This window comes from Enhydra lutris, unplaced genomic scaffold (genome assembly GCF_002288905.1).
Source record: "Enhydra lutris kenyoni isolate GAN:26980312 unplaced genomic scaffold, ASM228890v2 scaffoldscaffold12, whole genome shotgun sequence".
Lineage (NCBI taxonomy): Eukaryota > Metazoa > Chordata > Mammalia > Carnivora > Mustelidae > Enhydra > Enhydra lutris.
Window position 1 is genome coordinate 40473164 of NW_019154096.1, and position 106535 is coordinate 40579698.

General features: G+C 42.8%; 1 protein-coding gene across 1 annotated transcript; it reads right to left on the bottom strand.

The window, feature by feature from the left end:
* Window positions 1–1231: 1231 nt before the first annotated feature.
* LOC111145130 (ERCC excision repair 6, chromatin remodeling factor) lies at window positions 1232–72280 on the bottom strand. Its single transcript, XM_022499812.1, has 21 exons — window positions 72166–72280; window positions 68258–68694; window positions 66286–66406; window positions 64254–64365; window positions 59565–60282; window positions 44315–44440; window positions 39065–39223; window positions 32851–32986; window positions 23068–23238; window positions 22442–22618; window positions 17866–17982; window positions 14084–14179; window positions 11085–11300; window positions 10536–10646; window positions 10027–10146; window positions 9512–9606; window positions 7856–8001; window positions 7069–7770; window positions 5329–5533; window positions 4660–4738; window positions 1232–3573 (listed from the first exon to the last, which is right to left on the bottom strand). The coding sequence occupies exons 2-21, from the start codon at window positions 68677–68679 to the stop codon at window positions 3154–3156; spliced, it is 4449 nt and encodes a 1482-aa protein (XP_022355520.1). The 5' UTR covers window positions 68680–68694; window positions 72166–72280; the 3' UTR covers window positions 1232–3153.
* Window positions 72281–106535: the final 34255 nt, after the last annotated feature.

A 106535-nucleotide genomic window follows, 5' to 3' on the forward strand; every position in this document is an offset into this window, starting at 1 on the left:
GAGCCTGCTTCCTCCTCTCTCTCTCTCTCTGCCTGCATCTCTGCCTACTTGTGATCTCTGTCCGTCAAATAAATAAATAAAATCCTTTAAAAAAAAAAAAAGACAAAAAAAAAAAAGCAGTAAGGATGATGTAATCGCATCTACGTTAAATCACACCTGTAAGACAAAGCTGGTTCTATAATAAAGAGACTCCAAAAGACAGTGGTTTAAGCAAGTCAGCAATTTATTTTGCTCTCAGGTAACAGGTGGAAGGAAAGCAGTTCAAGGCTGGCAGGCCAGCTTCTCCAGCCTCAACACACCAGCTCCACAGCTCCCATATCACTGCTTAAGGTCCCCCAGAATCTCAGCCAGCAGAAGAATATACACCCAATCCCTTATTGAAGGGCCCAATCTGGAAGTTCCATTCACAGCCCATGGCCTAGTCATGGGGCCACAATTTAACTGCAAAGGAGGTGGGGAAGCCAAGTCTTCAGCAAAGCAGCCTGGCATCCTGGCAAAACTCCAGAAATTCGTCAGTAAAGAAAGGGGGAAACACATGACAGCAGCCATCTCTGCCACATGTATTTGCAAATACATGGAAAAACAACCTGGAATAAATATACACTAATTGCCTGAAATTGTTTTAACGGTGATAGTATATTTACGTATGAACTAGGAAGTTTTAAAATTTCACAAAATTTAAAAATCCTTTATTGTTGCTTGATACCAATATAAAACATTAAATACATTAAATCTGTCTACATCGTACGAAGCTTTTTAAGTTCCAAAAAGTAGATTCTATCTAAACGAATAAGTTACTCTCTATTGTTAAAAACGTTACACTTAGAGTATCTTCCTCTAAGCCTCTCCACCCGGGAGGCATGATGACAATGTTTATAGATGTCCACACTGAGACACAGGCAGGATGGCAACCTGCCCAAGGTCCCCAGCATGCTGGTGCAGAGCTAAGAACGAGAGTGAGGACCACCCTGCTTTTACTGCATAACTTTTGATGGCATTTTCTATTTGATGAGAAGGTTACAACTTCTCTCACTCTTGGGGCACCTGGGTGGCTCAGTCGGTTAAGCACCTGCCTTCGGCTCAGGTATGATCCCAGGGTGCTGGGCAGGTCATGATCCCAGAGTCCTGGGATCCAGCCCTATATTGAGCTCCTTGCTCAGTGGGGAGTCTTCTTCTCCCTCTCCCCAGCTCATGCTCTCAATGTTTCTCAAATAAATAAATAATATCCTTTAAAAAAAAAAAAACACAAAGATAAACCTCTCACTCAGTAGAGTTCGAATTTCAGAAAGAATGAGAAAATGAACTGCATTCAATCTGAGAACAAGGGGGAAGCGATTTCCTTACAGGCTAATGATTACAAAAATAAAAATAAAAAAAGAACTTCCCAGAAACAAAAGTCATGAGTTTTGACTCCCTTCTGAGCCAAATTCTCAAGTTTAAGATTTATTGCGCTATTTAAAAATCCTTTCTATGACTTCCAGATAATGACAGGAGGACGAAGAAAATAATAGAATCTTCTTCCCCTAATACATAAATCACTCTAAAGACAGAATAAGATGAATAAGCCAGAATGTTTTTAAAGAGCAGCAAAAAATCCTGGTGGGAATCATAACTCTAGAACATCTCCTCCCTACCTCTAGGATTCTTTGGCCCGAGCTATTTAACAAAATCTCCAGAATGGCGGGGTAAAACGCAAATCCTCCAACCAGAGCTGTGTGGAGCCCAGCAGAGGCTCTTCCCCACTCCCAAACCCCAAACCCCTTCTGTCTGGGTCACCGGGAAGGGCATACAGATATGGACGGAGCTGCTCACGACATAAACAAGGTGTAAAGAAACGGCATGGGAGGAAGGCGAGCATGATACACGATACCGAGAAAGCAGAGAGGAAAAACAGCCTGCCACAGAGAACAAGCCCAAGAAAGAACTCCACTGTGACAGCTCGAGAAGAAATTTAAGTAATGTAATGAATTTAAGAAAACAAGACTTGAGGGCTGAAACGATAAAACATCAGAGAGAGGGAAACAAGAAAATCGAAGCTAAGAAAATAAACTGAGGATCGAAACAACACCATCACAGAACTATAAATGCATAAGCAACAGCCAGAAAACAGCTGAAAACCAAACGTATAGAACAGGAGCATCGCAGGGAAGGCAAAGGACAAAGAGAGGTGGACACAACTGGACAGAAGATAATACGTAAGGAGAGTGATGGTGCCCAATACAAAGTAATCAGCATCCTTAGAGAAGCAAACAGTAAATAAAATAAAAAATGCTCCAAGTCCCCTCCCAGCACGTAAGCAGAGAGAAGGGGCCACAGCAGTGGTCATGACATGGTAATGGTGGCACACCGCTGTGGTCCGAAGTGACGTTTGTATGCCTGTGTGTGTTTTTATTTGTACTCACTTTTGATTCTGCTTAAGATTTGTGTACTTTTTTAAGACAATATATTTTATTTTCCTAAAACCAACAGTCCCCATAGAGGGAAAAAAGATGTCCTTTGCTTCAAGTTAAGCCAATGTAAGCTGAGTACACTACAACCTTCTGCAAGGACAGGCCCCGTTATTTATTACCGAGCTATTTCATGCTTTACTAGTGAAAATGCCTGCCGATTTACAGTACCTTAAAAGGAAGACTGTTTAAAGGCAATTAATATATTCAAGACAGTAAGTCTCATTTGTTTATGGGTGGCAAATGATAAATTTAAACATTTAAAAGCTATGCACCAAAAGTTAAGTATCTGTTATCAGATATTGGTGAGCTAATTTATTGACTAGGTCTGACTGAACGTAAGACATGTTTTTAGCACCAATAAAAAGAATTCTTGAGATTTCTTGCCTACAAACATCTAAATGAGTGGTAGTGGGCTCCCTGATGGCATCTTTTGGGTGAAGGAACAAATGTGATCCAAGCATTAACTGTTAGGTCCCTGATTTTGTAACATAATTCATAGTGCCAAAATAAAAAAATCAACCCAAGTATTTTTAAAACTTAAGTTTTAGAGATGAATTTCTTCTTCCTTAAAGTTTTAAATTATGAGGTAGATATCAAAGTAAACAGACGCAGCCAACTTCTGTTGACAAACATGATTATTAATCATAGGATTAATAATCAGAAATTCCCACTAGGAAATTGAAAGTTTAAAAAGTAATGTTGATCAGCAGTATTCTGGCTTAAGTTTCCAAATTCCTTCACCACTAGAAGTTCTATGAAAAGTGCAAAGATTTCGCAACAGTTCTCGGAAGACACAAGACTGTGAGGCTGATAACTTGGATTCGAACTCCTGCAGTATCTCGCGAGTGCTGGCCTGGCCATCCACGTGGGCCTGAAAAGCGATGAAGTTTCTCATGTCCACCAGCAGGTCATCATGTTCGGTGGTGGAGGGTGGTGGCGCAGATGCCTCGTGGTGTGTATTTTCACTTTCCAGCCGCTCTGGCAGAATCAGGTGGTTCCTAGCTCTCATTTTAGCCAACAGTGAAGACGAAGAGAGGGCTGCAGGTGAATACTCTACATTTTCCATTTTCCCACTGAAGTGCTCGGAAGCATTATCCTTCCCATCCTTTCTTGTGACACCGTCCTGAAGAAAGAACAACATTGCAGTGATGCGCCAGCTTCTAGTTCATGCTCCCACTACTTCCCCAAAGGCCCCGAGGAGCCACAGACCACAGTCGAACACTCGGGCCCCAGGCAATGAGGCTGACAGCAAAGAATGAGAGATCATCAAACAAAAAGGGGAGGGGGCGAGAGACAAGCACTGAAATCCACCCAACATTAAAGAACATTTCTGGAAAAAACCCAAATCCCCCAAACTACTCTTCACTTCATCACCATTCTGTGCGGTGAGAGGAGGGAGGGGAGGGTGGGAGCACCGAGCCTCCCTTCGGCGGGAAAGCCGGTTCCAGGAGGCGCGGGTTCTGTAGGCTTCTCCTGCTCTTACTCCCAAATCCACCCTGACCGCGGCACTGCAGGACAAGAAGCTGTTACACAGCTGCGCTTCCTTCTCCTCACTTTTCAGTCTTTTGACTCTTTCCCTCTTTGCACCTCATGTGAGTTGCCCTAGAACAACAACACAAATCTAACTTCTTTCCACATCCCTACTGCCAAAAGAACCTAACATGGGAAGTCAAAAAAGGTTTGCTATGCCAACTTTTATCAGCAACATAGCCCTTGACTAGAAAAGACCAAAGAGAGCACTGAATGACAGGGTTTGGTCTAATCTTTACTCAGTGAAGCACTCAAGGCATCAGGGTTACGGGACGGGGAGAGACGGGCGCAAGGCTCCAGCAGCCAGTACATTACACACAACATTCGAAGGGCTTTTCTCCACCTTCGTTTTAGAGGGTAGTGTTCTCTGGAGCTGGTACTTCACCTCTGGATGGGGCAGGCAGAATGGGCAGCAACTCACACATCACCTATCTCCTGTGTTAATTTTCTCAGGCCAAAACACATTCCGCTATAGATTTGAGGTTAATACTTGGTCTTTTACAAAGTTGACTGGTCCTTTTAGCTTCAAATGTAAGTGCTTCATTAATCAGAGCCTACAACACACACACCAGGTGTCATTATGCCAGTGTTTTTCCTCACATTTGACTCAGGTGAAGTTTTCATGGCAATGCAGTCACGTAAGTCTCCGACAAGAGAAGCAGCTAGGCCATTGTATTACCTGGCATTTCTCCTTTGAGCCTGTTGAAGAAGGGTGCTGCACAGAGATGTTGGAATTCCTTTTCTGACCAAATCTACTCCTAAATAAGGAAAAGAATCACAGTAGATAAAACGTTTGCTTTTGTGACTTAGACATGAAAATGCCCTTTCGACAACTTAATCTTTTCCTGGAAAAGTTTTCTTCTGCAAGGTTATTCTTTCATAGCCACAATGCTCATTCCCTTTAATTTTTCTACTTTACCCTCCTAGGAAGTAACTGCTGCATTTCAAGTAAGAACCACTCAATATCTTATTCAACACAGGATGGAGACTATCCTCAGATTCGAGGTAGGAAGATTATTCTAAACGAATATACCGAATAGCACAGTGGTCACTGACTGCTGAACACTGGCTAACCATTTCATTAAAGTGTAATCGCTATTCTGTTATCTTATTCTTAACATCATCTCTTAAACAAAACAGACCATGTCTCCTTTCCCTGAAAACTCAGCTTTGGAAAGCAGGGGACAATGTAAGGCAAAATGTAAGATTATATGTCGTTCCCCATGTCCTCCAAATCTGGGTGACCCCATTGCTCCCTGAGCAATTTTCTACCACGCCTGCTCTGGCTGTACTCCTAGCCTAGGTGGTCTGGCCTCCTCACGTGCATGGCAAGGCAGTCATCTCTTACTTGATTCCTGCTGGCGCACCAGAAATGCCCTGGTGGCCCGTCCAGGTGGGAACACCAGACGCTGCCCCCAGACACCGCTGGCGAGAGAGCCTCAGCGCTTTCAGGGCGTCCTGGGCTACCCGGTTGGCCTCCGCCTCCACCAGCACATAATCTGGATTGGCTCCGTCCATGATGGCATCATGTTTCATGACACTGTGCACTCCAACTAGCAAGAACAAAGGGAACAGTGACATGTTGTTTCAGTTTGTACACAGTCACATTTTTTTCCTTTGTATAGTCTAGTATGTTGTGGGTAGGGAAAAAACAATGAACATTTTCAGTTATTTGCCGAGGTGACTCTCATGACCCAGGGACTTTACAAATGCCACTGCCACTCACCTTCATCACTACCCTAGGGTAGGGACCAGTCACTATCCCCGTTTTGTAATAACCGAAGTATAATGCCTTTGTCACAATTTCAACATCCCTGCTATCTGGAAAATTTTAAAGCCTCCTATTAATCAATTCTTTATTCAAAGGAAAAATGTAAAAATATAAACCAGAATTATGGAATTTTTAAAAAGTAATGATCATGAAAGTGCTACTTATCAGCAGAACTTAATGCAGGCACCAGTGGAAAATTCACAGCCTTAAATATTTATATATCAATAGAAATGAAAGAATAAAAACAAATGAATTAAATTTCCAAGTCAAAGAGTCTTATAAAAGTTCAGCCAAAAAAAACCTCACCAAAACACAACAAAAACAAAAGCACAAGGAAGAAAGTAATAAAGATAAAAGCAAAAACTAATGAGATAGAGAACAACCATAGACCTAATTAATAAATTAAAATGCTGGTTTATGTTAAAAAAAAAAATCACAAAATAGTCAAACCACTAGCTTAATCCGACCAAAAAAGGGGTGGAGGAAATATACAAAATTAGAAATGACAAGGGAGAAAATATCTTGAGACAGGAACAAATTTTAAAAAAATTATTACAAGAATATTTTCAATGCCTCTGAGCAAATAAACTTGAAAATTAGTCAAAAGAGATCATTTCCTAGGAAAATAGACCAGGAATTATAGAAAAAAACAGAAAGTCATCAGTAAACTACCTCACAAAAAAGTTTCAGGCCCAAATGGTTTTTCCTGAAATGCCATACAGAAACCTGGCCCTCCTGCACCAAGAACGACAGACAGTGATCTCTGGTAACTCGGGGCCATCATGCTGTGAACACAGTGACTGCCAAGGCCTGAACAGGATGACAACCCAAGGATGACGATGCTGTGCAGGACTGCCTATCCTCCCCAGTTCTGAGCAACTGTTGAGTCTGCTTTCCTGAGTTTTCTCCTTTGACAGGAGCAATCAAGCCTTCTGACTTCCAGGAAGCCTGCCCTGCCTCTCCCCCACGGCTGTTACTTAATCTGCAGCTGGAAAATCAGGCGAAGACAGCACATACAGAAACTTCCTATCACTGGTCAGTAGTACAAACCTACTCAGAGCACACTGCACCCCTCTTGTGTGTGGCTGTAAGTCAAGTACTGTTGTGCTCCAGAGTTTCAAACTCCTCTAGGTCTTCAGAAGAAAGAGGTGCATACGATTTTCAAAATGTCGATACATTTCAAATCTGAATTTTAGAAGAACAGATACTTCCAGTCTCGAGCCCACTCTGCCCTGGGAGTCAAGGCTGTACTGCTAGAAACAGCCTACTCCTCTTCTGTTCCTAGCACACCTGTGGCAAAGTCAGCAAAAAGATTACCTGACTTTTTGAAAAGCTTTTCCAAGACATAATCATCATTGCTCTGTTCGCTGGTCTCATTCTCATTTTCACTGTCCCGCTTGTGGTACCGCCTTTTCTTCACGAGGTGTGGAATCCGAGTTCCTTCAAACTTGGCATCTCTGCGATGCTTAGAGCTCTTCAGCTTCTGCGCAGACCTCCCAGGCTGCTCCGGGGGCTCCTCCTCTGGCGCACTATGTTTCGTTTTTGACTTGTGCTTACAAAAATTACCTTCCAATTGCTTTTTCTCCCAAAGAGGCTCTGTCTGAGCCTGGCAGTTTTCTCTTCTGTCAGAAAGACCCTGCTTTTCATTGATACTTTCCTCTCTAGAGACGCCATCTGCTTTGCTGATTCTCGAAGAATCTGGACAATCCCCCGGTCCGTTAATCACGGATGACTCCTCCAGGCTAGACACTGCGTTCGTCCCTTCTCCAGGCCCGTCACTGCCAGGTAGATTCCGAGGTGTTTGGGGGGCATCTTTCAAAGGATCACCTGGATCAGAAGTTACTGCATTTACTTCGGCTCCTGTCACTGTAGATTTCTCTTCAGTGGATGGGGCCTCATTTGTGGATGCAGTAGAATCAGGAAACTTTTTGCATATTGGAACATCATGGTCTGCTCCAAAGGCTGGCGGAAGTTTTCTTTTTAAATGGAGCTTGGAAGCCTGAACTTCTGAGCCAGTTCCTGTAAAGAGGAAAAACACGCTCAAGTTACATGACATAATTCTTCTGTACTTTATGATTTTAAGTGAAATTATTTTATGTAATACCTGCAAAAATCGCGCTTGTTTCAGTGCTCTGGGAAGGGTCAGGACTCATTAGAGTGAACAGCTCATAAAGATCGTTGGACTTGAAAAATCGCCTTTGCTTTGGATCTTTTAGCACTCTGTTTGTCAGAAACTGCTTGAAAATTTGTCTAAAAAGATAAAAATTAAACTGGTATAAAACAATGTTTAGCTGCAGCTCGAAATCCCAGCTATAAAACAACATGAGAGATAGGGTAACTGTAGCTGGACAAATGTGTACATCATCCCCAAGCTTTCCGCCTTGGAAAATTACAATTCAAAGTTCATAAAATATCGGGTGGTCTCCCGTGCTTGACAGAATTTAAATTACAAAGAGTATCTTATTATTTATACCCAGTGAGCTTTTCATCTCCAACGTCACATGTCAGGAATCACCTTTCTACATGCAAAATCACATGACTGGCAGCCTCTCCAAGCTGGAAAGAGTTGGATTCCAGGACTCCTGGGCCAAGAGTCCTCTGCCCTGCCCTCCTCAGGACCCCTCTGTGATGGGATTCAGGATACTCTCTTACCGGGCCTTTGCGAAGCCTTCCCTGGGAGCCATCTCACCCACCTTCCTCCCGCTGATTCACACTGCATGCTAAAGCTCCACACCATCATCACTCTTGCCCAGACACCCCCACAAAGCAGTTCTGCCCCTTCCCACACCCCCTCCCACCCTGAGGCGAAAGCACATCTGAGAGGACACTCTCCCTCACAGGACGCAGCTCGTCCCTGCCCTCTCAGAATAAGGCCTGGAAGAACACACACCTATCCGGGACTGCCCCGGCGCCTAGTGGAAAGCAGGGAGCTTCCCTTTAAGAGCTGGGGTGCAGTTCAAGAATAAAATCCCGGCAGAGGAGGGGGAGAAGGTGGCCGTATCTCCACCCCATTGTTTAAGAGCCCCTTGTCTAAACCCCTACTCGTACAGAGAGATGGAAAAAGAAACAGGTGTCCTGGTCAACCTCCCCCTCGGGGGCATTTGAGCCAAAGACCATGCTGAACACAAAAGTGTGTGAAAATTCCAGGATGTATTTCAACTTTGTTGCTTCTTAAAATTTTTACAAAAAAGGGCACCTGCATGGCTCAGTGGGTTAAGCCTCTGCCTTCAGCTCAGGTCATGATCTCACGGTCTTGAGATCGAGCCCCACATCGGGCTCTCTGCTCAGCAGGGAGCCTGCTTCCCACCCCCTCCTGCCCCGCCTACTCTGTCTCTGCCTACTTGTGATCCCTGTCAAATAAATAAATAAAATCTTAAAAAAAAATTTTATGAAAAAAAGATGGTACACTATAGTAGGTATGTACATTCTCTTAAAGAATAATTAAGATGAAGTTGACACACAAGCAGTCCTTGAGGTTTTATAAGGTAGAAGAATGATCAAGTTCAAAGACTTTTTAAAAAACTCACAATAAGCCATTTAAGCTTAGTGAGAAAGAAAAAAATACAAAAATGAAACAACAAAACCCCCCCACATATCCTTTAAATTACAGCAACTATTGCTCTAAGGTAAGAACACTTTTTTAAAGCAATGCATTTAAAAAATTCCCAGCTCAACCCTGGTGGCGTACTTCTATAGCTATACCCTGACCGCACGGCAGCCAGGAGAGCCTTCTCCAGTCATAGCCGCCACCTATACTGACCGGTGGTAAATCTTTTCCTCAATGGTGCCGGCAGTCAGAAGCCTGTACACAGTCACTTGCTTCTTCTGGCCGATCCTCCATGCTCGCTCCCGGGCCTAGGGCAGAGAGATGCACTTCAACAAGCACCCTTCCCGACAAGCGCTTACTGAAAGAAACAGAGCCGGCCACTTCCTCCCCCTGCCAAAGCCCAAATTCTGCCTAATGCCACTAAATACACCTCAGGCCCATTAAGGAAGATAAAACAGGCAGATGATAAAGACAGGCTGAGCCACCTCTAGCTGAAAAACAATGTGTGTCTGTAACTTTGCCCTCTCTCTTTGTACCCCAGACACGGTGAACGCTACAGATAAAACTGCTGGCGACTCTGCCCACCTGTGAGGCCGAGGGTGCCTTCCTCCATGCCTAGGACTAGGCAACAACCAAGATGGGGACTCCGTGCACAAGCTGACAGGGGCACCAAAGGCGCCTCCCAAGGGCTGGCCACTCAACTGTCTGTCACGCGTACACCCCTTTACCTGTGTGTCTGTGCTTGGGTTCCAGTCAGGATCGTAGATGATGACTCTGTTTGCCCCCGTCAGGTTGACTCCTATGCCACCCACCCGCGTAGTCAGAAGAAACACAAATATGGATGTGTCCTAGAGTAAGACACACAACACTGAGCACGCACAGTTAGGACTAGTTTCAGCTCTTCACAAAAGTCTTTACATATTCTACACACTGAAACCTCCTCCCAATACAAAGGACGGGTTACGTCCTAGAGACCGCTGGTCAGTCAAGACGTCATCTCACAGCTTCTGCTTTTAATACCAATTATAGTGGCAATAGCTCAGAGGTGGCTTTCAAGAAGGAATACATTCTTTGTTTACACACACAAAACCCAGCAATGCCCAGGGGTAAAAGCAAAAAGTCCCCCTCTACCCGCTGCCCATCCCCAGGGTAAGCAGGGCTCAGGTGGGTGAGGCTGCTCTTCCTTCCTCTGCATGGAGTAGCACTACTGGGCTCTACTGTTCAATTCCCTTGTCACCTCATTGTATCTTGTAATCAGTGGCTGTCTTGAAGCGATTGCAGTGGTACCATCCATCTTGAGATAAGAATACTTCTGAGCTCTAAGGAATACTTCAAGGATGTCCAACATCTGGTTGGGAGAGGGGGTAGGGTAAGAGTTTAAAAATCAAATACACACCTTTGGTGAGGTCCACCTGTCTAAACAGTCATACCTTCCCACAGGCTTAAATTAAAAGGGGCTTCTTGCTGTGAGGCAGATAAATTTAACTACTACGAGAGTATCTGGTTTTTCCCTACTGTTCATTCTTATAGATCATCTACCTGAGTTCAGACCCAGACTTGCTCACACCCTAGAACCACACGGTAAGCCTTTTAAGAAAGCCAACTTCTGGGCACCAACTCTAGAGAAAGAGCCAAGCTCCCAGAGAGATTTGCAGGCTGCCCCCTCAGTATCAGCAGGTGAATTTGCTTTTAGAATCATTATTTTAGATCATAACCCATTTTCTTCATAACTGGCTGTAAGTCTTAAAGAACCAAACTGTTTCTTGTATGACGTCTGTATACTCACTTGTCTTGACTGAGAAAACAGCAATACTCGTTGACCCTGCTTGTGCCATATCTTCAACAAGGACTCAACTACTATCATTTTCCCCGAACGTTTCCAGTATCCAAACTGATCTTCTTCTAGTTCATCATCTGGAATACCTTTAGCATTCTTTGGACCTCCAGAAAAGAGATCAGGGTGGTTGCAGATTTTTCTTAGGGCTACAAGTCCAGAGAAAATCTATAGTATAAAAGAATTAGGTGCATTTGGATTATGCCATATAAAATAACATTCACTTGGGAAGGAAAGGAAGGAAACTATTTGATATGTAACACAGATTAAAAAGTAATTCTTGGGGCACCTGGATGGCTCAGTGGGTTAAAGCCTCTACCTTCGGCTCAGATCATGACCCCCGGTCCTGGAATTGAGCCCTGCATCAGGCTTTCTGCTCCGCAGGGAGCCTGTTTCCTCCTCTCTCTCTCTGTCTGCCTCTCTGCCTACTTGTGATCTCTGTCAAATAAATAAATAAAATCTTAAAAAAAAAAAAAAAAAGGTAATTCTTGGGGTGCCTGGGTGGCTCAGTTAGTTAAGCATCCATTCCTGATTTAGGCTCAGGTCATGATCTCAGGGTCATGGGAACTAGCCCCCAACGGGCTCTGTACTCAGCATGGAGTCTGCTTGTCTCTCTCCCTCTCCTCCTCCCCCCACCCACTCTCTCTCTCTTTCTAAAATTAATGAAAAAATCGTAAAAAAAAAAAAAAGTAATTCTTCATCAGCTTCTTAGCTTCCTCCCTATTCACAGCATATTAGGAGCTAGAAGAAATCAACCTTCCTTAACCTTCATTCATCTTTTCTTGACAAGGCAAGTTCTCTAGAAACAAAAACATTCTATTGGATCAAACATCTACCGGTCATATTTAATTGCTAATGACTTATTTTCTCTTACTAGGAAAAAAGGTACATAATTCACAGTATATAAAAAAAATAACTCATCTTTTATGTGAATAAAAAAATGTCAGGGTGCCTGGGTGGCTCAGTGGGTTGAGCTTCTGCCTTCAGCTCGGGTCATGATCTCGGGGTCCTGGGATCGAGCCCCACATCGGGCTCTCTGCTCGGGAAGCCTGCTTCCCTTCTCTCTCTGCCTCCCTCTCTGCCTACTCGTGATCTCTCTCTCTGTCAAATAAATAAATAAAATCTTTAAAAAAATAGTCATGCCCATCTAAACTTGGAGAAATCAGGCAAATGACTTATAGCAAATGCATTCAAATACTACACTAAGTACCCCTCATTAAAGGTTCTGTAGTTTAACATATGAGTCAGAGGTTGAAGTTCCACCTACTTATACATTAGAATATCAGACAACATATCTGCATGGGAAATAAACAAATGGGAGAGATATGGCGGTGGTTCACGCAGCAGAAGGGCACAGGAGACTGGGGGTGCCTGCCCTCCAGGCCCCAGCAGGAAGGCATCCTTCATAGCTTTCCAAGTGTGACCCAAATCCACCTCATAAGTACAAAAGCTCAAGGAGAAAAAGATAAACCATAATTTAAGCCAAGGTAGTTCTACTGGCAAACAACAGTTAAATAAATAATAAAAAATCTGAATAAATCAGGAATATTTCAGAACTCCCCCGAAGAGTCATGTGTAACTCCTCTTTCTGCCTCCAGATCGATGCTTCCAGTACAGCGGCCACAAGCCACAGAAAGCTGGTCTAATCTGAAATGTGCTGCAAATGTAAAATAGCCAATTTGGGAGACATAGTTTTAGGGAAAAAAGGGTAAAATACCTCACGAACAATCTAAAATTTTTGATTACATATTAAAAATGACATTTTAGGGACGCCTGGGTGGCTCAGTTGGTTAAGCAGCTGCCTTCAGCTCAGGTCATGATCCCACATTGGACTCCTTGCTTGGCAGGGAGCCTGCTTCTCCCTCTGCCTCTGCCTGCCACTCTGTCTGCCTGTGCTCGCTCTTGCTCCTTTCTCTCTGACAAATAAATAAATAAAATCTTAAAAAAAAAAATGACATTTTAGATCAAATTAAATAAAATTCATCACCAAAATTGATTTCACCTGTTCTTCTCTTTACCTTTTCAAATGTGACTGTTAGCACAATTTAGAATCACACATGCAGCTTACATTCTGTATCTACAGGTCAGTGCTAATCTAGACCACCTGAAGCTTCACAACTTGAAGGCACATGAAGAGAAGGGCAGATTTAGGAGAGATGAATAAATGTGAATGATATAAGAACCTCTCATAGAGGCCAATCACAGATGAAATAAGAGAAACGATGAGCTATGGCCAAAAGAACTGAAATGACTTCCTCTGGAAGAAAAAGCATGCAGACATGACGGGACACAAGCAGCCACGACACCCACACTCATCTCTTTAGCAATCTCTGTGTATGAGCAAGAAGTGTGTTTCAGAGAGTAAGATGCTTGCTACTCAGCTGTACCTCCCGTGAGGACAGACCCAAAACTAAGAAGTTTTGTATGTCTAATAAATAAAACACAATTCACACTTTAGGACCCTGAGGCACAAAGAAACTGATTAGTTCATATGGAACTTCAAAGTATATGCTGATTATAAACCCACTACATATGCTTACTGAACAGACCTTTACCAACATCTATTACTGAATATTGAATAAAATGTTATTACTTACACAAACACTTATGATAGTAATTCTTCCTTCAGGCCCCTGCTAACCCCAGCAGTCCAGGGCCACTTCCCTGTGTTCTGCTAGGACCAGACATCCCTGCAGGACTCAGCGTTACAGACCCTGTACCTAGCACTACTCTTCTGCTAGACCACATGATGTGGGGTTCAAGTGAAATGGTGCTGCAATACAGACAAAGGCAAGTGTGCTCAAATGTAACTGCACGTTGTCTTACTTCTGCAACAGCTCTGAATTAAGGGATGGTTCACACCCTAGTTTTCCCCAAGAGGAAACTGTGAAACAGGACTAGTACTAGCTTCCTTTCCTCCCCACTTCCCTGCTCTATAATTCATTTCTGACCTGCATATCTCCATTGAGAATTCTGTAAACTTCTTTGGAATCAATAAAATTTTGGTAGACTTTATGTTGTTCCTCTGTAAGACGGCAAAATAAGACCTATGGGGGAGAGAAAAAAAAAAAAAAAAAACCCAGAGAATTAAAAAAAAAATAATTAAAACATCAACAAAGTTTTCTAATCAAAAAAGGACAACCTATACAATATTAACAATGTACCTCTTCTTTCAAAAAGCCAAAATGGTGTCCTATCCCAGAGCTAAACAAAGACACAGTCACCCTTCTCATCAGCCCCTCCTCTTCTGTCATCCATCACCTCTTGGTCCCCACCCACTATTCCAACAGTCCCTGAAGATTGGCTTCCTTCCCAAAACAACGTTCAGGACCAGGTGCATAAACCCTCCTCCATCATAGACTCCAAGCGCTCAGACAGCACATGCCCCTCGCTCACACTTCACTTCAGCACACCTGACCAGGGACCCTACCCTCACCTGACCTGCCCCCTTTCCTAGAGGTCAAAGCACAGGTCCACGAGTTTACCAGACCTGTCCATCCTTCCAGCCCAACTCTGCCTATTATTCCATGCCAGAATGTTCCCTTTCTGCCTCTCAATCCTCCTCTCCTTCTTCATGTGTACTCTATTCCTTGGCTAGTCATAAACCCAAGACATTTTCCTTTAGCTACCCCTCTGCCACCTACTATTTCTGCCTTGTAAACTTCCACATGAAGACTGACTCCTGCCTTCAGGTCATAATCCCAGGGTCCTGGGATCGAGCTCCTCATCGGGCTCCCCGCTCAACAAGGAGTCTGCCTCCCTCTCCATCTGCCCCTACCAGCACCCTTACCCTGCTCATGCGGTCTCTCTCACACTCTCCCTCCGTTCAAATCAATAAAACTCTTAAAAACAAAACAAGACCAAAAAAATGGACAAAACATTGAAGACAGAAATCAAAGCTATCAGTCATGATTCCCTAATTTTCACCCCCTAAAATTTATCTACTTTATCTACCTCACTTTTTTTCTTTTATTTATTTTCAGGGGAACAGCTAGTTCCCTGTTTGGGAACTGGGACAACCCTCTGACCTTCACACCAGATCTAAAAACCCTCTCCTCTTCCTCTGGACAGTGCTCCACCACCTTACTCTCTCCAAAAACTGACGGGGGGTGGGGGTTACTTCCTAAAAGGATTATGTGTGCTCACGATCCCCACACCCTCACCTTCCACCCTCTTCCGGGACAAGCCTGGAGGGCATACCCACTGAGAAAGTGCTAATGATTTCCTAGCAGTCAGTCACACCGAGTCCCCAGGCCTCATGCTTCCACTTCCCCCAACTCCCTCCTGCCTTTCTGCCTAGGCCTCTGTCTTCCCAGCTAGCCCCTCCAGATACCAGCTCCACTGTAACTTCTTTCCTCTCGGTCTGTGTATGTGCCTCGGGCAACCTCACCCCTGCTCATAACTTCCACACCTTCCTGGCTCTGAGGTCACAACTACATCCCTGCCTAGAACTCTCCTCAGAACCCAAGACCCACCTATAACTGCCTTTTGGGCAGGCAGATGTGCCATGGACACTTCAAATGACCCGAATCAACTCACAACTATCTCCTCTATGCTCTGTCCTTTTGAAGTGTCTGTCAGCAGATCCATCCCAGCATCTAAACAGACACCTGGGAAGCACCAGCCAGCCCCACACCCTCCACGGCTCAGGCCCATCCCTCCAGTCCCTCCCGACCCCGCTATGGACTCTGGAAGGACCACCTAACTCATCCCTTTGCCTCCACTTTCCTTCCCCTCCAATGCTTTCATATGCTGCCTGAGTCATCTTTTGAAAATATGAATCTGAGTATTTCTAATTCCTCACTTCTTAAATTTGTATTTCAGTCTTTAAATACAATGGCAACAGAGAAAAGCCTTTTCTCTGTTGCCACAAGGTTAACTGAACTAATCATTCACCAGATGCTTAGTATCTGCAAATCGCTGTTTTAGGTGTTACGTGGCACTTTAAGGTGGGTGACACAAAGTCCCCATCTCAAGGAGATCTAGTCAAGAGCCTAGTGGGATCTTACAACTTCTGTGTGTGGGAAAGCTGGAGGGTGGGGTGGAAAAACCTCTAAGAAGAGGGAACATCACATGCGAATGGAAAGACAAGTGGCACATGTCTGGAAAACAGGAACTGTTTCCAAGCCATTTGCCTTGGCTGCCACATGGATTATAAAGAAGAGACATTCTGGGACCCCATAGTGAAAATAAATTGGCACAAAGAAGCTAAATTAGGATTCTTGAGGGGAAGAGGGTCATGAAGGTATGTCAGCAGGAAGATGAGCCTGGGAAAACAAAGCCAGCGATGCTGCGCGATACCCAGTGAGGTGGAGAGTGCCCACGGCTGGAGGCCAGTAAGACCGTCAGACGCCAGCCGCACTAATTTATGAGGATGCGGCGTAAAGTGATCGTGTGAAAAAGGACAAAACAGCACAACTGACGGATTCGGATTGGCCACGGCACAGAGCACTGTAGCCTAAGACACTGGCGGCAAAGGGAGACCTGTCAGGGGAATGCTGAGATCAAGGGTTGACTTTGGAAATGAGTTTGGGGGGAGGGAAGAGGCGGGAATGAAACCAACCTTGGTGACAGATCGCCGAGACCCTTTATAGTTTCAACACTGAGAATCTACAATATGTTTACTGTTCGATGTTGAAAAGAGGGTGCAGTCATCTATTGCAATAACAGAACACTAGGATGGGCTTTAAAAGAATGCCCCTTCTACAACGTAAGTCAGACAACGTCACTCCTTGGCTCCCTCTACCTGTGAACTGCTTCCTCACTCACAGTAAAATCTGAAGTCTTTACCACGACAGCAGGCCCTGGTGACCTAGCCAACTGACTTCTCCCTCCAAGTACTCTCATCCTTCTTCCTGCCCTCAGGCCACAGTGCTCTCCCTGCTGGTCCTTGGAGGTACGGACACCCTTCCACTTCCATCAACCTGGAATGTTCTTCTAAGAACCCCATGATTCGCTTTCTTTACCTTCTTTAGGCCTCTGCTCAAATGTCTGTTTATCAGAGAGGAGACATCTCACCGTCCCTTTTAAGAAGCCCACTTCCGGGGCGCCTGGGTGGCTCAGTGGGTTAAAGCCTCTGCCTTCAGCTCAGGTCATGATCCCAGAGTCCTGGGATCAAGCCCCGCATCGGGCTCTCTCCTTAGCAGGGAGCCTGCTTCCCCCTCTCTCTCTGCCTACTTGTGATCTCTGTCAAATAAATAAAATAAAATCTTTAAAAAAAAAAAAAGAAGAAGAAGAAGCCCACTTCCCCAAATCCTCACCCTATATGCCCTATCCCCCTGACTCTGCTCAGGGTTTCCTCCACATTACCACTACCTGCCAGGTGGCATGTGTGTCTGTGACTGCCTCTCCTCCTCAAGAACGAAGGTGAGCCAGGAGAGCAAGCAGTTTCTCTGTTCACTGCTATCTCCCAGGAATAGGCCTGGCACCTCTGATTTATGGCATGAATGTGCTGGGGCTTGAAGAAAATGGGTAAGTTCAAAAGTGCAGCCGCAGGAATCTGTGTGTAAATAGGACAGAGATCACAGCCTGTGAACTAAGGAAGAGTCTTGCTGAGGGCAGGTGCCACAGCAGGCTCACTTGTCCCATACAGGTGTATACAGATAGAAACCAGCTGCCCTGAGCACAGCAACCACACCTGTTAGCCTTACCAATTCTGCATGTGAAAAGCAGAATAAACAGACAGGTATACCCACACATTAGGAGTGGGTTGGTAACTCCTGGATTTACAGACCTGTTCATTTTTATCTGGCAAAGAAAGGCTCATTTTGACATCTGACTTCATTCTCCGCAACAGGTATGGATTTATGGTATCTCGTAAGACACATGCACATTTATAAGCAGTTTTAACCTTTAAAAAGAGAAAAGGGCAAACAATTACTTATGTTTAACAAATGCATTTGTCTTACCTCTCAACTGATCCCAATGTTTAAAAAAAATTTTCCAAAGACCTATGGTTATACATAATTGGCTGGAAATGGTTGAAAATAGTTTGGAAAAATTAGGATAAGTTCCATATACTCCAGAAGGTGGTACCTTTCCAAAGGTATCATCAGTTAAAAAAACTTATTACCAAAACGTACAACAAAAGAACTGGTAATCTTGTGTCCAATTCCTCCTCCATACTTTGCTTTAATTATTATTATTATATTGCTAGACCCTACAGTAGAGATTTCTTCGGTTCTCGACTACCCTCTAGGGAAAAAAAACGGCTTTCAAATGAATCTCTGTTTATAATCTTGCATTCTCCTAAAGCTATAAGGGAAGTGCTGCTCTGCAAGACTGAAGATCAAAAGCTAACTCTGGGGGAAAGCTGCAGCTATGGGAGCAACCAGATAATAAGCAGAGATTACTGCCCACTGGGGACTTAGGAGAGTAAGTTCAAGAAAAGCCCTATGATCCCAGAAATGAAAGGTCACTCTAGCCTGAGATGGAGCATATGGTTCTGTAATGGAGCATAGACACATGAGATGGGTATTAACTCTATGTAGAAAAACAAAGACCCACAGCTCTGGAAACACTCCCTCTGCAATTCACTTAAAGGCAAACAAAGAATTCAGTAAATTACTGATACTTAAAAAAAAATTCTGAATAGGCTTAACAACCTAGTAAATTACTATTTAACGGAAAAAGAAAAATTCTAACCAAAGTCTAACAAAATTAGCTGTAAAATGAATGAAAATAAAAAGAGTTTGAATGTAACACATACAGAAAAATTCACGTTAAAAAATTAACATAGGGGGCGCCTGGGTGGCTAAGTGGATTAAGTCGCTGCCTTCAGCTCGGGTCATGATCTCAGGGTCCTGGGATCGAGCCCCGCATCAGGCTCTCTGCTCAGCGGGGAGCCTGCTTCCTCCTCTCTGCCTCTCTGCCTAGTTGCGATCTCTGTCAAATAAATAATATCTTTAAAAAAAAAAAAAATTAACATAGGGTGCCTGGGTGGCTCAGTCAGTTAAATGTCTGCCTTTGGCTCAGGTCATGATCCCAGGGTCCTCGGACAGAGCCCCCCATCGGGTTCCCTGCTCAGCGAGGAGCCTGCTTCTCCCTTTCCCTTTGTCCCTCCCTGCCCCACTTATGCTCTTTCTCTTTCTCTCAAATAAATAAATAAAATCTTTAAAAAAAAATAACAGTGAAAAATATTTTTAAAAACCCTAAGAACACCCCCACTCAAGTACGTATACATGTATACACACATATGTGTGCTCACCTTGTGTGTATGTGAGCACGTACAGAGAAAAAAACAGGATTTACTTGGAATAGCAGACAATAACAAATAAGTTCAATTAATCAACAACTTCTAGTTACAGGTAATCTTATAACTGTATCATTCAGCCACTGATTACAAATTATCCTTAAAAGGATGATCAGGTACATATTATGGTTTGGAATACAGAGATAATAAATTTCAAAATTTAATGTGACATTACAGTCCCACCAAGAAGTATACTGTTAAAATTCTTCCTAAAAATATATACAGTATGTTAAGGAAACTATCTCCATATCCCCACCTCTACTCACGTATTTCTCCTCCAGAAGCACGAGTGAGCTGGATGATGACGCTGGAAAACTAGGGCTGGGCTGGTGAGTACCTGGCCGCTCATTCCCACTTTCTCCTGCCTGTCCACCCCTCTGGAGAGTTCTCCTTCCACCACCCCTCCCTGCTCCTGGCAGGGGTCAGACCTCACAGTGGCTGGGGATGGGTCTGTTTTTCACACCCAACTCTCCTCAGAGGAAGAACTGAAACTCTGGAATGTGGTGGGGATAGGAGAGCAAGGAAGACTAAGAAACCCAGTTTTAGCCTTGATGTTCAGCCACGTTCTCAGTCTAACCTTCCTACACAGTCCTGTGCTTCAGGCAATAATGCGGATTCTAATTTTTTTTCCCATCTGCCTCCCTGTCTCTCTGACTACACACATGGTAGGGCTCCAGAACTGTATTTCTCTTAACTATCACTCCCAACTTCCCAGTGCCATGGAAAATGGAGACCAACTGAACATCTAAGTTTCCTTCCTATTCCTGACAAGGCAGAGTGATACTACTCACCAATTCTGCCTTTTCCAGAACTGAGAGACCTTACCTTAGGCCAGTCACCAAACCATGGAATCTCAATAAACCTTGAGCAAGAAATGAGGAGGTTCTTTTCAGTTCTAAAATCTAAGCTTAACATGCAAAGCCAAGAAGCAGGCCATATTCTTGGTAACTAATATTCTCCCCCCTCACCTTCCTCAGCCTAGCATAGTCATCTCTCCTCCAGGAATCCTTTCTTGACTCCCACAAGCTCTGATATTAGATATCTCCCCTGATCATAGTCCTCATTACCCTGTACTACAATCATCCTACTGGACTGAGAACACAATTCAAGGGAAGGTTCTGGATGCCAGCCACCTCTCATCATTTTAGCCCCAGCCTGACACAATAAATAACTGCTGACAGATGATCTTCTTGGGATTCAGTAACTCATGGCAACCATGGACTTAAAAAAAAAGCAAATACAAAAACAACAGCTCTGGGCCGCCTGGGTGGCTCAGTCAGTTAAGCATCTGGCCTTCAGCTCAGGTCATGATCTCAGTGTCCTGGGATCAAGCCCCGTGTCGGGCTCCCTGCTCATTCGGGAGCCTGCTTCTCCCTCTGCCTGCCACTCCTCCTGCTCAGGTTCATTTCTGTCTGTCTCACTCTCTCAAATAAATAAAATCTTTAAAAAACAAAAAAACAAAAGTTCTGGTCCCAAAGACCTTATAACCTACAAAGGGAAAACAGGTAAGTACATAGACTTCTAACACAAGGATGTCAAGGAAAAAAAGAGATAATGTTTAGAGGGTTTCCAAGTCTCTCTGTATAACTGATTTATTAATTCCAAAGGAAGTGGTTAATTCAAAGAGTTTAGAAATCTGGTAAATACCGCCTCACCCAAGTAATCAGACACCACCAACTGCCACTACCCATGAAGGATAAACCAACAGCACGTGCCTCCTAAAGTGAAACACCAAGAAAGTCAAGTCACAGAGGGTGGAAGACAAACCCAAAGGCAGGCACATTCTACAAAATACAAGGCCTGTCATCTGGAAAGTCATGGAAGGCAAAACAAAAACAGAGGAACTGTTGCAGATTAAAGGAAGACTAAAGAGACAAGGAAACTACTAGAAGAACTGACAAAATGTGGATGACTACAGTCTAGAGTTGTATTGTGTTAAATTTCCTCCTGATTTGGATGTTTTTACTGTGGTTATGTAGGGGGCTGTCCTTGTTCTTAGGAAATACACACTGAAGGATTTAGAATAAAGGGACATAATGTCTACAACTTGCTCTCAGATGATTCAGGAAAAACAAACAGTATAAATTTGTGTGTATGGGTACACAGAAGTAGGGAAGGAAGGAAAGATAAAACAAATGTGGCAGAATGTTAGCAGATGCTAATAACTGGTGGATCTAGTAAAAGAGTACAGGAGTTCTTTTTAAAATTTTTCCAAATTTTATCATTTCTACCTCATTTCCTTGATCTTAAGGGCCCCCACGTCTTGTTTGTTTTATGGGAAAAGATGCCATTTGGAACTTTTGCTCCCCACCTTCTTTCTCAGAACCACCACCCAAGTCCAGGTCCAGGTCCTCACCACCCTCACCACCCTGACCCCTAACAATTCCTGGAGGTCCCTCAAAGCCAGCCTCGGTCCCATCACCACCTGCAGCCTGAGTGGCCCTGGAAGAGCAGCCATCTTTCAGCCTCCCGCTCAGACACCTTCGGTGGCTCTTCGCTGCCTGAGAGCCTCTGCCTCCCTTTCAAGGCCCCCATCTCTGGCACCCACACCTTCCCGGCTACCTCATAAGCATCTCCAGGGCAATCAGGCATGTCTCTTCACTATGGCCCATGGCCACACAATATGGCTGTGTTCACACCACTGCCCTGATATAGAATGCCCTCACTCTTCTTGGCCTGTTTTCCCAGAACTGGGTTAAAGGACATGTAAGTGTTGCACTAAGTCCTCTCTGAACAACTCAATCTTCCCTGGCTTTCCCTTCTCTAAGCTTTTACACTATCTTATAAGATATACTAAATTATATAGTGTCCAGAACTGATTCATTCTTGTTTCACACTTTCTGACTGGTTTTGAAGACGTGAGATAATTTTTTAAAACTCATCTGGAAAAAGAGGAGCTCTCAAGCAAAAATAATTTTGTGATTTGGGGCAGATACCAGTTTATAAGCTTGGCCATTTCCCTTATATTATGAATGACTCGGCTACAAAGTACAGTATATTAAGTAGGAACAGTTTAAATATTAAAACGCCTAGAAGTGTTAGCTGACTACTACATTACCTGCACCGGGGAGGCGTTTGAATACCCCCCCATGGTGATGGGGACTGAGAACTGTTCCATGAACACAGGCAATGTGCCTAACTTTCCTGGGAAGATGAAGTCGAAGAGCGACCACAGCTCCCGGAGGTTATTTTGCATCGGTGAGCCAGACAAGATGATACGATGAGGGGTGCGGAACTATTTGGGGAAAGAAAACACTTTTTGTTAAATCCATTTTTCAAGAGATGATCACCATCCCTACCCCAAAATATGTCCACACAATCCTGGTTATTTAACATTTTTACATATCACTTTAATCTCCAAAATGTAGACATTTTACGCAATATAGAAAAAATAAAGAGGGAAGAATATTTCTTATTGCTCAAGCTGAATACTAGGAATGAGAGTTGGATTCGATGACATTCTAACAACTGATCCCTACGAGACACAGTCAGTAATGTGAATAATTTGAATTTTTTAAAACCATGATTATGGGCAAGAATAAAGAATTTTCTGCATTAAGGCAAAACATGTATTTCAAATTCCTTATGCAGAGGCACAAGAGTCAATAAGTGTGTTACCAGAGTTTATTCTCAATTAAATACTATTTTCCACCTGGAAATCTCCCTTGTTATAAAAGCTCATACCTGTTTGCAAGCAAGGGTGACAGCAGCGTTTGGATTTCGAATTTTGTGTCCCTCATCCAAGATCACATAGTGCCAGTCATGCCTACTAATGTCATCTTGCATCAGCCGAATGTAGGAGTAAGAAGTAATCAAAATGCCATGACAATGAGCAATATCTCGAATTAGTTTCTCCTAAATGATGATAAAATGGTAAAACCAGCTTTAAATAAGCTCCTTTAAATAAACTAAATGAGCATGATTCTTTAAATGGTAATCTTTCAATGATGTAATCTAATGCACTTTTAAAATATGTATACAATCACAATACATACAATTACAACTATACATTATCAGCACTGGAAGTTTATGTTTCATTACTCTGTAAACACTGACTACTAGATCTACTTAAGGAGGAGGGCCCTCAAAAGAAAACTAGAAAAAGTTACAATAAGTAAACACTTACCCAATATTTATTTTTCTAAAATATCCATTGTCAATTCTTGTTAAACTTAAAACAACAAGATAGATGGGAAGTGATTTATTATTTTAAAACCAGAAAAAAAAAAATGAGAGAAAAGCCAGAGAGACCAGAAAGACAAATTCAGGCGCTGTACTGATGCAGAACATGAATTCCAGGAGGAGAGAATAAAAAAGGATATAAAAACAATGATTTTTTTTAAAAGACAGAAAAAAATTCTGAGGAGAAACAGAGGAGTCTATAGAGCAAAAAGTAATGGAGTGTCAGGGAGAAACACTGAAAAGAGACCTATCCCTAGGAATATACCTACTAGAATTCCAAAAGTAAAGAGAAAATGCTGTAGCTTCTAGTCAGAACAAAACAGAAGATTCCCTTCAGAGGAAAAAGACTCCACCTGAGCTGGACACCTCTTCTGTTACACTAAACTGTCAGAAAGCAAAGAGACAGACGTTCCATAATTGTAGGGGAATGACCCCGGAATTCTGCACTGATCCAAACTAGCAGTCATGCTTGACAGAAAAAATAAATTCTACCTCCAGACAGGCAAAAACAGAAAATAAAGCAGCCAGAGAGAGGCCAGGTATAGTACACGATATATCCAGCCAGGTGTGGTCACTGAAAGAACACGGTCCCTTTCCAAGGGCAGAAGAAAGTGTGCCCGGAACATACAGCACTCTGCAGAACAGCAGACGGCAGAGCTCCCAGGCCCAGAATGCTCACTGCAGACAGAGTACTCCTAGCAACTCCCTGAAAAAGGACAGAGTCCTTATGAACCTCTGGTTTACAGGGGGGAGACTGTAATAATATATCAGGTCACACAGCTGGTAAGTGGTGGAGTCATGATGTGAACGTAGACGGGCAGCTAACTGCAAAGCTAGTATTAACTAAGTATCAGGCAATGCTGCCTCATACCTAACGGTGAAAGAAAAAAAAATTTAAGGGTAAATTACATGTAATATGTACACCAGTTCTTTCAAATATTACAGGTATCCTCTGCTTTTCCAAAGTTCAGTTAGCTTCTTCGCTGTTACAAAAGACCTACATTAGTACCCGTTTTTGCCGACCCAAAGAAAGCCAAAGAGGACTTTCACTTTTATAAAAAAGGTGAAAAGCAAAAGCAGCGTTCCGTCTTTGTTGTGCAGCGAGCCTTTATAGAGGCAGCCCACGCACGCCCCGAGCACGAGAGGGGCGCCACCAAGCTCCTTCCCTGAGAACTACACTCAGCATCTGGGCAGCAAGCGCCGTAGCTTTGAACCGGATCTATAAGCATCTATGCATTATCCGATTTATTTTGTGCGTGTTAGCAAGACGTATCCTAAGGTATCAGAAAAGCCTAAGAGAGGTTACTATTTGGGTAGGGAATGCTCAAGAACTTTTCCATATAAATTAATGATAAGTGCTTCTTCACTTCAAGCCATTTCAGGGTACGAAAAGATTTTGTAGGAATGCTCCACTTTGGAAAGCAAGGAAATCTGTTTTAAAACAGTAAGTAAATGTTTAAACATTGCTTTAAATATTAACGAAACCGTTAAGAATAAATCTAAAATATAAGGAGGGATATATTTGGGGACACCTGGGTGGCTCAGTTGGTTAAGTGCCCACCATCGGCTCAGGTCATGATCCCAGGGTCCTGGGACTGATCCCCACATCAGGCTCCAGCTCAGATGGGAGTCTGCTCTCCCTCTGCCCCTTCCCCTGCTTGTGCTCTCTCTCACTCATTCTCTCTCAAATAAATAAATAAAATCTTTTTTTAAAGGGGGGGGGATATATTTTTAAGTGTCACTATAATTCTAGTTTAGTATAACAAAATCTTGAATAACAACAGGAGAAATACGTGTACTAGAAATCCCGCCCTGTCCGAGGGTAGAAAGGGGCAGAGATGACAGACACTGTCCACTTTTTAACTGTGAAAGAAAAACAGGTTGGATTATATTTGTAAAAAAACAAGCCCATCTACTGATCCACAGCTGCTACTTCCACATGAATACAAGAAAAGAAACAGACTGTAGAACTGTCAAACCACTCTAGGGGAAAAAAGTAATAGAAAATAGAAAAAAATCAGGAAAATAGAAAATATAATCGCTGGTTTCAGACGAAATGTACCAGGAGTCTCCACAATGACAGTGGGTTATTAGCAGCGAAACTTTCCCGTGGGTACACACGGCCCAACCCTTAGACCCAAACGAGCCTGGCACTGAAAGCTGAAAATATGGGGATTACCCAAGAAACACAAAAAGAAATGGGGCAGGACTAGAAATACAAATAGCAGACAGAAAGAACTGAACAGAAAAAAAGAGGGATATTTTCTATTTTAAAGGAGACCGTGCACACTGGAGAAGGAGCCCCGCACCAAACCCGGTGCGCAAAGCTGTCAGAGCTGTGCTGATGAAGCAGGACATCCGCAGCCGGCAGGGGACCCGGCACAGCCTCCCAGAGTTTGACAGACCAGAAGAGAGAAAGTAAGATTAAAGAAAACAAGAGGTCAAAAACTAAGATACAAATGATGTGAGCACCACCATCCCCGAGCTCCTTTTAATAGTATCAGCAGTTTCTGACCACACGAAGAACACTCATTCTTCGCACGCCACTGACGCTAAACTCAGGCGGAACAGTCAGTCAGCGCAACCTGCTAAAAAAGGAAAATGAGAGAATAAGATAAAAACAAACCTCAGTGGACCCTTAAAAAACAAAACTGGCAGAACTGAAAAACCACAAAATGAAATAGCCCACTGAAAAAATCAAACAAAACAGACAAAGATCTGTCAAGTCAGCCCAAAGAGCAGACTCAGACACAGAGCATGAGAATGTCGAAAGAGCAGAACCGAGATGGAGACACTACATAAATGTGTCTTCTCTCCACCACCACTAGTGAGCTAATGCCAAAACCCTGAACACTTTGACAGAGGACAACTGTTCAAAAATAATAATAATAAAGTACCAAAATAGGCCCAAGAAAAATGAGACAAACCGATCAGACCAATTACTGAAGAACTTGAAAAAGACAGTATGCTCTTCTCACCAAAAGCCAACCGGACCCAAAGGGTTTCATGAGCAAAGTAGAAATCCATCCCATTGTTTAACCTATCTCAAAATGCAGGAAAAGACAGGACGCATTTCAATGTGTTACTATAAGGCCAACAGAACCCTGTTTTCAAAACTAACAGGCACAACACACACGTGTACTCCCTAGCAGAGATCCGTTACTTATAAATGAAACCTAGCTGTATATTAACCTAATAAGGCTCATCACAGTAATATAAGAGCGAAATATCAAGAAACCTAACACAGTAGTTCATGTAATTACAATTATACAAATTTAAAAAATTCAACATCTTCAAAACTGATTTTATTATGTTAATAAACTAGGACTGAAATATTTTTTTAACTCAACAGAGTTATAAAAGGGTGTAATAAGAGCCCAAAAAATTTTGAAAGAGAAAAACAAAGTGGGAGAAATTACTTTCTCATGTCATAACACACTCAAAACTTCCCAGTTCATAAAACTACGATACCCAGTACACATCAAAGGTTCGACAGGGAGAGCTGTATTATCTACTACTACTTTACCACTTTGCTGTCCTCCTATTCACGGTTTTCAATGCCTGCACAGTCCTACACTGAAGACCACACCTGACTAACCATTTCCCAACTCTGTACCTTATGGTGAATGCACAGTAAAAACCTCAGGGCTCACAGCTTTCCAAAAACACAGGCCGGTTTCTCCTGGGACTCACCTCTCTCCCTTTCGCCCTGACTACACTGCTTATCCACCACCACCGGCCCCCCACAGCTACCAGTGTGCATGTAGAAAGTGGGCTGTCCAAAGACACACTGCACCACCTCGATCGCCTCATTCCACAAGTCCCGTGACTTTCAGAAGCCAGAGCTGATCCTAAGAGCTCTTCTGCATCTCAATTTGCCACTGAGACTGGGGACAGGCAGCTGCCACCAACTCTACCCTCATTTTCCCCACCAAGAGAGCAGTGGCTACTAGAACTCATGAAGCAGTTAGGACCCGAGAAGGCAGCAGACTGAAACCGAGAATGTCCGTGCCCAACTCCCCTCTAGACCTGGAACTCTGTGCATACACAGAGACAAGAGGGGGATGAAAACAACTACCAATGTTTGGGGCTTCACAACCAAAGGGGGTCATATTACCACCCACATTTATAAAATGTCCACTGGGTCACAGACAAGCCCTACAAATGGGGGTCCACTTGCTTGGGACCCTGAACTCCTGTAACTGCTGGACGCAAAGACTCGCCATGGCCATTCCCTTAAACCCCGCCAAGGAATGCCACCCCAAGCTGGATTCTGGATGTCACTTCACCACAGGAGAACAAATGAGATGCCAACCCTCTCAAATACACACCACTGGCACTGTGGTCACCTTCTTCTGCATGTTCAATAAGGACTAAAGTTTACTGGGAAAATTCTACAATGTTACGCCACAGAAATACACTAATTCCTACCGTACTCAGAAAGATGTATGATGATGAGTAAAAATCAAAAAGACTTTTATAAGAAGCATAAGAAATTCTTTTTAAATGTCCTATTGAAAATGTAACTTCCACTGAACAGCCACTGGGTAAAAAACACCATGTAAGACTTTTTGTTTTCACCTGATTCAATCTCAGAATTCTATAACTGCCTAGAGTTTCAATAATGGCGAATTGTTGAATATTATGGACGTCTCTATCCAAACACTTAAGACAAATCATCTCGGGCGGTTTCAAATTAAAAGCTTGTAAAATATGTAACCTCTCCTAGTTTTTGCAATTAATAGGGTACATCTGCAATTAGCCTGACTTACTGAATGCAGTGCTGCTGTCATTAAAAGATGTCTGTGAACGTGCTGCTGCTATTACGGAGGCTCAGGAGACCAATCCCTCCTAGAGGGCAAACAGTGGACTGGTAGAAAACAACAGCCATAAATCACACTGTCAGGCAGCGGGGAGAGCAGAGTGGAGCACAGGCACATGAAGGCCATTCACGGTAAACACAGCACGGCAGCTTCCCAGGCAGGATTTACTGCACCTGTAATTAATTAAAATTTCCTTCAAGCTAAATCTTTAATAAACAAGGATTTGTGCTGACAATGAAGAAAAAAAGGGCTCCAGCAACATAATTTTACAATATACCTCACAGAACAAGCATAGCATCTATCATTTCTTGTATCAGGTGTATACACCGTCTCTGAAGTTAATAGGAATTACATCACTTTGTGTTATAATTTGTGTACTTGGAATGGGTTTGAAATATTTAGGATGCTTGAGGGACCATGTGGCCCTTTTCTACTTTAATTTTTATGTTTTTTCCTGACTCCCTTCCAGCTCTTTAAAAAGTCAAGTCCTTTGACTCTAGTGTTCCAGAAAAATGGGCCTTTTTAAAGAACACGTGATGGCAGTTTCATCAAACAGCTTGTGTTTGAATCACAACTTGTGTTTCGCCAAAAGAACTTCAACATGCTATTTCATTGTTTCCATTTGGGGCCAAATCCATCTGGATTTGAGAAAAAAAGGTCTAGACAGGAACGCCTGCGAACGTGTTTGATAAAGCAAGTGTGAACCTTCAGTCTAGCGAGTATTTATACCGAATCAGTCAGCAACAGCAGAGCATCTTCTCTTCGGACTACCACAGAAGAATGGGTCTACAACATTCTTTGTTTCTAATAGTAAGAATTACTTGAGTAAATGAATGAGTAGAAGAATTACCTGAGACACTAAGCTTCTCGTGCATACCTATTACCTCAACAACCCTTCACAAAATTACCAAAAATACTCATTTTTTGGGAGACCAATCTAGGCTCAGAGAAGCTAAGTGATTTGCCCAAGGTCACAAAGCTTTAAGATTCAAACCCGGGTCTGGTCATGACAAAAGCTATGCTTTGAAACCTTTACGCTATTGTTGCGATTCCCTCTAAATGCCATGAGTTTGTCAAAATGAGATAAAACTCTTTGAATTATCACAAATATTCCACAGAATTACTATATCTGTAGGATACAGCAGGGAAAGGTGGGAGAGACAAAGTGACAACTGTTTCAAAATACAAGCAAGACATTTCTCATTAAACATCTTCCAAAAAACTGAAAAAAGGGTCCTTAATAATTAAATAAACTTCATAACACAGTAGCTAAAGATGCCACCATCCACTGTGAGTTACGGCATAAGTACCACAAAACTCCCTTCTTTTATTATCTTTTCAGGCATTTTCTCTCCCCAAGAAAATGGCTAGATTTTCAAGGTCAGTTAAAAACACCATAACCATTTTTTGGAGCCCTAACAGCCTCAAATACAATGCAATGCAAAGACAACACAAATGCAATGTCATGTTTATAGTTACTCAATAAATAAGTGTTAATCAACTCACATATCAAGTTTCTCTATGTTAGAAAAAAGGGATCACAAAACATAATGAGAAAAAGAAAAATCTTAGATTCCTATGAAATGAGATTTCAATTGACCATTAAAAGAAGATCCAGAAGACTGAAAATGTCTGTATCTGATTTGATTGTTTGGCTGAAATACCAGCCACATATTTTTCTGCATGGTTGCTGGGTTCACATTTGATAATTCTAAATTACGCTGTCAATCAAAGAGAGTATTAACAAAGATAATACAGGGTCATGTGGTGAGAGGTGGGAAGCTAAAAGGCAACGTAAGGAAGAAGAATAACGGATGCGCTCCATTCAGAAACTGATCATCTGATGCCTGTGCTCTAAATGGAAACTTTAATTTTCAAAATTTTATGTCATATCAGTTACAACAAATCATTAGGAAAATAAAGAAAATCTACTTGAATGATAAGCAGCACAATTCTTGAAACAGTACTTTCAAGTTTTTTAAAGAGAAATTCTCTTCTCTTCCATATTTTCTCCAGCACTGAAGGTCCCTGTGCCAAAGCGCCGTTATCTGGACAGGCCCGGGGGCACAGAAAGCTCCCCCATGGAGAAAAAGAATCCTAGCTGATAAGGACAGAAAGGAAATCAGGCATTAGATGCTGGGTTGAGATCAGACAGACACTGACAGAATATTTGAGATATGAATTTAAAAAATGTATTTAACTGCAATCTAACACATTATCTGCAAGTCAACAGGTGTGCAGGGGTGGTGACAAAGATCTTCAAGAACAAATATTAAAAGGAATGAGAAAAGGTATCAAATGTCACTTTGGTTTTTTAATCTAGCAGCTGGAATTCTGATCTTGGAAGTGTTACTAATGAGGTCTATGCAAAGGATTTAATGTATTTTCAATATCCTCATCACAAATAATAAACTGATATTAACAATAATAAATAATAAACTGTGTTTCTAAGTCGAGAGTATGGTTTTTAAGATGCAAACAAACATCTTTTTGGTCTTTTGCATAACAAATTACATATTCAGAGATCTGGGATTCTTTATAATGAAAAAGAAACAAGAGGGTTGGGGGCGGTGGTTGGAGAGGGTGGTTGGGTTATGGACATTAGGGACGGTGTGTGCTATGGTGAGTGCTGTGAAGTGTGTAAACCTGGCAATTCACAGACCTGTACCTCTGGGACTAATAATACATTATATGTTAATAAAAAAAGAAACAGTAGAGTTAATTAAGGGTCAGAGGAAAAACACACATCTATTGCTTTTCCTCAAAAGTTAAATAAGAAACTTCAAGTTAAGGTCCTTAGCAAATTGTAAAGCATCAAACAAAATTATGAAAAATCACATGTATACATGCGATTGTGTGTGCAAAACAACCTCAGAAGATGGAATCCCTGCGAACAAGTGAAGCATCTCTTCTCCAAAGCTCTACCCTCCAAACAAGGAAGCAAGGCACCAACAGAGACATTTGGTTTACATGAAGATAGTTTTTCAGGTTATAATAAAAGAGGAAATGTAGGTAAGCTATGATAAAGGTGAAATTGAATATATACCCTTCAGTAGCCCAAAAGAAAATAAAAAGATAAAGAGAACCTATGAAAAATGTGCCTTTTCAAGAGAAACATCAAGTAAGGAATCCTGCTGGATTTTGCAACACAAAACATTAAGAAATGTCAACAGATGATGGAAGTGAAAAAAGGCATCAAAAACATTTAATAAGGGTGTTCAAAAAGATAGTTACAACCATTCAGTTTAACCAGAAAAACAATCAAAATGGTTATTTTCATGCTGTTAAAAATCAGTTTTGTTTCATTTTGATCACAGCATTAACCCTACTTCATTACTTTAACTCAGTTTGTTTTTCATTTATCATTTAAAATTCGGGACAAAGTCACTTGGCTTTAACAGCAGCTAGTATAAGCAAGATTCCACCTCACCGAACTTGAGCTACCCAATTACAGACACTCCTGATTCACTTCTATCGAAAGTTCCACTTACTCATAATCATAAATAAAATGGGAGTTTGGAGGAAAGGGGTACTGGGTCAAACTCCAGAAACAATGGAGTTCAGGGGCTCACGTGTCTAACTCAGTGAGGCAAACATTCAGCAGCTTTTTCAGGCACACTGCTCTTGTGGGGGTACACAAGGCTCACTCAAGAGCTCCAAAGACTTGGGAAAGAAAGAACTCATAACAAACTACCACTTCATCTCAAAAAAGTAACCTACAAACCCACAGGGAAGAAGTGTAATTATCAGCTATTCAGCAAACACTTATGGGCACTTCACACAGCTCACAGTCCGGATGGTCAAAGCTGAAAATTTAAAAAGCATAATACAATCTCTCCATGCTACCCATCTGAGCACAAATAAACCTCCTTTTTAATCAGGTGACTAAAACTACAAATAAGTGAAGAAATCCAACTTTCAAAATATAGTGGTTAGGCTTACATTGATGACCAAGGATTCAGAGAACACAAAGCAATTTAACTAAAAAACAATACAAATTAAGAAATTCTCATAATTGTAGAGGTTGTTCCTTTGTTCATTAAAAATATGTTGAAAACCATGTTAAATGTACGTACTTACCAAAGATGAGTTATTACATTACTTTCCTAAAACTGTGGAAAGCTGCTAATGGCCCAAATCCGACTACTTAACCATTCTGGAAGCCCCCAGGGTATGGTCCCACTCATGCTAGCAGGCTTGTAGTGCCCAGTCTGTGCCCAGTTGTGTTTTGTTGGACAACAAACATGTCTCAAGGCACTATGAACTGTCAGAATGATAAAGCCTACATTCACGTATTGTTTTGAAAACATACAGCTCTAAATTAAATCAGTAACAGTAAGTTAATGCATAAAAGCACACAGGAACATACACTTGAGAAATACAGGGATCAAAAGAAAAATATGTAAAGTGGAGAAGTTTAAAAGTAAGCAAACCAACAGGTACTGAAGTACTGTAGTGTTACCTTTTTGTGCACATAGGAGCCAGTTTCGTGTAGAATTGCCACTCGGAATGGAGGCCACCACGTGTGAAATTCCTTCACCCACTGATGCATCACTGTCGTTGGACAGACAATTATAGTCGGACCCAACCCCGTGAACCTGCACCCAAAACGTCCAAGAAAACACAACCATGAATGACAGCATATGGATGAATAACCACCAAAAAACAAAAAAGAAAATAAATAGAAAGGTAACAGCTTGAAATAGAAAAGCCTAGCTGTGGAAATTTATTGATATTTTCTGTAAAGAAAAAGCTGTTGAAGTTAACACCCAGTAAATGAAATCCAGAGTAAAATAAAAGAAAATGAAGCAAAAATTACTTAACAAATTCTAAGTGAGGGAAGATATTACATAGCTCTTCAAACCTAGGAGAATCTTAGGAGTTTCTACCACGCAATTTCAACCAACCTCCCAGCTGTGGGAAGTAAGCAGGACAGAAGTGCTCTGAAGATTGGCAGGCCCAAAGGGACATGGTTACCAGTGGACGTGGCGATGTCTACAATCAGTCTTCGAACTGCCATGGCCTGCTTTCCTGACACCGTATGGCTCGCTTCTCCATGGTGTGTGTGTGTCGGGGACGGAGGGAGGGAGGTGATCACAGTGAGCACTTCCCCTGGAAAGCCCACACCAAGAGTATAGCTGCGCTGTTCTTGTGGAAAGCAGCAGAGCACAACACAGCAAGAGTATTAAGGGCAGTCCCCCACTGACCCAGCAGTCCCAAACACACACTGATGTGCCAGGATACCCACTGCAGCATTATCTACACTGTGGGAAAAATGGACGCTACCTAAACATCCATGAAGACGAGGGTTGGACAAACCATTCCATTTCTTTAATTCAGCACAAGCTCGTCGTTAGGAGCACTGCCTGGGTCTGAATTCCAGCTCTGCCCACATTAACTGCATGATCTTGGGCACATTACTTAACCTCTCTGAACCTCAGCTTCCCATCTTAAAATAGGAATAATAATAGTACCGATCACACAGGATTAAATGAAGATTAATTCAGTTAATACCTATAAAGTGCTCAGAACAACACTGCCATATAGCAAATATTATAAGGGCTTGTTAAATAAGATGGAATGTCACAGAACCATTAAAATCACTTTTGAAGAATATTTAAAAACCTGGAGAAATGCTCCTAAGAAGTCTTAAAAAACAAAACTTTACAGAAATCACTCCAATTCACTTTCACAGAGAGCTGGGAGATTGGTCATGGTGGCCACTATCTCAACAATCCCTCCCTCCCTCTCCCTCCTTCCTAACAGAGCCATGACTTTGTGCAGGTGTCCCCTCTTCTGTCCCACACTTGTACTTGATGGGACTCTGCCCACTGCCTGGTTGCGGCGGTGAGATGGGAGAAGCAGGAACTCGGGTCATCCACAGCTGTCAGCACGCAGTACCCCTTCTCCCCACCCCGGCCTGGTACCACTCACTCTCCCACTCAGGGCCTAGTAAAACCGGTTCCTTCAGTGTAGGGAAGGAAGGACTTCCACTGCAGGCTGGAGGAGAGTTTTCTCTCTAGGTCTCTCCATGAACAAGGAAATATCACCCAGTGGCTGCGGGGCAGTTGGGCTACAGTGCAAGGACATCTGATACTTTAAGGAGAACTGACCTTGGGAGAAAACTGAAGTCTCTGGGTCCCTGATGACAGCACTGAGCTGCAGATCACACTGTGTCTACCGCCCACCTCCTCTGGAGGTTCCTAAGTGTATCACACATTTGGGAATATCTGACTCAGTGTAAGGTTTTGGCTACTTGCAGCCAAAATATCCTGATACACTGCATACCACAGGTAACTGACTGAACCTTGCACCATCCTGCCCTCCTTCCCCCCATTACAGTGGAACAAGTGTCCTTCTTGTGTAACTAATCCCTCTGTCTGTGCCTAGGAGCCCACACCCCACTACATCAAGGCTTTAATGTTTGCCCACTGTTCTTGAATAATCTACACACCTTAAACTGGCCTATGAGACCAAAAGGACTGACCTCTGCTCACCTTTTCAGCCTCACCTGTCTCAATGCCCCCGTCCCAACATCTGCCTCTGTGGTTCGGCACTCCACCTGCCAGCACTGTCTTCAGTCCCTGCAAAGTGCATATTTCTCTCATGTCTTGGCATTCCCCTTGTCCCTTCTTACCCTTTATCCGAGCTGCCATCTACTTGAGTGTTAGCCCCTAGCTTCTCTTAGAGTCTTCCTTTTTCTCTCCAAATGGTTTAAGGATCCTTCCTTGGCATACCCACACTAGTTAGGACCCCATACTAACCCTACCACCATACACATATCACTTGTATTGTAATTGTGTGTTAGATCCTTTCTAAGCCCCGAGGGTAGGAATGGCTTCTTCTTCAGATGCCTAGACCACAAGACGTAGCTCATGAATATTGGCTTTATTAAATGAAGACATTTTCTTAAAGGTTGTTAGAAAATAATGTTCAAAGAGATTATTTCTGAGTTAGGGAATCATGGGTAATTTTCATTTTTTTGCTACAGCTCAGTAAATTCTGAGCTTAAAAAATTTTTGAAATATTAAGAATAATCTTCCGCACAACTCAAAAATACCTGAGGTTCTAATACAGAAACAAGCCATAACTGAAATGAGGCTACCCTTGTATTCCAACATGACAAAAAGCCTCCACCCACTTCTAAAGCCTCTCACCCTTCAACTACAGCTACTGCCCCAGCCCACTGCTCCATAATAAGGGCTCAAGAAGTAGGGACTACAGCAGACTTTGATACTTCCCAAAGAATTCCCAAGGAGGCCCTGCTCCTCACTAAGGACAAGGCCCATGCAGGCGCCCCCTCAAGCTCCCTGGGGATGGCATAACTCTGGTCTGGCCCCTTCCATGACAATATTTCTTTCTAAAAGGATTAAATGCACCAGCTTCTTTATACCCTCCACAGGGAACAAGAGTTATTATCAATAAGCACTTAGCGGGGATTAGGAAACAACCAATCAAAACCTGTTTAAAATATTTACAAAGTCACTTTCAAATAAGCATAAATATATATACATGCTTTATTCAGCTACATAGCATTTTTTTTTTCTTTTTATTACATGCTTTCTGCAAACTGCTACACTGATGACTCACGCTGTGTCATTTAGGGCCAACACTTTATCCTAGCTGAACACGTATCTGGCATTATGATGCCCTTTCACTGCTGCCATTCTCCCCCTATTAGAAGACTATGGAGGTTTTCACACTGAGTGGAAATCTAGGAGCAGACCTAGATTGTTCCTGAACCACAGGAGGGGCAATCAAATCCATTAACAGTCACATCAACTGAACCACCCTTTTCCAACCCTCAAAACCAGTGAGATGAGCATAAGAAATGGCTAAATGTACTAGAGTGATTAGCATCAATTACCAAACTGGCTAAAATTCCTTTCATCTTTGATCAGCATTGATTATCTAATGAGTTTAGGCCAAGCCACTAGCTCCATCGGTCAAATACCTCAATCTACAGGATGGAAATCCTGCTATCCACAGGCTAGGACTTACCAGGAATTACAAAGTAAAATATTAACCTTTGAAAGTTCATTAATTTTTTCAGGGCACTTTATTTGTAACCAGGAATTTAAAGTCTTGGATATCATTTAGTAAATTACTAACTGAAGTTTGAAAGGTAAATAATTTATTTCATCATGAAATTCAGGGGACCCAGCGTTATAATATGAATGGCCAAGGGAAGAGAAGGCAGTATACACAGGATGAACTGGGAGCACAAAAACCAGTACAGACTTTTACAGGTGCATTGTAATACACATCTCTCTCTTTTAAAAACACACATGCAAAACACATTAAAAAACAAAACCAAAAAAACTTCTTTAAAGTGAAGTTTCTTCTTGGTATCCCAGAGACTTAAACCGTTTCCATGATCACGGACCACAAAATGCAACACAAGTTAGGGCCCCAAGTCTAAAGCTCACGGGCGTTCAGAGAAACGTAAAGAGCCAAAATGAGCCGCGTCAGCCCACTGAGAACTTCATTTGACTGTTCATCTATTTTTCTTTAGGACATAAACACAGACAAGAACTCCAAGTTCATCTAGTTGCAGAGGTGGACAGGTTATAAAATTGTGAGAAAACTGTGATTACAAAATGCGCTCTGGCACACGGACGTGGAGGGGACCAAGCTCCCCCAGCACACCTCCATTCATAAAGAACCTGGTTGTTTGGCTGACACATACTGCATTCTGGGAAGGCACTTCTACCAGTACTATTTTAATAAAGACAATCTGGGCTATTGTCCAACATGCCCCACTATTTCATTATGGAAAAGAGGATATGAGCATTGATGGCTAATTGATTACAGCTGCTGCTCATTATTAGCCCTGCCTTCACTCCTAGTAGGATTGCCACCACTCTGGAGAGCATGTTTTAATTTTTAGATCAAAACTACACTGCAGGGATGACTTGAGTTTTCGTAGGCCCAGAGTAATAGACTCTGCACAAGTTTCATGATAACAGGAAGGGAAGGAAAGATAAGACATGGGAAATAAGAAAATCCCAGAAATCATTTAAGGAAAGAAGGACAGTCCTAGAAACCATCTGGGGCAGCCTGGGGCATTCCAGTTATCCAAAAAGAAAACAAACAAACAAACAAAAAAATACCCAGGTAGAGATGCAGAGCCAAGCCAATCAAAGAGCTTATGTAGAACAGAGAAAGCACTTTTTAAAATGTTAAACTAAGGACATTCATAGATAAGAAAACACTAAATGCTCATTTTCAGCTCTGGCTTTTCCCTTGGGCTGGGCTGTTTTCACGGTTCCAAACAAAATATGCAATAGAATTCTAATATTTGAAGGAAAACCTCTGCTTCAATACAACTTCCATGTAATAACAAAAAATACGGTATTTTAAAAGCTTCAAATGCTTTTTTCCCTTTCCTACATCATGTAAAATATTCCCAAAATAGTCTAGAACTTTAAATACTCATGAGAATTGTGATCTTTTAAATTAATGGAAAAGTAAGGAATAAAAACAGAGCACTATTGAAGATCAAAAAAAAAAAATTCTTTACTCAATAGTTTATGGTTTGCATTTGGCTCCATACTAAACATTTCTCTGGAGCTAAACCCATGTTACAGGACAGTCACTTTCTGCAGTTGCTGACTTCAGGCACAGCACACTGTTAAAGGTATCTCCAAACCCTATATAGTGAGTATTTGAGGTTGCTACAACATAACCATCTCGTAAATATACTGCTGTTATTCATTAGAGAAAACTACTGGAATCCAAGGAGCTCTCAGATTACCTGGGTTCAAGATTAAATAACCTATATAATTCACCTCATATTAGTTTTACCAATGCTGACTTACATAAAGCCGATTTACAGCTTCAGTATGGAAATAAATGCTCACTGTACTTCACGATAAAATAGTTCAGTCCCAACATACTGAACTTACACAATCTAAATGCTGATTTTTTCTGAATATCACAGCTTTAAGAATTCAACTAAATTTCTAAAGTGAACAAAGATCACAATCTAAACATAATTTTTCATCATTTTAGGCAATCATTTAGGCTCTGGCTTTAGGGTTGATATAAAATTCTGGAAGACTGGAGAGGGAGAGAGAAGCATAGCGAGCAGACAATTTCACGTTACCAAAAAAAAAAAAAAAAAAAGAGCCACTACCACTATCTATAAATGCTATCACACATAATGATTATAAAAGAAATTCAGGAGAATGGCTTCTCCAGAGCTCCAACTTTCCCCAGAAAGAGACTTTGTACTTGCTGTAATGCTTACCTGGTCTCCTGCCAGAACAAATATTTTAATGTAAAATTTAATACATGGAACTAAAGGTATTATGCCCAATTTAAAATTCCATATTGTGTAAACTATCGATATTAACATAATTGAGTTTGTAAACAATCCATTTGTAGAAGCTAACCTTAGACACTGTATTGACCCAAAATATCTAGTGGGGCTCATCTGCAAAATGAAGCATCAATGCCTGGAATTCATTAAAAGTGTTACATGTTTAATTTCTCCTGCCCTACAGCTCCATTGTCTCGTAAAAATTTTCCTTTGATGTCCCCCACTAAAAGAATTAAAGGAATATTGTAATTGAAATGTCATCAATAATTCACAAGACCCTCCTCCACAGCAATACATCTGATGAAATATTAATTGAGCTCCACAGACTGACAGTCTGCAGAGGAGCACTTGCCTGTAATTTGAACCACGAGTCCTGATCTTGCTGTAGCTCAGACCTGCCAAGAAGGCAATTATCTGGATGGTCTTGCCCAATCCCATTTCGTCTCCCAGAATTCCTCCTGCCTGCTGGCAGTGCAATTCCCACAGCCACCTAACACCTGTCTGCTGGTACCTACAACAACAAACACCAACAAGAAAGAGAAAATGGCAAATGGTGGATAATACAGATCATAACAGAAAGTACTCATGAATTAATCATTTGGCTAGGTTCTAGTACCAGTCAGAGAAACATGCCGGATGTGTGTTTTACATGAGTATTATATTTATAAGGTCATACATTTTTGATTACCTAGGCATAAAATCACAAATTTTTCTTTATAGAACATGTTAACACATTTCTAATTAAACTGATAGATGGGGTAATTAGGGACTATTTCATTTCTTTTTCAACATTAGAAATAGCGTGGTAAACAAGCATAAATTTATTATCTTTTATTCAGTATCTTTCCAGGAAAAAAATCTCAAATATTTTTAGTTATATAAAGTTCCAACATTTTTTCTATGAAAAAGAAGCATTAAGTTTTTCTATCTCAGCAGCATCAAAAAGCAAAAGACAGAACACAATTTACAGCCTATACTGTTGAAAAGTCACGTGACAATTACATTATCCTTTACAGGAAAAATTTAATTGAATTTTAAGGCCATAAACAAGTCTGAATAAAAGGGTTGTGCACAAAATTAGTATATGACAGATGATTCTCTCATATTATTAGCAGATGCAAAAAAGAACAGTTTAAAGACTCAACAATACAAAAAGTCTTTTTAATATTTTAAAGCAGAACTTGATTCAGGGGCTTTATCACAGATACAGAAAGACCAGAGCTATTAAAACTTTAAATAAGGAATACAAGACAAAGAAAAATAGTATGTTTCCCTCTACAAACAAAGTTGGTATTTCCTTTCTCCATCAATGGCATATTTAATCTATAATCAAAAAGTGAAGGTAAAAAAAGGAATAATGCAAGAAACATTTTGAGAATGAAGGCAAGACAATATCACAGAATGGTATGAAAATTATACGCCAAGTTTAAAAACAAATCTAAGGCAAAAAATATTTAAAAGACCATGAAATCTAAAGTTTTTTTTCTTCCAAAGAAAATATCAAGGCTGATGAGCTTCCCATCTTAAACAAAGGTGGTTTTGTTGTTGGTTTACTGGCCCGATATTTGCTCCAGTCTGTGTGCTATGTCAACCTAAAATCTCACATGAACCCTAGTCCTTGCTGCACTAGTTTTATTTCATCTCTTAATCATGTGTTATAAGTAATTTCCCCCAGTAGTTTCCCCAGAATCAATTCCAAAAGTTTACCTCTAGCTGTTGCTATTACTATTATATAAGGAAAACTTTGTATAAGAATGTTGCTGCTCAGTGGGTTAAACCTCTATCTTTGGCTCAGGTCATGATCTCAGGGTCCTGGAATCGAGCCCCACATTGGGCTCTCTGCTCAGCAGGTAGCCTGCTTCCTCCTCTCTCTCTGCCTGCTGCTCTGCCTACTTGTGATCTCTCTCTCTGTGCAAATAAATAAATAAAATCTTAAAAAAAAAAAAAAAAAGAATGTTGCTGATTATGAAGTTTTCTATTATACACCCTGACTATGCATCCTGAAGAAGAGGATTAAAATTCAAAACACAGTAAAGTCTAGTATGAATAAAAGATCACTAAATCGAGGAAGAAGTACAAGTTCTATTAACACATGGTACATAATCAGAGAATAATGGCTAACTCACTCCTTAAGAAGCCAACTGCTGGGGAAACAAAGAGCCACATGGTTTGGATAGAGCCTTAAAACCACCCTACATAAAGATGAGCAACCCATTTCACAGTTAGGATATGAAAGCAGACAGAGGTTAAGTAATCTGCCAAAGGTCACACCGTTAGGAAAAAATGAGCAAGCCAGAACTGAAATCCAGAGCCTCTCCTTCCAAAGTGACTCTACTTTAGAGATAATCTTGACCAGCAGTTCTTGATGGGGAATTATTTTGCTCCCTGGGGGACATCGCACAATTCCTGGAGTCATTTTTGGTCGTTCAAACTGGTAAAGTACAATTGTTATCTAGTAGGTAGAGTCTAGAGATGCTGTTCAACATCCTACAATACAAAGAATAGTCCTCACAACAAAATAATTATTCTGTCCAAAATGTCAGCTGTGCTGAGGGTGAGAACGCCTGATCTGGACTAAAAGCTGATTGTGAACCACTACAGTAGACCAATCTCAGCTGTGGATAATGATATAGTGCAACAAACTGATGTATGATCAGAAGCACTTAATACTAATTAACCAACCTCCTTTTACTGAAGTGGAGAACAACTATGGGATCAGCTCCTCCAGGCAGAGTAAGGACCAAAATCTCCCAGGGGTCATTCTAGTGTTCCACCACTACAGCACACTGCTTCCCCAATACCGGTCCAACACTTTTTGTTTGGAGTCAATCAACTGAAGGCGGGGAAAATCCAGAGGAGCACTTGAGAAACCATGAAAGGAATAAAAAGTAGCAACCTGCACAGTATCCAAAAGGGAGTTTAGGAGGGCTTTAAGACGGCTGCATCCTGTGTGACCCAGGAGAGGCAATAATAGTGTGATGGGTGTCTCCTCCTCTACAAATGTCATCTCCAAGGGCATATGATTGTGTGTTTATAAAATGATTAACACTAAAGAAATGGTTTAAGGAAAATTATCTACTAAGCGGCCCTGTAAGTCACATCACTACACAGAAATTCCCAATAACTGGGGCGTTGTACAAAGATGGCAAAGAGTGGCTCTTTCTTTCTACAATGGCCGTCAAACTGCATCAGCACACTGGCTGGCAGGTGTGTGTCACTGGAGGAGGAGGCGTTAGGGGGCCTGGGTTCTGGTTTTAGCAGTGCCACTGACTGACTTAGGTTTTGTTGCATTAATTTCCTAATAAATACTATAAACAATGAAATGCAGGTTACAGAACACAGTTTTCAGAAAATTTGGAAAGCATATAAAAAAATTACTCCTTGCAAAGATTTTTTTACAAACTATTGTACAATAGTTAAAAAATGACGATACTCTGCTTCCCCCATGAGACTGAAGTACACAAAATAACCACAAATAACTGGTATATCTTGGCATTGTCACACTAACCCAAGATTGCATTTGCTAGTGCGGCTAAATGTAAGGTCAAAGATTGAAGTTTGTCATCTGATTGCTAAATTACACAGATGAATGCATTGCTGGGCAAACTTTCAAAATAGAATTTTAAAAGTTAAACATGACTTTGCAGAAAATAGCACTTAAATGGATAATTGTACCTTCTGACTCCCTTGTGTACAACTATACCCTGTTAATTTAATTCCACAGAGTGCAATAAATACAGCAAAAAATATATCTATGGTTTAACATTAAACTGGCCTGGCTAATACTTAATCATAAAAGAAAAATGGAAACTTATCAATCCTATTAATTTTTTTCATATCACGAAAGGAAAGGAACAGAAGTTTAATAACACTTATGAAATATTTAAAAACCCATTTTTGAGAAATAAACACAAAATAGTTTCCAGAAATGTGTAATTAAGACTAATTAAAACAAATTGACATGAATTTATATATATTTATATAAATACAACTATATAAACAATATATTTATATATATACACCTCTATATAAACTACGTATTTATACAACTATATAAATATAACTACACTATAGAGTTAATAGTCAATATGCTGAATCCTATAGACTCTTAATAAGCAAAGTTTGGTTCTAATAACTGAAATTTCTTTGGCAGAAAATCTCACACTTATACAACAATGCACATTCAACTTGACTCTTGAGGATACATACCAACTTACTACACATGCGGAAGTATCCATCTTCATTAAATCAATTTAATTTATAATGTGAATATTCCTTTTGCTAGTACAACACTGATACTATTTGGACTGCTCCTTAACAAGCAATCACTTTAGAGATGATAAAAAGAATTGTCAATAAATGTTGTTTACATACCCTTCCATAATTAATTTTCATTGGGAAGAAGCAATAAACAAAGTAGCCACCTCTCTGGGCTACAAAATGATTTGTCTGCAAAAATTACTAGAGCGATTCAGATTTGAGCTTCTACGTAGGTCGGCTTCTGTCCCGTGATGGCAACCCCACCAAGATACTTCACATTTTTAGGATTTCAGCTTTCCTGTATATTTAGCGGGATAAACTAACTACTCCCAACTCCTTTTGCCCACCCTACCCTCACTAAGGTAAAAATTAAAACTATAATATAAGCCCTCTGAGGGGAAATATAAAAAGCATGTTATTTTTAAATAGACATCTTGCACAAGTTTAAGGCATGGCAAGAAAACCAAATCTATGAAGGAGAATAAGCATAATCGTCTCAAAGAAAGAAGTTAAACATCCTCCAGCCAATTACCAAGTGATGCTACGAAACAGAAAGTAGCTCTTTAATGGTTTAACTTCCTATATGCATGCATCAAGAAGTCTTCCTAAAGTATCTTGTTAAGTAAATCCCAGGAGTGATGAGACTGAAGCTGCGCCTCAGTATTTTCATTCATCATGGGGGACTGGCCCAGGCCATGCAGGCTAGCAGCATCTATCACACAGCTTCCGGTTATCTGGAACACTCGGCCACTTCACATATGAAATAGTCAGTTTCAAGTAACAACTTAATACTGAAGGTGTTTGCCTTGATCTTCTCTTTTGACATTAGAACAAGATCTACATAAAATATTTAAATGCACATTTGGTCAGCTCAAAAGTATTATACCCTTAGGTACAATATAAAACACTCAAACTACTCTCAATAGTTTTTATTTCTACACGGAAGAAAAAAAAAACACCCCAATATTGATTTTAATATACAGCTCTTCTGACTTAATTCATCTGACTTAAGAAATTAAGAGGTTTGGTCCCTTAGAATCACTAAGAACAAAAAAATACTTCAGTGTAGATGGCTTTTAAACGTGTTGCTTTAGCCGGCCGAGACAGGTCCACATAGACTCACCAGCTTCCAAACGTGCCCCATGCGCACTTTAGTCAATTTATTATCATCTACTTTTAATGAGCAGCACGTGCTAAAATTTCATTTGACAGTATCTATATTTGCAATGAATTGCTGCAAGTACCTTAAGGGCCCACAGGTAACTACTGTGTCATATCTAAAATATCAATTTGTACACAATGGCTTGATGACAGATATAAAGGAAAGAACACAGGCACATACTTAAAAAGCTTTTTGAACAGAAAACCCGGCATTTTAAAATCATCAAACTCTGCATCGCTCTCCTCAGAATCGTCTTCCAGCTTCAGAGACTTCTCTTTGTCCCGCAGCCTCAGCTTATTCCATCTCCTACCATGAAAATAAAAATCATATTTCCATTACTTTGGTTACAAGACAGATTAAAATATAGTTCTAGATAATGCACAGGAAAAAGAAGGAAATTAGAATGGTCTTTTAGCTTTCTGCTACTGTCATTACCCGAAACACTGATAGTCAAAGAAAAAAAATTCTCTTTTCCTTCCTTCCTTTTCAACTCAATTCTTCTTTGAATTATTACATCTGCTTTAGAAATATTTCTGTAAGGTCCCATTTCATTATCAAAACTACTTGTGCCTCTTCTGACTTTACCCTGAGGGGAAATTTCTCTGCTACTTCCTAAGATATATGAATTTAATTCTAGAAAAGATTCAGTGAAAATTTCAATATAACTAAGTATCTCCAAAATGGCAATATAACAAAAAATAGATTTTATTTATCATTATTATTTCTGTGCTAAAGACATGATAGTCATAGCATAAAACAGCATAGTACCTTGAACATAAAGCAAATTTTGTGTCAAAATTGCTATATATCAGATTAACATACTGCTTACTTAATGGGGGCATCACCAATATCAAAGGACTAATAAGTAAACAACTTAGAAAAAAATGTGTTCACTAAACAAAATCTAAGTTATAAATTTAGTAATATGATGCTTTTTGGATATAAAATGAGAGTTTACATTTCATAGAGGTGATACCATGCATGTATACCAGAAGAAACGTCTAAAGATCTGAAAGTCTTAATAAAGACACACTGAGGTTTTTGGGAAGATATAGTCATTTAAACAGACTAATTCTGCATCCAAATAACTACATAATGGATACCGGCGTCATCAGTTAATATGTGTGTGTGTGTTTGTGTGTGCTGTGTGTACAACTTAACACACACACACACACACACACAAACTCAAGAGCCTCACATTCCATTTACTTCCAAAATAAAAGGATGACCTTTCTCAGTATGCATGCAGCTCACAGTGTGAATTTCACAAAATGGTGGTAATGGAATAAAGCAATACAGGTAAATGCCCTCAAGTAAAAACCTCACAGGAGGGGAATGAGAACAGCAACATGTATGAGAAGACATGTAACCGCCACTGATTACACAAGAACACTAAGAGAATGTGTGGGGGAAGGTAAAATGAGAAAATGGAAGGATAGTGTCATACATGCTGCCTGGTTAGACCAATGGTGTTTTCCAGTATCAATGACCACACTAGCATAGAGGCCAAGTACAAGAGCAACAGGCAACCCCATCAGGGTAGCTGCCCGAGGACCTTAAAGCACGTCCTCCGATAGAGTCTTGCCTTGAGAATGTCAGCTCTTTACAGGAACAAAAGGAAGGGCTACCTGAGGTCTAACTGTAATCGATAAGGAAGAAGTCGCTGGTGATCTGCAGCTGCTTCTCAGGCTACTGAGAGTCCCTATAAATAAGCACTGTTGGTAATTTCCAGAGAAGAACAGCTAATGTAAGAAGCAGTACATAACCAAGCCTAAGAAAATAGCTGTCACATAACCATGAGATAGTCTCCTTGTATAAAATATTTAATGACCTTTCTGTGCTTAACTTCTAAAGGCAATCTCTTCCGCCCTTTTTTTTTCCTCCTTAAAAATTATCTCCGTGCAACTGATGAAATGAAGTACCTCTTGGTGGCTATAACTGTCTTTACTATTCTTCTGAGTTTCGTATTATCTACACATGAAGTTACGTGTGATGGTACACAGCCAGGTGGTTCTCAAACAGGGGCAGTCTGGCCATCCTCCCCAATCCCAGAGTAATCTGACCATGTCTAGAGACATGTGATGACAGCTGTGGGGAGGGGGACGTGCTACCAGCCTCCAGCAGGTGGAGGCCAGGGATGCTGCTAAACACCCTACAGTGTACAAGCCAGGCCTCCACAACAAAACGTTCTCTGCTCTCAGATGTCCATAGTGCCAAGGCTGAAAAACCCTGGTGTGTAAGTAGACCCGCTACTGAAACTTAGAAACCAAACTGACATACATACATTTTCCTGGTGTATATATCTGGATTCTTGCTACCTTCTATCTGATTTAGTAAGCAAGCAATTTCACATAATAAGATATTCCTCAGTATCCAAACTCCTTACCATCAGAACTCAAAACCAAACATCTGCAAAACAAAAGATACTTGTATTTAGCAATTTTATGACTAATACAAAACTCAGAAGAATCACAAAATCACAAAAACTACCATTATCCGCTTAAAAATACTCCATTTTGCAATTATGCAAAGATGATTTTACAGGAAGAAAAAGAAAAACACCACAAGATACTGGTATTAGAAGTTTGGCATAAAGTCAGTAAATATTTTGCATAAAGAGTATCACATATTAAACTCCATTGATAGATAGATGATAGCTATTTCCTCCGACTCAGCCAGTAAGTCTTTGTGGCTGTTCAATTTCCCACTGCATCACTCTGAGTCAACAGGGTTTCAGCTTCCTCCTCCTCCTCCCTTCTAAAATCTTCAGGCATCATGTCACCACAGAACACAGCACCTAGGAAACCACATAAGCCACTGCAGAAATGATTGCATTCCAGTGCCTTCCGCTTCATAAAGATGAGAAGAAGCCGAACATTTATTCAGTCTGGCTAAAGAATGACTAAAGGTGGTAGGGAAAAATCATTATTGCCTACGAGCATCTGTACCACTGTGAAGACAAATCACTCCAGTAGAATCATATACACATATTAGAGACAGAAAATACCAGAGTTATAAAACCACATGCACATGCGGCTCGGGCTAAGACATCCTTCTGTTATATAAAGCAGTAATTCCTCATGTGGCTTGTAGCCAAAACAGACGTCTGCCCACCTAAACAACGCCCACCGAGGCAGTGCAGCACCGAGTGCCGACAGACTAGAAGGACGCCGTGGCCGACCAGGGAGGTGGAGGAGGGCCGGATTCACCTGAGTCGAGAGAAACAGATGCCCTTCCCATCCAAGACGCCATCAAGGGTCTTGAAGTTGCTCTCTGTTGTATGCTTAACTGCTTGTCCTGCAGCCTGGCGGGCTGAGCGATCTGTCTGGCCAGCAGGTGTGAAGAGATCTCTGCGCTATGAATAAACTGGGTCTGACGCATGGCATCGGCACAAGCCAAAACCCGCAAAGCCCGTACCCGGACGGTCTAGAATCAAGTCCTGACTGCTTCTTATCAGTTCTTTAACCCTCAGCAAGTCACTCAGCCTCTATGGCACCTACCTTTCCTCACGTGTGAGGAGGGGAGAACAATGGCATGTACTTCCCCAGATTTAGGGAGGATTAAATGAAGTGTCACATGAAAGCACTTAGCATGAGCCTAGACTGTAAGTACTCAACAAATAAACACACCGTTCTGCATAATCACATCTGCTCACTGACATCCTCACCCAAGCTCACACAGGACCCTCAGAGGCTGGTACTGTTACTCTGTTCCCGAGAAGAGAAAGAAGTGGAAGCAGTACGCGTACAATACAATCTGCCCGCGATAAATCAATGCACCATAAGGCTTGACAGAATGACCTGAACACGTACATTTGAGCAAAAACCACGCTTGTGAATCAAATGGATGCTCAGAAAATTGTTACGAATAATGTGATCACTGATCACTGTGAGTAAACACACCTTCCCCTGTTCCTGCTGGAACACCTCCATTTTAAAATTCTGTAGTAGGTGTGTAAACAGGGAGCTGTCATGAAGTATGGCTGCCTTCAAACTGACGGCAACAAAAAAACAGATACAGAAAGACTTAAAATTGGTTGGGGGTAGGTGAAGATTAAGATCTGGACCCCAGTGATTTAAAATCATAAAAATCAGATACGGTCCCAAAATGTCTAAATTCTGTTATTTCAACAAATAAGCTAGATAATGGATTTTAAAAGTGGAAGGGGACAGTCAATATTTACATTGTGGAAAAGAAAGAACAACTTCATATTTTCTATGCTCTCACTTAAAGACCTCCACACATGTCATCGTCACAGCTGCAGCCACATAAAAGCAAGTGGGCCCGGTGTTCCCTGGCAGCGTCTCTAACTTCACATGCCTGCCGTCATCAGCCCGCTAGCGACTCCACTGGCAGCAACTTAGAAAAGAACCCAGCATTAAACACATACTTACAATTCCAATCAGATGCAGGCAGAGAAACTGCTCCCGGCTCGGCTACATTCATGCAAGAATGAGAACCTGGCCCAGGCTGTGGGGCCTGGGGCTGAGACCACAATAACGATCTGTCAGAAGCAACTCAGACCTAGGGCCGGGCCGCCGGCAACGATAACCAATTGAACCATACCAGGAACAACACTTCCTCCAGGTGCCACGCCACCTTGTCAATGGAACCTTAAGAATCCACCTGGCAGCTGGCTGCCACCATTTCAACTTATTTTCAAAGGAAAATTTCCAGAATGCCAAGGATGTTCAAAATACCTAAGTGGGAAAACACAGCTAGCTGTCATTATGCCACTGCCTCGCGGTTTCCCTCCTTCCTGTGCCATCTGTATCTTGTACTGTCCCCAGCCTCCCTCCCACAAACAAACACATACACACCCTCTATGGGGTCTTCAGAGCTCTGCTCAGGCAGTGCCTTCAGAGGAGGAAGCCTTCTCTGACCAGCCCGAGTTAGGTGACCTGTTCTCCAGGTTCTTCTCAACTCCTCGGCACCACGGACACACCTGGTGTTTCTAAACTAGAGCACTCACCAAGTGTTCAGCATCATTTGAAAACCATATCTATCTCCTCCATTAGACTGGGAGCCACATGAGCCCAGAGACTGTTTTGGTCATTTTCATACCTCTAGAGACCAGTACAATGGTTCACCTTAACACAGATACTCAGTAAATGCTGCATGAATCAATGAATGAGGTTCAGAATTGGGCTGGAGATAAGGAAGATACCAGGGACAGAAGCATGGCTTGAGAATGGTGGAAGTAGGTCATTTAAAAATGGGTTCAAGAATGCTCCTGTTCTGTCTCATTTACAGCCTAGCTCCTTCTGCATTCCTCCTCTTTCCACACGTATGTTAAGGTACTACTCCAAGATTAATCCACTGGACAAACGTGGTAAGGTCCACAACAAAGAACAAGACATAGCAAGGACAAAATCAGAGAAATTCTCAATTTTATAAAAAAAAAAAAAAGAAAAAAAGAACAAGAGAGGAAGCTCATTATATTGAGTAATAAAATTTTTTTAAGTTATTTTCAAGTCCTGAGTTCTGTTTTTTGGGTTTTCAAGCAGATTTACTTTGCAACAACACTGGTTTCTACACTCTAGTCCTTGGGAAGAATCAAGAACCCTGAGCTGGGGTCCAAGTTTCCCTAGGACAGGTGTAAAAGGGAGGGCAAAAGATTCAACTTTTTTTTTTTTAAGATTTTATTTATTTATTCGACAGACAGATCACAAGTATGCAGAAAGGCAGGCAGAGAGAGACGGGGGGGGGGGGCGGGGGTGTGTAGGCTCCCCGCTGAGCAGAGAGCCGGATGTGGGGCTCAATCCCAGGACCCTGAGATCATTACCTGAGCCAAAGGCAGAGGCTTCAACCCACTGAGCCACCCAGAGGCCCCTCAACTTTTTTAAATGAAAGAATTCATCTTCTGACAGAGGGGGTAAAACGTTTAACTAGCCCTATGCTACAGTGACATTACTAGAAAAGAAATAATGCTTTTGATGGTCCCACCTTCATCTTTTTCTTTACTCCACGCATGTAATAGTCACAGCTGCAAGCAAATAAAATGAAGTATGTTAGTCACTGGGGAGATTTTCTAACTCTGATAGCTTCTCAGACTTCGGTGGCAGCCACTGGAGGAGAACCCAGTAAAAAAAACCTCAGATTTCAGAGTCCCACTTAGAAGTGAAAACTAGATGTGGGCCAAGAGCTAAATTTCAGGTCTATAACTGGCAAGGGGCGATCTAAACTTTAGAAATATCATTCAGAGTCGCCTTGGTGGCTCAGTGGGTTAAAGCCTCTGCCTTCGGCTCGGGTCATGATCCCAGGGTCCTGAGATAGAGCCCCGAGCTGGGCTCACTGCTCAGCAGGGAGCCTGCTTCCGTTCCTCTCCCTCTCTGCTTGCCTCTCTGCCTACTTGCGATCTCTGTCAAATAAATAAATAAAATCTTTAAAAAAAAAAAAAGAAAGAAAAGAAAAGAAAGAAGTATCATTCAACATCATTGCATTTGTCTCCTCGGCCAAGAAAAGAGCCAGATAAGAGGTTCTCACAGCACTACATGATAATATATGTACTACACCCTTTGGAAACTACTTATTTTTTTACACTGCATACATGTCAGACCCCATCTTAAAATTAATTATTGGCAGGAGATTATAAAAAAAAGTAAAACTGAAACATTTTAGTTAATTATAGGTTAAATAGGAATAAAAAATAACAACCGTGAAAACACCTACTGCAATCTTGGGCAGGCAGAAGTCAGACATAGCCCCCAAGTCTAGAAGGCCCTCGTGCTAGTCCACCCAGGCCATCAGCCAAGAATAAGATTATCACAGACCGCTTGGGGAATGATATCCTGCTCATCTAGATCAGCAAGGAGTATGGAAATCAAGCCTTACAAGACACAACAGAATAATCCAGAACACCGACCTGAGAACAGAGAACACCATGAGGAACCCAAATATAAGCCTGACTTACACACTCTTAGAACTGACCAGCAGGCTAAAAAAGTTTAAGAGTGCCCCCTGGGCAGAGGTCTAGTGCCCCCTAGTGCATTCAAAGGAGAAATAATTTTTTTACTTCTCCCCAAACTATGGATAATGTCCTCCTATTTGTACAGATATTTTATCACTAAGTGGACCTTATCGTGTTGCTAAAAAAAATGTGAAAGAGGTAAGAAAAGCCCGACATTAACAACACTTAAGTATTATAATAGGTAATGATCTGGCTATGCATACTAAACTGTAAACTGCCTTTTACTTTGGAAAGAGGACACCTTTTCGTATATATCAATATATATGGGCTCTTCTTCATGATTCTCACAGACCCTCTTACTGGCTTGAAGAAATCCTTGTAGCAAATGTTTTAGCTAGTGGGCATGCAAATAAGAATAGCTAGTACTTACTGAGTGCCTGATATAAGCCCAATAGCTTAGATATATTATCTTTTACAATCCTCACACCACCCCTGAACAAAGTACTGTTACAATCCCCATTTTGCAGATGAAGAGATGTAGAAAATCTCACAGCTACTAGATAAGACTCTGGCATTTAATTCCATGGCCTGTAATTTCTAACCCCTATGTTCCATACCACCTCCTAAGTAACATTTGCTGGCTCTGGACCAGCTGTGTTTTGGGAAATTATACATACAAACATCCATACCATATGTGTGTGTGTGTGTGTGTGTGTGTGTGTGTATTTTTAATTTAGAGTCAGAAAACAAATATTAAGTCATAACAAGAATAGTTACCAATGTTCACTGTATGCTGGGCACTGTTGTAAGCAATTTACCAGTATTAATTCATTTAATCCTTACAAACCCTATGAGGCAGATACTATTTTTAATCTCTTTTTCACAGTTGAAGTAGGCAGGGAAAGGGTGAAGTAGCCTGGCCAAGATCACCAACATGAAGATTCAAACCCAGATAATCGGCCCCCAGAGTCTGTACTCCTGTTACATATCTTGCCTCTCAAAAATATTTTTTCAAACTACCTCAAACCACTTCTTTTCTCATCGTGTGAGCTAAAGAATCAATACTCACCTCTTTAAGCACTATACAAGAAAAACAACTGTACAAGAGCAAACCAATTTCTAAAGCTTCAATTCAAATTTGTCTCAAAAGATGTCCTTCCCTACCTCAGTACTGCACAGAGCGAGTCAAACTCATTCTTCACAGCACACCTGCCAACTCGGTCAAGTAACACTGAAGTCAGCTTAGCAATTCCTTTCACTACAAATAACCTGGGCTGAACAAACTCACAGGATACATTTAATAAACAGACAAAATGGTGCCTATACCAACTCACAAAAGAGGCAAAATACACCGAACAATAAGAACTGTCAGTTATCAGTAGCTTCAGGTCATACAGTAATCAAATGAATGTGCCCGTTCCAAAGCTCCAAGGAAGTCATATACTGAGCTGCTTGAAATTCAAAAGTGACCTAACTGCTCTGCCTTCATCTTCACATTGCAAGGGCCACCAGGCTCAGAGTTTGGATCTGCACTGTGAGGAAAAAGCCACACACCGTATAGTTAAATCATTCTCAATACGGGGTGAAATTTCAATCTCGGGCTCATTCTCCACTATTGCAATATCCAAGAAAGAAATTCTACAACAGAAGCACAATGAGCACAATTTGATTTTTGAAAATATATTCAAGGCACCAAGCTGGGTATTTAATATTGTTTGCTTTTCTGTAGTGCGGTAGGTTTTCTATTTCAGACAGCTAAGAATCCCTTACAGATTAGTCTAATTTGCTAAATTGAGATACTCAGTGTTTTACTTTTCTTATCTGCCTTTTTATGGTCTATCTGGGTGGACTTAATTGGCACATGTGAGCAGATGAAATACCCTCAGTTAGGAGTCCAGATCTCACCGAGTAAATTAAGACTGATGCACACAATTAGGCGCTGGAGCTGGGAATGAGAGGTGTGTGCAGAGCATGAAGCAGAATTAGTCTTCATTTGTGTCTCAGCTTCGTCATTTAAAAGAAGCCAAGATTCTCTCTGAGAAAACTCTGTAAGGTAGTCACTTTTTCTTCTCTCTTTAAAATACAGACTCCGGGGGGCGGGGGGGACACATGGGTTTATTTCCTGAGAAATTAACTCCCAGAAACTGATGATAAGAACAATCTTCAAATCATTAGGTTTCTTGATCAAAGTAGGTTTAGGTTTCTTGATCAAATTTAAACTTCTAATAAATTCAGATTTTAGAGAACAAATCATTTTTTTTAAAAAGTTACAAGCCCTACAATGTAATCTGGCCTTCCTTCCCGAATGTGCTAAATCATCATCCAAGGCAAACAAAGATCCAATTAAAGAATAAATGAGACAATCGCAGTGCAAAGGGATCCAGCTCTGGGCAAAGAGAAGGCGGCTCTGGGAGGACAATAAGATGGAGACACGCAGCTAGGAGAGTGGTTCTGGGAGGCATGGCCTCCTAGGAACGGGACCCACAGAAAGTGTGGAGGTGGTCCCCATCAAGTGATGGCGGAATCCTGCTGCTGAAGCAATGCTCTTCTCAGTCCACTGCACTGACCAAGCCGATAATCACTCCCGCCTGCCCCAATCCCCTTCAGAGTCCCTCCCCTTCCCCCAGGCTTCTCTATCTATGCTCTCTTGGGCAAATTATGTGAGCTTTCTGGGCTCAGGTCCCTAGTTCCTCGGGGTTGTGAGGATTAAACCAGTGAGCCCACTTGACATGAAGCACTGCCAAGTACTATGCATTCAGTGATGCTACCTATGTTGTTCTCAGAGAACCTCCTTCTATCCCCCACATGCCACCCTTGCTCAGGCCATCAAAGCCTCCAAATTTCCAAACCCAAGAGACTTTTTTCAACATTTATCCCACTTGGCTTGAACCCTGTAAGCATCTGAAAACGCTGACAGCCTTTCTCTTCTCAGTCTCTTTTTCTTCTTCTCTTCATGTATATACAGCCAAACCCTCCAAACCAGGATCCAACTCACCCCTGGCCACAGGGGCCCAGTGCTCAAGAGGAAGGACAACAGAAATACTGTTTACTCAGATGATTAAGCCTTGCACTGTGAAGACACTGTGTAAGATTTACATAATGAATGGAGCCATTCAAAGTTAGTCACATAAGATAAAGTAAAATTTAAAAAAGGGGGGCTGAAAAGAAAAATCTTTAAGTTTTAAAGACATTTTATTAAATGGATTAGAATCCAGTTATACCAACAGGCATCATGACTACAGACGCAGGTTATACAAGATATGACACAAATCCTATCCCCATCCACACCTTATCTGTCAAGTCTTCTAGACTCCCTACAATCTCTCCAAGTCCCCATCCAAGCGACTTAGGTTTTTGGTTGTTTCCATCACAGGGAGGTGGAGGCAGATACTGATTATTGGCGCCACCTTGTGGTCATATCTAGATATCGCACATTCCACCCAATCCCACAAACGGAAGGAAAACGACATTCACACAACTCTGTCCTGGCTTCAAATCCCGGCTCTATCTCTTAACAGTGAGATCACAGGCAAGTTGATCAACTTGAACAGGACATGATCAAATGTTTGAACCTCTTACTATAACTTTAATAACTGAAAGATATGTATGCACAGGATCAAAGCCTGGAATGGAATGTAGACAACACAAAAAATAGAGATGTAAGTAGTTATTTCATCTTAATGTTATCATAAGTTCACTATTTAAAAAAAACAAGGAATCATCAGAAGTGCAAGGTGGGGAGTGTGGAAAGCCTTCAAACCACTCACAGGGAGCAACTCAAATCGGTTTCAGGCTGTGACCTCAGCAGCTTGGTCCCGAGGACCTGATAATCTGAGAAGACTTAGGCACCACCTACTCAAGAGTCTGGGAAATCTACTGCCACTCGCTGAGGTGGCAGTGGAATGCGGGAGGGGGCAGATTTATTCCAGCAGCAATACCAAACTGACTCTGGGCTAGAGTAGGGAAAAAAAGCATTTCATTTTCAAACCCCAACATCCTTACCCACAGTTCTTTCCAACAGCCTCAAGGGCTTCCTCAGTGGGAACACAGTAAGGGCCTGTAATGATGAGGAATGCCACCAACCTCACCTCAGAATCAGCGGGAGCTCAGTCAATGCACCCACGCAGTGCCCAGCTCCTCCCACTCCTGACCTGCAGCCTCAGACGCTCTAGGCTGAGTCCGGAAGATGCTTTCCAGGTGATTCTGAAGCATATGCTCTGATAGGAAGGAAATGATCTATTACGTACAGCAAGTAGCTAAATGAACTAACCTCAAAGTTTCCCTACAAGCCCTCCCCTATATAAACAAACTTGAGCAGGGTATATATAAAGGATTTTAGAGAAACAAATACAAACCGAATCTGCCAAAAGCCACAACCTCAAAAAGGAAAACAGTATATAAAATCTATTTATACACAACACGTACTTCCCAAACTTGACAGTGCATCAAACCACCTAGAAAAGCTTTTAAATATTACTGCTTGGTAGCCTCACGCTAGCCTTCTCGAATCAGCACCTCCAACGGAAGGGCTCCCAGGTGATTCTGCAGATTCAGGCCACGGCGGGGGAACCTCTGCTTTAGTCTACGCTCACTGCCAAGGAAATACAGCCCATCAGGTCAGCAACTTAAATAATAATGTCTGGCAAACAGAAACAGAAAGAAGAGCTTCAGGGTATGGGTTCAAGTCAAACACTAAACACTAGCCCTACTTGTGCCAGCAGGAGACAACGCGTATTTGGAAATGCCTCCTCTCATTCCCCTCGTCCATCCTCGGGATGGAACCTGACCTACAGCCCAAGCCTGACCCAAGCAGTGCCGACCGCTGCCAGAGAAGGAGGCCAGAGTTGGTGGCATTCTTTGTTTGTGCTGTATCTCAAGGTTGGCAAACAGCTGGCATGAAGGCTGCTGCTTCCCCCAGGCCCCCATGCCCACGGCAGAGACCACTAATGGACTGCGCCCAAGAAGAGCCCAAACAGGGTCTGTTTCCCCCCCAAACAGACTGCCACTACCCAAGATGGGAATTGTTCGGCAAGGCGAGGGCCTGGGCCTGGCCTGGCCTGCGGCGGATGGCTTAGAAGCCAGGCTTCTGTGCACACCACAGCGACCACCCCACCAACCCAAATGAGAAATAATGTGCCTCCAAAGCAAACAAGGATTTTCCCTCTCACTAACCTGCACCCTAAGGTCTATTTCAAAATATCTGAACTACTCAATAGACAAGGCCCTGTGCTAGAATGAATCTCCTCCCCAAAATCTTCCCTGTCTGAATTCATTATTCCCTTCACCCTGGGCCTACTGGTGCCTGTGTCCCCTAATAAAAGATCAAAAATTAAAAAAAAAAAAAAATCACAAATTCCTTGCTGGAAACCCTAGTCCTGGTCCTAGAGCGCACATATGCATTCATGTAGCGAGAACAAGGAGGAAACAATGGGAGTTGCCTTCTATCTCATCTGGAAATCAATCAGGAACACTGAGGTAACAAGGACTGCTGATCTTTGATCATCTGGAGGAGAAAGGTGCACCTGTGTCTGGTCTTCTAGGCCACCCTGACCTGTTCTGGCTGTACAGACTGGATGAGGTTAAGTGACATGTAAGTGTTCACCAGGGACACCTAACGCTCAAACACTGAATGTGTGTCATTCCTATTATTTGGCTCCTGGAGCTCCCAGACCCTAGTTTTGTAAAGCAGCAATGTATTTTAAGAAAAGCTGAACCTCACAACTAAAAGCAATATCCTAATACTCTGCTGCTACAAAATGAAAATTAGAAAATCATGGATGTTTTCTAGGCTCTGCATACTAAGGACATGAGTAAGAACCAACAGAATATGTACTTCTAAGAACTAGCTCATCCATCCTGGTACATTATCAGAGGTATGAAAATCAGGGAACACCACTAAGGACACAGACAGCCCCCAAATGCAACTCAGTAAAGAGAAGCAGGATACAAATATGGAAAGGGAAAAATATATGGGCAGTTTAAAACAATGGGTAACAGTTCCAAGACTGTTCTGAGGTCTTGGGCTAAGTCAGAGAAAGTAGGATCCTAAGTGCTATTATCCTATTCCAGAAAAGGTTAAGCTCTAGAGAAGGCTTGATAGGAAATTCCCAATTGGCAACAGCTAAAAACAATGATACATAGTTGGGAGTAAGCTAGAGCTAAGGAAAGAACTCTGACGCTCGAGCTGAGAGAATTAAGGGGTTAAGATCTCTAGGAATGGGGGCACCTGGGTGGCTCAGTGGGTTAAAGCCTCTGTTTTCAGCTCGGGTCATGATCCCAGGGTGCTGGGATGGAGCCCCGCATCCCCCGCATCCGGCTCTCTGCTCAGCGGGGAGCCTGCTTCCCCCCTCTCTGCCTGCCTCTCTGCCTACTTGTGATCTCTGTCGAATAAACAAATAAAAAAATCTTAAAAAAAAAAAAAAGATCTCTAGGAATGACTCACTTTCACTTCTAAGCACCACGATGCTCTAATTATATTAATTATAATTAACAGGGCTATAACCAATACAAGAAAGCACCTGGCCTAGGTACATATTCCTAAGTTCTAACCATAAAGGAAAACTCATTTTCTATGTTGCAAACTCTATGGGGGTTTATTCTGATCATCTATCATCAAACCACTGCTAAAATAAGGGAGCCTGAAGTCTTTTTTGTTTTTGTTTTGCTGTTGTGCATTACAATTTCAATATGTACACAAAGATCAGCAACAACAAGGAACAAAATAAAAAAGCAACTGGCAGTTCTAAAACGTTCTTAATGCTTCTTAGACCGAGCCTTTTCTTTTACCATCCCCCAAACCATAGAGGACCAAAGGAGATGTCATACAAACATTTCAATGTGTTATCTGCAGTTTAACAGCCTTAATAACTGTAGCCATAAAATTTTAAAAGCTATAGTATTTTGGTGGCAATTAGAGTTATTGATATTTCTGAAATTCATTTGAGATTTTACTGTAACTTCAGCAAAAAACTGGCTTTGATATGGCTTTGGAAGTAACTGTTCTACAGTCTTGAGATTATTAAGAAAAACGTGTTGCCATGAATTTAAACTAAACCCTTATTTAAAATTCAATCAAAATAAACCACTTCTGCTCAAGATACTAATACGTTTAAAATAAATATTGAACGAGAAGAAAATATTGTTCCATTTACAATCAATACGTTGAGATTAACACTTTTATTAATTCTACAGTTAAGAGACTGACAGTGCTCAAGGTTCAAGAGTATCCAGCCATATCCCTCAAACAGCTCTACAGATATTAAATGTGCAAAATAAAGTTAAAGTTGCAATGAGAAGTAACAAATTTAAGTCACTCCTCAACTATGCTACAAGTGGTCTACTACAGTGTGAGTGTAACAGCTCTCAAGAACCGGATTCAGGTCACAGGTCCTCAACCTCTTTGTGAAAAGAACTATGCCACATCTGCTTTTAAAAGACTAGGTAATGAATAAAAAATTTAAAAAAAAATAAAAAGACTAGGTAAGGTATGTGATAGTCTGGGTGTGGGTCATCAGTTCTAAACAGAAGGAAAAAAATTATGAGGACAGTCTGCATTCACGAAGGTCAGTGGAAAGCTACAAGAAACATGATAAATGAGGTCTCCCTACATAGAAAACAAGAAAAAACTATTGAGAACTGGAAAAAGGCCAGCCCGGGAGCAAATACTTAAAAATGAATCCACTAAACAGATTCCCTTTCCCTTGGACCTTCTTAGTGCTGAGTAAGCTCACGTGGGAGGCCGGGGAGGGGCAGGGTCGTGCCTGGTGGGCACACCAGGTACCTACAGCGTCCAGACCATATTTCAGGGTTCACAAAAAATATGTGGCAACTGACTTCCCGAAGGAACAGGATCCACCTTCCCTTTCATCTTATTTGCATCATCTACTGAGTCACAGAAAGAAAAGCCAAAGTCAGTGTCCAGCATCAAAAATGAAAAGTGAAAAGGAAGGGTGGGCGATCGCACGTGAAATGCCTTTCTGGCAGTATGATGGGAGTCTGTAGTTACGCAGGGGACTACTTTCTCAAGACAAGGAAGGAGGGATTTAAGAAAACAAGTTTATTCTTTCATACACTAAAGCTTAAATTTCAGCTCCTTTTTGGAAGAAAGTCCTAGACAATTACTTTCCTGCATCAAAAGAAAAAAACCAACCACACAACATACACGACACAGGCCAGTGTTTTCCTTTTCCTGACCCTCCCTTCGGGGTCCTCTTTGAGTGTAAAGGCACACGGCTCATGCTTCAGTCCTCTGCATGCCTCTTGCCTGGGCCCTTCCCCTAAGCTCTTCTTCTGAGACATGCCCCAAATCTGAACGAAGATACAAAAGTTAGAGGCATTGGGGATTAGCTCCATGGGGGATTCAAGGGCTCTGCTGGTTTGAGGAGGCTAAGGCTGCAGGGAGTCCAACCTTTGGATAAATGGGGATCTAATACATTAAGCCAAATCTAGAATTCTTATTCAATAAACCTGCACCCTAAGAGAAAGCAAAGAGCACAATCTGTTTACAACCTGCAGACTGACCTTAACCGCTGCTTATAATAATCTTCATCTCCATCATCTCGGCATCTCACTACTTTCCGACTTCTTCCTCCACAGGCAGCTTCTGCTTCTTCCCCAGAACTTGGAAGGACGTCATCCTCCATCTCCTGCACCGTGACTTTTTTCTGCCTTTTCCGGTGCCTGAGCACGGGCTTCAGTTCATAGTCTGGGCCCTGTGCCATCAGCTCGGCCCCCTCGGCCTCCTCCAGCTCCTCCTCCGTGGGCACGTACTCGGACTCTTCACCCTCAGAGCTGCCCTCCACCTTCGGCCTCACGTCAGACTCCAAAGGTTTCTTTCCTTTCGGCAAGCCCACCTTCCCCTGGAAATGAAGAGCCCTTTTCTGGAGCTTCTTCATGTGCTTTTTCAAGCGCTTATCTGTTTTCGAGAGAACTCTGCTTTGCTCATTTGGTTTGTTTTCATGGAGTGCTGTGCTCAGTTCCGAAGTGACCGAGGCTGGGGTTTTTCTAGGTGCTCTTTTATTACAAGCTTGCTTCTTCCTTTCAAACGACAATTTTGCTTGATCTGCCAAATACTTTTCAAAACCTGATGCTTCGTTGAGCATTAGTTTTCTAGGCTTTTTCTCCTGTTTCTGAGGGATCTGGGTTCCAAAAGGTGTCATCTGGCCCGTGCGGATGAGCTCTTCCCAAGCTGTCTCCTGCACAGGCATGAGCATGCTCCCGAGACAGGACGGCCCTGGTTCTGAAAGAGGGAGGACAGTGCATTGGGCACTAGCAGAAACCTTTCCAAGAGCACAACACAAATGGTCACTTCTCCAGCAAACAGCAACTATGATTAACTCGCATTTTAAAAACATACCATGGATGGGGGCACCCGGGTGGCTCAGTCTTGTGGGCCTGCAACTCTTGGTTTCAGCTCAGGTCATGGTCTCAGGGCTGTGAGATCGAGCCCCTCCGCGGGCTCTGCACTCAGTGCAGTCTGCGTAAGATTCTTTCCCCCCTCCTTCTCCCTCCCACTTTACTCCACACCCCACTCGCATGTGTGCTCTCTCTCTAAAAAAAATAAAAATTTCTTAAAAATTAAAACATACCATGGATGTACAAAAGCATATTGTGTATAAAGAAGAGAACAAAATTTATTATAGCATTCATCACGCCAAATTCAATATACTCTGAGTCAAAAAGCTGAATCCTCAATAACTTTTTCTTTTTTCTTTTTTTTTTAAGATTTTATTTGTTTATTTAAGAAAGAGATCGCAAGTAGGCAGAGAGGCAGGCAGAAAGATAGGAGGAAGCAGGCTCCCCACTGAGCAGAGAGCCCGATGCAGGGCTCGATCCCAGGACCCTGAGATCATGACCTGAGCCAAAGGCAGAGGCTTAACCCACTGAACAACCCAGCTGCCCCTCTCAATAACTTTTTCTAAAATAATGCATTATAAATACACTCTCTATGCAGCCAGAGACAGACCTACCCATATGTAACGTTCAGACAAATGTGTCTGTTTCCTTATCGAAGAACAGCCCCCGAGGAAGCACTCTCCCAAGTTTCCATGCCACTTCGAGTACCAGGACCCGCACAGACTTAAAATGCAAGAAACAGCAAAACTGCAAATGTATAAAGAATCAACACGCACCTGAATAGGTAAAAGTTAAATGTTTGCTCTGCACAATGTGGCTATTTAAATTTAAGTTGAAAACTCAGATCCTCAGACACACTTGCCGTATTTCAAGTGCTGGATGAGCCGGGTGGGGCTAAGGACGACCACAATGGACAGCACAGACAGCACTCCCATCACTGCCAGCAGGTCTACGGGACAGCACTGTTAGATGTGCGCCTGACAGAACGGAGGGTGCAAATGGGAAGTTCGGTCTTAATAACATAAAGTCACCAGGAAATCTCTGAACTTCATCTCCAGCAGCACTACTTTACCCAGAGCCAAAACGCCGACATAAGTAGGGCTGAGCATGAGGAATCACATTCCACAATCTACGCTTCTTGCGGTGCAGTAACACCGCAGCCGGTTCTTCACTAAACTTGCAGTGAAGAAAAATACATGTCAGGAAGTGCACAAATGCCAAGTGTACAGCTCAGTGACTTTTCACAAAAAAACACACTGCACACCCATCTCCAGATCGAGAAACAGAACCTGTAGCACCACCAGATGCACCTGTGATGGCACGTCCCAGTCTCTACCCCACCCCCAGAATAACGACCCACCACACTATTAACACTACATACAAGCTGTCCCTGGCTTTGAGCTTTATGTAAATGGAAATGTTTGTACACTTGTGTCACCTTATTTGGCTCAACATTACACTTGAGATTCATCCCCATTCTTGAATACAGCTGCAGTTGCTGGTTTTCACTGCTGTTAGTATTCTATCACATAGCTACACTGTAATTTTTCCATTCCACTGTTAATGGACATTTGGGTAGTTTCCAGGTTTTAGTTACTATGAGCTGCGTTGCTATGAATATTCCAACACACACCCATCAGTAATTCGTGTACACGTAATTCTCCGGGTATGTTAAGCATTAGCAGACACTGCCAAACAGTTTTTCAAAATGGTCCTATTAATTTTAAGTTCCACCAACAATGTTTGAGAGTTTGGATGGGTCTACATTCCTGGCATCGTAGCTATTCTAGTGCGTGTGCAACGGTACCACTTTGTGGTTGTCATTTGCATTTCCCTACGAACTAATGGACTAGGGCACCTCTTCATAGATTCGTTGACCTTCTGAATAGCCTCTTTTGAAGAAAATGTTCAGGTCTTTAGCCCTTTCCCAAGAGTTCTTTAATACACTCTGGATTCCTGTCCTTCAATTAATACATGTGTTGCAAGAGTCTTCTCCTACTCTTCGGCTTGCCTTTTCACTCTCTCAATGTTCTCTTTTCAACAGAAGTTGTGAGATAGCTCACTCATCAAACCTTTTCCTTGACCATGAGCATTTTTATGTCTCATTAAGTCTTTGCCCCAAGATCACGAAAATACTTTCCTAAGCTGTATTTTAAAAGCCTTGTTTTACCACTCACATTTATATTTAAAATTTATTTTTCAGGGGCGCCTGGGTGGCTCAGTGGGCTAAAGCCTCTGCCTTTGGCTCGGGTCATGATCCCAGAGTCCTGGGATCGAGCCCTACATCGGGCTCTCTGCTCAGCGGGGAGCCTGCTTCCTCCTCTCTCTCTCTCTCTCTGCCTGCCTCTCTGCCTACTTGTGATCTCTGTCAAATAAATAAACAAAAATCTTTAAAAAAAAATTTATTTTTCATTTATTTCTGTACATGGTGTAATGGCCCACGGTTCATTTTACCTTGGTGTGAATGAACCCAGCACCACTTACTGAAAAGATGATACCTCTTCACAGTACTGCACTGCTGTATCTGTCATAAACCAAGTGACCACATGGGGGTGGGTCTGTTTGCAGGTCCCTATATTCTGTCCCACTGGTCTATTTGTCTTTCCTTGTGCCCATACCTCACTGTCTTAATCACTGCAGCTTGATAACAGGTCTCGATATTTTGTTCCTCTTCAAGATTAACTTTTCTTGGCCCAACACATTTTTACATCAATTTCAGAATCAGCTTGTTGATGCCCCCACCCTCACCCTATACTTCCCACCCCAGACTTTCTCCCTCAGAAAAGAAAAACAAACAAAACCACCCACTGTAATGGTCAGAGGGCCAAAAGGAAAACCAGGAGAGATTGCGATCCTGGAAGGTGCAGAAGTATCTGCTGCTACAGACAGGCCAAGTGGAGCAAGGGTGAAAAGGGGCTTCTGGAATAGGGGACGCAACCACTAATCCTGGGCAAAGTTTCACCAAGGAAGCAAGAGGAGGTAAAATGCAGTAGCAGGTTTTAGGCAGCCAGACAGGAACAAGAAACACGGCCTCTCAGGAGCAGAAAGCCTTGGTCGCAGGCCCAATAAATTCTGAGAGAATGAAATGTTAAAAGTTCATCTAATATTTTTTCTATTGCCTCAATTAATTCTTCATAATAATTCTCCCATGTTACGGAATAAACTTCAAGAACTAGTAGAAAATATCTGCTTGAAAAGCTTAAGCAAAGAAGCCTTAATCTATATTTCAAATATTAAATGACTGAGCAGCTCCAACAATTTCTAAACACACACCTACACATATACACGCACAGACCACAAAGATATTTCATTTCGGAGCTTATGCATTTTCTCAAAACGTTCTCCAAAAGACACCCATTCTGGGCAGTAATAAAAACAAAATCGGAGCCATAGTATAACCTAAAGGAAGATAGCTTTTCTTAAACAAAAGAAGTGATGATGCTTGGAAAACCTGTCAAATACATCCCAAAAACATATGTAAAAGCAAGTCTATGAATGCTGACTGATGATGCTGGGCTTAAAAACATAATTCAATCAAGAAGTCAGTTGTCTCTACAAAATTAACTACACAAGAATGCTAAGCTCCCTAATTTATTAAACTAATACCAAGTGTACACCAGCAGTCTCTAGTAGATGGAGTTGAACATTTACTTTCATTCTCCAAATACCCTCTTATAATTTAAGAGATTTGGTTCTGCAGTTGTAGAGAATAAAATCTTCCTCATCTGTTTTAACAGTAAGGCAAAGAAAGGGATTTTTCCTGAAACCCGGGCCAGGACTGAGGAGATACCCTCACCGCTACAGGCATCAGGCACCAATTCAAGAACAAGGAGACATTGTTCCCAGTAGCCTCACCTATATCCTCCTCCTCCAGACTGGCATGGTCTACTTCAACTTGTACCTCCACTCCTCCAAGGATGGCCTGGAGACGTTTTTGTTTTGCTGTGATCTTCTTTAGTTGTTGTTCCTTGAGTGGTAAATATTGAATATAGAAAACAGCAATGAAGTGATTTATTGTTAAATACAAAAGATAAATTTAAAAACTTTAATCAAGGCAAAATAAAACAGGAATTCCATATATTACTATTATTATAAAGAACCTTATTTGAGCAACTGCCAAAGGACGTGTAGGACGTAGGCCTGAAAGTATTCCCATCAGGCGGGCAGACATCCCTGTCCCCACCCACTCTCCTGGCTGGGCGACCCAGCTTTCTATGTGCCTGAGCACTGAAGTTCCCGTGCACTGACACTGCACGAGGAGGTAGAACTGCTCTACTTAGGTTTCCCCACTGCACACTGGGTAAATGACTAAACTTCTGTTTCTGACCTTAGCAATGGACAGGCTATGAGGTCAATAGGCTGTAGGCAGAAGAAACAAACACAACTGTTCAAACACCTAAAAAAGCACCTTTGATCATCTACCATATTTACAACTGTCCTTTACAGTCTTTTATAGTATTCTACCCAATTACTAGACTTTAAAAGGAATATACATTTGAATATACTCTTTTACCCTACCCACCCAAGACCCCACTTTGTCTTGTCTCCCTCTCTATCACCAGAGCTCAGCTATGCAGCTTGATTCCTAGGGCCTCTCCAATTAACTAGGCCGAAGGTACCTGGTTGTTCTTCCCAAGGTCAAGAATGTTTAAACACCAAATACGAGAGTGCGATGAGGAGAAATGCTGAGTATAAATGCCATGTTATACTAAACTGCAATTCCTTTTCCTTCAGTTTTCCCTCATTTAATCTCATTTAAGCAGCCTTTCTAAAAAGAAACAAACAGAGCCTTTCTCTCTGAATAGTTTATCTCTAACCATCAAAGGGCTATTTTAGAAAGATAGGACTCTACAGCTGACTTAGACTCATACGGAAAATGGCCCAAAGTCTGGTCCTCACCACTCCTTGAAACCTCAGCCCACCAGAAGCCGAAGGTCAGAGGTCTCTGCACATCCATTCACATGCTCCCACAAGAGGCCAGATGTCCTCTCTCTGCTTTGAAGAGACCTCAGCTGCCTGAGGCCACTGCTAGCTCTGACTTTTGGGCTGCTATTCTGGAGGTAGGTGATAGAAGATGGGACGGTAAAGATAACGGACTGGTGAGTGGAAAACAAAAGGAAGCACTGAGTCTACAGACATCACTAGTGAAATTTAAATAAAAGATGCAAGGATTTTACTCACGGCAGTGGCTCAACTGCCAGCACAAGGATATCTGCTCGTCATTTTGGATGGCAGAAATCAAATGATCAAAACCAGTCATTCCTATGCACTCTGATCTATTTTCATAAAGCATAAATTCCAAAAAAAATGTTACAAACCTCAAAAAAACAGTGTCATAAGTAACAGATATTCCTTACCCTGAGGCTGTACAACCCCAAGTGCAGATCCATCAGTGTGTCTAGGTAGTGACCATAATACCTAAGAGCAGTGACCATGAGTGTGTGAGGGGTGATGGCTGTGGCCATAGGAAACACAATAATGAGGACAAGCAGGAGCCAAGCAAAAAAAACCAACAAACAAAAAGAAAATTCACACAACACAAGGAGATGGATGTGAGGCCCGCATGCCAAACAGGTGCCTAAGCTAGGTAAAAGAAAATGGCACAGCAAGGAAGACTATAATCATCAACATCAACAAAGCAGCACGCAGAGCCAGCAAGAGAAACTTCTCTCAAGTATGTGTGATGTATGTGTGTATTTTAAAAGATGTTCTTTAACATAAGATATTAAACAGAAACAGCTGAAATAGTAAACATGAAAAAGGAACTCAAAATTTTCTATTATAGCTATTTCCTTCACATCTTCTTTTCAGAATACTTCCCAAATATTAAATGAACAGCAATGATGACTTTTTCAGAAATGCAATACTTAATGTTATTTGGAATCACCTTATTATACTTCTGTCGTTTTACTGAATCTAGTTTCCTGTTGATGTCTCTGTTGGTGGCAGCTTGAGGGCTAAGTTGTTCAATAATTTTATTGATTTGCCTTAGGGATGTTGTACATGACCTGAAAAATAAAATAAAATGTCTATTTTCCACTCTGGTAACATTTTTTTGTAGTGTAATGTGAAGACAGAAATGCTACAAAGATGTCCTTTTACTTCTTATTAACTGACAGATAAAAGAAACTAAACCAGAATGCATGTTCTTGTTGCCACATACACAACTTGAAGAGTTATTAGAAGTTTTAAGATAACTGCTAGTGTTTTCTTTGATCTGGCTGATTAAAATCAGGCACATTCCCATTTGTAAGCTGTTTCATTCATTCTACATTTTAAGTGTCTACCCAATTCAAGAGACTGTGCTAAAACAATGTAAATTAGTTGTCCTTTTAAATTAAAATAAAATGATATACATTGTTTGGTTCTTCAAGATTTTAGTTTTTTAGAGTAGTTTTAGGTTCACAGCAAAATTGAGAGGAAGGTACAGACTCCGATATATCCCTTCCCCAAACACGCACAAGCTTCCTCATCATCAACTACCCATACATGGGTTTTTAAAGCCCATTTTGGAAGTTCACCCCAAGTCTGGAAAAGTACTAAAAATGCTGACATTTTTTTATAAAGTCAGATACCTGTGACAATATTTTTTTTCACAATACTGGAAGACTTATTTGCTATAGCATAATATTTTATAGTGTGAAGGGGGGAAAAACCAATCTCTAACATGATGCTTCTAGAACAGACACAGTAGAATGGTAACTCCCAGTTTTCAAAGCACAAATTTAATCTTGACACTTGTATACTTTGCTATTTGTATCCTTTGTGGATATCAGGACTAAAGATGTTATCAATGCAAGTTACTGGCAGTCTAACCACATGTCACCACGGATCTCATGTTCATCCATGAGGTAATTCCTCAGCACTCTGTCACCTAAGCAAGCAGGAGGCACATATCTAAGGTCAGATGTAAAATTGTGTTCCTTATCAGGAACTGAGCTCCCAACACCTAGAATACCATAAGTACTCCGGAGTACCTGCCACTCAGGAGGCCAAGAGAACACACCAGGAAGCTGCTGACAGAAAACATGTCCTTGAAGTTCCAACCGCCATCTGCACCACAGTGTCCCCAGCCAAGGGTAGCCAATAGCTCCTCATTCTTCCCTCCTCTCCCCTTCCCCAGCCATCCCCATCTGAGACTGCACCATTCCTCTCCCCACTCCTTTTCTCTTTCATGCTTGCCTGACACAGCCTAGAACACTGGCCAAGACAGGGCAGACTGACAACAGTGAAGGAGCTCCACCGTCGCCTGTCCCACCCTTCCAGCCCAGGTCCAGAGCTGCTTCTCCTCCAACACATAAATGAAGTTTCCATGGGACTTCATCTTTTCTACTGAGTCAAAAGTAGGACATAAGAAAGGAAAAGCAAGGAGTTGTTTCACATTATTTCTCGAAATGCAAATCTGAAAAATTATCAAAAGACGGACACTGGGTTTAGACACAGGAAACTGAAAAGAAACTAAAGGGCAAGAGAAAAATGTGAGGGGTAAGGGCGTGATGTGCTCCTGGTGTCTCAAGTTGCACACATCACACCTTTAGGTACACTTCTTCTGAAAACCATTCTGGGCACATGGTTGTGAGTTCTGGGCTACTCAGAACACTATTTCTCTCTAGGATGTTATGCATAAACAGGTTGTTGTGAGCTGGCCTGAGACCCTGACTACCACGTTCAATGTTGCTCCTGAGGGAAAGGACTAAAGCTCACGCACACATGGTCGAGGACTGCCCTAACTGACTCCATCCTCCAAATAAGAGGTTCTATAAATCTCCCATATTTCTGGAATACCATGGCTATTACCTGCATTTCTCCATCACATGTAAACACAAAATCTGCAATCAGAGAAGATGGTCCACACTCACGTGAGGTCATCCAAGACTGATCGGTACTCCTTCTCCGCATCAGAAAGCTGGGCCGCACGGCTGGCCTCATGAATGGCACTGTCCACTTGCCGAAGCACTCCCTGTTCCAGAACGTCCTGGTCATACACATCCACACCCAACCCCTGCAGTTCAAGGGCCTGCGCACTCGGCTCCACCGTCTGTATGTGATGTCTGTTGATGTGCAGCAGGGCCGGCCCTCTCCTCGAAACTTCTGATGAACACCCCTCGGCAGAACTGGATGGTCCGTTAGCAGAGGAACAAGAGGGGAGGCTTTCCTCCACCTCCACGTTGCCATCATTCTCTTGCTTGATTGTCATTTCTTGTTTATCACTGACATACTGACTTTGCAAACAGTCTTGCTCCTGAGTTGGACTTGAGTTGGGGATTCTCGCATTTTGCATCCTCTACAAGAATACCTAAAGGGAAAAAAAAATGTAATAAACCTTTTTGGTTATAAAGAATTGATATTTATATAGTTTCTTAACATTTTTATAATTAAAGAACATTGACTTCTCAAAAGATCAAGTAATAATCCTCCAATTAGATAAATTCGAGTTTGCAAGTATTACTTTTCTTAAAATGGCAAAAGCTATACATCTTCTTGAGTTCTGATAATAAAAAGTATTAACCAAAAAAAAAAAGACAAGAAGGAAAAAACACAGCATCAACAATAAAAGACATTTGGAGAGCCACGTAAGAAAACTGGCAACCAAAATCTTGTCTGGCACCCTAAGAGTCTTTTCCAAATCAACTGACGTCATTTGACTGCTACTTTCCAAGTTAGCATCTTCACTGCATTGTGGCACAAAAGTTTCACAATACAGTGGCATGATGAACTGTGATACACAAATTTAGTGAAGTAAGCAACAAGCTTCTCTACGAATCTGACCACTAGAAACTTAGGCTACTTAATATGCAGAAACTCTGAACGAGACATAGTATCACCACTAAAATCCGGCATCTGAGAAAATTCTCAAAAATAACCCTATTCCAACGTGCAACACAATTTCTTGACAATCAGGTTGTAAAAAACAGGTTAGGCCTGATTATGATTATGTCCAGCAGACAAGGAAGATCCACCCTCACACAATGCTGGAAGCAATATGAATTACTAAAGCTTTTTTGGAAGGCAATTTAACAGTATCTATCAAGATTTAAAATACACATGACCAGATATGTATTCCAAAGAAATACTCACATACATGCAAGGCTGTTCGCTGTAGCATGTCAACAGTTTAATATAAGCGTATAAGCATTAAGTATTTTCAGTGACACTGATACAAAGGCTTGTAAACTGAAAAGAAATCACAGAGTATGAACACATTTATGTTGGAGAAATAAAATGTCTATCTGCATCTGTGTGTATAGAATGCATTCAAAGTGATCTGGAGAGACACACCAAACCAGCAACCACTGGGGAGGAGGAAGCAGGATAGGGGAGAATAAAGGAAGACTTCACATTTCACTCCACAGACTCAGGATCTCCTTCAGTAAAATGTATTCACTATGCTGACCGTGTAACTCTAATAAATACATTAAAAAGCAACACAATAACCAAGAGACAGCCTTGCTTTTTATTTAACTGAATAAACTAAGGTTTCCTTCACCACTGAAACTTTGTTTATATAAAAATACCAGAAGTTCTCCCAATAAGCCCCAATGATTTCTCATTAAATAAGACTATTCTGGCAGCCAAGCACTAGGATACAAAGACACCAGGAACTTAGCACTATCCCTTCCAGAGTAGCTCATTCTCTAGGGAAGGAGAAAAATGTCAATAATAACACAGCAGGGCAGGTCTGTAGAAGAGGCACCAACAAGTCCGCCTGGAAACAGAGGAAGGGACAACGCTTTGGGTCTGGAGCTAAAGAAACTTATACAAGCTAAGATGTGAACCCCTGATCCAGAGTCTGATACACTGAAGACACCCCATATATCCTGAAGGGAAGTAATGTTCAGAGAGGAGTCTAAAATAACAAGTCTGATGTGGACAATTGAGTCACTGGTAAATTCAGCCATAAAAATAAGAATCTCAGGAAGGAAGCAGATGGGAAACAGAAAGAGGGGCTGGAGAAGAATAAGAATCTGCAAAAAATGTCCTATAGATGGGAAAAGTTGATGGGGAACAAACACTGGTGACAGGTGTGGAGGGCCCCCCAAAACCACAGATTGCCAACAATCCCCAAGACTGTACAATTTCCTCCTTCGGTAATTAACAGTCCAGGGAAATGTCACTGTTGGGAGTTTTCAGAGCAGAAGCAGCAGAAGGACAAAAGCTCATGGGTACAGATGCTGAAGAGAAGAGTAGTTCAAGTAACTGAACTTGGGGTCCTAGCTGGATAGATTAAAAAAGAAGAAGAAGAAGAAGCCAGAAGGTACTGGGATAGGAAGGGAGGGAAGGAGAAAGGGAGACATCAAGAAGCCACTTGGAGAGTGACTATGGACCAAAGGGCCAAGTTTCCTGAGAATGAAAGCTGAAAATCAGAAAGTTCTCATCAGAAACTAAACAGTTTCAGAAGTGAAATAAATCATCCATTTAACAAATACTTGATAGTCCATTATACCAGACAGTGTACTAGGTTCTGTCACCATAGAGCTTAGTCTCTTGGGAAAAACATACATTTTAAGAATTATATACACATACATGCATTTATACATTTAAACATGTTCATACATAAATTATACCCACAAATGTAATTATGGTAACCGCTATAAAAGTACAGGATTCTCTAGGACAAAGTAACAGAGGAACCTAATTGACAGTGCAGAGTTAGGGATAAGGAGGGAGACCTCTCTGATAATGTGATACCTGAGCCAGCGTCTGAAGGATGAAAAGGATTAAACAGGACAAAACTGAAATGAACATTTTGCAAAGAAACGTGTAATTTCTAAGGCTGGTAAGAGCTGGTGCACTTGGAAAATGAAAGGAGGATGGAACACAATGAGAATTTTTTACTTTATACTATGTGCATAACTGAGTTAAAGTTGCTGATAAGGATTCCATTCATTGTATAAATCTTACAGATTATTTTCTAACACTCTGCAAGGAGTAATCATCTGGAAAAACAGTATCTTCATTGTCCTCCCCTTTGAGCACTGGGACTTCTGTGGGAGGAACTGGATTCTGGTTTGCATTCGGTTGTAAACATGCCTAGCTGGGGAGGGAGTTGGGGCATAAGTGAAGATGTGAAGAAGTGAAGATGGAGGGGTAGCCAAGATCACAAAGGACCTGGTAAAACATGAACTTGGATTTCATTCCAATGATTTTGAAGACTTTTAAACAGGGTGATGATGTCATGACCTATTTGAATTTCCTAACAGACCACCTGGGCTACTGTATGGATAACGGACTGGAAGAAACAGTACAAGGAAATGACGGGAGACACACGGGTGGAAAAACGACTGCAGCTTGGAACAGGCTGAAGATGGATGCTACGTACGAAATCTGTGTTACAGCATTCGTATACGGACTGCTCAATCCTTTACACAATCCCACTTGACAGTATCAATGCCCAAAGCGCCTGACTTGTATTTACCCCGATGCTTTCTTTCAAGTAACAACTCCAGTTTTTTCATCGAAATCGAACAGGGCCTGGCTGATCCTGCGCTCCGGGGCCAACACAAAGCCCAGAAGCTCAAGTTTCGGGGCCGGCCCGCTAGCCTGCAGCCGGCCCGAGGCTGGGACCCACCGCCGACCCAGGTGAGAGCGCTGCTTCGTCACTTCCGGCCGCAGGTGCGCGGGCAAGGAAGGCGCGCGCCCGACTCAAGGGCCGGTTCCTGGCCAGCCCCGCGAATGGACTCCCTCAAAACAGCCAAATGCCCAAGGCGAGGCCATGGGCTCCTGGGAGTCCGAGCTCAAGGTTCAGCACGGCCTCCCCAACACTCACCCCAGGGCCCCGCGGCCACCAGTACGGAAACGCAGATGCCACCGACGCCCGCAGCCGTGGAAGCAGGACCAGGGCAGCCGCGGCGGCGCATGCGTCTTTTGTGCGTTGTAAGCACCGCCTCCAAGCGTGACCTAACCACGGCGCAAGTGCTGGAAGGCCCTGGAAGAGCGTGCGCGGCCACGTGATTGGACGGATGCGTGTAGCCCCGCCTTTCTCTCTGCGTTTTGTGTGTGAGGGTTGTATGGGCTGGCGATCCGATGTGTGACTTGGGTCCGGCGCTTCAGTCCTGGTCAAAAAGTACCTCTTCAGTAAGACGATCATAAGAATGAAAGGACATGTTCTCAAGAAGAAAGAGAGAGAGGTACTGCGTGCCGTGAACCCCAAAGAAAATAAGCTTGGGGAGGGGAGCCGGCTGGAATGTCCCATTTCAGTAGCCTCTCGCGGCGGGCGTTGTTGCTCGGTCTTGGTCATCTGGCACGGCTGTTAGCACGCAAAGAAGAGGGAGAGGCCTTGTTTAAACTTGTTGCCCCTCCAGCTCCACACACACACACACACACACACACACACACACACACACACACACATCTGGGCGGAGAGCATATGTGTGTGTATAGTGGACCCACATGAATGCCTTGATTGCACTGGTGAGTCATTTAATACCTGTCCTCACATCAAAGCGGTAAGAAAGATTTTGGGCCAAATGAGAATTTTTGCTTGGAGCTTTTGAAGAAACAAAATATCCATCCACACCTAGGTTCAGAACGGAGGGAGGAAACTGAGCTACTCCTGAGGAAGGAGTAGCCCACGATAGGTGTCAGCCTTACCAACAAGGCAGCTTCTCAGGGCTTCCACTCTCTAAGAGGGTGGATTTTGCAGGGCCAGCGCCGGAAAGTCCTCTGCGAGTAGCAGTAACTGAGGGAAGGACCTTTGTGTTGGGGGGTGGGGAAAGTTTTGTTTAGTTTGGTTTGGTTTGGTTTTTTGGGAAAGGATCTTTGGTCCTGGGTAGGGAAGTGCCTTCCTCATTTTGAAGCCTGAAGTCAGACAGTAGGAAAAGGGGGCTAAGAAGCTACTTGGTAATAGTAATACCACCCACCATATCTCTCTTGTTAGCAGCACCAATCTACATTTGCCTTAAATCATCCCACATAAAAATGTTTGGTTTTTTTTTTTTAAGGAATAAAGGATACTGGTGATCTCCTGAGTACAATAATTGTGAACAGAAAGGCATTGGTAAGATATTAGTTTTAATGCTTGATTATGAAAGTTGTTTCTCCCAGATATACAGTGCTTTCCAACCATTTTGAAAATGAGGTCCTGGGGCCCGTGGGTGGCTCAGTGGGTTAAGCCTCTGCCTTTGGCTCAGGTCATGATCTCGGGGTTCTGGGATCCAGCCCAGCATCGGAATCATCCGACTCTGCTCAGCAGGGAGCCTGCTTCCTCCCTTCTCTCTCTACCTGCCTCTCTGCCTACTTGTGATCTCTCTCTCTCTGTCAAATAAATAAATAAAATCTTAAAAAAAAAAAAAGAAAGAAAGAAAATGAGGTCCCCTTTTTAATGTGCACTATTTTGGTGAGTGCCTGTGTGTCAATTAGAATTTGGACAGGAGGCAGGTGGTACACTCTTAAGTAGTTGAGGAGAATTAACAACTTTTTTTTCTTTTTTTTTTTAAATATTTTATTTATTTATTTGACAGAGATCACAAGTAGGCAGAGAGGCAGGCAGAGAGAGAGGAAGGGAAGCAGTCTCCCTGCCGAGCAGAGAGCCCCATGCGGGGCTTGATTCCAGGACCCTGGAATCATGACCTAAGCCGAAGGCAGAGGCTTTAACCCACTGAGCCACCCAGGTGCCCCAAGAATTAAATACTTTTATAAAGGTGTAGGCAGGATTAGGAAAACAAATCAGATAGCACAGTACCCCCGGGCCTAGCAAGACTTTAGGAGCTGTTTCCATATATTATGAGCTGGATTGCATCCCTCCAAATTCAGTTGAAATCCTAACCCCAGTACCTCAAATGGGACTGTATTTGGATATAGGATCTCTAAAGACACTAAAAATCTTTTATTAAGTTAAAATGAGGTTATCGGGGCAGGCTCTAATCCAGTATAACTGGTATCCTTATAAGAATCGGAGATTAGGGCATGGACATGCACAGAGGAAAGACCATGTGAAGACACGCGGAAACAACAGCCATCTACAATTCAAGAAGAAAGGCCTCAGAAGAGACCAGCCCTGCCAACCCTGGGTCTCAGACTTAGAGTCTCCAGACTGTGAGAAAATGCATTTCTGTTTTTTAAGCCATCCAGTCTGTAGTACTGTGTTATGGCAGCACTAACAAGTGAATACACCATCCCTGGGCATGAAAGGGTCTTCATGGGAAGACATAGGTTCAGAAGAGAACAATCGAATGGAAAAGACCAGTTGAAATGTACCAACTCATGGTCACTCATTGGGAGGGAACTGGGGAAATACATATCCTAAACTCACTACCCTTTCATTATTTCATCTGTGGCTGCCTCCCATTGGTCAAAACCTACTTACTGCCAGAGGGTCATGCAGCCCGTTGGTGTCATTCCATATAGATCAGCCTCGTTGGGCACAGGGCAGGGTTGAGAGAGATGGAGAGTAGGTTTGGAGCACCAAACTGGAAAGATGCATCATTACCCCACACGATTGTAATTATCCTTTTAGTATCCCTTTAATTTAGAGAAGGCATCATGAAACAGTCACTATTAATTCAGTAAAGCTTTTTAGAAGAATTCGTATTTAGCTAATTAAAGGCTCTGTGTACTTTAAGCCAAGTTTCTCCTGACCTCTGTTGCCTGAGAGTAGTAATAAGGTCACATTAGCAGCAACAGCTCAGATTTTGACGATTCCTGTGCCCACCTGAATACTCAGGATCCTTCTTTTCACCCATGCCCTTAGGAATGGAATTTAGTGCCCTTATAAAAGAGGCCCCAGAGAGATCCTTCCCCCCTTCTGCCATGTGAAGACACAGCAAAAAGATGGCAGTCCATGAACCAGGAAGTCAGCTCTCACCAGACACCGAATCTGTTAGCATCTTGACCTCCGATATCCCAGCCTCCTGGACTATGAGAAATACATTTCTGTTGTTTTTAAGCCTCCAGTTCTGTAGTAGTTTGTTACCAGCCTGAATGGGTTAAGATAGACTATAAGAAGTGGTGGAGGTTTTAGTAACTTACTTATTGTATTCATTTACAATCTTAGGTGTCTGAATATCAACCAAAACCTTTCTCCTTTCCCCCTACATCCATTCAGTCCCCAAATTCCACTGGTTCTGCCTCCCCCATAGATTATACATCTATCCCATCTTCCCCATCCCCTCTGTTCAATTTTCTTAACTGTTGCAGCCGGTCTCCTAGCCCAGTCTTGCTCCCTACACAGGCACTTGGGTGGGGATTTCAGACCCTTCTAATCCTGTCTCTCCTCTGCCTCAGACCCATCCCTGCAAGATAAAATCCAAGGTATTTAACATGTTATCCAAGCCATTTTATTATCCTGCCCAATCTGATTTTCTGCACTCTGGATGCCTATGCCCAAGATTGAAGGAACTATTTACTATTCTATTTGTGATGCCATCAGCTTGGACTGGCTAGCAAGTCTGTTATGTGTACCTCTTTTCAACTGTCTCCTTTTTCTCAAGCTGCCATAACAGAAATACTATGCACTGGGCGGGTTAAACAAGTTATTTATTTTCTTACTGTTCTAGAGGCTGGGAAGTCCAGTGCAATCCCAGTGAGGACTCTTTTCTGGGCTTGCAGATGGCTACCTGCTCACTGTCCTCATTTGGTGGAGAGAGAGTTCTGGTGTCTCTTTTTTTTTTTTTTTTTTTTTTAAGATTTATTTATTTACTTGAACGAGAAAGAGAGCATGAGGTGGCGGGGGTGGGAGATAGAGGAAGAGGGGCTCGCTCCCAGGACTCCGAGATGATGACCTGAGCCAAAGGCAAACAATTAACCAACTGAACCACTCAGGTGATCCTGTCTCTTTCTTTTCTTATAAGGGCAGCAGTTCATGACCCTCCCCACTCTTAAGATCTTATTTACCTTAAGTACCTCATAAAGGCTCTATCTCTAAATCCCGGCACATTATGGTTAGGGCTCTAGGGCGCCTGGGTGGCTCAGTGGTTTAAGCCTCTGCCTTCTGCTCAGGTCATGCTCTCAGGGTCCCAGGAGCGAGTCCCGCATCTTGGGCTCTCTGCTCCGCAGGGAGCCTGCTTCTTCCTCTCTCTGCCTCTCTGCCTACTTGTGATCTCTCTGTCAAATAAATAAATTAATTTTTTAAAAAAAAGGGTTAGGGCTCCAGCATGTGAATCAGGGGCCTCACATTGGGAACTTGAAATTGGGGGTGTGGGAGTATTTACACTACCAAAATAGACAAAATGTCCAAACCAGGGTTTTTGGTGTGGGGGGGGGCATTTTATTTTTTCCCAGCATATCCCTACTTCTTATTGTCAGGCCTCTGTGATTTTGCACATGGGTCTCTCTGCCTGGAATTCTCTCACCCATTCCAAAGTTTCTTTCTCTGAAGCTTTCCCTGACCCCCTAAACAGAATTAGGCCTTCACAGCTCCTCTGCACCCCAAGCCAATATTTTCAATATCCCTATTGTGGCACTTCCTTCTTTTGGATTTTAATGCATTTTACGTAACAAGCCCTTTTATAGCCCTCACTGTGGACCAGGTTTTGTCCTGCTTTACAAATATTAACTCATTTAAATATGACCAGAATTGTCATTGTGCCTTTACTTTCCATGTAGCAAGTGTTCCATGTAAGAAACTCTCCCTACCCTTACAAAACAGAACAACTAAGCTGACTCTCACTTTTCAAAACTTCAGGGTAGTGGCAATGCCCCAAATTGGTTCCCCATTTCCCATAAGCATGGAAAAACTAATTCAAAAAGCAAACAAACAATAGAAATATACTAGAAGTGGATTGAACACTGTACAAAATTGATAAAGCTAAAAATAGAGGTAAATGCATATTTTAAATTATGTCAGCAACCACTATAAAAAATAGTGTTAAAAATATATTGAATAAATGAATAAATAATTGTAAAAGCAATGATATATAACAATGGTTATATGATTCCACTGGAATCTATATGTATATATGTGTGTTTATGTGCTTGTGTGTCTACAGTAGGGGAGTACAGTGTGGAGATGAGGAACAGTCTTCCTACTTTTTGGTCACGTCTCCACCATGGCCTTCTGTGCTGTTAACTCTCTTAGTCTCACTCTTTCATACATTCTATCCAACTTTGTCTTTACCCTGACTTTTTATCAAATCCCTCTAGGATTAATTTTGGGCACTGCCTTTTCCCCTAATCTTTTAGGGTCATTTCAATAAACTTCAACTAACACCTTGCTCTCCAGAGCTGATATATAAAAGAAAACAAGAAATCTTGTCATTTGCAACAATATGGATGGATGGACCTGGAGGGTGTTTTGCTAAGTAAAATAATACAGAAAAAGTCAAATACCATATGATTTAATTTATAAAATAAAATACCTAAAAAAACAAAACAATGAACAAGCAAAACAATCAAATAAAAAAAAAAATAATAACAGAGCCAGACTCATAAATACAAAGAATAAACTGGTGGTTGCTAGAAGGGAGGGGAGCAGGGGATGGATCAAATAAGTGAAGTGATTAACAAGTGCAAACTTCGAGTAATAAAATGTCACAAGGATGCAAAGTATAATGACATAATGTGGTCAACAATATTGTAGTAATTTTGTACAGTGACAGAGAGATGGTAACTGCACTTAAAATGGTGAGCATTTCATAAGGTACAGAATTGTCAAATCACAATGTGGTACCAATGAAACTAATATTGTATGTCAACAACACTTCAATTAAAAAATTTTTAAACAAAATAAATGAATAAATAGGGGTGCCTGGGTGGTTCAGTGGGTTAAAGCCTCTGCCTTCGGCTCAGGTCATGATCCCAGGGTCCTGGGATCGAGCCCCGCATCGGGCTCTCTGCGCAGCAGGGAGCCTGCTTCCCCCTCTCTCTCTGCCTGCCTCTCTGCCTACTTGTGATCTCTGTCAAATAAATGAATAAAATCTTTAAAAAAAAATGAATAAATAAATAGGAAAGAAGAAGAAAACATACACATGAGCAAAGCTCTGCTCAAACTTCAGGGAAAAGTACAGGTTACTCTCCGTGCACCCTGATTTTAGCAGACTCTGCTATCTCAGGGTAATTTTGTTAGTAGTACCCAGCATGGTAACTGACATCTGCGCTTGTACATTAAGGAGATTTTGAAGGGAACCATGGTGATTCGAACATAGGAGAAGAAAAGTTATTGCTGACCTAGTCTTCGTATGAGTGGAAACTGATTGAGAGTATGAACATAAAGAGGAATTTAGCAAGAGTAAGAATAACCTGAGGATGAGGACACGTTCACAGAGTAGCTAATTCCAGATAAAATCTGCAGAAAGAAAGTGGAATCACATGATCTTGAATGCTGTACAATGTGGAGCGATTCCACTTGTTTGTTACCTGGGTAGCTCCCTTCGAGCAGCCACCTCGCAAAGAAGGCTATTCAACAAATGGCCTCTAGAGAAAGCAGAGCACCAGCGCATGGGTTTGGTTAATTTCATTTCAGCAGATACATTCTATCCAGCAGCTACTACCCTCTGGTGTCCTGGTGGATGTGGGGGACACAGAGGCCAACAAGGCAGACAAGGTCCATGCACTCATGAGACTTTCATTCTAGCAAAGGTGGGGAGGGGGACAATAAATGTATGAAGCAAATAAAAAGATAAAGTAATAAATGCTATTCAGGAAAATAAAATAAGATTACAGGTTGGAGAGTAACTGGAATGCCTCTTTAGTGGGTATAAAGTAGCGTCTGAATAGGGGGCATTTTGACTGCAATCTGAATGAGAAAAGATCACTAAGGGTCAGGTGGGAGAGCATTTTCAGCAGCAAGCAGTAGTGCGAAGAGGATCAGACTGGCACAAACTTGACAAGTTTTAAGACTAGAAATTGGGCCACTGTGACCAAAGCCAAGGTAGCCAGGGACCGGATACCTGGAGTTCTGTAAGCTAGGCATGGAACTTAGCTTTTATTCCAGGTACAAATCAAATCCATTGGAGGATTTTAAGTAAGGAAGTAGTAAATAAATAAATTTACATTCTAAAATATTATTTTGGCATAAGGAAAGTCATGTAGATCAATGGAATAGAATCAAGAGTCCAGTAAACCCATATATCTATAGTCACTTGATTTTCAACACATGTGCCAAGACCATTCAATAGAGAAAGAATAGTCTCTCCAACAAATGGTGGTGGGAAACGAGATATTCACATGCAAAAGAATGACATTGGAATTTACCTCACACCATATACAGAGATTAACTCAAAGGGAGTGAAGAACTAAAGGTAAGACTAAAACTGTAAAACTCTTAGAAGAAAATTTAGGAGTAAATCTTCATGACCTTGGGTTTGGCATTGGATTCTTAGATATGACAGCAAAAATACAGCAACAATAAAAAGAAAAAAAGATCAATTGCTTCTTCATCAAAATTTAAAACTTCCATGCATCAAAGAGCATTATCTACAAAGTGAAAAGACAACCCACAGAATAGGAGAAAGTATTTGCAAATCATTTTTGATGAAGGACTAGAATACAGAATATATAAAGAACTCTTCCAACTCAGCAACAAAAAGAACAATCAATTAAAAATGGGCAAAGCATCTGAATAAACATTTCTTAAAAATATATATATAAATGGCCAAAAAGCACACGAAAAACATGAAAAGATGTTCAGCATCATTAGTCCTTTCAGAAATGCAAACCAAAAGCACTTTAATTAGTATTTGCCAAGGCCTGTGGGAAAGGAGAGTTGGAGAGTGATTGCTAGAGTACCGGGTATCTTTTTGATACCCTGTACTACTAGAGTACAGGGTATCTGGAATTAGTGGTAATGGTTGCACAATGTTGTGAATATCCTTTAAAAAAAAACACTGGCTTTTACACTTTAAAAGTGAATTTTATGATATGTAATGGTATCTCAATAAAACAATTTTTAAATAAAGCTCTAATACATTAGGGCTTGAATTCTTGTTTTGGAAATCTTGTGACAGCTGACATTTAAATAAGTCAAAGGGACATTAGATAAATTCAAGATGCATGAGTGAGGTCATCCTAGACCACTCAGTCCCATCTGATACCTGGGCCTTTAGCTGACTTCAGGATTCAACAAAGCTGACCCAGACCAGAGAAATTCCTCACTGACCCACAGAATTGTGAGAGCCAATAAATATTGACTGTGTTAAGCACTGTGTTTTCAAGTACCGTGTTATATAGCAAAAACTAACTGATCTGGAAGATGACCCAGGAGGCTGTCACAATGCTCAGTGCCAGAGACGGGGAAGACAAAGGGGCTCCCTCATTAGGAGTCGCCATACCAGAGAGAACCTGCCAGGTAGCAGGTCACCGCACTGTTGCGTGGAGCAAACACATCCCTAGGGACTCCAAAGGCTGCACAGAGGACTGACATTTAAAGGAGATGCAGGAAAGAGCGAGCAAAAAGAGAGCCACTCCTCACCCACCGTGAGCAGGTGGTCCTTCAGTGGAACCCTTCCTGCCACTGCCTGATGAGCACAGACACCTGGGGCTTAGAGTTTGGGAGAAAGGGAGGCCACGTGCTTTCCTCTGCCAGAAGCCCACTGCTTCTGAAGACCTGGGCTGAGAATCCTAACACTCCAAGAACCTGAATATTTACCTGAAAAGACAGAAAGGTTTTAACCCCACGTTAGAATATTAGCCAAGTGTGACCTGGGTGATCTTGTCTGGCAAGAGACCAACTTTTCTTTCTCCCCACTTTCACGAACAGAAAAAGAAACTGAGAAAGCAAAGTTGATAGTAATGGTTATCAGATCACATTTGTACATTGCTAGGTTAAAACTGCTCAATTCAGCCTGTTTTTTTTTTTTCTCATTTTTCACTCATTTTTTCACTCATTTTTCTCCCCCTAATATTTGATGTTAGCCACGTGCCTGATCTCGGGAAGCAGAGGAATAAACATTGGGGTCTTTGCTCATGTCCTTCTCCTTTGTGATGATGGATATTCTAGGAGTCCTCCATGATTTAATTCAATTCAGCCCTTTCATAAAACTCTCCTGACCCCTGACTTCCATCTGCAGGAAATTCTCCTTGCTCTTCATCCTCAATTCCAGCGCAGCACTCCCAGACAGCTTTGCAATTGGCTGGGGCAGTGTCCATTTCCCAAGATCTCAGCTGCTCCCACAACCTTGGCCCTTTCCCTCCAGGTTCACAGGATGCCACTCCCAACCTTGTCCTCTCCCACACACAAGGACTGTCGGGGGCTGCAGGTAGAGACATGGCCACTCCCTCAAGGTGCATCAGCCCCTCGGGGACCACACATCTCAGAGCCAACAGCTGTGCTCAGGTTGTACGAGGTGGCGAAGCTTCCAAAACATGCCTCCTCTAGCCTGGCAGAGCCCCTACCCACAATCCACCTCACTTCTGTGAGGTCGGTGTTTAGAGACCCACAGATTCCTCAAGATGCTTTTTAAGACTTCCTGCTCTTTGCTGGCAAATTGTTAATCAGTTTGTGGCAGCATAAATAAAATTAGAGGGTTTAATTAAAACTAATGAATGAGTGAGCGGAGACCAGCCTGGCCACTTTGCTCTATGAGCCTCGGAGCAGTAAATAATGAAAGTGTCACACCGCGAGTGATGGGTTTTAGCAGAAGTGTAGGGCCAGCAGAAACGAAGCCACAGAGAGCTCCTCCCCCCGGGTGCAATTTGCAAGTTGGTGCAATCCCCATTTTAGTGTGTCTTATTAACTAATTCTGCAGAAACTGCTCCAGTTTTCTGGCCTTTCAAAAAAAAAAAACAAAAACAAAAACAAAGGAAAAACAAAGTAACACTCTGGAGGCCCATTGTCTCCATATCTTTGGCATGCTTTCACAGTTCACTCCTTAATATCTTGGTCCTCCTGGAGGGGAGCAGGGGGCATAATGGTGAGCAGGGGGATCTACAGGCATTTCTTGGACAGGGATCTGGAATTCTGACATTCTCAGCGGGTAGGGTATAAAAGGGAGAATCGTCCTACATCCCATTTGACTTTCAATTGCTTTCCTAGAGATGTATGTAGGTTTAAAAACAAAAATAAAAACAACCACTCCCAAAAACCCACCTGTTTATAATTATTTGGGCTTATGCCTGAGCTCCATGTAAACATGAAGTCCCTTTTGCACAATTTTACCAAGGACATGCAACTACCATGCGGGCAAGGGAAACTGGGACTTTGCTTGATGGCATTTTAAAAGTCATATCCCCAGTGGCAACACCCCTCTTAGTAGCCACATCTCGAGTGTAACACCTGCATCTGTTCTCTCTGTCGCTTGTCACTTTTAAGGTGATTCCACATACAGGGACAAGCATGTTACTGGTATGTATTTCATTTGCACGCGAGTGTGGGTCTGCCTGGATATTTACATGTTGAAATGAATATGATTTTATTATGAATTACTTCCCTTTTGTTTTACTCAGGTAGGGCCTTATACCAATTAAAAAAAAATAACAGTGTGTAGGGGGTGTGAAGAAATATTTGTTATAGAAACAGGTGGGTTGGATCATATGAGTGTGAAAACCACAGCTCATGCCAACATGTGAATGTAAAGATTGTTGAGAGGGTTTTGGAGAACAAGCTATCCCACAGCTCCTTCTGTTCCCTGTCCCCACCATCTCATCAGGTCTGATTCAAGTTTGAGGGGACTTCCAGAAGCCATTTCCAAGCCCCTGGAGTAAGTTGTCCAACAGCCTGGACAAGTTGTGCCCAGTCTAAACACTCATTCCGGCTGGCTGCCATGCTGAGTCTGTCCCCAGTTCTCTGCTCACACTATACACCCACTCCAGTTCCTGTGAGTCTTGGGGAAGGCCAGGAGTGTTCCTTACTTGGTTTTCCTTACTTTTCCACTCACTACTATGTCCAGGGGTTTGGGGCTATGAAGGTGGGGATCCCAGACCTGGCCTGGACACCGGGACAATGTGTCCTCCTGATTGGGACACAGGGGTACTACCTTGGCCTTTTCCCCCAGGATGCAACACTAGGTGTGATTTACTATCTTGCGGGGTGGGGGGGAAGGGAGGGCAGCTGTTTCAGAAACTTCTCCTTGGCCTTCCCTGTTGCAGTAGCTCTTACTCCATAGGCCAAGAGACCACTGTGGGCATTCCATCGACCACCAAGTATGTGCCTCCCAGTGATCCACTTGGGGGCGGGGGAAATAACCACAGGGTGGGTCTGTGAGTCCTTCCACAAAAATTGTTAGCTCAGTGAACAGGTGCTCCTTTGTCCAATGTGTAATGCCCGAGTCATATAGGGGCACAGAGGGTAGCCTCCATGCCACAGCTCCAAGCATCTACAGACGGCCAGCCCAGCCCCAGGACTCTTAGGGGGTTAGTTCTGCCTTTCTTGCAACTGCATTTCCAGCTGAACTGCCTGCCTCCCTCCACCCAGCCCCATTTCCCTCACTTCTACACTCCATAGTTACCCAGAGCACTTCCCAGTAAACGTCCTCTGCCTGAGAGTCGGGGCCCCAGGGACCAAGACCTGAAACAGTCGGATTCCGGAGTGGTTCAAGGAAGCACACTCTAAAATGGGATCTTACAGGCTGCCAAGGAGGCCTCATAATTGGATTAGGAGAAGCAGACAGCCCCTAGCATGTGAAGACAGTGCAGTTGTTAAAACTTACACCAGTCATGCACTGGAATGGGTCGGGGGGAAAGGATATTACAGGAGCCATGTCTTGGGCTTCTGAGAAGTTCAAGAGAAGTAATGGTCATAAAGGCAATGAAATTGGCTTGCCTTTTTTTTTTTTTTTTTTTCTTTTCATAAAAAAAGAGCCCTGGGGCGCCTGGGTGGCTCAGTGGGTTGAAGCCTCTGCCTTCAGCTCAGGTCATGATCCCAGGGTCCTGGGATCGAGCCCCCATCGGGCTCTCTGCTCAGCAGAGAGCCTGCTTCCCTTCCTCTCTCTCTGCCTGCCTCTCTGCCTACTTGTGATCTCTGTCTGCCAAATAAATAAATTAATTAATTTTTTTAAAAAAAGAGCCCGATGCTGGGCTCGATCCCAGGACTCTGGGATCATGACCTGAACTGAAGGCAGAGGCTTTAACCCACCAAGCCACCCAGGCGCCCCTGAAATTGGCTTTTACTAGATGCTCAGATCACATATGAACTCGGTGGCCCACGATTAAGCATTCAGTTTCTACGAAGTCCCAGTAACCGGCCAAGAACTGTCTCTCGAAAGGAGAATAGTTACCTGCGGAGGATGGCAGGGCTTTGTTCCCAAGGGCCTGCATTTCATTTCCTCTCCAGGGACCTGCCGAAGTCTCCAAAGCATATTCCTCTCTGCCACAGACATTCCAGTTAAAGACTGGATTTTAAGAAACAGGAACAGAATAAATAAGTGTGGCGCTTGGGTTTTTTCCGTTTGAGTAACAACTTCTCCCATGCTCCATAAATAATAATTTAAAAATACAGCATGGTGCTTTATCAGTGTGGACACGGATCCCACTGTGTTACGAGGCTCTGAAGGCAGGGACAGAAAGAACCCATTATACCTCCATCCCCTCCCACATTAACAAAACGCCTCTGTTTGGTTTTTATGAGATGGATGGGAGGCTGGCACATGGGCTCTGGAAGGGGTCTACCAGCGTTTCCTTTTACCACCTGGCTCTAGCACACTCTTCTTAGATTGGAGCAGTGGTTCTCAAAGTGTGGCATGAGGTACACCTGCTCAGCATCATGGATATGGTCATTAGAGGCAGATTCCCGGGCTCCCTTCGGACCGCCAGAACTGGGATTCCCCAGGCCTGTCTCCCAGCCTTGGCACCTGCCACATGCTGAGTGGCAGCCTCTGGAGTTCCAGACTAGGGAGGCATTTCTGATTTCTCAGTGAAACTTCTATCCTTCCTTCTCATCCTCACTAATACCCTCCCACGTTTGGCTCTTTCCTTTCCTTACATGTGCCTCCACCTCCTGGTGATCTCCCTCCTATCACACCAGAATTACTACTGTGAACTCCAGTGGTAACATTTTTCATAAAGTCACACAGCTTCGCATTACCCACTCAAGAAAAGCAGTATTTTGTTTGTATCTGGCTGTTCTAGCCAGAGTTGGTACAGAACCGATACAGGTGGGGATCAAAGGTGCAGAAATCGGGAAAGGTCCCAAGATAAATCCCAACTTAACAAAACAATACTCAAGAAAAGAATGCAAAACCCTCTCAGACAATTCATGCCTTGAAATCACAGCTCTAATTTACAATTTTAAAATCCTTATTGGCGATGCGAATTGGGAATCACAGCCCATGGGGTATGTGTTGTTTTCTCACTGAAAGGGGCATTGAGGCCTTTGGTCCAGGGCAGAACATGCCAGGCTCAGCAAGATTCCAAAGTGAAAGCAATTTGGAAATGGTTTGGAGATCAATTCCCTGCCCAAATGATCCAAACAAACCCAAACTAGAGTGTTTTTTACACAAATGATTAGAAATGAAAGCAAAAATTTCGTCAAAACAAAGGTGTGCATGCGACATATTGGCCCCTTGGTGTCCTTTGAAGGAAATTAATGTGGAAGGCCAAGGAGATGGAGTCTGCAGTATGCAATGCTCCAGAGACCTGCCTGTGGTTTTGTTCCTCGTGTAGCAGAAATAAATGCTCCCAGCAAACCTTCAGGGAGAAATAAGACATGTGCATAAGTAAGATTAATCAGTAAAGCTACCGTCGACCTAATGAGTCATCTTTGGCATCATAAAACTTGAAAAATACAAGGTTGTAGCCTGTCCGATCTGTGCGTGCTCAGAAGAAGCAAAATGCGGGCTGTGCAGGTGCCCAGCTCTAGGCCACTCTTGAGGGCATTATGCCTCACAGAGCAGAAGAAACAGAAACATGGCTGCATTGGGGGTTTACAGAGCTACCGTAGGGCTGTTTCTGTGGAGACCTGGGGTGGGGTTCTGGGGTAGAGAAAATTGAAGGTATGGGGGCTAATGCACCTTTTGCATTTTGAACTGCTATTCAAATGCAGTTCCCAGGGACTTGGTTTCCATCCAAATACACCACACACCAGGATTTCCTGGGAGGCAGCAGCCCCTGCTGGGAAACTGGGGAGTGGAGGGCCACAGAACATGGCCAGGACAAGACCTCCATGGGGTAGGACTTCAAAAATTTCCAGATCCCACAGAGAAGTGTTTGGTGTGGCCTTATGTCTACCAAGCTGCCAATTCTCCACTCCCAATCTGGATGGCAGCCGCCACCTAGAATTAACCCTTCTTCTGAGCTATGCACCCACATCTGCTCACACATAGCCTTGACTTTCCTTGGGCCTGAAAATCACTTTGTGTCTCTCTTCGCAGCTCTGATTATCCCCAGACTCAATCAGGGAAAGGCTGAAGGTCATGTGCAGTCCTTATATATCACGGGCCCTTTTGGAAGGTGGTCTGTTCCTTAGGTATCCCACTCCTGCCACCCTTAGCCATCAAAATAACCTCCTCCTAGGGAATCATGGATGCATGGCAAGCCAGACCATGGCCTCTTGACTATATACTCCCCAGCTATGTCCCAGGTTTGAAAGCTTTCTTTAAACACCCAAAAAACTGAAATCCTCCCTCCCTCTGTTGACTGATTCCATGTCGATGGTGGAGAACATATCCCCATCAGTCCTAGAGAGTCCTTCGTGGTTAGAGCCTGAAAGAACAGCCAGGTCCCAGAATGCCTGGGTGGCTCCATCAGTAAAGTGTCTGCCTTTGGCTCAGGTCATGACCCCAGGGTCCTGGAATCAAGTCCCACATGAGGCTTCCTGCTCAGCTGGTAGCCTGCTTCCCCCTCTGCCTCCCTCTTCTCCTGCTTGTGTACGCTCTCTCTCGTGTGCTCTCTCTCAAATGAATAAATAAAGTATTTTTTAAAAAGGAAAGGAAAAGAAAAGAAATGTAAAAGAACAGCCTGTCCCCTCTGCTGTCACCATGCATAGCCAGTCTCTGTGGGAGCGGTGTCCAACTTGCAGGGATCAGAGCACCTCATGCCAGCACTGGCATCTGACCAGCATCTAGACCTCTCCAGTCCTCCACACACAGTGCCAGTCCTGTGCTGCATGGCCAGATGCCTGGCTTACTCCACAAGACTCAGCTGCAGCACTCGGTGTTCTGGGCACACAGCACCGCTGCCCTCACCTCAAGTGGTTGATCCCGGAAGTCCTTGGCGAGGGCATCAGATCTGGCCCACTTTTCTGGGCATGTGCACACCGACCCCCCCCCCCCCCCCCCCCCCCCCCCCCCCCCCCGCCGTGCATGCACCTAGAGGAGAGTTTTCTAGGACCCTTCCTCATGACAGCCATTGAATATATGGAAAGGCACAGACTTTGAGGCCATGTGGCAACAGGCTTGGCCTGGTGTCCTGGCTCAGCCCCTGATATGCATCCTGGGAAGTGAGTCAGCATCTCAGAGCCTTGGTTTCCTCATCTTTTATTCATTCAGTGACTATTTCCGGTTCCTGCTGTGCTCCTGCCCTGTTCTAGGCACTGAGGAGACAGCAGCAAGTAACAAAGATATGACCCCTGCTCACCTGGAACTGAAGAGAGAGGTCTGAAGTAGAAACAGAAGTTTGGAAGTCTTCAGGACGTAGATGAAAAGTGAAGCCATAAGATCAGACAAGAACATCCCTTTGTGTCTATAGGACCCACGTCATGGGACAAAACAGTATAGTACATGCAAAATTCCTTGTGTGCCAGGCATGGGAGGGCCACCTTTTACCATTAAAAGGCCTATTGTTGTCTACCTCCCAGGCCTACTGCTCTAATGAGGCTCTTGTGGGCCACTCTGTCCCAAATTGCCAGTAATTTTATAAAAAGAAGAGCAATGACAGCACTGTTCCCACAGGAAATCCACTAGAAATTGTAGTGATTATTGGGTAATGAGAAACATTCCAAGGAATGGACCCAGAAGGATTAAATAAGAGAGGAGAATGGAAAGAGGAATGAAGAGTGTGTAAACATTGCCAAGGTTGCAGAAAACAAGCTTTGCCAAAGAAAGAGGAAAGGATGATTCTAAACCTCATTAAGACACCGGGACCAAATGTTTAGTCTTGATTACACACTGGTTGGTAAAACAGACTATCTATAAAGTAGCTGGGTTGACAAGAGATGTGAGTAAATTTTGGACCTTTTGGAACAGAGCATGCAATCTGAAACTATTATTTCAAAAGGTAAAAGAACCCAGTTATTTCCAAACATCTCTATTGTTTCTCCATGTCTTGAACAAACCACAAGAAAAGGCTCACAACAACAACCATGAGCTTTAAGTGCTTGACTCGTGTGTGTGTGTGTGTGTGTGTGTGTATGAGAGAGAGAGAAATGCACAGAGAGTTAAATTAGGGAGTAAATTAACCCTTTTTAAAAAAGATTATTTATTTATTTATTTGAGAGCGAGAGAACAGATCATGTGAGCATACGAGTAAGGGGGGGCAGAGGGGGTGGGAAAAGCAGTCATCACTGAGCAGGGAGCTCAATATGAGGCTCAATCCCAGGACCCTGGGATCATGAACTGAGCCAAAGGCACATGCTTAACTGAGCCACCCAGGTGCCTCTAAATTAACCTTTTTTTTTTAAATTAACCTTTTGAAAATCATATTTCTATGTGAAATACTGTGTAAGATGTTTCTACTTAAATCTTTCTCCCCTCTTTCACCATCTTTCTCTCTCTCTCTCTCTCTCCCTCTCTCTCCTGCTCTTTCTCTCTTTCTCAAAGTACTGTTGGCTTTTAAAATTTGACATTACATATACAACTCTGTCTGGCTAAACAAGGTCCTACCATTGTGTTCCCTAAACTAAGTAAAAAGAAAACAGAAATAAATAGTGCAGATTATTTTGGATTCTCATAGACCCCCAGATGGCCCCAGTATCTGGTCTGTTTAAATGAGCTAAGCCCAGGGACACCTGGCTGGCTCAGTTGGAAGAGCATGAGACTCTGGATCTTGGGGTTGTGAGTCTGAGCTCCATGTTGGTTTTAGAGATTACTAAAAAATAAATAAATAAATAAAACCCTTTTTTTTTTTAATAAAAAAATAAAAGAGCCAAGGCCAGAGATGAGAATCAGTCGCTTGTTTCTACCTCTTGCTGATGCTAACCTAACTGCCACTCTGGGAGGAAGCACAGAGGTGCCCACAGAGAAGCCCCACCACATCAGAACTTCACACAGACATTACGCTCATGGCCTTGCTCCTTTGCCTTGCTTCTTTGTTAAATACCACAGAGCTTCCTGGTTCTCACGCCCATGCCAGCTCTCTGACTGGGTCTGCATTGGTTTTTTCTCTGCCATTACACTGGACTCTAGTGACTATCCAGTGTCCTCTAGCCTCTCCCCAGTCTTTGATTCTCAGCTTTGTCACCCTGTGCTGGTCCTCAGCTCAGTTAGACCATTTTCTGCTTTTAGTCAACCAATTATTCACTAATGTATGCACAATACAACATCCACCCACCCACCTGTCCATCCAGTGAGCATTTATCGATCACCTTCTCTGTTTCAGATCCTATACTTGATGCTGAGAAGTCAGTAATAATGAGAAAGTAATAATAACACAAAACCAGATTTTGAGAGGGAGTAATAAGGACCATGTTTTACACCCACCCCCCCCCCCACACACGGAACAACCAAAAATCCAATCAAAATACATGAAACAATGGATTTCAACATATTGGACATCAGGCAATGAAATACAGAGATGGCAAAAAATCAAGATGAGCCCTAAAATTGCCTCAGCTTTCCACCTTGAGAGCATTTCCAGGCTGTAATACAAACAGGAAGAACTGAAACAGAACCAGAAGACTCTCTGATTTGAGAACATGGAGCTGAGAATCTAGGATAACCAAGGCAGCTAACGTTTAGAGGGCATAATACCAGAAAGGAGTGAGGACTACAGAGACTTACAGACTTACAAAGAGTCTCCCTCGAGTATTTAGCAGGGTATCGACCAGCATGATTATATAAAAAAATTACCCAGGTCAGGGAAAAGAGCCGTCTAAAAAGATTAGAAGTAACAATGCCTATGTTCACACAATGACTGGACTATCCCTGCTTCTACCAGACAGACTAGAAAACTTCATAATTCACAATAGAAGTACTCAGGAAAGTCTTGTCTCATAATGCCAAACAATTAACCCGAGACTGGGTACTGCTCCAGACCCACCAAAAAAATTATAAATCAAACTTAAAGAATCAGACTGTCTCCGACTAAATTATACTGCATCCCAGGACAAAGCACAGTAAGATTTATAATAATAAAACATATTCAGCAACCAGCAAGGCAAACTCATAATGTCTGACATTCAAAGATTACCAGGCATTCAAAGAAGCAGGAAAATAAGATCCATAATGAGGATAAAGAACTTATAAAAGGACCCAAGTTAAATTCCTGAGATGAAAACTGCAATGTATAAAATGAAAAATACAATGAATAAGATTAATGGCAGAATATAAATTGTAAGAAGAAAGATTAGTGAACTTGTAAACAAAAGCTATCCAAAACAAAATAGAGAAAAATGAATTTTTAAAATGAACAGAGCATCAGTGAGTTATAGGACAACTTTAAGCAATCTTATCTGTGCGTGACTGGAGTCCCTAAAAGAGGGAGGGAGCAGAAAACATTTGAAAAATAATAGCTGAAAAGTTTCCAAACTTGATGAAAACAATGAACTCACAGATCCATGAAGCTTACCAAACCCCATGTGTAAGATATATGAAGAAAACTACCCAAGGCATATTGTAATCAAATTGCTCAAAACCAGTGTGAAAGAATCTTAAAAGCAGTCAAAAGGGAAAAAAAATATTATGTACAAAGGAAAAAAGAGAAGACTAAAGATTTCTCTTTGGAAACATTGCAAGCAGGAGGACAGTGGAGCAATATCTTTAAAGCACTGATAGGAAAAAAAACATCAATCTAGATTTTCATACCCAACACAAACATCCTTCAAAGACAAAGATGAAGTAAAGACTTTTTCTGACATAGGGAAGCTTAAAGGATGTATCAGGAGTAGATCTGCAATATAAGTAATGTTCAAGGAAATCTTTCAAACAGAAATAAAATAATACCAGATAGAAATCTGAATCTAGGGGCGCCTGGGTGGCTCAGTAGATTAAGCCGCTGCCTTCGGCTCAGGTCATGATCTCAGTGTCCTGGGATCGAGCCCCGCATCAGGCTCTTTGCTCAGCGGGGAGCCTGCTTCTCTCTCTATCTCTGCCTCTCTGCCTACTTGTGCTCTCTCTCTGTCAAATAAATAAATAAAATCTTAAAAAAAAAAAAAAAGAAATCTGAATCTATTGGGGTGCCTCAGGTCATGATCTTAGAGTCATGAGATCAAGTCCTGCCTTGGGGGCTCTGCACCGGGCATGGAGCCTGCCTGGGATTCTCTCTCTCCCTCTGCCTCTGCCTCTGCCACTCCCCCTCCCCCCCACGCTTTTGCTCTCTCTCATAAATAAATAAATAAATAAAAATAATTTAAAATTTAAAACAAAGAAGTCTGGATCTATACAAAGAAACAAGGTCATAAAAAGTAATTATATGGGTAAGTGTGTAAGACTTTTTTTTATTATTTAAGTTGATTTAAAAGATAACATAGTTTAAACAGAAATGTTGATAATGTATTGTAGTAATTACAGCATGTGTAAAGTATATGACAGGAGCACAAAGCCTAAGAGAGAGAGTAAGTACACTGTTACAAGGTTCTTTATCCTATATGTCAAGGTTTCTCAATGACTTCAATAATGACATTTTGGACCAGGTAATTTTTCACAGTGAGGGACAGTTCTGTGCACTGAAGGATTTTTAGCAGCATCCCTGTCTTCTACCCACTAAAGGCCCCTAGTGTCTAGACATTGCCAACTGTCCTCTAGAGCACAAAATTACCCCCAGTTCAAAACCAGCGTTCTATGCGAAATGCTTTACTATCACTCAAAGGTAGACTGTGATGATTTAAAGATATATGCTATAAGCCCTAGAGCAGCTACTAAAATCACAAAACAAAGACATAATAGGCCAACAAGAGAATATAAAATTGAATATTAGAAAACATTCAATCCAAAGAAAACATGAAAAGACTTAAAATGGAACAAAGATAGGATACACAGAAAACAAACCATAAGAAGATAGACTTGAAATTAACCATATAAAGGAATCACATAAAATGTACGTGGGTTAAACATCCAATCAGAAAACAGAAATTATCACACTGGATGGAAGAGCACTGCCAAAACTGCATGCTACAAGAAATGTACCTTAAGTATAAAGACGGAAATAGAGTAAACATCAGGGTAGAAAAAAACATATGCCAAGATAACACTAGTCAAAAGAAAGCTTCAGTGGCTATAGCAACATCAGACGAAGGACACTTCAGAGCAAAAATATCAGGGATGGAGAAAGTCACTTCATAAAGGGACCAATTTATCAAGAAAACAAAACAATCATAAACATTCATGACCCTAATAAGAGAGCTTCCAAATACATGGAATAAAACCAATAGAACTTCATTGAGAAATAAATAAATAATAGATAAATCCACATTATACTCAGAAATTTCAATACTCCTCCTTCAGTAATTATAGAACAGGGGCACCTGGGTGACTCAGTTGGTTAAGTGTCTGACTTCAGCACAGGTCATGATCTCGGGGTCCTGGGATCAAGTCCCCATCAGGCTCCCCACTCAGCAGGGTGTCTGCTTATCCCTCTCCCTCTGCCCCTTTCCCTACTCATGCTCTCTCTCTCTCAGATAAATAAATAAAAATCTTTTTAAAAATAATTCTATAGCAAGCAGACAGAAAAACCAGCAAAGATACAGTAGACTTAAACATTTTCGGCCAAATTTACCTAGTTGACACTTATAGAATGCTCCCCAGCAAAGTATTCATTCTTGTCCAGTGCACATGGAACATTTGCCAAGACATTCTGGTTTATAAAATAAGTCTCAATATTCAATCTCATTCCAGTGTAATAATCATATTTCTGGAGTCATCCAATTTAAAACTACCTTCTACCTTAGTCCCTACCTGTTCCAGACTGGAAACTTCCAGGGAGCCTGGAAGATAAGGTAGTATAAAGAACATATCTTCAATACCTCCTTGTTCTGCACCCACTACCACCAACGGCTAGACTGTGTTGAACCAGGAGGAACAGATGATTAACAAAAGGCACAAAGTCCCTGGTCATGTAGTAAATGTGGGCCCTGGATACCAGATATATAGTTGCCAATGTGTTCTCTCACTCAGGGATGGTGTAGGGTCATTGGTGGTCCCTTTTGGGGGAGAATCATCTTCTTAAGAGCTCAATAGTGGTGTGTGGAGAATAGTGGCAAAAAAAAAAAAAAAAAGACTGGTGCCTTGGAATCAGGGAAAGTAGCTCACTCTTACCTTCCCACAGACCGCAACCCAGATGGGACAGGGACCCAGATTCAATTATGAAACTAGGGCATTCATTCTCAAAGTGTGGTCCCAGACCAACAGCTTCAGCATCACCTGGGAATTTGTTAGAAATTAAATTTTGGAGTACATAACAGACAAAACTAGAAACTCTGAGAGTGGGGCTCAAGTCTGGACTCGGGGAAACCATCCACGATTCTCTCAAACTACAGTAGCTTCCCCTTCCTGGATGCTCAAAGAACAACCCATGTTCCCCGCATCTGAGCACCTAGCCCGCAGCTTCTGAGTGGCATGGCTAGGATTCGGACCATGGTAGATCCAATATGAGACTAAGGGCTCTCGGTCACTAAGTAACAGTGCTTCCTGTCCCTTGTCCCTAAGCAAGGCATGCCAAGACCTTTATGTGTCTTCCGAAAGGAAAGTGGTCTGTGAATCTGCTCTGAGGGAGGAGGATATGTATCTTCTGTTTCAAGCAGATGTTTGAGAGCCCCTTTCTTTAACAACCCTACTTGTTTAAAACTCAGTTTGAATGAGTTATATATCATAAAGACATAATTCATTTTTTAAAACTTGTTTGCTTATTCTTTTGATATGTATCTTAAATAAATTGGGGGGGGGGGAAACTTGGTTTTTTATGCCCAAATAGAACCAAGGAGATATGTTATAGCTGTCTCTGTGGACCTAATTATTTTGCCTCAGAGAGGGTGATGTTGGTCAGAACAATCCCCACCTTTTTCTGCCCAGTTGTCCTTAGAGGTGCTTGACTAAGAAAACAAGAAAAGCCAATAGGTCCCTCCACCCAATCCCATTGCCAGGCAAACCCCTATAGACCAGGGCCACATGTGTAGAAGTTCTCTAAATCCTAGCCATCCCAGCTGATAACTCCTGGATGTTACATGGTGCTGTGTACATCTGGGCACACAGGAGTGAAAACCTCAGATGACAGTTGGTGTCCAGGTGATGTGCTGTTTCCATTTTAGGAAAAATGAAGCATCAGAGTATAGTCTGGCCTGGATAGGGACAAATGCAGCCCAGGTCTTTGCAGACCCTAAAAATACCTATGACATGCCGGGGCTTTACAGCCCTTATGTTACTAAATCCTCAGGAAATGGAAAATCAGTAACCCACTCAAGATCACACCAACAAGTAGCAGATCCTAAACTCAAATCTAGGTCTTCCAATTCTGATAGTTTCAAATTTCTTGGTTCATCCTAGAAAGAGATCATTTCATAATCCTGAAATTACCCAGACAAAGCAGGACATTTCGACTCTGCCCATTTAACTTCAGCCACATTTTGACCAAATTTCCTGAAGGGGGGGGGGGACTTGTTAAAAATAGTCAACACAAAATACAATAGGTATAAAAGCCTAGACAAAAATTTTAGTTGATTAAGTAACAGATTAACCCTCTCCTAAAGAAAATTCACGGAGGTAGAAGTTATGTTGGGGGAAATTTGACATGGATTGTTAAAGTCCAGTGGATAAGTAAAATCTTCATTGAGAACTTTACAAGGACAAGAGTTCATCCCTTTGAAGATACTTTCAGAGAAACCAACATTAACACCAAGAGCCCAGGGGCCCGTGGGGCTCAGTTGGTTGAGTGACTGCCTTCAGCTCAGGTCACGATACTGGAGCCTTGGAATCAAGTCCCTGCTGAGCAGGGAGTCCGCTTCTCCCTCTGACCTTCCCCCTCTCATGTTCACTCTCTCTCATTCTCTCCTCTCTCTCAAATAAATAAGTGAAATCTTAACGAACAAACAAACCAAGAGCCAGATGAATGGACGCATAATTGACACATCAGAGAAGAGCATGTCATTCTCAAGAGCAACCAGACGGTGGCAGCAAAGACCAGTAACAGAGTCAAACCAGCCCGAGGCTCTCTAAGGACGGTCTCGGAACCAGCAGCCCATTCAGGAAAAGTATAAGATAATCTCAGCCAAGGGCAAACAAAGCCCTGCTGGGAATTAAAAAAAAAAAAAAAAACCAGATTCCCAGATTCACTGAATCAGAAACTGTGGAGCCCAAAACCCTGTGTGTTAACACACCCTCTGGGCAATGCTGATGCCCACTCAGGAAACTGTGCGGCCAAACACAAGTCAGCTTTCCCCTTTTCATGTGACCTCCTGGAGCATCCATTCCAGGGAGAGAAGACAGACAGTAAACACAATCTATGCTCGTGAGGATTCACACTGGAAAAGAAGAAAATCAGCCAAGGGGGATAAGAAGTGTGGGGAGAAATTTAGGCAAGGTGGTCTGGAAAGGCTTCATTCACAAACACAGCTCAGAGGGAGATGAGGGAATGAGATGTGCAGAGGGATTACTTTGCAAGCAGTGGGTGGAACTCATGCAAAGAGTGGATCAGCCGTGCGGAGGACCTGCCGAGCAACTGGGATGGTTGTGTCTAGACCATAAGGCCTGGAGGCCACTGGGAGGACATAGTGCTGATGTCTAATCTTCAGAGGGCAATAATGAAACAGAGGACGTGGATCCCCTATGAGATTGTTGGTTTTTAAAGATAAAAACCGGTTGCTGTCAGGTTGGAAAGAGGCACCTCGTTGTGGGAATGGAATCGGGTATCATGCTTTTAGAAAGCCATTTGGCTTTATGTATTAAAAGATGTAAAAATGGTCCTACCACTTGGACCCATCATTCTACATCTGGAACTGTATCCTTTAAAAAAAAAAAATAGGGATTCTTATTTTGTTCCTTTCAATTAGCCATTCATTCCACATCTGGAACTGCATCCTTAAAAAAAATAGGGATTCTTATTTTGTTCCTTTCAGTTAACCACAGAAAGGTAGTTGGTTCCCAGGGCCTTGGCACAGAGCCCCTCCAACCCCAGAGTTTTGCACTCCAGCATGTCCCCCCCACGCACAGCACCTCCAACCCCCCACCTGCAGGTCCTACCTCTGGGTATAGCCTCTGTCTTTTCCTCCCTGGACAGCACTGGTCAGTATGTGCCTCTCTCCCCAGCCCTCTGGCCTGGGGAAGCCCATTCACACTCCACCCCCAGCTCAGGATTGAGTTCTCTTCCTCTCCCCAAAATGCCCAGGACTGCTCCCGCAACAGGTGCTTCTCTCCATCCCTCCTACAAGGGTCTGAAGCCGGGCCGGTTGGAGAGGGTCAGAGGGGACAACTTGGGCATCTCTCATTCCCACCACAACTAGAAGGTCTTATCTGGTGGTCCTCCATGTGGGATACAGACTGGACCTTTTCTGAGCCCTTCTGGAGTGCTCACTGGATCCCATGTCTCACTAGGGATGGCCGAGGAGGGCTACTCAGGGCAATGCCTGGCCCTGCTGTTCTCTCTTTCTGGCCACTAGAGGAAAGACAGAGGCTTTCTGAGCCCATCAGCCCTGCAGATTAACTCACAGGGAGGCTGGAATTAGCTCAGTATCTGAGGAGGTCAGAGAAGAAGTACATTATTCAAGGTCGTGTAATCTTCTATCAGATGGCATCCGAGAAGTTTAAGTGAGGACATGGCACCTGTCTTCCTGTCATTCGTTCATTTACAACCCCACAGACTGTTCACTCTTTGTTAGTTTGGCCAGGCCTGGAGCTTGCTGATAGTTGAACCCTCTGCTCGGGCCTCCTAGCCCAGGGGAGACAGGCATGGTCCTTATGAGGGATGTGTGCATGTATCATCAAGAATTAGTTTGAAATGGGGCACCTGGGGGGTACAGTCAGCTGGGCATCTGACTCTTGGTTTCGGCTCAGGTCATGATTTCAGGGTCGTGATCTCAGGGTCGTAGGATGGAGCCCCCCTGTTGGGCTCTCCACCAGGTGTGGAGTCTTCCTGTGATTCTCTCTTCCTCTCCCTCAGCCCCTCTCGCTTGTGCTCTCTCTATCTCTCTCTCTCGCACATGTGCACAAATAAATAAATAAATCTTTTTTTAAAAAAAGAATTAGTTTGAAACCAGCATTAAACTAGCATCTTAATTATCTGAGAAAACAATGTTCTGGCTGGTCTTCCTGATATTCAGAGTTGATCGTGTTTTCTGAACTGAGAGTGCCCCCACTCATCTCCCCACAGTTGGCACCCCATCTGCCCAGTCCCCCACACACCTGTGGATAGAGAGGAGAAGCCACGTTCTGCATTCACATCTGCAGCTGCAAAGTCTCTGTGCCCCTGTCCATGTCACCATCAGGAGCTCCAGGACTAGTCAGGGGATCCCCTCTCCCAGGCAGGCAATCCTGAGTCAGATCTCACTGTAGAATTGGACACATGTAGCCAGTATTATCAGAGGGTAGGTCACTCAGAAGTGTCCCTGGCCACCCGCCCATACCTCATAGGACCATTTCTTTCCATCAAGATATAGGTTTTTCCCTCCAGAACCTCCCATGACATCACCAGAATTTTGAGGGTTGGAATACACAACTTTCCAGCCCAAACTTGTTCTCTCCTGGGGACCTTCTCTGGGGGCCTCAACTTGCCACGTGGCCACAGAGCGGGCCTCTGAGTTTCTTCAGATGTATCTTAACACCTTCATACCTCAACAAGAAGTCACAACTCTGGTCCCTTTCCTCCCTGCAAACACCTCCAGAAAAAGCCACTTTTTATTCATTTTTCCACACGTGCCAGACACGGAGCCAGCTCCTGGGGACACACTGATGACAGAACTGAGGGAAGCATGGCTCCTGTCTATGAAGCATTGGCCAATATCAACTTGCCCAACTTCCCATCCCTCCGCTACCTCGTCCCAGCCTCATTTGCTGAGTGCGGACCCCAGGTGAGGAAAGGATCCCGCTGTCCCTCATTCTGGCACAAATTCACTGTCCTCTCCCTCCCGGAGGTGCAAGAGCAGCAGTCAGACCAGAGTCACCCGGCAGCTACAGCCTAACCTCAGGGGGAGGTGAGGCACCAGCTCTTTTCTTTCCTGTTGGCCCCTTCCCAAGGGTGTGCAGGGAGCTGGAAGCCACCCCTGCACGGGGCTCAGTCTGACCTCCTATCTACCAAATCACCCCACCCCGCAAGCCCTGACCCACCAGCAAAGCCACATTTGTGCAAGTTGTGAGCATGGGCTCTGGGACCACCTGCCTGGGTTCAAACCCCGGCTCTTGCTTCCTAGCTGTGTGATGTGCCTTTTTTGGTCTCTATCTCATCAAATATAAAATGGAAAAGAATAGCAGTGTAATATGATGACGTTGTTGTGAGGAATGAGGGAGGTGGCAATCCACAGGTCACCAACTATTTGCTGGTTATAAACCCAAATTAGTGGGTTGTGACCAGCATCTAACATAACTATAGTAGAAATGGGAGTATGCCTCACTTGGGATAGGTCAGTATACACATATCTCTATGTGTGTGTGGCAGAAACCATTCCCAGATGGTTTTTTTCCTGTGAGATCCCATTGTGGGCTCAGGAAATGTTAGATGGATTAAATACAGGCCAAGATGGGGAGAAGACATGCAACCAAACCCTAGAATCCCTCTTGCAGTGCTAGGGTTAAGGTATGTGTACGTGGGCCATGATGCTCCCCCATGGTTAGCAACTCATTGGGTTGGGAAAGACAACATAGCCAACAGTGGGACCAGGCATGGCAGGACCCGGGTGTCCTGGGCAGGCAGCCAGGTGCGTATGGCAGGGAGTGCTAATAGAAGCAGCATGGGGAGGAGTTGGGGACATACATCGAAGGCCTTGAAAGCCATGGTTAGCTTATGAACCTGGCCCTGGGCATGGGAATTTAAAGCTGAGCTTGTAAGGGCGCTGGGTGGCTCAGTTGGTTAAGCATCTGACTCTTGATTTTGGCTCCGGTCATGACCTCAGGGTCATGAGATCGAGCCCCACATCAGTCTCCACGCTCAGTGCAGAGTCTGCTTGATGTTGTCTCTCTCCCTCTGTTCCTCCCCCGGCCCCACTAGTGCTCTCTAGTTCTCTCTGAAATCAATCAATCAATCATCAAATCATTTTAAAAAATAGAATAAAGCTGAGCTTGTGAACTTGACCCTAGGCAATGCGAATTTAAAGCAAGAGGATGACTGACTTAACAAATATCTATTAAGTGCCTACTGTGGGGGAAGATTTATGTTTTAAAAAGTTGGCTGTGGGGAGTCAGGAGCTGGTGGTAACACCAGAGGCAGGGGGAATCGACCAAGAGGCTACTGTAATAGTCCTGACAAGAGAGAATAAGGACAGAGGTCAGAATATCTAAAGAAGGAGGAAATCTATCCTCTGTGCCCGGGGCTGGATGGTCCCCAACACCCAGAAGAGGATGGCAGCCATGACCCTCCCCCTGTGGGGGAGAGCAGAGTTTTGAAGGCCACAGAGAAATTCCACAAGCCTCCAGAGCACGGAAGCCACATGGCCAAATGGATAAACCCACGGACATGAATCAGACAGCCAGGTGACCTCGGCACATTACTCAATCCACTACATTGCCAATTTATAAAATGAGGCCCAGAAGAGGACTTAGCTCATAGGAATTTTATGCGATTGAAAGCTAATAATGGTAAAAGCCTTTCACGGTGTCTGGCACAGAACCTGCACTTGTACTGGGGCTGCTTGCTGGCCTCTCTCTTACATCATAGACATGTCTGGAGAAGGCACTGGCAGGTAGCCTGGAAAAGGACAAACTTCTGGCCTCTCAGACACAAATCGGGGGAACTGAGATGACTCTATAGCGTCCCTTCCCCCTCCAGGCCCATGTTTGAAACTCAGATCCATCCATCCATAGTTACTTGGAAGCTGAGGGCAGTAAGCAGGAGGTGGGCCCTGCAGGACCAGCCTTCTTACCTGATGGGGCCCTCTCCTTGCGTCTCCACCATCTACAGCTGGCGCCCTTCTGAGGAGTCTATTTTCAGAGCCTTCAAGATAGATGATCTTGAACCCATGATGACACTACCCAAGCACAGAGGATTTCCATTGATCGCAGGGGAGATGGTCAGTACGTACCCATTCAGACAATTCACTCCCAGACAAGCATCTCCCTTGGATTTGCACTGAGCCCTTCTAAATGCAGAGACTGTGCTAGGTGCTGGGGATGTACCGATCACATGCCTGGTGCCAAATGCATTCTGGAACAGTCCTCTGCCCTCCCTCTGTGCAGGGCTCTGAGATTTCTCTGCCCTAATCTTATACTTTTCAAGTCTGAAAATGGGAGTGGCTCTGACTGATCATTGCTTCTTTTTCTGATCAAGACAAGCCTCTAAAAACAAAAAGGGATGGCTGGCAACCTTCATCTATCTTCCTGATTTTCCCAACCTAGCCAGCTTTGACTGTAAAATGTAGCATTTCCCTTAATATCTTTTTGTCTACCCAACTAGTCAATCAGGGGAGCTTTTTGGCTAGGCTGCAGTGTCAATGTGCCTGAAGGCCAGTCTCTTTTCTGGCTCTCCCCAGGGTACATCTAGGGCTCTTTTTCAGGTACATTTTAGCTTTCCTCTAAGTGTCCCTCTGTCTGCTCCAGGTTCAACAAAATTTTGGAAAAATGAGGAAGCCCTATTCTTTTCCAAAAGTGACATACAGACTAATTCTTCTTTGCACGGTCATCTACTGGGGTGTTGTATACCAGGCGCTGAGTGCAACCCACCTTCCTCAGACCCTACTCTCTGGTAGAGGAAAGAGACACGTGAACTCACCTTTGCAACAATGTGACAAATACAGGGATGGAGACATGGTCTTGGCACAAAGCAGAGAGCAATCAGTTTTATTTGGGGAGTAGGACAAAGAGACTTGATTTGTCCACAAAAGACATGTAGGAGTCATCTAGGCAGACAGGAGGGGGAATAATTAACAGCAGCAACCAATTACTTCACAAGGAATCTCATTGCAAACCCTGGGAGGCATTGTCCATGCACCCATCATATAGATATTATTAGTAAGGTTTGGGGAGGGCAACTTGCCAAGAAGGGACAACTGTATGCTTTTAAACGGCAGAAGCTAGATCCAGAGCATTTAAGTAAATGTACCCAAAGTTAAACTGATAGAAATTGATGGAATCAGCAATCAAATCTGGGTATCACATTGAGACCACAGAGGTAGATGGATTAGAAACACACTGTTACATCAAACTAAAGAATTTGGAGTCTCTCCCATTGATGATGAAGAGGCTCTGAAGGGTTTTAACTGATGTTGCAACTTCACATCCACTCCAATCGATCCTGCCCAATATGCATAAACCGTAAATTCTAGCAGTAAAGATGTAACAGTGATTTTTATTCACAATGGGAAAATATATTTGCTTTAATGAAGTTATTCTATTTAATAATAATATTGTATATAATGAACATTCCTACAACTCAGGAAGGAAAGAACAAACAACCTCATAGAAAAATGGGGAAAGAAAGTAACAGGCAATTTATGAAAAAGGAAACACAATCGGCCAACAAACATAAGAGAAGGTATTCGGACAATTAAAATATCTAATTAAAATAATATTGAATGCAATTTTTCTCCCAACAGATTGACAAAGGGGAAAAAGGCAGAAAAGAACAAGTGTTGCTAGGGTATTGGAAATTGTGTACCCTTAATTACTACTTACAGGGGTACACATTTATGCAGCTACTTTGGAGGGCAATTTGGAAATTTCTTTCAAAATTCAAAATGTGCACAGATTGCTGGGATCAACCATGGTGCTGGGAAGCACCTTCTCCCAGGAAAGCACCTCTACCCAAGCACAAGGAGCGCCATTGCAGCGTTACCATGTCTAAACATCAGAAACAACCCAAATGTCTCTTGTGAGAAACTCACTGTGAACACTGGGGCATGTTCATAACAAAAAAATACTACACATCAGCTAAGAAAATTGAGCTATTTCCTTATGGACTAAAGTAGATATATTCTTGAATGGAAAAGGAGAGAACTGCAGAATGACACGTGTATAACAACCTTAAAGTTTAAATATATATATTAAAACACAAAGGCTGCTTATGTTACATTTTATATGGGTTCATAGGTATGCCTGGAAAAGGGTTTGGAAAGATCTTGAAAAATACATGTAAAAACAGTAACAGTGGTAGCTTCTGAGAGGAGGCAGAGGGGCCAGGCTGGGGACCAAAACTAATATTCGTCATGTTCTAATTTCTATGAGCGTGTCTGTAAGCAATTTTTATTCATGTATACCTCCATGGTTTTCATTTTAGTAAATGTAGAGATAGATTTAAAAGCCAGTGACATATCCATTCCTATGCAAAGTGCTGTGACGGGTGCTCTGAAGGCATGACAAGCAGATCTTCTTAATAGACATACTAGGAGATAATGCCTTTAAGGAGCTCTCAGGCTGGCAGCGGGAGCAGGTCCAATAGGGTGTGAGATAAATTCCTGAAGATGAATAGAAAAATGCAGTAGGAGTCATGATAGGGGGAGGGGAGGGTGTTCACAATGTTTTAGGAATCAGGGAAGCATTTATGGTAACGAAGGAAAGGCAAAGCCAGGCATGGGCTGAGAGAATTTCAGGTTCAGAGGTGCAGAGATGGGAGCTCCAGGGGTCTGTTAGGGAAGACAAGGAAGACAGGAAAGTTTGGGGACTCATTGTGGAAAGCCACAACACTGGAAGAAGAAGCTGGACAGCAGCAGGGGGCCCTGCAAGGTCTGTAATCATGTGGGAACTTGCCTGAAACTTTACAGTAAAGAAGTTTGGCATCCATGCAAGGGTGAATTGGCCAGGTCTGGAGGCAAGGGACAAGCTTGGGAGGTGATTGGCTGTCCCAGTGTGAGGGAAGATTAGGTTTAAGGGAAGATTAAGGGGTCTGAGCAGGGATGGTCTCAATGGAGGAGGGAGATGAAATTCATTGGATTGAGAAACTCATGGGATTGGGATGAGGAGAGTGGAGGGAGCATGAACCAAGTGATTTTGAGGCCCTGCTTCCATTTCATGAGAAGTGTCAGGAGTCAGAAGAAAAGCAGGTAAGAGCAGCTTCTACTTTGAGAGGGGTTCTGAGGCCTGCCCACAGGACGAACTTCGGTCCCCTTACTCCCCAGCTGGAGCCTGGCTATGCAGTGTGCATGACAGGTCTGAGTCCTCAGGACGCGCTACCCAAGGGCAAGCAGGCAGGCACGTAGCCCTTCTGGCTTCCAGCCACCAGACTCACAGGCTTCCAGGAAAAGCTGACAGGGGCTGCTCTGTTCCTTTGAATCTGAGAATATGTGACTGAGGAAGCCTAAGTTAATTAAGTGATTCTGAGGCCCTGAGGCCTTCCTGAGGAAGCACACAGGGTGAGTAGTGAGACCAGGGTAAATGGCACCCCCTCCCCCAGTACTGGAATCCAAAGAGGCATCTGAGCTTCATTGGAATTAAGCCTGCACTTAAGTGCTTCCAGAGAGACAAAGAAATCATAAATCAGGAATAGGTGCCCCACCCACAGGCTGCCACCACTGCTGTCAACATGCTTCTCTATAGTAACATGGTCATTTCTAGTCTCTGAGACCAGATGTCTCAGTGAAGCAACAAATGGCATGGCCCTGGAATTAATGTGATCCACAACCTCCTAGAAAAGAGTCCAGGATGAGCTGATGCCTTCTTCCAAAGCAACACCCACATGTACAACTCTCTCCAGATCCATTCAGGCATGCACACACCATACATCCCCCGGGCACATGTGCCGGAAGGTTCTCCTTCCACACCCTCCTCAAGCTCCCACATACCAGGACTCCCCATTGGCAACAAGCAACACTAGGACCCCAGTCCAAGCTTGAGGGAAGGGCTTTGTTCTAGCAGATGGAGGCCACTGCTGTATCCAGTGGATAAAATGAGAAAAGTTGTCATCAGGGAATCACCAAGCTGTCTCTGTCCATATGAAATAATAATTAAGCTCCTATTAAGTATCAGACATTAAGCTAGATACTTTCAAGGAAGTCGACTTATGATCTTCAGCCGTCCTGGAGGAGGATGGCATGGTGGTTGAGAGCTGGGTGTTGGGGCCAGGTAGTCTGCATTTGAATTCTGTCTCCACCACCTATGAGCTCTCTGACAGCCGATAAATTACTCTCCCTCAGTGTTCTTGCCTGTAAGAAGGTAATATGAAGGTTGGTATAAGGATGAAATGAGTTAATGTTTGTAAGATGCTTAGAACAGTGCCTAGAACATCATAAGCACTTCTACATGCTTAAAAATAAATCCCTTCCTTTTATCATTTGACTTACCTGGAGAGCAGATATGTACTCTGTAGCAACAGTTTCTATACCTAATTGAGAAAGCAGAGAAGAAAATGTTGCCATTTTCTCCAATATGATTGGATGGGAAGTTCTCTTCTTCCTGTAAGTTACTGTCAGAGAAGTCTCTGGAAAGGAATTTAACAAGAGTTCTGTTGAAGAGGAAGCCACAGACGCAGGAAAACAGGAGGGACAGGGCCCCCGCATAAGGCTGGTTGGCCAGCGGCGAAGCTGTGGCCAGTACCCTGGACAGCTCCCCACAGGCCAGCTCAGGAGCTGGGATTGTTCCCTGTTCTGTCAAGGCTCAAGCTCTAGCTTTTTGCTGAGGGAGGGGGTCCTCAATTCCCTGAGACTCCTGTCCCCTAGTCATTGGAGCTCTGACTGATGGGATAGAAGACTGCCTTCTGAGCTAGATATTGGAGGGTGAGGGAGTTTAATGTCCCAGAAGCTTCCTTAGGGAGGCAGCCAAGAATCTTCCTCCTCTCACCAATCTTCATCTGTCCCTCTATCTTATTCTGCCAAGGTGTGGCCACCTTGCAGATGGACAAGCAGAGGCACACTGAAGCACAGGAAACAGGGAGGTCACGAAGACCACAAGATGGGTCCCGCAACCTTAGTTTAAATCCAGGCCCTACTGTTGGGATCTCAGGCAAGTGACCCGGTTTCTCTATGCCCAGCTTCCTCATCAGTAAGACAAAGGAAAAAACACCTACACTGTGCCAGGATTGAGTGAGATTAAATGAAACAGCACACATAACACCCTTGGCATAGAGTGCTTAATAAATGAGTCTATTTCCTGCCATTGGAGAATGGAGGGCTGAAGGGTTGAGCAAGATCTCAGAGATAACTTGGCTCCATGCTCAAGAACAGTTATGAATTATGAGGGCTAGCAGGCTAGGAGAGATGTCTGCACCTTGAAGTCCCTGGAAAAGTTTCTTTTCTCTAAAGTTCCACTAAATTCTTCAGCCACTAGACAGAAAAACATCTCCTTTAAATTCCCCCCTCTTTTAAAATCAGACAGGGCAAACAATATATGCATATAAAATTATTGCTCTACAGGTTGGAAGACTGCCTCTTTAAAGGTCTTACAATGAGAGAGTCAGAAGAGCCCAGAGGTCTGTGCTGGGAAGCAGGAACTGAAGTACTGTATTAAGAATATGCAGATTATGATGTGTTGAAAGAGGAAGCGTAAACCACCCACACAGAGGTGGCAGTAGCCCCCCAACCCCAGGATCTGAGCTCCCATTCTGGGAAAGTGAAACCCATGGGGTCACCTCAATTGAAGATGCAGTTTCAATACAACTGTACAAAGGAAGCAGAGTCACAGATTTACTTGTTACAGATCCCAGAAGAGGGGGAGGGGGGGATGATCAGGGTTGGGGGGGCAGGGAGAGGGCTGCAATAAACAGGGGGAAGGGCAGTCCTCTGGTCATCTGTTCCAGGTCAACAGGGAGCAGTAGACAGCAGGGTAGCAAACACTACTTATAACGTGGTTGGGGTGGAGGTCACCAATATTTTGTGGGCTTAACTCTAAGTAGTTATTTTTAAAGGTGCCCCAGGAAAAGCAAAATGGAAACTTGAGTCAGAAATCCTAAACTCAGGGCGCCTGGGTGGCTCAGTTGGTTAAGCATCTGTTTTTGGCTCAGGTCATCATCTCAGGGTCCTGGGATCAAGCCCCCCCCTACCATTGAGTTCCGTGCTTAGCAGGGAGTCTGCTTCTCCTTCTCCCTCTGCCCCTTGCCCCCTCACCCCCTCATATATACATACATATACATATACATATACATATACATATACATATACATATACATATACATATACATATA

What these genes read in the sequence shown, in the direction of transcription:
- LOC111145130 (XM_022499812.1), bottom strand. Translation starts at nt 68,679, where the DNA reads ATGCAAAATGCGAGAATCCCCAACTCAAGTCCAACTCAGGAGCAAGAC. An exon ending in AACGACAGAAGTATAATAAG is followed by an intron (nt 64,366 to 66,285) that starts GTGATTCCAAAT and finishes TTACCACTCAAG; the next exon opens with GAACAACAACTAAAGAAGAT. An exon ending in ACCCAAGCACAGACACACAG is followed by an intron (nt 9,607 to 10,026) that starts GTAAAGGGGTGT and finishes TCTCTGCCCTAG; the next exon opens with GCCCGGGAGCGAGCATGGAG.